Source organism: Osmerus eperlanus, chromosome 12, assembly GCF_963692335.1.
Source record: "Osmerus eperlanus chromosome 12, fOsmEpe2.1, whole genome shotgun sequence".
NCBI lineage: Eukaryota > Metazoa > Chordata > Actinopteri > Osmeriformes > Osmeridae > Osmerus > Osmerus eperlanus.
In genome coordinates, this window is record NC_085029.1 from 14,613,404 (window position 1) to 14,751,022 (window position 137,619).

The following is a 137,619-nucleotide window of genomic DNA, read 5'->3' on the forward strand; positions in this document are numbered from 1 at the left end:
TTTTTGGAGCGAAATGAGGAATGATAACGCCTGTTTTCTAAACAGCTGGACTCCCTGCCTGAGAATGCGAGGAGGCCCAGGCACCACTGCACTGTGATCCCGCGGCAGGTGCCTGTGGGGACCAAGCCCTGCCTGCAGTATGTCCACTCCCAGCTGCTTAAGCAGCCACAACGTTGGCCCTGGCACAGTATGGACAGGGCCCCCCACAGCCTGGTGCAGGGCGAGTCTGCCTGCATGCAGTACTACTCAGCCGAAGAACCGGTCATTGAGACGGTCCGGTGTGCCCCGGGTGACCTGAGGAGGAGTAATAGTGCCCAGCGGATCCCTTGGACAAGTGAGCACAGCTCCTCTTTGATTGTCTTATCGTCAGAGAAATGAAATGATGGATGTGAGGACAGCCAGATTGCTTTAAACAATCTCTCTCCCTCCCTGTCCTTGTCTCAGTCGGCGTTCCCGTGGTGACGGCTCGGCAGGGCAGCATGAGCTCCTCCTGTGCTGAGACCCGTGCCCGGGCCACTGTGTCAAACGTGAACCAGCTCATCCCGGGGCGGCTGACCTGCGCCCGCATGTCCTCCGACCCCAAAGCCCTGCAGAGCCTCTTTGTCATCTCCACCCCGGCCCCTCTGGTCCGCAGGCCAGACTTCCCCCACCCAGTCCGCAAAGCCTCTCGCAAACTGCCTCCGCATGGGCAAGGGCACTAGAAACCAGTGTTGTCATTTGACGTGTCATACCGCGGAACAGCCACCAGTGGGGATGATCGATCCAGGTTTTTTTTGTTGCACAAGCTGTCCCCCCAAGCAGATTCTCTCTACCTGTGTAAGATCTGTTGCCTCCTTTTTGTACCACCTCAACATTTACATTTTAAATTCAGGAAAATTCAAGGAGGACAAATTGAGGTAGTGAGGCCTTATCTTGTACAAATAACATTGAAAACAATTGTGCCTATCGAACAAGGTGTTGTGTGGTATTTGGTATAGTTAGATGTGTCATATGATGAATGATCTAATGAGAAACCTTGGCTTGTTGGATACCATATTGGTTACCAGAAGTATACCGTTCACTAAGCCAGTGGCGTAATTTCTTTAATTTCCTCTCCGATCTGTCAAATCAGGTTGGGAGATGCAGTATATGACTATGCGAGAATGTGGTAAACGTGAGTGGGACACTCACACACATTATTGCTCATTTGTGCCAAATGTCTCTAACATTATTAGTTTAGTATTATATTGTTTATTGAGTTTGACACTGAATATCAGACTTTAGTTTGGATGAGATGAATGGTCATTGAGTTCAGTTTTTTTAACTAATTTATTCAAATTAAATATGCTCTGGTGTTCTTATTGGCCTAGTTATCAGGAGAAATTGTATTTGTACGTTAGTACAAATGACACTCTTTAATTATAAAAATATTATAAATGTGTACAAAATCATGAATGTATAGTTTGATGTCTATAAATGCCTAGATATTGAGGTCTAACTTAACCAGTTTCTATCAAACTATTTAAATAAAAAAACTCATTGAAGTTGTGTTTAAATTCCACATTAATCATATAGCTTAAACTTCAAGTGTATATTGAAGTAACTTATATTATTAAATATAATTATATTTTGATCTTAAACTTGATCATCATTTGTGCTATGGCTGTGTTCCCAAAATTAGCCTTTTTTAATCATTCATTCATTTGTTTTTAAAAGGAGTTAGAATGCTGGGTTGGTTGTTGTTTTGTGGAGCATCCCAAATGATGGCCATCTTGGCATCAACGTCTTCACCTTCCCCCTCCCCTCTTTCTGAATTAGGTTCTCGCTCTCGCTCTCGCTCTCTCTCTCTCTCTCTCTCTCTCTCTCTCTCTCTCTCTCTCTCTCTCTCTCTCTCTCTCTCTCTCTCTCTCTCTCTCTCTCTCTCTCTCTCTCTCTCTCTCTTTCCCCATCTTCACCACAACGGAATACTGCGATATTCCTCAGGAAGGAGAATGCTTTGAGTTGCGCTCGTCACGGGGGTCCACATATAGAGGATGAGAGATTGAACCAACGTAATGGACATGCCAAGGGACCCTACCTGTCTTAGCTCAGGTCTTTCGTTTAGATAGGCTACCACCTGATGTTCATCTGGGCCTCTTTACCTCCTAAGTGTATCTAAAACGTAAACAATAAAATATAGCCAAAGGTAAAATGTCTTATTGTATCACTTCGTTATACTCAAAATGCAGTGAATACTTGCACCCCAGTGTCGAGTATCCTTTGGAGCAAGACTTGGAACGTGCAACACTGCATGGATACAATGACGATGTTATCCAGCACCCAGTGCAGCTACCGGAGTTCAATCATGGTCCTTCGCTCACTCAAACAATCAACCACGAAAATCCAACCTCCTTACACGTTGGAACGATGGGAAACTTATATCATGCGCACTTATCGGCTCAAAAAGAACATTTTTACGGATCTCATGATAGGGATTTTGTCCAATATAACAGCTGTAGTTTAAAAGCCCCGGGTGTCGGAAAGAAAGATGATTCCTCCGAACAGCACTGCCATTCACTGGACCACTTTCCCTGGTTGAAACAGCAAGGTGAGTTGTCCAAGCTGACTCTTTAATTGTCTCCAGAGACTATAATGCAACTAAATTATCCCCAATCAGCAACAATAGATCATTTTTACCACTGTGTTAAAACCTATTTTATGACGTGTGAAAGTCTGTGTGTGCAATCGAGAGCGTGCCTCTAAGTATTCTAATTTTTCCATTTAACAGGCACAGGACAGAGGAGAGGAAGACAGATTTATAGTCGCTTCCAAACCCTGGAACTTGAGAAGGAATTTCTGTTCAACCCTTACTTGACCCGCAAGCGCAGGGTTGAGGTGTCCCACGCAGTTTCCCTGACTGAGCGACAGATTAAAAACTGGTTTCAAAACAGACGCATGAAATGGAAGAAGGACAACAACAAGGACAAGTTCCCAAGCAGCAGGGCGCTGCAGGAGGAAATGGAGAATAAGGACAAACAAGACGAAAAGGCTAACCCTTCTGTTGGGAAAGTAAAAGATACAATGGGGTTGATTCATTTTTGAAATTCTGGTTCTTTACATTTCAATGTAAATGTCTTTGAAGACATGACCAACCTGATTTGGTGCATTACGCACCTGTGTGTGTTCTAACGTCCACACAACAGTAGGCCTGACAACATGCGGTAGACACGATTGACACAATAGTATTTTGTCCACATTATCGTGAGTTGCTTAGTAATTTAATATTTAGGCAATGTAGGCTATGTAGAATATTTGTAATATTTTGAATTGTGAAGTGATGTTGGTTCAGTTCCCTGGGGCATTCGGGAAGACAATGGGAAATAAAGTTTCACAACCAAGACATCTCATATCTCCGTGTATCAAATATCTTCGCTGCACTGCCTCATCCCTTGCTCAAGCACTAATTTGCTTGATAATATTGCTAAAACTATTGTTGTAAAGGAACTCCTGTAGCCTATCAAAATTTAAATTGGGTGGATCTTACTTGACATAGGCCTATCCTTGAAATGATCACTATAGCAAAATAGGTTGGAACTATTTGCAAAAATCGCCTATTTCGTAAGGAAGGCTATTTTAGCCGTTAAACTATAGGGCTAAAGCTACATGCTGAATAAATAATCCCATATAAACAATCAATAAACATTCCTTTTGCAATCAAATGTAGACTATATTACAACAAATAATCAAATTCGCCCCACAAAAATTAATAATAAACATTTATTTGTGGAAACCATTCAAGGTTCTGAATAGAACCCAAGGTTATTTTACGGAACCCCTAAAAAAGCTTCTATAGGCCTACCATCTTTTGGTTGGGTAAAAAGGAATCGAACAGGGTTATTTCAATGAACCCCCCAAAATATTCCATGTAGGACCTTTAAGGGGTTCCATAAATGAAGCAAGCAATAGAACCCTTTTTGGTTCTACATAACAATTTATTCCAAAAGTGTGTCTATTAGGCTACTAAACTGGTAACTCCAAAATTGTAGGTTGAAGTTTGAAAATTAAACGAAACCTAGGCTAACTAGAAATATGGACGAGGCAATAATGAGTTCACTAGACTAGTCTATATTTAAATCTTTCCATATGGGCCTAGCTTTAAACTAAAATGGACCGATAGCGTATAAATAAAGGATGGAATGGGAAAATACAACTGCAAAATGAGAAATAGTAGGCCCTAGCCTATAGACTACTACGGAAAATACGTTTCAAATCGGTTTTATCTAAGGTTTAGGTATTTTGTGCCAGGTCATTTCACGTGAGGCCTGCAACCGTGAAAACTCTGAGGTCCTACTATAGTAAAACATTTACATTTTGATTTTTGTTTCGTTTTATTGTCAATCGAAATGTAGGATTTATAAGCTATGATCGAGGCCTAGAGTCAACCAAAATAGCCTGACATCACAAACATAGACTACGCATAAGCCTCAGCATATATTAGGCCTACTTTCTTTGTAATATAGGCCAATTGCTTTATTTGTAATAAATAGAAACTAGGCCACATAAGGATTTAGTTTTATAGCCTACCTATCAATGTCATAAAACATTGTATTAGTATTGAGAATAAAATGGTGTAGCCTAGCCTAAGAGAAAGTGTGCACATAGCCAAGACTTACGATAGTCTACTTTATAGACACATCTCTAACAATCATCTAAAGACCTATAAAAAACGAAATGTTAGTTTTATCATCTGTTATTGAAGTAGGCCTAATTCTATCAATTCGCTTTGTTCAAAACTAAATTGCAAAAGAAAAGAGGCCTGTTGGCCCATTTCATCCTATAGGTGTGGAATACAATAAAAACCGCAATCTACTGACAGGGAATTCGTGGCAATGCTTTAGATTAGGAGCTGTTTGGTAAAATTTACAACTTTGCAACGGAACTTTACGACTGTCTGGGCACGAGGATTGGCTGAGGTTTGTCATGTGGACAATGGACGGGAACTTGTTTCACATGAGGTTAAAATGTAGCTGCCTTTTTTTTCTAACGTTCATTTAGAATCTTAACATCTTTGTCTCATGGACTTTGGCATTATTAGACAATGTTAAAAGGAATGTGTTCCGTTGGTGTGTAGCCTACTTCTCAAAGATGGACCCACTGCGCATTATCTGATGAATACAGTCAACCCGCTATATTCGCGAATCTCCGGATGACGGAATCGTATTTCTGCTTAAACTAGTTTATAGCCTATTTTGTATTAACTAAACGCTGGTGATACAGACACATCAAATGAAAAACAAGACTATTATGGCGGAGTGTGGCCTTACCCACACTTGAAATGATGGATTATCAACAAAGGTAGGACAGATTCATTTCCGACTATACAGCCAGAACCCTGTATCACTGTATTAGGAATGAGTATCAAAGGCTTGTAAGAGATCTGAGAATGGCAGAAAATTGTAGGCTACTCTTTACAAAAATCCCTGATAATAGGCTAGAATTAAAAGCCTGAGAGCTGTCATGGAGCGTTTGGTAGGCTGTAGCATTTCCATGCTTGCTACGTAGGTTAGCTGGCAAGATTGCTTTACCATTGTATGCTGGCCACCACGATGTGCTAACAAAGGGAAGAATCACGACGCATGAGTTTGGTTATTTTTTTTATTTGATTTTTTTCTCTCTGCATTTTCCATTAATAGCCTAGATGTCAACAGTCAACCAGTTTCTTAAATTAATTTAATTGATCACAGCTGCATTTATGCTGTGATGCATTACTGGCACATCTAGGCCTATATCGAGACATTATCTTCTTCGTTTGTATTATCGAGCCGCCTGTATCCTGGAAATGTTTGCAAAGGTAATTTTTTTAGCTCATATAGCCTAGTTGGCCTTGGCCAGACTGCATCCTGCCTGTTATTTCTTTCTCTCTTTAGTGTCATCTAGTGGCAACAGTAGGTAGGCAATTACATTTGTTTTAAGACAGCTTCAAGCTACATGCGTCAAATGAAGCTCGGTAATACATTCTCACCGTACAAAATGTTAATTATTAGCCTACATGGGAAACATTCCTAAGAATTTAAACGATATAAAACTCTATCGCCACCTTCGATGATCCTATAGGATATTGGATGTATCATATAGTTAAATGACAGGTTTATTTTATTCCACGAAAACATCTATAGGCCTAATCCTCTTGTAGTAAACAAAACTACACAATATTGAAAAGTACTTCTACTACTAGGCCTATAAATTAAACGACTAATAATACCTTATTCCATTTTCTTAAACAAAAAATAGATCTCCTATTTACTTTTTGTTTTAGGCCTACTGCAGAAAATATTAACGTGCACGCCATGGTTCTATAGGTTTTAGTTGTGTATAGGCCTACTTTAATATAGGCCTAATAATAAAAAATACTAGTACTACTACGACAAATGGGCCTAAACGTATTGTTATTATCACTAGCCTAATATTAAACAAAGTATTGATGACAACACTGATGAGTGTTTTTTTTAAATATTTTTTATATTAAAGTGTCCGTGAGAAATCTAGCCTATATGCCATACCTTTACATAGGCTATATCGTAGGCCTACTCATTGCCATTGTTTATGGTACGTGTATTTCTGGGAATAGCATATGTCTTTGTCACACAGGATAATTGTTATAGGCTACTATCCGGGTTTTGGTCAGTTGAGAAACGTGCCACCAAAACCATTTCCAAGTAGGCTAGACTATAATGTATGCAGCGGTGCTGATTCTGTGTTGTTATTTTCCAGTCACTATTGGAAACGAGAGGCCTAAAAAATAGGAACTATATGTTAACATGAATGAATACATGTAGGCATATGTTTACAACCTCTGTGGATATGACATTGTTTGAGCCACTTTGGATGTGCTGACACTCACTGAGACGAAATAGAAGCGTTATCTTCTAAAGTAGCTAATGTCAAAGAAACAAGGAAGAGCACGAGGCCTATGTGATTATTTAATTCAATAATGGAAACAAGAAATCGAAAAACATAAATGTAGTGAGTGTGCGTGTGTATTTGTGTGTGCGTTGAGTAAATACGTAATTTACGTGCGCTGATGCAGTGATGAGCTATATCGAATCCTTTATTTTTACAACGAAATCAAGTATTTTTCATACGGAATGTTTGTGCATTTAGGTCAGAATAAGTCTTGTCTTTAATCGACAAAGATGTCTGAGCGCTTCATTTCGATTCAGTGGGGACCCCTGTGCGCAACAAGAGCCCCCCATGGGTGCAATATTGCAACCACAGAAGTCCACGATTGGCCAGACGCTGATCAGATGGTACAGTTCCCCTCTGTATTCAGTGGCACCTCGCAACCCCCTTCAGCTAAAACCAAATCTCGTATAAAGTAATGGCAAAACGACTTGGACTATAAAAGACAACAAATCATATCCCTTGGAGTATTCCGTTGCCCAACCAATGAGTTCTTACTTTGTTAACTCAACTTTTCCTGTTTCTCTGCCCGGAGGACAGGATTCCCTCCTGGGTCAGATACCGTTATATTCTTCTGGATACACGGATACTTTAAGACACTATTCCAATGCTACATATGGAGCTGCCAATATGCAAGAAAAGGTTTACCCTTCTTCGTATTATCAGCAAACTACTGGTATCTATAGCCGACCTAGCACCAGTGCTCCCTGCGACTACGCAGCTGCTACTTTTTACAAGGACAGTGAAGGCTCGTGCGCTTTTGCAAATCGTGAGGAGCAGCCGCTCTTTGGAACTCAGGATCAGCGCAAGTCCGATTGCCCCGAGCAGAATGTAAACACCAGTGCGGTTGAGGACAAGTCCTCCTCTTTGGTTTTTCCGTGGATGCAAAGGATGAATTCTTGTTCTGTTGGTAAGTAAACGTTTATTTCTAAATAGCTTATGTGCATTTAGTTATTTGCCTTGAAATGAGTTTAGCCTAGCCTTTGCTCCTGTAGGCTATGCCAATGAATCAGGTGACTTTACTGATGTAGGCTGTCTTTCGCCATGATACATTGTATCTTGTTATTTTGTCTGAACCTCATCCTCAATATTGACAATCGTAACGTTTGAATGCAATACCGACACGTTGGGTGGGCTATTCAGATGGTTGATAGGAACTGACTAGGAGAGTCTAAATATGAGGCCAATTAATCACGCAAATTATACGGTTTAATATACGATTGTGGTATTAGTTCTTTGAGCATATTTGATTGATTAGTCTACATAATGTATATCACCAGGCATTTGTTAAACGCCGAAATGACTGGCAGTATTGGCTACATCCATTAAATGTAGCCTATATAAGAATATATAGACTTCTTATTTTGTTACATGCTGCATACTTGACAGATTTAACCCATGTTTACTTTTATTTGCAGGGACATTTGGCAACAGTGGACGCAGGGGCCGTCAGACCTACACTCGGTATCAGACTCTTGAGCTTGAGAAAGAATTTCATTTCAATAGGTATCTCACGAGGCGCCGCCGTATCGAGATATCCCACGCTCTTTGTCTCACAGAACGTCAGATCAAGATTTGGTTCCAGAATCGTAGAATGAAGTGGAAAAAGGAGAACAAGATAATGAATTCTTCAAAGCCCAGCGACGAAGAAAAAGAGAAAGATACGAGTTAAATTATCACTGTACAAAAACAACACAAAACAATAGCCTATGGCTGCCAACACTGACCTAAGTTCAAACCCATTGTTTATGTTGTTTTGCATCTAATTCATATTCTACAACGGAACACGTTTTAGAGATTTGTTTAGAATAGTCTGATATTTGCACGATAAAATAAAATCTTTATGCTACCATACAGGTTTTCAAAGTTTAGTAAAAGTGTGTCAAATGAAGAGTCCACTTCCTGAAATACCTGTAGGCCTACGTGTATATTTTTTACTGTAATTTAGAAGATCTGTTTCCCAAGAAATAGTCGTGCTATTTTTTCATGCCATCAAAAGGCTTTGGCCTACAGTGTTTGTCGTATTGGCTAGTGGTTGTTCCCGCATTTATTTGGCACAGCAATAGCCCGTATACAATTGCAACATGTTTTGTAATCCATAGAAATAGCCTAAACCTGACATGTTATTTATTGTGTTAAAGGAGTTGTGCAGTTGCACAACTGGGTGACGTGTGCAATATTTTGTTTTTGTTTAAATGTAAAATACAAATAAAGCATTTTTGTTCATTTGTGTAATTAGTTCGTGCATTGTCTTCCATTTGTCAGTATCAAACCATAGGTAGACATACTATTGTTGTTCGATCTATTCATAGTTTAGTTTATGTTTCACAGAATTAAGGATAAAGAAATAAAGGAAAAATATTATTTTACGAGCTTCCACAAGCAGTTACATATATTGCCAGTAGATGACGCTCTCTGCCTACATGGATCTCAAGGCGCAATGGGGAGGCACCATTGACTAGCGTCTAACGACCATCATTTCGTCATCATTTGTAACCATAGAGCATGAATTACCTCTTGAAGTCATCAGTGAGAATTTACGACTGGTCAACAAAGGCACGTGATTCTGGAACGCTCTCCCATATTTGGCCGCATACCTGGCAAAGTACAGTAGGCTTCATTGCTATAATTCATGATTACATCATAAATCGTGAAGCAAAGGATTATAGCGACAAAGATCTACAAATCGACGCTTTAAAAACCAAGCAAATGAGCTCTTACTTTGTTAACTCGTTCTCAGGACGCTACCCAAATGGCTCCGACTATCAGTTACTAAATTATGGGACTAACGGCGCCGTGAACGGTACGTTCAGGGACCCTGGCACCATGCACTCCGGGTCTTTCGGCTACAACTACAATGGCATGGACCTAAGCGTAAATCGCACTAACAACAGTGGCCACTTCGGGGCTGTTGGAGATGATGCCCGTGGTTTCGGCCCGGACACCCGCTACAGACAGCAGGACTGTTCCCTTGCGTCTCCAAATTCTGTGCCGTGCGCCACGGCAAACCGCGAGTCATTGGAACTAAAAAGCCCCTCTCCTTCATCTGACCGGACCACGACCTCCAACGGCAACAATCTCAACAAAGGCAACAAAACACATTTCAGTGAGATTGAGGATACCGGCGTTGCCTCCGAAACCGAGGAAGGCGCACATAGCAGCAGCAGCACTGTCGCCCGAGCGCAGCAACATCAAGAATCCAACGCAACCTCTACCACCGCATCAAGTGACTGCCAAACGCCACAGATATTCCCTTGGATGCGAAAACTACACATAAACCATGGTAAAGCCAACATATGGCCTACTTATTTTGTTTTGTGGTCTTGCTGTCGATTGGGTAGCATGCTTTCTATTGTGGTTCACCTCAACTCAATTTTACGATAGCGTCATAAATCTGTCAAGTGTTGCATGAACTTAGTGTGGTCAGTAAGGATGTGTGAAAAGCCAACGGTTGCTAACTGGTCAGTATCTAGTTTGTATGGGGTCCAGTTCTTAAACTCTCGTAGAGGCATTAAATGCGAAATTCGTCGTCAAAATAAAATGTTGATGGAATAGTCATCTGGTTTGTGGTTCAAAGTAAAATGGGCAACATCGGTGTGTGATATTCAGGTGGAACTGTGAATATGTGGTGTGCCTCTAGCATGTGCACATCCTCCACAAGCATGTGCCTGTTTGTATCTATAACAGTACATTGTTTACCCTGTGTTGTTGCAGTAGCCCTTTCTAATATGGATTTTTCATACAATTTAGATATGACTGGACCTGATGGGAAAAGGGCCCGAACAGCCTACACCCGCTACCAGACACTAGAGCTGGAGAAAGAATTTCACTTCAATAGATACCTAACCCGACGGCGAAGAATAGAGATAGCTCACACGTTGTGCCTCTCAGAACGACAAATTAAAATCTGGTTCCAAAATCGAAGGATGAAATGGAAGAAGGACAATAAACTGAAAAGTATGAGTCTTGTCACAGGAGGTAGCGCGTTCCATAACTGAGTTCAAACTACGAGATGACATGAGGAGAATCCAGAGTACTGTAATGCGCAGCACCTTTCAGCATGTTGTGGTAGACAAATTATTCGGTGGTGTAAAACACGCTATTAGTTTGCCGTTGTGTTATAGTAGCTTAGTTTTGGGGGGAAATAAATGTGAATATTTTGAGTTATAAGTGTCGTACTCAGTTTACTCTCGGGTGTTGTCGTGTTTCACGTGAGCTCTTTATTGTGTAACTTCATACAAATACAGGTGTAAATTAAGTGTACAGTAAATGTCCAAACCATATGCTGCTCTTCATTGAATGTAAACCTATTGGCCTACTGTAAAGATGATGGGACCATTCAAAGCGCTTTAGTGTAAGTTTTAATGCTATTTATGCTTGATATTATCTTGTGGTCAGACCATAATTTTGTAACACTCCCATGCGTAGCTAAAGGTCATTTGTGCATCTCTATACTTAGAAGTAACTAGACTAATAGATATGTTAAACAATGTACATGTATTCAATATTCAAATGTGAACAGTTTGTAGTGGACAAGAATGGGATTATTCGGGGTATAGACGGCAACAGTGATGTAATACTTTTTTGCCAATGAGCTTTTTGTATTTGTATGTCAATTTAGAGCTTGAAATAAAGTTTCTCTCAATCGCAAATGTGTACCCTTTAGGCATCGTTGCAGTTATATTTAACTAATACGTCTTTTCGTCACGCAAAAAAATATAGTGGTTTTATAGACACAATTTTTGAAAGAATAAAATGAATCATATATTCTGAATCATTCTGCAAACCCAGTATGTAAAACTAGGCCTAAAACATGTGTGCCGCGTGCTCGGCCTATACGACGATTTAGCGCATGCAGATCTGCCAATTCTAACATACCGTCAAAACTTTTAAACTTACCTGTTCGAGGTATGGCATGTGGGATGAGTGTCGTTTTCTCATCAAATCGAGTGTTGCCTAGCCCATAGGCACAAAGTTAGTAAAACCCTCCTCGCCAAAGACCACATACATCTGTACTGACTCGGTAAAGTCACGTGGAATCCATAAAGTTCTTTTTATGGTTTTAGGGAGTAGACAATGTACAATATAATTCACATTCTTGAATGAAAGTGACGGGTTAACTGCAATAAGGGGACCCACAGGATGGACCGTTGGCCTAATGCATGTGTCCGGGTGTTATAGGTGTGCCTGCTTGTTTCAAAACTTTAGACTTAATTTAGATTTACAATAAGTTGTAATGTTTTTCAAACGTTGTAGATACCATGTAGTCTCAGGCACATAGGTAACCTGAACTTAAATACTAGAGTAAGTTCCGGCTGCAATTTATGTATTGAATGAATAATATATCGCCCGGGAAACGTGGAAGCTGTAGGCTGTAGGCCTACTCATAGGGGACATAATAGCTCGAATGTATGACTGGAATTTGAGCAATATTTGTATTTCAATTTGTATCTCAAATTGTTGTAATCTGGCACTCTAAATAGTGTTTTAGTTTTGGAGATTAGAGTAACATCACGTCATATAGGCCTAGTCTACACAAATGTAAAAAAATGCCTACCATATTATGCGAAATAACAGACCTTTTTCAAAACTGTAGCCCATTTTTGAGAGTATCTTAACAATTTGAATCCAAGAGGGAAGCTTCAATGGGCTAAATTGCAATATTTTGCATTGGGTTGAAACAGTTCCATATATTCATAACTATTAAGTAGCCATTTAACCAGGGTAATGACTATTGCATATTGATAGTGGTAATCAGTGCCGGATCTCATCAATAATTCATGGCTACGGGGATCATCGCGAGGTCAGTAGACGGGTGCCACAGATGCAGCCAAAGCAAAGACGCAGACTCGGGCTCGAGGCTCTTATTCAGAAGTCTGTGCAAGTGAAAATAGAGGAAAATATTTCTCTTATTTGAAGCATATTTGTCATAGAAAAATTCAGATATTTTTGGTTTATAAGGTCATAAATTATACGGTATATAACGTTTGATAAAGTATACGTTACGTAAGCCTATAAGTAATAAATGAATTTAATGTTGTAAATAACCTTATGGACGCCTATTCGTTAGCCTACATATCTAATGATAATTGAGCAATATGTGGCAAAACAATTGCAAGTGATCTAAACAGCGTTGAACAAGAATAGTTGGAAGAATATAAATAGGCTGAAGTTAATATTCTCAGTACAATGACAAGCCTACTGTAACGCACCCCTGACACCAGCAGAGTGCGCTTTAGGCCAGTGCCGATTTATGGCTTTTGCTTTAACTCGGCCGTTCATTATACATTATAAAGCAAATGTATGCCTGTATAAAGACACATATCCAATTAATTGTTCAAAAACTGAGCCACTTTAAGTGAATACTATAGACCATTTGAGGTTTCTAAAACGTGTTGGGCTATAGCCAACATTTTCGAAGCCCCATGCAGGGAATAGGCCCCTGTCCTTAGGTCCCTGTTTTTGAGGAAGTACATTACTCATTATCATCTAACAAGTCAGATATTGTTAATGTGTGTGAGGCTTTGAGGACGGGGTCAGACTCAGGGCACAGCGTCTAACAAATATTAAAATGCCCTGTGACACTCAGCGCAGTTTATCAACTGTTGTCCAATGAAGAAATTAATCAGACATATGGACCTAGACTACTGGATTTGTTTTTTGAGAATAACGACACGGCACATATGTTTCTATAACAGCAACTCTCTTTGAAGAGAAGTTGGTGTTTCTAAAGAGGTGAAAGGAATGCTGATACTCGAACATTATAATTTGTGAGGCTTTATAAATCCCCATTGTAAAATGTTAGGTCAAATCATCATATTGATATTTGAATTCAATCGTGTGTTGCAATTGCAGACACTGTCCAATTGAAGTAGACTACTGAAGTATCATTACATTTGACTTTCACCTTTGGCTGTAGCCAAAATACATTTCAGATTTCAAGGTGATCAAACGGCATTTTAAACCAGTGGTTTGGTGATTTTTTTTCTTCCAATTTGTCTATATTTCACATGAAGTAATTTGGATTGTTTGGTTACTTCCAAATACATGTCATCTATATATACCCTGTAGATCCGAATTTGTGTGAACAGACATGCATCGCAAATTCGTGTCTTGGGGATTATGTAGTTGATGACGCTTCGCCTCCGAGGAACAGCTCAATCATTTAGAAGAACTCATTGGTCACATAAGCTTTTTTTTCTTTCAGAAAAATGTGTCTAAGGAATAGTACAGGCCTCAATATAGCATTTTGGCAAATGAATGCAGACCCACAATTCGGAATTAGGTAAGTGTCGATGTTGATTCCAAATTTAGCCCAGACCAGGCCGCAAACAACAAACAACGCGAGCATACATATACATATTCATTCTCTCACACACACACACACACACACACACACACACACACACACACACACACACACACACACACACGCACGCGCGCACACACACACACACACACACACACACACAAACTCTCTCTCTTTACGTTTGAAGTAGATACATTTGTCGTATCTTGCTGTGTATGGATTTCATCCTGTTTCTGTTAATCTCTCAGTAGGTCTATATGTATAAACTGTACCGAATATTTTCTCGCACCACCACAATAAATGTCACCAAAAAAGACCCCGTTCCAGTACAGAAAAAAGGTAGGCCTACAGTTAGCCTATATATTAATAATGAATTAATACGTGAATTTACACGTTATAGAGCAACTGATGTCATGCTTATTTAGCTTCAGGTAATTGTCAGAGGGATATCCCCCAGTCGAAGGGAGATGTTTGCATTGTTGAAGCACTTTGCATTATGTCGCCATGCATGCAGGACATCTAAGGGCGGAGCCTGGACAACTCTGGAGTCTAACTCAGACCTGGGAACCACATGGACTGTGCACAGGGCACACAACTGCCAAAAGCATGGGGATAAACAAAGTTGAGGTAAGTTTTAACAAATCGTCAAACCACACATCTTCGTAAATGAAGGGTGGTGTAGAAGCCATTTAGAACATAGAACACATTTTTCAGGCCTTCTAGCCTTCCTCTTGTGGGAAATTAATCAGCAAACATGCAGATATACCAGAAAGGCTATTGTAAGTAAATAGCAAATGTTTTCAAGGAAGTTATTTGGCAAATTCATATAATACTGTATGGCATTGAGAAGCATATCTTATCTATTTATTTTTTGGCAAGTTATGGGAAAGATATCAATATGAAACATTAAAATGTAATTGAAGTATTTTTCACACCGTGCCCTGCCCTCTGTCCTCAACATGATCACGTTTTGATGTACAGTGATATATGCGTGATGTGTATTGCCGACCATCTTTATACATAGGGGGCATTTGAGCTGTTCATCTTGAGATCCATAAGTGGTTGTATTAATAATTTTTTTTAGTCGCCAGGTAGCCTGTCAGAGGATTCACAGGCCTAGGGGTCTCATAACCAATACGTACCTTGTCAATTAAACCTTTTAGTTAAACTGCTCAAATTAATAATGGGGTATTTTCAACACAACAACCATCTTTTCAACACTAGTATTTACAACTATAGTTATAAGGGGGGGGGTCCTGATGTTTGTTATGGGGAGCAAGACATAAATGTATTGTATAGGCCTATAGAAGTCCAGGCCATAGGTCCAGTGTTCATTGTGTTTTTATAATGGCATTACAACTGTTCAACTTGTTACAACATATGTGATTTAGGGATGGATGATCAAAGACAGTTTTCCTTTGTGTTACTTTGCATTTTAGTTAAACATTACCTCTCCTGCTTGGGGTAGCCTATTACAGTATAGCATCCTGCTTTCTCTAACGAATTAATCGAAGTGATTGAGTTTTTCAAATTGAAAGATGAACATGAGAGATCAAAGCCCCGCCGGACCGATATCGATCCGCCAGCAGCAATCCTAAAGGAAGCAGCCTTGTGATCCTCCTCACCTCTTGTCAATGAGAAGACATGGACAGTCAAACGGCAGATGTTGAAGAGTTTCCCGTTTGCACAATTGCTTTCATATAGCCTGAATACTTGCAGGTTATGGAGTCCAGACTAATATTTAAATTTGAACGAGACCAAGGAACACGAGCCTATAGCCCACTGGCATGAGCTTATCTGATGTTTTCTTACACAAGTCCTGTGCTTGTATTTCAGACAGCTTTCTCGCTCGAGATGCTCAACAGGAATCTTTTGAACAATCTCATGGACGTCATGCATGATTCATGAAGCTCGAGACCGCAGCCATATGCCATGATGAAAATTATATGTCAATTAAAAAAAGGATAACTGTGATAGCAATGTGTGTTTGTTAAGTGTTTCAAACACACTTGGATCCATCCATCACAAAGTAGGCCTATAAGAAAATGTATTTGATAAACACACTGTCTGGCTCATGGGCTAACAAGGCACTAATCAAAAGCATCTGTCTCGATCCCACGTAGCCTATACGTTTTTACAATGAAACAATATATTCTTAAAGTTTACATCCTGGCAGCTAAAGCACCATGCGTTCATCTGTGCAAATGGCCTAATCTGCTTCAGCCGCACATTTGCTGATTCCGTATATGTTTGCAACATGTTAGCTTTTCACAGACAATGTCAGCGAGAATTCCACATCACTGTTGCAGTTCGTTGCTTGTAGGCTGCCAAATTTTCGTTCCGCAACCTCTTCATTCGGTAGCGGCTATACCGATGAACTGGATGCTGGACTCGGATTACAAAAGAATGTCTTATTTTTTTTCAAATTGCATTAGCTATTTGTATAATAAGCTATGGATTTAAATTTCATCGTATATTATTGTGGCGCGCTCCATATTTGCAGTTAAGGAAAGACGGGTAAGAAATTCGCGTTGTTGTTCGCTGTGATTTATGACTCCAGCACAGTTCAAGCAGAGTTCATAAAGCTGCATGCCTCTATACAACTTAGCATTCGTTGTCACTTCAGAACAGTTGTTAAAATGGAACCATATCCCTTTTTATTTAAGACTGAATGATTGCACGCTGCCATTTAAGAGACGAGCTGCGCCTTTCAATTTTGATAGGCTATAAATGCAAACGGGTTTTGCTGCATGTTAGATACAATTGGAAATAACAAACATCCATAATAGATTATGGTATTATTATTTTATTAAATGTTTACTTTACTTTTCATGCACTCACCGCCCATGGCTTTTGTCTGACTGACAACGAATTGGTTGTGATTTTGTGATTGCGTTCTATCCTATATTTCGTTGTATTCTTCCTCACTTAGGCCCAGTGAGACCTCGCATAAACACATTGTGACTTCCCAACTAAATGCTAAATATATTAACCTACTATTAAAAGTTCTAAACATGAATGCATAGCCTAACAACAATCGCCAATAACCTGATTAGCAAAACCATAAAAATATGGAGGCACGCACAGAGGAAGCTAAATATAAGAGTTCATGTCATGTTTCCTTATGTTTAGTTTATTCTTTATGCTTGTTATTGTTATTTCTATCATCCCTTAATAGTTCAGTTTGAAGGAAAATAAAGAGGGGTAGAAACCAACATATCCAGTGGTCGCCTCGTCGAGAGGTTGCTATTCATGTCATGATGCTATTGAGTTCATAAGATGGATCATGCTGTCACCTCCCTTATTTTGTGTGTTTTTTTCTATTACCTTTCAGGACAGAATTCAAGAGGTCTTTGAAAAGAAACAACCACGTGATATCTGGGTGCCAATGCTCCATCAGAAGGTCAAAAGGGTGCCGGTAGCTAGTGAGACCTTTCTCAGAAATGCAGAGAACTATACACACCGACTCCATAACGCTTTACCAAGGTGTCAATGGACTTGAATACGACGCACAAGCCCACCAACCCTTGGCGCAACTGGAAAGCAACCACAAGGACTTGAATAGTGTTTTTCAGTCATTTGACAACATCAAATCGCAGCTCAAATCAAAAGGGAAAACACCAAAGCCAAATGTCACAGAGAACATTTTTCCTTGGATGAGAGAGTCGAGGCATTCAATCCAGAAATCTAACAACAAATTATCAGATGGTGTGTATGCAATTTTGCAAAAAGCTATATTGTCATTTATACGGTTATTCTGTGGTGGAAGCGACTGCAGCGACATGGGTGTACTGATATAGGCCTACCTCAAATTCGCAGGTACCCTTTTTATGAATTGTGTTAACCTAAATTTTGATGCATTTTATTTTATCTCGACAGACATCTCCAGAGACGAGAAAAGTCCAACGACTGCCTCGACCTCCAAAAGAGCGCGCACTGCATACACTAGTGCTCAGTTGGTGGAACTTGAAAAGGAGTTTCACTACAACCGTTATCTGTGCATAACTAGGCGATTGGAGATGGCTAACTCTCTCAATCTTAACGAGAGGCAGATTAAAATATGGTTTCAAAATCGGAGAATGAAGCACAAGAAAGATGAAAAGTTTAGAGGGATATGCTCGCATAGCCCGACTCTCTCTAACCTAGGCTATATTGATATGGGCTGTGATTATAATAAAATCGCCCCTCCATCTTTAAAGACTCAGAAAAACACAACAGGGGTGGCACCAGCCGGCCAAAATTCGATGAAAGTCCACCCGTTCCTGCAAATGTGTGCAGCTTCAAAATATGATCCCAGCAGTGAACGGGACGTTAGTATTTTTCCCAATCATAATGACCCCGGGGTCTCTGTTTATGATATGACCTGTAACATCTCCATGGCCTCCTCTAATAGTCCCACTGCGCAAATGACATCCAGGCATGAGCATGAATTCAGCGATCCAAACACTTCATACTTGACAAGGCATTATTTCTCTCAAGATAGAATCATGCAAGCCCCAAAACTTACTCATTTGTAACACTTTTGGAAGACGTAGAGCCAATGCCGAATTCTTCTGTTGAAATTAAAATCCTTGTTTGAACCCAATTTCATCCACTGAAAGAACATATCAAGTTTTCAAGGCATTTTATGAACTGAATTCAAACATCACAAAATGAAATGCAGGGTGATAAATGCTACTTTTTGCAGATACAAATAACCAATAGACGTATTTAATTGGTAGGCTATTACTTTTGTATTTAATAGGGCACCTTTAATTTATGACCTGGTGTGTTATCATTTACTATTATATTATTTGTGAATACAAGTGTAGTTCATTACATTGCAAGAATTAAAATCATCAATTTTGATTAATTTTCAGGCTTCATGGTAGCTAGTAAGCTTTGGCAGCAAGGTATACCTTTCTTTATCACTTCACAGTCGTCGGTGCTTTGTTATTGAATTATAGCCACAACCTAGGATCTACGGTTATTGTGCTTTTATCGAGTGTTACATAACAGCCATTGCTCACAGCCGTTCATCTCCTAAAGTTTATAGACCTAGGCCAGTCTACAACTCTCCTGATTTACAATTGGACTTAATCTGCATTTACTCCGTTAGCCTATAAATCCGTATTGTTGAATATAACAAACCACACAATTTGTTTCTTAGAGGCACTATAAATTATCTCTCAAAGGTGGTCCTTTGTTCCCTCTCTGGCAAATTGGAGAACAAGCTGTCAGTATTTTCGAGTAGCAAAAGATCGATCACATAAATCCAAATTAGTGCTGCAAATAAAGGTAAAATACTGTATTGACTCTATGCTATAGCGACATATTAATTTATCACATGATCATTTACATCCCTAAAAATGTTTGGGGGTCAACCAACATTTTATATTCAGGGCCTCTGCTTTAAAGATTATTTCTCATTCGAAGCCGGTTTTCTTTAACCCAAACATTTAGGCAGGCTTCTACATTCACCATGGCATGTGACATTTTTTAGAAACTAATTACTAAAGTTTGTTCATGCTATCCCTCTTATAGCCAGTTTTATCTAAGAATCCTAACAGATGTGGCTTGATGTTTGTTATCAGATGGATGGGTGAGTTTGATTGAAGCGTTTGTCATGTAAATGTGAGACGTTTGATGAACGACCCTATGTCTTGACAAACTGCTGTAGGTCCATTTTCATTGGCGTAAATTAAGTCACGTGGTCTGACACTAAGGTGATATGAGCGTGGAAGGCAGTTTTACAGCTTTGACATACTACTTTGAGGTTGTAGGGCACTGGGTTTACCAATTAACGTAGACTGACCCGTCTTCATCAATTCTTCCAAAACAATACAAGATGAACTCCTACTTAGATTACCAAATTTGTAACAGGGGAACTAACATATTTAATGCCAAGTCCGGACTTCACAATCTAAACCATGGATACATGACGTCTTTATCCAACAACTCATGCGCAACAAGTGATAGCTGGGCCGATGGGCGGTTGGGAATTGGTGGTACCTCGGCACCACATCAGCATCAGACTTCGAGCCATCTTCTCCACCAGACTCAGTTGCACCATATCAATCTAGATATTCAGTTTGCAACATCAAGAAACTCTATGTATGGTGGGCAAGTCGGATCTACTTTAGACTACGGACATCACCAATACGCTCTCAGTCAGGAACAGGAAAGATTCATTCAGTTGCCAGGAATTCCTGTCTCGGCAACTGGAACAAACATGGCTTCTTTGGCCGAGGGAATTTGTGGTCAAGGATTTGCTCCGGGGAGCCAGTATCTCAACTACAGCAGTGGGGAGTCGGGACAGCGGGACTATTTGGAAAATACCTTCTCTAAGTTGCCTTCCCAAGACAATGATATTGATTTGGAAACTTGCGCAGAGCAAATATCCAAAACTTTCGACTGGATGAAAGTCAAGAGGAATCCTCCTAAAACAGGTTTGTTTACCACTGAGACAGATAACCAATTACATTTCAGATTGCAAAGCAAAGGTTTATGATTATAGTTTACTTTTAATAGGCTATAGCCTATAGTTTAATGTGTAGACGTTAACTTGCCTTTTGTGTTGCTGTTGCGTAAGACCTTCACCTTTACTCTTATAGCCTACAGGTAATTTATTCGAATGTATGCTATATGTCATTGTTAAAGCCAGATGTTGAGCCTACTTGATCCCATTTTTGTCCTTATTTGCACTGAACCAGGCGCATTTGCTTTCATTCCATTAGTTTTTCATCCACACATTCATTCATTTTTACAGCGAGCGCATCTGAATATGGAGTCTCGGGTCAACAGAATGTAATTCGCACCAACTTCACCACAAAGCAACTGACGGAGCTCGAGAAGGAGTTCCACTTCAACAAATACCTAACCAGGGCTCGGCGAGTTGAGGTAGCAGAAACTCTCGAACTCAATGAGACGCAGGTAAAAATTTGGTTCCAAAACCGAAGGATGAAACAGAAGAAGCGAGAGAAAGCAGGAACTGCGTTAATAAACACCAGAGCAGAATTAAATGCACCAGTGGAGGACAAGGTCTTAAAAGCCATTACACCTGATTCGTCTCCAAACTCAAAAACCAATAACTCTGAACCGTCTTGACAAACTGATGTTTTACACATTATCTTGTTTGTAAGGGGGTGAAATTTGTATATAGTCGATTGTACTGTCTATTAATGGAATTGCCAGGGTCATTGTTTTGCTTGCACTATTTATTTACAGGGTATTTCACAAAATAATTTTTTGTCTTTTTCAGAAGAAAATGTGTAAGGTTTTGAAATGTTATAGGGCCAGTTGGCCAATTGAATTCATTGTATGTGAGATACATGTGAAAAGCACAGTTAAGGAACAGGAAATGTATTGGCCTTTACATGTTCTGTTCATGTTAATGTTTATTTGTATTGTATATTTGTTGAACCCTCCACCCCGATATACATTTTCTTTCCAATCAAGGTTTGGCATAAGCTTTTATGCATTATTATATTAAATATTTTAACCTTACTGCATCTTTGGGTCTTAGTTTTGCAAAGTAGAAGTTTCATTATTTTTTTTTTTTAATTAATATGAGGAATTCTTTACTTCACAATTGGGTGAAGGGGGCAGGGGTTGGAGTGGTCCAAGTGACCTTTTCAACTCCAAATATCTCCAGGGGTTCCAAACATGACAACAAACTCCAGGGCGCCTGGTTTCACACTAGATTTGTTACCCAAATTCTGTTAGTTTTTCTGTCACAGCACAGATTCTCACCCATCTTTCCTGTATGATTTTTTTTTGTGTAGAGAAAACTATTTTCCTGACCTTTCATTGTACACTATGCATATTAGATTGGTGTGTTGACCTCTAACACATTTTTGTGCAACTGATAGTTTAACCTTTCATGCCCTTTTTGTGGATTCACCTTTTCCTAAAAGTTTGCAAGGGCTTGACAACCCTGCATCATCCGCTGGGGGGATAGGCAGTCTCAATATTTGCTCTGGGTGTTAGGTTTGCACAGTTTCTTACCCAGCACACTGTCCTGTCAGTACCCTCTCACCAAAGCTGAGGTTCACCTAAAGTTCAGACACAAATGTATTCCTGCCTGTCAAAACTTTCAGAAGTAACTTTCCTAATGCCTGTTTTTGTGCCTTTCCACTTCCTTTCCCCCTCTCAACTTTCACTTACAATGAGCTGAAAGTGACTCATACAACTCCAAATAAGTATTTGCAATAAGTATTTTTATTTTTTGAACACAAAGTTAGTTGAAACATAAAACTGTCTATTACAATGACTTGGAAAGATATGTTATAGGTTGTAGATGACCTGTCTTTTTTACATTTTCCCACAATGATAAAAGCCTTGTACAAGCGTAAGAAGGTCACAAGGGGAGGGTGGATTCAGTGTAAGACAACAGACATGTCAACACAAGGGATCTAGGATAAGTAAAAGTGTAAGACTTGATTCCAGAGGTGGGATCCCCTGCCATCTTGGTGGGTAATACCTCAGAGCTCCCACCAAGCTCTCCATCTGGAGGTGACAGAGTCAGCGATGGATTTGGCACCATGGAGACAGATGTGCATCATGGGAGGTAGAATATGTTTATTACCATGCAGCCAGTGTGGCACTACACCTCTTACTGGAGAATGTAGGGCAAGGGTGGGGCGGTGGGGGTGATGGATTCAGGGACAAGCAAGGTGACACAAGCTCAGAATAACACACACAATTGGGGATATAGTATAATGCTACAGCATGGAAACCATTAACAAATGGTGACAGGTGTTTACTTTTGGATGCAGGCTTGTACCATGGACTCTGTTGATTTTTTTCTTCTTCTGAGGTCAAATCAGTGTCTTGTGTCCCCCATGCTGGTAGCAGTTGTTACAGGCTCCTTTACAAGTCTAATGCCAGGCTCACTTCCTTGGTCTTACTAGTTCCTCTGTCAGATGTCACTCTGCAGGGACCCCAAGCTTCAAAGAGACCAAAGAAAGCTCTTCACACAGTATTCATGTGGTAGAGGCTTGGGGGCTAGCACATGGGCGTATATCAATCAAAGCCAAAAAAATGACAGACAAATGACAAGGCAAAGGTCAGGGATGACAGAATTCAGTTACACATTTGGGTTAGAAAGGCCTCAAATATGGCCAGCAAGGCCTTATGGTGAACAGCACAGGCAGGACAGCTCCTTCACGCTCCCTTTGTTATGGCAGGGATTCCTTTCAGCCAGTATAGGCGGTGACTGTCTCAACAAACCTCCCCCTCCTCCTAGTCAAGTTCTATTCAATCTGGGACCCCCAGCCAACCTGAAGACCTACCCTTCCTTGTCCTCCAGCAACTGCATCCCATTCTCTCCCCTATCAGCACAGTAACAGGGAGAGACAAGTGGCTGGGCCAGGGTTAACGTCTCAATGCTCACTGGGATTGCCTCTAGTTTCCAAATAGCTGCCCTAATAGTTATTCTCTGTGTCTGTCAAACCGCCATGTCTGTGTGGTGGAAAGGAAAACCAAGAATAGCAGAAAAAGCAGAGTAACGAAGCAGCACGATGAAATGATGATGGGTGGTGAGGAGAAAGGGCTGCGTCCGTGACCGGTTTCCATAGCATACGTATAAAATGCTGTCACAGAATACATCCCCACACGCTGCACCTGGTCTCTCTGCAAGAGATGTTCACTCTAAAGAGGCTGGCTAGTACTTGGGAGTCCGGGAGAAAACCAGAACTCAATCAGTGTCACGGCGCATGGTTCAAAGGGGCCAATTCGATGCTGCCAGGAAGTTGAAAAATGTAAGGTGACAGTTCATTTTACCGGTGACAGTGTGTCAGTCTCGCTTGCTGGTTCTCCAGTCAATTTCCAGCAGCGTGCGGTGAGCGCTGAGTGTTGGCAGAGAGACACAAAGCCCCCCTCCTCCACGGCTTTATCATCGACCTCACTCTGCTTTGTATTCCAATTAACTGGACAGAGGGAGAGGCAGCGATATGCAGGATCAGAGGCAGCTAGTTTCCTGGCATCCTTCCAGACCCCTGTTCCCCACTATCAATACCCCAGTGAACTGCTGTGCTCTCTGCTTTCTCCTCTCTTCCTTTCCTCCGCTCGCGATGAGAGCCAGCTGTTCCAAGGGAATACCTCACAGATTCATCATTTAAAAACCGCCTCAAGGGACAGTGTCGGAACAGTGAAAAATGCATCTTTTTCATACCTGCATACATCATTTGTAATAGTGGTGATCCCTTCGTAGAAACCCAGCTCGCAAACCGAAAAAATACAAAATATTTTTGGGTCAATGATACGAAATGATTTTTTTTTGATGATTTACAAAAAAAGTCTGGAATGATATTTCACTCTCTGGGCTTAGACCTAAATTTGCCACACCAGCCTACATTTCCCAAACCAAACAGGGTTCTGTGGACTGCACCTGCTGTCTTTAATCCATCATCCCTTTTGATCCTCCAAACCTGTCTGAGCACTAGGAGGAAGGCACATACAATGATTTCCTTGGAAATCCTTAAAGTAAACTACCTCTTTTTTATCTCCTTGACCAACACAAACATTTCCCAGTAGCCTCTTAAGCATCAAGTCAAACATCTATTCAATTGTGCTTTTAAACTGGCTGTGAAAGGTTTGACAAGGATAGACACTTTAAAGCAAAAAAGGGTTGTTTGTATGCTCACCGCTGCCCACGAGCAAGCTGAAAAACAGGCACAGACCCATTACTGCTATAGCAGTTCAACAACCGCACTTCCGCGGTGCCTGCCTGCCTATCTTGAGAAGGTATTGTAGTGTAAAGTGTGTGTGAAGGGGGGTGTGTGTAAGCTAAATACACTCTCCATGCCCTTGGGTTGCTCCCGACTCTCTCTCTCTCTTCTGACTATCAGATCAGAGAGACCCCACTGTCCCCCCCCCCCACTGCAATGCAAATGAGAAGGAATGCACTGATAAAAAAGGTCTGATTCCAGAGATGAGAGGTGAGAAGACAGAGGGAGTGAATGCTGAAGGCATTTCTCGGGGGGATGAGAGGTGGTGGAGGCTGTGTTGGTGGTGGGAGATCATAGCAGGTTCCCCTCAGCAGTCCAGGCTTGTGTTTGATAGCCCCTTTTGTCGCTCTTTCAGTGCTGCATTGTTGGGCGGTGTAATCCTGACCAGATTACAAAGGGCCTCCTCTTTCATATGTGCTAACCCAGCAGGCAGGTGGGGTAGACTATGGCGGAAAGGGAGGGAAGGTTCCTTTCTACCTTGACAGGGTCTTTGCTGGGTGGACAGTGAGACAGGTCAAAGGGACAATTGCGTCACTGAAGTTTCACGCCTCTTGACCTCATGGACTTCCTGTGAAGAGGGTGACCGGTGTACAATCCTTCTCTGTAATATTACCTTAGTCATAGTGTAGGTGTTATGAGAAACAGAAAGATGTTTTCAACATATGGATGTTTAAAAAAAAAAACTTTGTTAAAAAGGCTGACCACTGCCTAAACTGGTGGGAGTCAATGCAGGGCGCTGGGAATGCACTACTGATTCCCCATCCATTTGCACTTTTTTTTTTTTTTATCTCTGCACTTGCTGCATAATTGTATTCAGCCTATGGTCTGCACCTGTCTGTGTCCCTGGCTGTCTCTGGAGGAGGGTATCTCTCACTGAATTGCTCCTCGCGAGGTTTCTTTCATTTTCCTCTCCGTTTTCCTGGGAGTTTTCCCTTGTCTTGTTCCAATGGGCCGATGTGAAGTTGGGCTAAACAAATAATACAATATATACATTTCACAGTGATGCATTTACGTCCAACATAAATAAAAACTATATTTAAATAATATTTCAAGTTTATAGTTTCCTGTAGAAGAAACCCCTTTGTGTAAATCCCTCATGTCCTCTAAACCAAGGCCAGTAATAATCCCATAATGGGAGGTCAATGAGAGATGTATTCTCAGATTCAGATAATATCATTTCATATACCTTTTCCGTCTCTATAGCCTGAAATAGTCATTGCTTAAATGTTTAAATGGAGTAATCTGGTCGGTGTTTTTGACTGTACGGTATCAGATTGGCCTGCTACAGCGTGTTGAGTTTCAGGACAAGGCAGTGAGTACGGTAACCGTTGGCCCCCTACCGGTAGAACCGATTGGCCGTCTCAGTCTTTTCCCTGTCCTTGTGTCATGCCCGCCTGAACCTGATCTGAACCCTAAAAGAAAAGATAATGTAAAATATGATGTACTTATAACCTAATAATGGGTCTGCTTCGAAACTGGTTTGTATACAAGTAGGACTATAATTATTAGCCTATTAAATTTTCTTTCAGTACAGACAATCCTACATCATCTCATGAGATTATTATTATTCATGTCGCATAGAACGTCACACTCAGCGAACTAAAATATCCCAAAATAGTTGTGTTTTGCCGATGTTTACAGATGAAAACACCACGTGGATCGTGTGAACACATGAACGAAAACATTGCGGTACCTCTGTTTTCGAGATAGATTACCGCAATTGGCCTTCATTAAATATGTGCCCATGATTATAAGAGTTTCATTCGATATCAAAGTATTTCAACCGGTATCCGTATAGCGTGACGTTTAACACCGAAGCTACTTTGAATAAACTGATGTGACATTCAGTCCAGCTACAGTTGGAAGCTGTTCTCTTTCCGCTCCACCCTATTTTTGTAAATCTGTAGATGCATGCGGGGAAGTAGGCTAGTTCTGTTTCATAACAGGTGCTAACTGCTAGATTGTTCTTGTGAACTGTGAGGTGACATGATGACAACAGGGTTCAGGTTTAAGTGATCCAAGAATCATCGCATGTAACTGTGGATGTTAAGTGTGTTGGACAAAAGACTAACTAACAACTAAAACTTTCTCTGGAACTCTCTGGAGGGTAGAAGTCAGAATGGGGACAGTCTCAGAAGACATTATGAGGCTTTTGGATGGTAATGTTACTCTTCTTCATTGTCATCTTGAGATTGTGGTTGCGATACAGTACAATAAACAACATGTAGGCCTAAATATTACTTGTAAAGGGTGATTGGACCTTTAGAAAAAATATTCTCTAAGTGCAGAAAAGCTAGGTATTGACTTATATTTATTGGTATACTACATTACATTCTTAATCCTAAATGATTTTACTTCATTAAAATATCACAAAACCAACATAGACTGATACTGGTGTTTGCCATATTTGCATTTTTTGGGCTCCATTGCTATTTTGCATGTGTCAGTTATGTCACATTCAAATGAACTAGACAACGAGTCTGTTGTGATCAACCAGTTTTTCTTGTGCCAAATTAAGAAAAACATGTTCTGTTATTCCTGTGACTATATTTGAAGCTTGGAGTTCCAAATTTAGCACATCCACTGTAAATTATGTTTTTGGGCAACACATTAAGGTTACATTAACTACCATGTAAGTAAACAGAAAAAAACGTTTGTGAAACTTGGTATGGGAGAGAGTGAGCTTTGCAGGGGTTATGTTAACATTGATGTTGTTTTTGTAACATAACCTTCAACTTTACAACATCAACTTACTCCTTTCCCCTCCCCCATACCGTGCCTTGTTACACTTTTGTGATAACCTATATTGCTAACACTTAATGTAATTTAATTACATGACAATTACTGTGTATCTACTATGTTTTTACTATAGGTATTGATACGTAGTTACATGTACATAGTAGTTAATGTAAAATGTTGCCCTTTTTTGTATTTCTTAAACTACATACGGCCTCCTCGATACTTCAAAGAGACTTGACATTTTCATCATGATGTCCTCTAACACGTGTGTCTTTCTGTCTGTGTCCTCAGACTGTGAGTTGTTTGTATCAAACATCCTGCAGGATGAGCAACTCGGTAATCATGCCAGAGAAACAAGAGAGATCCTCCTGAGGAACTTCAGAGTGGTCCACAACAGGTAGTGTAGGCCCTCTGGAAAAACTGACATGCACAAGATGTCATTTGTAAACACCATTGTGTTGATTCATTTTAATTTTATACAAATAATAGGTTCTTATACGACTAGTACAGTGTCTATATATCGTGTTATTCAGTTCACAATGCCCATTAAACCAACACCTGTGTGTAGTGGTTATGGCTCTAATATAGCTTTATGCACTTTGCATTAGCTAATAGCAAATGGGCATCAATTGAGTTTGATTTGAAATATGACATCAATAGGGTAAGCAGCACGGTGTCAGAAATAGACCTTTTTCAAGGATTTAACAGACAAAGACGAGTAAGTTACGAATCAGATAAAAAGACAACCATGTACAGGAAATCAGCATCTGTCTCTGCATTGAACACCGTGCACATGGTTGTGGTTCTGAGGTCTGTGGAACAGGAAGCTGTTTGAAAAAGCTGTCTGAAAATCGCAGACAGCAATGCTACAAAAGGAAGGCATGCATTGAACAAAGACAACTTGTGCGAAATTGTTGTGTATGACATTTAATTCACACTGACTTTGATGTTACAGAAACCCTCAGGTGTTCCCCTACAGATGTAAGTATCAATTCATTTCTATCAACCAAAAACCAAAAAACATGAAACCATTTTGAATCCTTCTACATTGGGCTGGTTCCTGTGTGCAGTTCCAAGTCGTCCCCCCTGGCCTTCATGATGTTGTGGTCTTGCCCTCCCAGCTGAGTCTGTACAGGAGGAGAGTTCAGATGACCGGAGCTCCAGCCTGGGCCGCTCAGACAACCTCTCTGTGGCCTCCGACTACCAGGACGACGGCTCTCCAGAGTGTGAGTAGGCCTGGTTCTCCAGCTGTCTGTGTGTGTCTGTGAGTGTGTGTGTGTGTGCATGCGGGAGTTTGTGCGTCCTAACCAAACTCAAAGCGCCTGCACAGTGTTACGATACGTCATCGGAAGTACATTGTTTGAGGGCGTTCGGGAGACTCTTGGGAACGCTTTCTGAGCATGTCACCGTAAAGACGCCGACCCATAGACACTGGTATCAGGTCCCTCTCGACTGGGTGCTTCTGTGGCAGCAGATGTGTTCGTAGGAGTAGGAGGGGCTTGTTCACTTGCTCACACAGAACATAGAGGTGACCTAGAGCTCTCTCTGGTGGAGAGAGTGCACATGGTTCTTGTCTCTGTGCATTGTGGGAAGTGTTTGGTCAGTTTCTAGTGGTTCAGCCCACACAAGGAGAGAGAGGGAGAGAGAGAGAGAACGAGAGAGAAAGAGGGGGAGAGAGAGAGAGAAATAGAGGGAGGGAGGGAGGGATGGAGGCAGAGAGAGAAATAGAGAGAGAGAGGGATGGAGAGACAGAGAGAGAGAAAGGAAGGGAGAGAGAGAGAGAGAGAGAGAGAGAGAGAGAGAGAGAGAGAGAGAGAGAGAGAGAGAGAGAGAGAGAGAGAGAGAGAGAGAGAGAGAGAGAGAGAGGGAGAGAGAGAGAGCAGGAGAGAGCGAGAGAGGGAGAGGGAGGGAAAGAGGGAGGGAAAGAGGGAGAGAAAAAAGAAAGGGAGAGAGAGCTCTGTATCCTTAGGCAAATTATGTGATTGATTTACCCATACCCCTCTATCCTTCCCCAACTGGGTTTGAAATACAACACTATACCCGAGGGGCCATGTGTATTCCATCTCTCTCTCTTTATCAATCTTTCTTTCTTTCTTTCTTTCTTTCTTTCTTTCTTTCTTGGTATTCCTGTCGTATGCAGGAGGAGGCACTGATTCTTTGTTTTGTGACTATAGATGTGGTTCTGAAAAAAAAATATTTTGGCTACAATGGAGATACATTTACAAATGTAAAATCCTGTTGCCAAAATATCAAATTGCCACTCCAGAATGAAGGTGGCAATGACACTAAAGATAAGCAACCAGCTGAAGCCTCTTGTCCTGATTCGTTTAGAGATTAGCCTCTGACTGAATAAATGGTATTGCCACTGATGGGCAGACAGAGTTCCGAGTTCAGATTCTGTTCACCACGAAGTGCTTAAAGCAGATATAGCAGTGTCTATTTTTGTTTGGTGTTCTGTTTCAAAAGGGAGAACAATGATATGTTAATTTAATGAAATAAATAAATAATAATGTATTTTTTGGGACGACAAAAAGTAGAGTTAATTCTGAATTTATGACCGAAAGAATAGCAGCTCTGGATCGAGTTAATTCTGAATTTATGACCGAAAGAATAGCAGCTCTGGATCACTTTATTTTCAGTTGTTCAGTTCCTGTTCAGTGAAGAAGACAACACTTTTCTTCACGTACTAAAGGAGGATACTCTTTTCCCCCCCTGACCCAGTGGAGAGTGAGTGGCTGGTGTGTGCGCCAACACATAAGTCCCAGTGCTTTCTCATTGGACGGGGTAGCCTGTTGTCTCCAGTGGACTGGGTGACACCAGATTTGTAATCAGTGACAAGAACAGATGGACCCTCCATTGTTACCCTCCATGTCTGCATGGTAATGTGAACTGAGTTTCACCCGCCGACCGCACAGTTGACCTGACCGTGCCTGCAGCCTGCAGCCTCACCCCAGCCCCAGTCTAGATGACAACAGCCACAATCACCACCCTCCTCTCTCCCACTGTGAGCACTTGGGAAGTAGAGGGAAGCAGCCAGAGATAGGGGTGGAGGCACTACTTGTCTTAGCATGCTGCTTGCAGGTCAAGTTTACGATCTGTCTAAAACAAAGTCGACTCTGTGTTTGTTTTTCGGCGAATGGGAGGCGTTTGCCGTTTTGGGACATTGGCAAGCCAGGGGATACGATGACAGACTTCAGCAGGAAGTCGATTGTTTGGGACCAGTGTTTTTTTTCTGTTGTCACACATTTGTCGCTCTGTGATCATCTACTTCCCGTATTTGTCCAGGTGCCGACAAACTCTTTTGTGTGAATGCATTTGGTTCAGCACACAGCACATTCATCACACGGTTAAATAACCTAGATTTAATAGAATACAACATGAATAATATATATCCTATACACTATGGAAAACTAACAACTAAATGCATTAGATTCATTAGAACGTAAAAAAACGTTGCTCAAATGTTGCCAAATGATTAGTGTTTCTTTATTGATCCCTGTGACTGATACTATCTGTGTGAGTGGTATGGGAGACCATTGTTAGTAGTTATGGGCAGACGGGTTTATCGGGGTTTAAGAAAGCAGGTGATGTAGCGTCGCTGAGATTCTTGTCTGTGATAGACGTTTTCAGACAAAGGGCAGCGTTGATCCATTCCAGCACATTTCGGATGGAACCGTTGTGTTGCTGAAGCTGGTCAGACCCTGATTAATATGGTACAGTAAGAGTTATTTGTGATGGAATTGTGGTACACTTTTTGATTTATTTGTGCCCTTTTCATTTTCCTGTTTGTGGCCTTGTTGTCTGTCCAGTCAGTGAAATTCTGACCTTTAACCTTTCTAGGGTGGTCAACCCGAGACCTGTCTGAACTCAGCTTAGTTCTTGAAGTAAATGACCTTGCTGTCAGAGAAAGTCTGGCTAAGTTTCCTTTGGCGGAGTCTGAGATATGCATCTATCCATCCATCAGAAAATGGTCTACGAGATTCATTTTTCATTGTTCATTGGTGTATAGGTTTAATGACATTCAGATGCCGGGTGCTCATTTGCAGTATGCAGGGAACATGTTAATGACCCACTCTTCCTTGTTTCTCCTTCACTCGCCTCGCCTCCCTCCCTCCCTCCCTTCATCCCCCCTCCTTCTCTGTGCCTCAGTGGAGAGATGCACGCTTACAAGACTGGAACTGGTTCTGTGTAGCGCTGTCCCCACCATCAGGGTTCAAAAGTTCACCCTATTCCCCCGGGGCTACTGTGCTGCTGCAGACTCTGATAGTCTTTTCTTTCGCTCCTTGCTCCCCCTTGTCTTTCCCTCTGCGCCCTCTATTGCTGTTTACACTATTAATCTTGTACACTCTCTCTCACACACTCACTCACAACGCCTGGCAAGAAGAGGTGGCTTGAAGAAGGGATTTGGATGTGTTTAACTGAGGGGCATCCATCACCCTGCTGCTAACCCCCACTACAGGCTATGCCATGTTGTATCTGGCATCTTCTGTCTTCAGGCCATTGTTTCTGGTTTCTTCTCCTTTTGTTTTATTGTTGCACCTACCGTAATTAGAGCGTTTCTCCTCGTGCGTTAGTCTTTCTGCCAAAAACACCCAGTGAGAGCGGAGCAGGGAAAATGTCCATCTGTAACAGCGCATGGACAGCATGCAGAGTGGGAAGCCTGGACTGTGTGGTTCTAATCTCCCCTCAAGTTGTCAGTGTCACAGACAAATAGGAAAACTATCAGATGCGGCGGGTTCATCCAGAGGTTAGTGTTCCCAGGTACCTCCTGCATTCACTCCCCTCTCCCCTGCCTTGCAAATGAGAATTTGATTTTGCTCTCCGCTGGAATCCATTTCTGAAGATGAATGAAGTTTCGATGCCAAGACGGGGTGGCCCCCCCTGATTTCTTAGGGAAATAAATGTAGATAGTAGAGATGTGTCGGCCTGTACACAGACAGTGACAAGACAGCTCAGAACACATCTGGGATACCTTTGTGTGATTGTTGATGTAATGTAGCACGCTAAGGTCATTAACATGCCCTTGTGGAAGTATATGAGGAATTTCAATACAAGTTTCCTCTTTTACAACAAGGACACCGTTGATGAGTCAGATGTCCTGTGTAAACCTACAGACCTATTTTCAGTGTGTGTGTGTGTGTGTGTGTGTGTGTGTGTTTTTAATATTTTTAATGTTTATCTAAGATTATACCACAAGGACTTCCTTTTTGTTAGTAAACTGTTTTATAATAATAACTTTAAGTATAATAAAACCAAATGGATATCATTACAAAACGTAGCAACATCCTTTTTATATAATATCATCTTGAGATTTTACATATATCTTCATAAAATAACTTTCTTTAATAAAAAACAATTACTGCATTAAGTTGATGATTATTCTTTTTTTTAAAGCAGTTTATTCATTAAGTTGATGTATTTATTCAGTTATAATTTGTGTGTTCAATGAATACAGAATGCAAACGCAACAGGTAGTTCATTCTTGTAATTTTAAATAATTGATTCAAATATGGTACAATTAAAATTCCTACATATTTGAAATTACTTATTTAAAGTTCTCAAGGTAATAATAGTATTCGTATAAATGTGGAATGTTTTGTCTATCGAATAACTTATATATATATATGTATAAATGTAAATATATATATGATATATATAATATATAGAATAACTATTGTATATATATATAGCGTACTATAATTATAAGTACCAAGGCTGTAAAATGTTACAATGATTTATCGTAACAGAGTATAATTTTGCAGTGATAATTAAGACAAGCATGACAATAGTAGCATTATTTTCTAAATCTGCATTTTGCAAGTATTTGCAATATTAATTTCACATAACAACTACTAAACAATATTATATGTATTTAGTGTAAAGTAATTGTCTCTGTTAGTTGTTTATTCATAAAATGTTGAAGTAGGGTCTGGGTTGAATCTAAACGATTAGTGTAGACATTATATGATGGGTAAATAGCAACTGGTTTTTAATAATCAATATCATAATCCTTAAAGTTATTGTATGGTTTACTACATGGATTACTTTAATAATTTAAATTACTTTGTTTTATTAGATACAGTATTTCATTTATAGACATAAGGATATCAATAAATTACTAGTTATATGGTTCCAGTTATAGTAAAGCCATTGTCTTATAAGACATTTTGTGCAATTAAAAAAACATCATAAATTACACATTGTCGAAAAAAGTTATTTTCTTCAAACATATCTTTGACACAACTAAATTAAGGATTCAAGCCTTATCCAACATCCGTTGTTTCATAAACTTGATAGAAACTACTAATTTATTTAAATTCAAAATGTTTGTTTTAGGTTCAGGAACAAAAATATTGATGAATTTGTTGTTGCATATTTTTCAATGCTCATATGCACAATACGTGGTTTGTACGTTTAGTTAGTTAAAACATATTCGAATATCTGCTTGTGTGATAAATGCACATTTCTCACATTTCAAATTTGACACTGAAATGTGTTAACTGCCCAAAAACCCCCAAATCATTTGTACCATATTTTGCCCCCAACTGTCTCAGTTGCAGCTGCATACTGTACCGCCAGTTAAAATTGTCTTGGAAATTCTTAATCAAGGCTCTCATTGACTGTATTCAGTTTTTATTGGAGAAAGACTCCTGTGATTTTTTCCCTCCTCTGTTTGTATTTATAACCAACTATTTGGATTCATTTTTTCAAGTTGTCACAGAAGCAGCTGTAAACCATCCCCAGCGATTAGAGGATCATTGTATCTGCAGTTAAGTATTTCAATAGTGGCTGTAAATCTACAAAAAGGGAAATTCGGGGCGCTGTAGTCACCCCTTATGGATGTCCGGAAGGAAAATGGTGTCACATTGTACATTCCTTCCTCGGTCCCTGAACTGCAGTAAGAGGGGATATGTGGCATGAGTTGACATTATTCTCCTTCACAGAGACCCATAACGGCAGCCAGTCTGCTCCCTCTTATGTTGGTGCCACGCTGGTTGCTATACACAGACATCAGGCTTTGTTATTTGACCTCACATTGACATCCCTGTACCAAAACATAACATAACTTCCTTTCTCATTAAATAGTAATGGACGTAGAGCTGTACTCCCATGCACACTAATATAATGCATGCTCCCGCTCTCAGCCGTGCATTACCAGATTCTATATAGGGTACGTATCGATGGCTGAAATCCTAATCAAATCAGCGGGAGAGATTGGAGGGGCAGGGACGTCATTCAGTCCTTAACCCCAGTGCCTCTGTCTCCAGTCTCCCACTCCCTCTGATGGTAGCCTTGTAGAGGGGTGCCCAGCTGAGGAGACCTCCTATACTGTAATGAGGAAAAATGTATCAATTTAGCCCAGGCTGTGTGTAGATGAAGAGCCGCGTGGGCAAGTCCGCTCTGAGTGGATCCTTTTTCCTAATTAAGGACAGCATCAGAGAGAATTGCAGTCACACTCGCTCTGTCTCTCGAATCAGCATTCCTCCCCATAGCCCCTCAGGCCTGTGGGAGCCCTCTCTGCCTTCTGTTTCACCTCATCGCCAGGGTTCATTCAGAGGTCGGGTCTTGCCCCCTGCTCCAGCGCTCAGTAAAGCACCGCTCCCCTTCCAATCACAGCTCTGAGATGCTCTCTGCTCCAGGTTCTACGGTCCAGGGAGACAATAGGTGTACCTTTCAGTCTGTGAAGATTGATATGATATAGTCACCTGTAGAAAAAATAAAATAGGAAGATGATTTATCACGGCACAGCTTTCTTGAGGATACAATAGGTGGATAAGGACGTGCTGACCAACAGCTTATTAGAGCCAGAGTGAAACAGTGAGCGCCACCCTTTTAAAATGCTCACCTGCTTGCTCAGCCATGCTCCTTAACATTGAGTTGAATTATCTTTGTTGCATTATGGCTGTCTAGGTTTCATTTAACACATTAGTTGTTCCACCCACCATTTTCCCGGATTTTGATTCACTCTCTGCCCAGTCTCTGATTGACTTTCAGCCAGACTAAAGTGGATTTTAATGAGAGAATACATTAAGTCCCTCTGGTCATGATAACATAAATCATGCTTTTCTTGCGGGATCAACTGCTGGGCTCATAACAGCCTGCTGGGAGAATGTGAATAACCAAATGAGAGAGCACGTCCGTGATGACACAACTCTGCTAGCAGAGATACATGGTGGATCACTTTGCTTTCGAACAGGTTGAGATGGCAATGCACACAGCATGCTACTTTTCGAGGGCTATAGCTGAATGGTCTCACTAATGGATTGCATTTGCATGATCGTGATCAACAAAAGGATGCTTCAATCCTACAAGAACTAGAATCCTCAACAAAGCCTTTTTTAAGACATCCACAAATAAAGTTACAATCTATTTTATTCGGACAGTTGTTTGAGCCTTACAGTACTAACGGATGTTTGTATTGCCACCTAAGTAAAAGCTGGATGAATCATTTTAAACAGTCAGTATATTATCATCAAATAACTGCCCAGATGACACTAATTAAAAAGGAAAATGAAGCTGCTGTATTAGCATGAATAATTGATAATACAATTTAGGAATTGTATGAAGAAAAACCTCCGCTGTCTGCGTTTTGATGAGGCATTAATTAGATGCTTTCATGCTTCTCTCTGTGTCTGGGCTTGAGGCAGAACTAATTTGACCACAAACATCATGCAATTGGTTTTCATAGTTGATGATGCATGTTTTGAACTATTTACCATTTGCTGGTGTTAAATAGGTAACCAGAGGATTTTAAATAGTATTATAGACATTGCTAGCTTTTGATTAACCAGAGCAGGATGAATGTCTGGGGGGGGGGGGGTGTTGGATGAATATCAACCTATAGATTACACTGATACCCTGTGGAAGTACTATGAAACATAATGGACCTCATTCAGTGAATGCAGTTTGCTGAAAAATGGTGCTTCAATTTTTATGTACGAATCAAAAAAACGAAATGCCTTCATAGAAATCCAATGGAAATGGCATCCACATTTCACACAGCCAACAAGTATTTCCTGAAACTACTAAACAAATGTGTATATACATGGGCTGTCCGAGTGTTGATTTTAGAGTAACCTCTGAACTATTAACTGGGCTTGACCTTTTAGATAAATGAAGAGAGAAGGAGGCAGACGGATGAAGGGATTAAAAGAAGCCGCAACAGGGAAGCAGGGTTAGACAAATGACCAGAGGGGTGGATGGATGAGGTGGGGGAGCATAATGACTGGTGTTTGTTATGATGTACTGAATCAGGTTCCCTTTGACAAAACAGTCCTTAGCAGGACTGTATTTATAGCGTCAGCAGTCAGTCCATCCACAAAGGCAGGGTGATATGTGAGTGTGTTAGTGCCATGAGGTGTCTGGGGCTGTGCTCTTAGATGACCACCTCATCTGTCAGACAGGCCCGGCAGCTACAGCACAGCAGAGTTATCACATCGCATGGAGGATGTGCTTGTACTGAATACATGACTATCCCTGTAGTGGTGGGTCTCTCTCTCCCCCCTCTCTCTCTCTCTCTCTCTCTCTCTCTCTCTCTCTCTCTCTCTCTCTCTATCTCTCCCTTCTCTATCTCCTTCTCACTCTTTAGATCTGGGGTAATTTAACTATAAACACCTTTCTGTTTGATTGGAAGATGACCTCTCTGAAGTAACTAAAAGCAATGGCTTCAACTGACCCGTAACAGTGTTGATTCTTGCGGCAAAGAGGTCCTTAGTAGCTTAACACTGTGTTTCAGTTTCCACTTTGTTTGGACACAGGGACCCGGCAGTGGCACGGCGTGTTTGCTTATGTTAGCTGTGAGGCAAGTCTGCTTCAAAGAGGATGGATTCCAGGCCTCTTCTTCTGTCATTACCAGGCTGAACAAAAGGTCACACAGACTTGTGTAAATGGGTCTTAAATGGTTCTGGTGCCCCACACCAAGAGACCACCTGTTCCCCCTATGCTTTCTTTCTGGTTAGGCTGAGCTGCGATGATAGATTAATTGGGAAGGGGTCCGACCTGAGACATGTTTAACTGTTTACGGGTTTCTTAGTGAGCACACTGGCAAAGGCATGTGTCTGTGCTGCAGCTGAAATGGAGGCCCTTAAGCAGATCAGATCCTGTACTGCAGTGGGAGCAAATGCACCGACCGCATTTCTAATAGGAGCACTGCAGCAACACTGTGAATCCACCGCTGCAGGATGCTGGAGCTGCAATGGTGCTACAGAATATCTGAGGAGGAGGAGACGACTGCAGAGGGACCCGTTGCTGTGTCTGGAGCGTAGAGAAGTAAGACGTTCCAGAATCTTAAAAGCGTTTTCTTGTTTTTCTCATGCAGACTTTGAGGAAATCCCCATCACTGCAGCCCAGGATCTCAGCAACATCTTGAGACAAGGCTACCTGGAGAAAAAACGACGAGGTGCCGCCATTTTGTCACCTAGTAACCTGGTGTTCAGTGGAATGGAGAGCTGTAGCCATCTTCTGTCTCACTTGCGGTTCCCCCATTTCAGATCACAGCTTCTTCGGCTCAGAGTGGCAGAAACGATGGTGTGTCCTCAACAACACAATATTCTACTACTACGGCAATGAGAAAGGTTTGTCTGTAGCCTTCACATTGATATCCAGACTACCGTATTGGTCAAAATGAGTTAACTAACACCATCCCTCACTTCAGACAAACAGCAGAAGGGGTCGTTCTATATCAATGGCTACAGCGCAGAGCTGGTGGCTAACATGCGCAAAGACTCCAAGAAGAATGCCTGCTTTGAGCTGACGGCCCCTGGACGCCGCCCCTTCCAGGTGGGTAGCCCCGAACAGAACCTTCAAAATCATCACAGGCACTGACAGCTTACAAGCCCTTCTCTGTGTGGGTGACATGATATTATTCTGGTTCTATATTTCAGTTCACTGCCAGCAATCCTCGAGAGGCCAGGGAATGGGTGGACCAGATCAATTTTGTCCTGAAAGGTAAGGCAGTGTGTTCCAACAACTTCCTGGTCCCCATTGGTGGAACTGTTCCCATATTTATTCTCCCTTTTTGGTCTGCTGTGTCTTTCGGGGACTCCAGATGCACAGTCAGAACAGTTTTTTTTCTTCTGACTCAGACAAAATGTATCCATCCCTCGAACGGCCAATGAGATTAGTTCCAAACCTCCTCATTCGCAACGTCACAAATCGTCTGTGTCACGCGTCCCCCCCCCTCCCCCCTACCGATTTCCACCTTACGGGAAATTGATTGGTAGACATTCTGGTTATCCTCTATCGACATTGATTTCTGCCTGGCAGCTAGTGTATCACAGAGGACCTGATACCCTGTGTTGCAGTGCCCAGTCGCCAGCAATCAGACTGCTCCTCCGTCTGAGAGATCAGTGTTGCCGAGGGTGCTCTAAAATGGGCTCGGATCAGCCCACTGATTTGCGGGAAGTAACAGACACCCTGTCATTTGTCTTTTTCCACTTTACTACTGAACCCAGGAGGCAGAGTCAAATACCGGCCAGCTATATTCTCTTCGTATACATGCTTGTCTGAGATTTGTCTTTTTTGGAAGGTTTTTGCTGGTTTAAATATCTTAGCCTGTGGCTTCCAGCCCCCAGTTGATCCTGTGTCTGTGTACGTTCCAGATCTGAGCTCCAACTTCATCCCCTTTGATGACGATGAAGTGGACGAGGAGGAAGATGAGGAGGAGACTTATGATGACATTGAGGGGGTCACTGGCTCTCAGCAACGCCCCCCCCCGACCCCGGCCATGGTCCAGGCCCAGCCTAGGCCCCCCCCCATCAACAACAAGGAAGACTGGAAGGCCAAACACATGAGGCAGGATGAGGAGGAGCAAGAGGATGATGACATCTACGAGTTACTCCCACGTATGTGGTGCTCTCTCTCTCTCTCTCTCTCTCTCTCTCTCTCTCTCTCTCTCTCTCTCTCTCTCTCTCTCTCTCTCTCTCTCTCTCTCTTTCTTTCTCTCGCTCTCTCCCGCTCTCCCTCTCTCTCTGTCTCTCTCTCTATCTCTCTTTCTCTCTCTCTCTGTCTTTCTCTCGCTCTCTTTCTCTTTCTTTCTCTCGCTCTCTCCCGCTCTGTCTCTCTCTCTGTCTCTCTCTCGATCTCTCTTCCTTTCTTTCTCTCTCTCTCTCTCTCTCTCTCTCTCTCTCTCTCTCTCTCTCTCTCTCTCTCTCTCTCTCTCTCTCTCTCTCTCTCTCTCTCTCTCTCTCTCTTTCTCTCACGCAGTGATAACTCCATCACTATCACTGTAGCTCTGAGACGTGTGACTCATCACAAATCAAGACATCTCAATGAGAGAGTCAGAACTAGGTGGGCTGTTGCAGAGGGCCAGAGGATGTAGAGCGTCACACAGGCAGGTGGCCTGAGAGGGACAGCATGCCTGACGGGTCCCTCTCAGGGTCATCGTCCATCAGCCGATTAGTTAAAAAAGATGCATCAAGATTCTGTTTCAACGAGAGTGCATCGCCTCTGCCAATATCATTGGTAAGGGGCAAATCAGTCTTCAAACTGTCGTCCAGCCATTCACAGCCATCTGGGAAGGGGTACAGAGTACCGGCCCTGACCACAGATGGTGTATCAGATGACAGACTCTTTCTTTCACTTTCTCACATTATCACCTATCCATTACCTAGGCATACTTTGTCCAGTCTTATATCGACAACATTGAACACTGATTACGGTACAATATCGTATCTAATAAATACAGGGTCGTTTTTGTGTCACATTGATATCATAAATAACAACAGTCTGTTTATGTGCATTCACCACAGACTAACCCAAATCACAAGAAGTATTTCTAAATACTAAAAGGGAAAGATATGTATATACACAATGTATATATAATAATAAACTATGCATATATAAATTCCTACCGTGTTGCTGAGTGTTTTGGAGAAAATAACTTAATGACTTAAGGAAGCGTAGGGAGTATGGGGTGATGGTGGTCTTGGCACCGGTGCTGATGACTGATTTTATTGAGTGGAAAATTAAATTCCATTGATATAAAGACCATTAGCCCAAAACAAAGGCTTCACATTTGAATGATACTCTTTTCTACAGCACGATAACACTTCTGAACAAATGTTTTTCAAGGGTACTGTGTAGATTTTCCCTGTTTTATGAGGATCCTCTTCTTGCATAATGCATGACTTCTTACTATACATATTCTTCTACTCAGGTTTAGTGAAAGACTGGATTTATAACTCTTTTCAAAGAGAGTTGCATGCTTTATGTGTGCTTGAGTGTGTGTATTGGGATGGGTGTTCATTCAAGAGTGCGAGTGTGAGTGTGTGTGTATACAGTGTGTGTGTGTGTGTGTGTGTGTGTGGACACATCTTTTTCCCATGCTCTTACTGGAAGCAGAGGGCAGGTTGGTCTGGAGGGTGGATAGGGTTGCTGGATGGTGGCATTGCTGTCAGGCTGACAGTGTAAGGATGGATGTGGGAGATGTAGAGCATATCACTGTCACCTCACGTGATGCCACGCCCAGCAATCAAAGTCACATTTACCTCTACATGCCTAAGGAGGTTTAGGGATTTACTTCAGCAAAAACATTCAGTAGATAGATATAAATGTGCCGTATATGGAATTGTTTTCAAGTCTGAGAACAGTATTGGTTGGTTTCAAGTGCTACATTAGCTATGCATTAAATGTAATAATATTCATGAGGTTTCGTAAGAAATGTTTTGAATATTGAATTTCTTTATTATGCTTTCCAGAAGATGAATTTCCAGAGTCTGTTGAAGATGAGAAGAAATCAGGTTTGAGCTCCTCCTTCCTCACAGTGTCATATTTGTTTCCTCAGTGTTGACGAGTCCTTTGTGTTTGTGTTGATCGAAGATGGATGACTATGACAGGAACATATGAAAACAGTGTGTTGTGAGGTGGCAGGTGTGTGTGATCTAAGGCTTTGTTTGCAAGAAGACAACCTAGCTGGCCTTCTTTTCTGTCTAATTAATGAGTGTGTTTAATTGCTGTCATAAAACCCGATTAAAGATGGTTTCCTTTTTCTTCTTCTTCTTCTTCAGAATATTCCTCGGATTATGCTAATTACTACCAGGGCTTGTGGGACTGTGAGGCAGACCAGTCTGATGAGCTGGCCTTCGAGAGAGGGGACCTCGTATACATCATTAGTAAGGTGAGAATCCACAACACCAACGCCACCATCGACACCAACAACAACAACACAGATGTAATCACAGTACTCCTTCCTCTACATTATGAGCTCACCGATTCCCTACAATGAGTAGAATGCTCCTTCCGTCCCCTCCATTGTGAAGGAGGGAAACAGCAACACTAACTGTAGTCTGTTGTTTGGTGACCACTAGGGTGACGTAGGCGTCAGTAGCTCAGTAATGGAGCTGTTCATTACTGAGCATGTATCATGGGGGTTAATTGAGGAAGCAGCCATGCAGAAACACTCTTTGTGTTTAACATAAACTGCAGGTGAAACATCCTGCATTTCAGCTCTTTTCTCTCAATCTACTTCCCCTTGTTTTATGACCATCGTGCAGTAACATGCGGAGTATCTACTTGTTAAAAGCACCCTACTGGAAATCAATGTGCTGTAATTTAGGTACAGCTGCATCTATAGTCTTTTCAGTGCCGTGTCCACAGATTGATGCTATTGGTGTTTTTTGTATTATTGTTCTGTGTATATTCTACCCACTTTATATTGAGAGGCTGTTAGGATATAATCAAATTATTCAATTATTTTATTATTTCATTACATCGCAAGCAGGTGTACTGCACTCTTTCTGGATGACTTCCTTCTGTAGGAAATCTGCTCTGCTTCATCCAATAAATTAGCTCTCTCCACCTTGTCTATGTGTGCTCCTTGATCAAGGGAGTGTCAGAATAACCCCTTCACTTTCTCATACGAAGTGTAGTAAAGCCGCCATACTCTTGAACATAGATGAATGGATTGTAACGTTATCAGCAGGTCACCCTAAGTAACCTCTACTTTGTTTGAGAGATCTAGGATAGTCTTTCTCTTTAGGTGTTAGGTTACCTCTCTCTGGTGCCTCTCAAAGTGCAGAGCTCAGCACCAGGTTGGGTCTCTAGCTGTGCTCCTTTACAGCCTCAATGACACACATTACTCTTGTTTTGTCTAGCTGGATCCCGTCAGGCATGACACCCTGATAGACTGTAACTGGACAGTTTAACTATCCCTTAATGGGTTCAGTGTGAGGGTGTAAATTATGTTAAGGTGCATCTCTGCCAGTCTAAAATCAAGTGTTTGGTTTAGCCATGACACAAGTCCACTGGTATCCCGTTTCCCTCATGAATGACATTATTAGGATTATACAGGGTAATTGCATGTTTAGTACAACAAGTCTTTAGGGAAGCCCTTGTGAATGTGTGTACGTGTGTCTGTGTGTGTGTGCTTAGTCAGTACTGCCGCTGGCTATTGCGTTTTACGGGGGATTCCGGGGAACCCTGACCTCGCCGATGAAATACAGGCCCTTGGATGAGACGCCTGTCTCTAACTGGGGAACATAAAATGGTTGCAATAAAACTAAGGCTCATAAATTCTCCTGTAGGAAAAAAAAGACTGGTTGTATGTTCTAGATGTCAACACTGACCATAATTACAAGGTAATAAGGACACGGTCTAAGTGCTAAATCAATGGTGCTAACAAAGTGTTATTTTTAAGCTGTGATTTGATTGACTGCCAAGGTCTCAGAATGGGATAGCCACAGGCTGGTGTCGTATGGCTGTGAACTGAGTAGAACATGCCGATTATATAAAAGGCTACCATCAATCATTATTGATCTCTTGCTTACTGTAAAGAGAGGCCTTTTTACAGTATTTGTTTCGTTTTTTAAAGGATGTCGTTTTTCGCTTGTGTGTATGTGCGTTTTTGTGTGTGTTTGTGTGGAAACGAGAGTGAGATGTGTCTATGTGTTTGTGTGTGTGTTATATACTGTATGTGCGTGTGAGTACATGTATATAATTCACAAAGTATATAAATTAGAAACTTCATAATGCATTCCATTATTTATCCTGAATTGAATAGAACCTTAATGTAGGCTGTGAACCTTAATGTTTCTACCACTGATACCAGAGGTAGAAACAAACCAAAATCCATCTTGTGTCTTTTTGCCTGAGATCTCTTTCTTTTTGCAAAGCTTTTTGCGCAATTGATTTACTTTCCAGTGTAAAAGGGGACAATCAGCCACACTCTGTTACATTTCATACATTATTTTTCCAATTGACCATTCCATAATTCATATATTTCAAATAATATTGCATATTTTTTTGCACTCTAAATACCACCATAACTAGCATGGAAATGATTATAGAGTAGAAGCGTGAAATTCATTTCCTGTAAAATGTCTGAAATCACCTAATGATTTCTCAGTTTCCCAAACATCTGCAGCATGTCCCTCGCTATCCTACAGTGTTGTCCAACATTCCCGGGTTCTAATTTATGTCCCCGGAATCAAAAGACAGGTCAGCTGCCACATTCCTACGTTCCCGCAGGCACTCATGTATAACAGAGGGATGAAGTGGGGAGAGATTTACGATGTCAACTCATCTAGGGTTCTTTAAACTCGAGCAACAACGCTATCTCTCCTCTATTCTCAATCTCTCTATTTCTCTTTCTGTTGTCCAACCAGGACATATGCCTCAGAGTGTCAACCAATCCTGTGGGTGTCTGAAGTAGACAGCACAACTTCAGACAATGCTGTTCAGTTCAGGCCCGCTCAGTGGCTTGCTAGGGCTAACAAGAACATGGACACCACTGACACCTAGTGGCCACAGCTGGTGTGTGTCCTCGCAGAGTGAGTGATTCTGGGAATGTTTCATAGGTGACAGCACACACACGCCAAGGCTGATTTACACTATGTTTCACCCTAGATCAACATGGTCTTTGCTTTGCCTAGATTAAAGTGATTTACAGAATATAATATATTTTCTAGCAGGCAAAATCAATACATTTTATTATTGTGAAAATAATTTTTAAGCAGAATTGATTATTTGTTTGGAATTTAACACACACACACACCATTGTATAAAACAGAATAATTGAATTCAAATTCAGCCCCTGTATTTCCATAGGGTCATATCCCTAAACCGCCTGGAACCATGACAACCCCGTTTGGCCTTCTGCCCGAAGGTCACACCAACAGAATGTGGCCTAAGAAAAAGGGAAAGGGGCAAAACAATCAGATGGGAAAAGTCAACCAAGAAAGACAAAGAGAGTTCCCTTTATCCCTTTGTGTGAACTCTGTCCCCCTCCCTTTTCTCTCTCTCCCTTTCTCTGTCACACACCCCTTTAAAGACCCTGGCTGCCTTTGTGGTCATAGACACCAAGACGCTATAGACAGGCAAGACATCCTATTTACCACCCAAAGTAGCAGGGGGTGAGTCTGGGGTTTGGGGTCATTCAGGAGGCAGCGGTCATCTCTCGGTCAACTACAGTAGGTCATTATTCAGCCCAAGCCAATAGCACAGATCCGTCCCAGAGCCCACCCCAATCCATTCTGCTTAATTTTTATAAATGAGGGGCGGCGTAAACAGCTATCATTACAGACACTCAGCGGCATACACAAATCCACTTTAAATTGCTATTAAGTTAAAGAGCCATCCTTAATCCCAAGCGGGCATTAGAAAGAAGCGAGTTGAATTTTTAAAATCGTATTTGCTCCTCTGGGTTTTAGGCCTGTCTCCTGCTCGGTCATCTTTCCACTTTGCGGCCCTGGTCTTGATTAAATTAAAAGATAGCTTAGAAAATATAACGGATAAAACACAATATTGTATGTTTTTTTAATTAGAAATCTTCCGCAAACAATTTAAGTGCGTCTTAAAAACTCCATTGCTAGGAAGAGTTGTTTATATGGTTTATCACGTTATCACGCCAAAATAACCTCAATGTTTTTCTATAGCCATATGTTGTTGCTGTGTTTCTCAATCCCCTCAGGAATACCTGTGTGATCAAGATTCTGGAACTAGAATCAGGGTTAAACCAATCAGGTCCCCAGCCTGTAGAGGGGGCCATGTTTCTTTGTTAGGGTGACTGGTGGAGGGGGAGCTGCAACGCTGCAGTGTGTGTCTGATGACTGTGTGTGTGTCGGAGGGAGAAAGAGAGAGAGCGGCCGATAAGAAGAAAGAGTGGAGGGGGTGGGGAGTGGGGTTGGAGGGGAGGGGAAGGGGGTGTGGTGGAGGAAAGGAGTGGGGGTGGGAGGGAGAGATTGTAACACCCAGGCGGTGGGTTCAGCGGCAGGGCAATGAGAGACTTCCTGTGCTCCATCACGCCCAAGGCCTGCCTCAGTCAGCTGGTGGCCGAGGGAAGATGCCTCATGTGTCAGGCTTATTAGCACTCCTCCTGGTTTGGATGCATTTCTGTATGTCTCTGTGTGTGTTGGGCGTACAAAGGGGTATACTTAGCAAAGAAAGAGTACAAGTAAAGAGGGACCTTTGTCCTGGCATGGGACACGATGTGGCCCTACACCTGTACCTGTCCTCCGCAGGAGTCAGTCCAGCCTACCATCTCTCTCTTCAGGCATCGTTAGCTGTCAGTCTGTCCTCCAGTCGAACATGAGCGATGGTCCTATCAGGATGACACCATTAGCCAGCCCCCTGAGTGGTAAATAAACGATAGCGCCGGTACACTGCAGGTGTTGTCATGGCAACTCGCTCCGGCTCGCTCTCCTGGTGCCAGCCCCGCCCACACCCCCTCGGTGGAGGAGTCACGGGGAGGTCAACGAGTCAGCACGCCGCCACAACACGGCGCTGTCCTCACCACCGTGCACCCTCACTCACAATGCAGTGTATGATGTGGCCCAGCTGCATGCAGGCCACGCCCAGCGCCCCCAACCTCTGCATCCAGGGCCCAGGCCACGCCCAGGGCCCCCAACCTCTGCATCCAGGGCCCAGGCCACGCCCAGCGCCCCCAACCTCTGCATCTAGGGCCCAGGCCACGCCCAGCGCCCCCAACCTCTGCATCCAGGGCACAGGCCACGCCCAGGGCCCCCAACCTCTGCATCCAGGGCCCAGGCCACGCCCAGCGCCCCCAACCTCTGCATCCAGGGCACAGGCCACGCCCAGCGCCCCGAACCTCTGCATCCAGGGCACAGGCCACGCCCAGCGCCCCCAACCTCTGCATCCAGGGCCCAGGCCACGCCCAGCGCCCCCAACCTCTGCATCCAGGGCCCAGGCCACGCCCAGCGCCCCCAACCTCTGCATCCAGGGCCCAGGCCACGCCCAGCGCCCCCAACCTCTGCATCCAGGGCACAGGCCACGCCCAGCGCCCCGAACCTCTGCATCCAGGGCACAGGCCACGCCCAGCGCCCCCAACCTCTGCATCCAGGGCACAGGCCACGCCCAGCGCCCCCAACCTCTGCATCCAGGGCACAGGCCACGCCCAGCGCCCCGAACCTCTGCATCCAGGGCCCAGGCCACGCCCAGCGCCCCCAACCTCTGCATCCAGGGCCCAGGCCACGCCCAGCGCCCCGAACCTCTGCATCCAGGGCCCAGGCCACGCCCAGCGCCCCCAACCTCTGCATCCAGGGCCCAGGCCACGCCCAGCGCCCCCAACCTCTGCATCTAGGGCCCAGGCCACGCCCAGCGCCCCGAACCTCTGCATCCAGGCCACGCCCAGCGCCCCGAACCTCTGCATCCAGGCCACGCCCAGCGCCCCGAACCTCTGCATCCAGGCCACGCCCAGCGCCCCGAACCTCTGCATCCAGGGCACAGGCCACGCCCAGAACCTCTGCATCCAGGGCACACTGTTTCAACTGGAGAGCAGTGATGTTTTGTGTGTGTGTGTGGCGGGGGGGGGGGGGGTTGCCATTTGTCTACTCTACTTTAAATACAGTTCATATTTCACTTAAAATACTAACTTAATAGTTTTGGTGCAGGGTTTTTTCTTAATTTTACCATTATAGAGAAATCATTCGTTAGTTAATGAATTATACAACTATCAAACTGGCACATGTACAGTATACTTATTAAAGGGAAAGGTAGTGAGTTGGGCATTTGTCTTGTTTGAATACCTTCAGCCTCTATGGCAACCCCGCTTACAGCAGGTGTACTCTGGATGAACCCATATTAAGTACGGAGAAGATGGACTCTGCACGCTTGACAGGCTGCCTCTCCCATTCGCATCCTCCATGATGTAGCAGTTGTATTAAAATGGCGGCTCTGATAATCAGGAAGACCTTTCTCAATGAGAACTTGAGACTCCCCACACAGATGGGCTATTTAGATAAATAAAACTTTCTGTCACTTAGGCTGGAAGAATTCGGTTGCAACCACCTCCCACCTCCCACCCCCCCCCCACACCTCCCCCCCCCACCTCCCCCCCACCCACCCAAGGGAGAGAAAGCGTTGCTCTCCCTCTCTTTGATACAACCCTTTTCCATCTGGTTCTGGCTCTTCCTCTGCTCGCGTCTTTAGATTAATATAAGAACGGTATCTTGGTTACAAAGCTGTTTTGTTCCGTCTTCAACTCAAGGTGCAAGCAAGGGAACGTTTCCCCATTTTAAATTCCCACCTGCATGCGGTGATTGTGGCCATACGTTTCCAGATCTGAACTCCCCAGAGCTCTGTGTTGGGTTGAGAGAGGGTATGGTGATGTAGTCTGTTTTACAGTGCTGGATGGATGATCTGCTTATCATGGCTAACTATACGTGCTCTGAGAACACTTCAGACGTGGGCCATCGGTCTAATCGGCCCATTCATCTTCCCTGTCCAGTCACCCCTCATTAAGAGCAGGTCTGGTTCTCATTCCTCCGGCTGGAATGGTGTGTCAGAGGTCTGTATGAGAGGACGAACCACGGAGGACGGTTCATTCATCATACCCAGAGAGCTGCAGGCAGCTGGAGAGGCTTGCTACAAACCCAGCCAGTTAGGTCTGCTTTTGATCAGGGTTAACCTTTGCACCAAAAAACACAATTTTCAAGCTTTATGTTTACAATGTTTTTAACAAGTGAAACGGCCACACCTGCATGCCTTCTTTTTTTTTTTTTTACAGAATAACTCTTCTTGTGTGTGTGTGTGTGTGCTTGTACCTTCGACCTGATACACAGCCGAGAGATTGAATGTCCACATGCAGGTTCTCCATCAGCCTTAGAACAGGGAAGAGATGAGTGGCCTGGTTCTCCACTCCGTCAAGGTCTAAATGCATGTGGGCAGGTGCCTCTGCTCTTCTGCTGCTCCCAGCCCTAACGCCCCCCTGATCTTTGGCCAGATATCGACCCAGCTGGAGCCCAACTGTTGTGATTAAATTATCACGGCCGCTCCAAGTCTAAATCACAGAGGACACACAGGACACTTGAAACTAGCAGACAGGGTGTCCTTTGTCGTTTAGGAGGCACTGTGACTGAGCCAACTGCAACTGCGTCATTAACATACGCAACGGTTGTGCTTGGACTCAATATTCTGTATGTATGAGATGATCGACGGGAAAGCCATCTTGACGGTTCCTCTCTGTGTGTTTCAGGAGTACAACATCCATGGCTGGTGGGTTGGGGAGATGAACGGTAGCGTTGGTATCGTCCCCAAAGACTTCCTTCTCCCAGCGTACATCCTTTGAGGTTCCACAGGTACTAAACACCCTAGTATTATCACTCTTATGGAGCCTTATAACCCATGTAGTTTGTCGGTGAACTAACAGTTTGCTTGGAGCAATACTCAAAAGTGGTTGACTGACAATTGATGACACCTGCTGGTCAGAATGAGTACTGCATAAAACAAATGATAAAAAGCTTTCTTGGTAAACTGGCATGACATTTGGTACTTACATGCATACCCCACTGTCACAGCAGGCTATTGGAAAGTAATTCCTAAATATAATAGTCTTCAAATAAAACAGCAGTATGATGTTTCTTTCAGAGTTGCTGTTACACACAAATAAGTTGGGAGCTCCATTTGAACAACAAGGCATGATGAACTGCAAATATGTTGGATTCCTGTTTACAGTGTCGGTAAATGTATAACTAATATATAATTTACTATGGGAAAACATAATGCCTGTGCAACCACCTGTTATAATTTTTCATATGAACCACAAGGTGTCAGACTTTTGTCACTATCCTATTTATAAGTTATGTTCGTAATTATGTTTGCCAGTCTACAACAAAATAATAGAGTGAATGTGTCAATAATTGCAGTGTATTCAGAGTAGATACGAAAAGTACAAGTCTAATGGGTTGTAAACTCCATTTATTTCTAACGAGTCGATAGTATATAAATGTAACGTACTGTCCTTTTAGTATTTCTTTTCAAACAAATCTTCAACTTCTTATTCTTGCCCTTGAACATCCCATAGTTAACAATACAATGAAATGTATAAACTGTCGTTTTGTTTTCATGCACATAAATTAAAACTGCAATAAAATTGTGACAGGTCAAAATGCAGAACTGAGTTTTACTGCTTTACAGAAGTAGCTGTAAACACAGGAACCATAGAACCAATGTATTACCAAGCTGTGTGGTTTTTAGGTAACATCAGTGAAACCTGTACACCTGTGCTTCCTTTAGTAGTTCAACGCACATTTTTATTTTCACATCCATGGGACATGCAACAGAGAGGCAGTACACCAGACTGATGGAAAAGCCCTACAAGAATCAGCATGAAAGCGTTACTAAAGTGAAATTAATTGGAAAATTCTATGTGGTAAAATTACAAATAAAAAGACTCCGGGTCCCTTTCAAAATCATTAAATAAAAATTAAATAAACAGGCAGCAGTATAGCAAAATAAAATGTGATTTACGGCCCACTCCAAATAAGCCCACAAACACAGAGATGTTTGTGTGTGTTTCTCAGTGTATGTATGAAGAGGCTAAAAGCCCAAACGTCCATAGGTTTGATTTGGGAATGTGACATGGCTATTACACCAATACGTCAACCTCCACAATTAGTTAGTATCTATGCCACATTTAGCTTAACTGGTCATTGGCATGTGTCAACATGATGGAAACAAAGGAGTCCTTAAGCACTTCATTTATGACAAAGCCAAGAAGCTAATAAAGCTAATGTTGGGCAGAATGCCCCTTTTTGACTCAAACTATGAGGGGAACATTCAGTAGATGTTCCATCTGAAACTCCACAAACAAACACAGTACTCAATCATGCACCAGGTTCTTAGATGCCAAAGTCAAGTTTCAGGCACTTTCCCTATAAATCATTGGACAGGATATGGGTTACATGTTGAGGCACAACCACCTGTAGTGTTGAATTGACTCCCTTCCTCAGTTGTTTCAATAGACGAGGCAGTAGTAGGCTACTTCTAAAACCAGGCTACCAAACCCTGATCCTGGAGAGCTGTAGGTTGTCATTCCAACCCTAATCCAGTACATTGTGTTATAATAATTAACTGGCTGCAAAGCAGAATCATGTTTGTTACAACTGGGGATGAAGTGAAAACCTACAGGGAGGTACCTCTCTAGGAATGGGGTCGAACAGCCCTGTTTTAAAATGACAAACACAAAAGCCAAACCTCTGTAAACTAGCCCTGCCCACACCCAATGACCCAATGCTGCACAGTTGTGGAGGTTAGAGAGCTTTTGGTAAGACCTAGGAGAACAAGAATCTGAAACGCAGAGTGTAAGGGTGTCTTTGGCAGAGCTATGCGACTGTCCATTGTTCAGTCTGAGTGGGTGTGCAGAGTTAGCTCGAGCTCTTTGTCCTGGTTCACAGTCAGGTTAGCATCAGCTGCAGAGTCATACACTTCCCTCTCATGACTTTTCAATGTGACTTCACTATCTGGCTCCGTAGTCAACAAAATGACCTCCTCTGTGGAATGGTCATCGGATGACTCAAGATGATTCTTCTCTTGGACTTCCAAGGTGTGCGTCTCCTCCACAACATCAACCATCCCTAAGGGCAACTGCTCCAGGGTTTGAGCTAGATAACTGTTGGTCATATAGGAGATTTCTTCCTCCTCTCTAGCCTTGACACAAACAATCTCGTCCGGAACACTGTTAGCTTCATCAGAGCTGTCCTGCTGTGAGGGATCGTCAGTAGCTTTCTCTCTAGCGTCTGTGTTGCGAAGCGCCACGTCTGTGCTGTCTGTGCTGTGGTGCTCATCCTCACGTTCCGTTTCCTGGAACCCATTTGTCACAAGGCTCAGCTCCACATGGTTGGCATCCCCAATCATCATATCCCCAACACTACTTTCCTCAGATGATGTCTTTCTTTGACTCTGCCTATCGAGGTCCATCTCCCTATGGAGGTCTATCTCTTCGTCGCAGTCAGCCTCATCATCATCTACCTCTACAATGTTCTTCTCTTGGGTTGCCTCCTGACCAGTCTGGGCCTCTAAGGCAGTCTCCACGTGGTGGTCTTCCTCATGATGGGTCTCTGTGTGGGAATCTGTCTCGTGAAGGTGTTCCTCGCCGTCGTCCTGTTGCCCGGGTTCGTGGGTGTCTTCTCCTGAGCTGGTGTCCTGGAGTGTGTCGTCTACCTGAGTCAACGTCACATGGCTGGCTTGCTCTCCAACTGCCGTCTCAAGAGTCTCCCCTGGACATTCCACCTCATGGCAGATTGGCTCACAGGTACTGTGTGTGTGTGGAATTCTCTCTTCGGAGTGTTCTCCCTTAAGCACTTTCTCCACAATCACCAGACACTCCTCCTCAGCACCTTCTAAACAGTGTACCTCCACAGATGTTTGCCATCGACAGTCCACCTGGTGGTCCCCAACCGAGGTGGTCTCCACTGGGCAGTGGAACTCCAGGCAGCTGTCCTCCTGGAGGGCGATTAAGGAAGGTGAGGTGCACTGTAACTCCCCAGTGTCTGTGTCATAGAGATCACTGATGGACTCCTCTGTGTGAATGCCCTCGGGGTCAGAGGATGTTAGCAACACAGGGTTGGAGAGCACTTCACTGGGCAAGGTAGGCAGGTGAGGAGCAGGACTGGGGAATAGGAAAGAGACAGCAATGAAAAAACACTTGACAAACTGACAAAGAAATTGTTTTGATTTAACATTCAGTTTGTTATTGTCCCAAATGTTTAAAGGCCTTCTGACTCTACGTCTAACGTATACGCTATATGTAGGCAAAGTTGTAAAAGTGTCAGGTCAGGAATCTAATCTTACCTCTCCATGGACTCGTAAGGCACAGGGGTCGGCGTCCTCTCTGGGATCACATCCTCCTCCTGGGCCCAGCCTTGATTGGACGATGCATAGGTGAGGATGGCATCAGTCACAGTGTACGGAGTGTGGCCCTGCACACAGTCCTGAATGTGTCCTATTGGCAGCTGGGTCTGCAGGAACAGATGAAGCTGGCTGTCTGACAGGCACACTGTCATGTGCAGCACTCTGCAAATAAAACAAACGCACAAAATCAATGCAAATCTCAATAATATATTGTGCTGGAGCTCTTGCCGGAAAGATTGTTAAGTGTAATCAGTGTACAGTGCATTACAAAGTCAGGTACATGGTTTTGATCAACCTCAATGGTCGGTGGTGTAGAAATATGCCCAAACATACACACTGTGCCATTAACTTTAAATGATAAACTAACTTGTCCAGGAAGGACTGCAAGCCTTTTCTCCTCTTCTCCAAGAAGTCCTCATTTATGAAGGAGAAATAGGATTTGCTGGGTAGGTCTGGGACCTGCCTGTGAGACAGAAAGGGACAAAGAATCGAATTCTTTAGCACTACACTTTATTGTTATTATGGCAATGCTGTTCTGAATTGAGCTTTGCAGTTAGGATTACACTAAGACGTACACCAAGCCACAGTTCTTCTGCATCTTCTTTTTGAGCCAGACAAACTCGCTGTAACGCCTGCGCACGCAAGACGTCTTGGCCGTGAAGGCCTTGCTGTTGGTCTGTGAGGAAAGAAAGGGGGAAACATCCTATTACGAGATGATGCTACATCTTGATTCAGACAGAAACCCACTAATATCAGCCATTGCCTGCCATGAAGACGCACTACAAAACAAACAAAAACATTTATGGATGCCTTTCATGACTGTTTTTCTCTCAATAGAATGCAATCATTTAAAAGCCAGTGTGAGCAAGCATGCAATTGTGCTGACTCATTCCCAACTTTTTTCTACACTTAAGCTAACCTAAGTGATGCGAGGCTAAGTGCACGAAGACAACCAGAATGAGCACTGTTCAGCGTTTTACAGTCTGTGGTTTCATGGTGGGTGAAAACAGAACAGGCCACACCTTACTTCTAAAATGCTATCGTAAAGCAATAATCAGTTTCCCAGTGATACAATTCAGTTCCAGAATGGCTGATAAGTTTCAAGTAAAATCATTACATATAATGTTACCTGCTGGTGCACAGTTATAACAACTCATAACTACTATTTATTTTGTTTTTAAGTAAGTATTAATTGAAACTACTATCTATTAAGTTTAGACATGTTTGTTCAGACAAACATACCAGTGCAATGAGTCAGAGCTCATGAGGGATAGACTGGAGCATCAAATATGCATAATAAACAACGGTCACAAGATGGTTACGGATATTCTGACGCAGAAGCATAAATACCAAAGTTCTAGCCTTTGTGTCAACACAGCATTTTAAACCATACGTTGGCTGACTCAACACAACAGGATTACACCCACAAAACTGAAAACATATGACCCATGGCAACTGCGTGACACCATTTGTCACAACAACAGGATTAGGTCTAATGTAGGCTAACAGTACAAGGAAGAGGCCCTTTCATAATGCATCCCATATTGTTATTATTATTGAGACAACAGACTCCTTGTACAACAGCTCACAATGTAAGGTAGAATACTCACATGGAGGAATATCTTGAAGTCCACATAAGAATTCCAAGAGCCTTGATTCTGGACGCGAGGGTCTTGGACCCGCACCGCAATAAACTGCCGACAAAAAAAACATCACTATAGGACCACATCAGTACACTGAGCCGGGAGGTTAAGAAAGCATACGGAGTCATTTTATTCCTTTTGGCTTTATCCCTTTTTCCCTCTAACATTGTTGTTACTTAATTCAGTTGGTAGATGTGCTGTTCATAATATACATCACTATAATATCCAAGCTGACACCGTGTGCTAACTTTTAGGTATCTTGAAGATCTGTTAGGCTAATATATTATAAATATATTTCTCTATGTATTAGAATAAACAAATAGCCGAGGAAGGGAACTCACATCTTCTTCGTAACTCCTAATCATCCTATAATTTCCCACGTTGCACAGGACACATCTTAAATGAAAAACAAAATAAGGTTAAAGATGTTAACTGTTGAGCTTCACTGCATCTAGGTACTGGTCCACTGAGAAGATATTTCTCGAACAAAGGTTTATTCGCTTTAAAAACAAAAAAAGGCACACACATTAGTATTTCCTTCTAGTCGCTAAAGAGTTTAAAGACAAAAGTGCTAACATGCAGTAGCCAATAGCTTTCTCATGCATTTAGTCTATGTTGTATTTGTTTTTCTGTTGTTGATCTATTAAACGTGACGAAAAAAAACGCAGTCTACTGCGTGCGCTTGCTGAAAATAACCTACCCCTCGGTTCCAGAAGCTAACTAGACTTTTACTACCTCCTCCTGTCTGGACAACCCCTTTACAGTAGCTAACTATATAACAAAGTTCAATTCGCATCATAATTTCCCCCCCACACACACACACCCACCCATGGATTAGCTAGCCTAGCTAATAGACTAAGTTGGTTCTGACACACATAGCTAACGTTTTACTTTGCCCTCACGAATCATAAATGTGTTTCCAGCTTTTAATTGTGGTACAAAAATGACTTGTCTAACCTAAAACTGCTGGCTAGAACTTAATTTTAACGTTATAGCCAGTCTAGCTATATAGCTAAATTATACTTGCTAGTATTACTTACTTTAAAATAGTATCTTCAAGTTATCCGAGAACAGTGACGACTAGATAAATAGATGGATCTTGCATTTTTTTCTATTGTATCGTTTTCGGAATGAAATGTTCCGATCTATAAATGATGGAATGCCAATCCTCACAACAAATATTTCACGTGACTCGCACTACAAGTTCTGTACACACTAACGCAACTTCCGTTTCCGGATGCATGGGGGTTATTAAAAATAAGGTTCTTACAGAGAATGTCAGGCTCTGGTTCTTATCATCGTGCCACCAGGCAATATGAGTAGCCTAGTCGGTTGCCACTAATGCATTCTAAAGTACTGTTAAGACGTAGACTGCTAAAAATGACCGCATGTTTAGGCCAAATCTAATGCAAACAAAAGCGCCTATTTAAGACATCAATTCGTTTTTATCATTTTGTAAATTCATTCATATCCTCCCGTGGGTGGAGCTGTCAACTTATGTTATTCCAACTAACAAGTGCTTTAGAAAATATTTATACTTTCTAAAACTAAAGTATACCTACTGTAGTCATACGTGTCGTTTTCATAAAAAATCTGTTCAAATCCACTTGCACAAATTATGAACTAGAGAAGTAGGCTGTATGCGTAGCTTACGTACCCTTGAAGCACAGTAAATATGTTTTAAACTGAAATTACATTAGACTAACGCTGCTGTGAGATCCATCTTATAATAATACCCGTTCCATAGTAATTACAGTTGTTATATGGGCCTGAGTTCTGGGGAAATCAGAAGCAACCCCTATATACCGCGGTTCCCTCCGGTGTATGAAACAACTAGGGGGCGTATCCTCTACATTTGACCAGTTTTCGGCACGTTAACATTTGATTTAATAGGTGTACAGCGATTGAAATTAAGGTTATTCTAAACAGTAATTTGGTCACAATAATTAATTAAACCGTACGTTAGTACTTTAGTAACCTCGAAGAAAACGTTAGGTTGAGGTGAGTAACATCCTTGCATGATCTTACGGACATGTGTTGAAGAAAAAGCTGTAGCGGGGTAGCTAGCGTAGCTAACGTTAGCTAGCTAGCGAGCCAAAGAATGACGATTTTCATTTAAAAATTAACAATAAAAATGGGAGATTAAACCGATTGTTAAAATCTAACTGTGTTTAGCAATCTATATGTGTCTGAATGGGAATTTCATTAGCAAATGCATAATCTCTCTCATACTTGGCACATTTTGGACTGTCCTGGTCGGTGCAGCTTTTGTTGTCTGTAGAAACCAATATGGAGGAGGACTGGAGTGTTGGCGCCCGGAGTACTTAGCTACTATAGCTAGTCAGCTAACGACAACTAATAACAATTAAGCCCTGATGTGGACCCAGTTAAGCTAGTTGAATTAATTATACGTTTCAAGCACTACCTCGTCATGTAAGCACAATACGATAATTGCGTTCAGCTGGCTGTTTTCTCCGTCCAGATGTTGCACGAGCCATCAAGATGTGCAGCATTTTAGCAAGGTTGCTCCCGCTCAGTAGCTATCTGCCTAGGCATCACAATTCAACAAACACCGTAATTGGCCAATGAATACTATTTATATTTACATATTATGATATTGCATGGACAGACAAGCTTTTGGCCAACTGTAAAGCAATACAATGAAAAACAAAATCATAACGCTTGTTCAACATTATGTAAATCTTGTATGGTTTTATTAGGGGATTGTTATGTGTATTTATTATCATCTTTTATTTCCAGTTCACCTAATGAGGGGGCCCTGTGAACACTGACATTTCAGGGCACCCTCCATGAATCGCAATCTATGAACTCTGTTCTTTCTCCTGTTGCTCCATCACACCCAACTCTTGATGTTGACCAGGAACCTGCTGGTCCCTAAGTCTACCAGATGAGTATGAGCCAGACTTCAGAACCCTCGAAGGATTCTCCCCCTGTCACGGAAGGTCCTATAGCATTTTTTAAATTGACAAATATTTCAATTATATGTTGACATAAGGGAGCACATGATTTTCAAGCTGCTTTGCTTAGTAGCAAAACTACTACTGCAGAAGTTCTGGGGTCCGGCCTAGGTTGCCACCGAGTAAGGTCCGCCCCAAATGTGTTTCAATGAATTACTGTTCTTGGATAGAAAATGTTATCAGTGTTAATGCCGTAAAGAACTGCACCCCCTGTAGGTTAAATGAAAAGTTAGCACTTAAAATGTCAGTATCACCGTCATCAGAGAGGACATCCTCAGTGGTGGTGATTTCCTTCTCGTTATCCCTGCACCCACAGACCCGACTCAGTCGGAGGTCGCTATGACAACGGAGGAGACCAGGGATAAAAAGGCTGACAATGCGGTGGAGGAAGAGGAGGAGGAGGAAGAGTATGTGGTGGAGAAGGTCTTGAACCGTCGGGTGGTGAAGGGGAGGGTGGACTACCTCCTCAAGTGGAAAGGCTTTTCAGAGTGAGTTCATGTGACGATGGCATATCCATTTAATTTGACTCTTGTCAGTGACTGCTCAGACTGGGTAAAAAGCTTGCCATCGAGGGAAAAGCAAGTTATGGTGTTTGTGCTTCCTTCTCCAGTGATGACAACACATGGGAGCCAGAAGATAATTTGGATTGTCCAGACTTGATTGCAGAGTTTCTGCAGTCTCAGAAATCAGCCCAAGAGTCTTCGGGCAAGAGGAAGGCGACAGAATCCAGTGCAGACGGAGAGGAGGGCCGACCGAAAAAGAAAAAGGAAGACGTAAGTCCTCATGATCATCGTGTTTTCACAAATGGAATCCCCTTTTTTTCCTCTTTCCCTGTGTCCCAATTCATAACCTTTTCCCCTGAAGTGTGCACTTGTCTACTAGTTTAGGGTTGGGCAATGTCTAGATATTTTTTTTCTTCAAGCGTCCGGGTGATGCCAACGCCTTATAAAGGGTAAGGGGGGTCGTGAGTAAAACCAACTGGAGGTGGCACCAACTGGAGCTTGTTGGTTGTTAAGTCTGGGTTGGATGCGTGTCCAGATCTTGAGTACAGTGCTACTGTCTTTGGCACCTCCAGGGGATGGTGCAATACTGGATTTGGATTCAGAGAGTATGAGGATGACATCACACACGCACACACTTTCGTCGCAGTTAGTTACATTTCAGCTTGTCAGTAAAGTGCCCCATCCAAAATGTGTGGATCCTTCCAAAATGTAAGTATTTTGTCGAACAACTAAACCTCTGTCAATGTTTTTGTCGTTGCGGCATTCTGTCCCGAATAGAAAACCTCTGACGGTCGTCGACGCAGCCACCGCTGGGTCATAGTGAAAAAGGCGAACAATACCAGTGTGAAGCCAAGGAAGGGAAGGAGACCAGCTCCAACCCCCAAACCCAGAACCCCGACCAGAGCTGCTAAGCTTGGCAAGGGAGTGAGCAAAAAACCTGCTGTAAAGATGCAACATGCAGAACCCAACAGCAGCAAAAGTTGTTTTCTCTGCACCCGCAATAAAGGCAGGAAGGTGTCTCAGATGTGCTCCTCCTGTCAGAAGTCTGTCTGCCCCCAACATAGCGCAACAAAAATAGTGTGTTTTCACTGTCTGTAAGTTATATATTCTTGAGTTGACTATGTAACAATGATGATACTGTTGTTCTGTTTGACCTTCAAGTATGCTTTGAATTCTGTTTTGTAAACTTTGCATATGAAAAATAAAATGGATTTGAATTTAGTGGTCTGATCAGAGCTTTTCTGTAAAAGCCTATTGGGTAAAGTTGCTATACCATTCCATACATTTGAACTACATGAATGCTGCCCTGCAGTTTAATTGCTGGCACACTAGAAACTACAGTTCAATGTTGCCTTGAATAAGTAGCTTATAATGTTGCTTTGACGTTGGCCACATCATTAAGTGGCTGCAATCGATGGTTCTCCCAACTTAAACCTTTTATTGCCCAATCCTAAACCATTCTTCGATTTGGAGGAATAGGATTGGTGAACGCACATGTTCCATCACCAATCCTAAACGTTCTGAAATAAATATCTAGAAAAATTGACAAGTGCACACTTCAACCTAAAGTATGCAAATTGAAATGCAGGGATTGACTAGAGTTGAATCTTGTCTTCCAGCCAGAGAAACTAAGGGGCTTTGCTCGAGGTTTGGATCCAGAGAGGATTATTGGTGCCACTGACTCCACTGGGGAACTCATGTTTCTCATGAAATGGTTGGTATGTCCCTGTGTTATGTGGCCACAGAGGTCTAATCCAATTCAATGTAAGTCAAAGCTAAGTCACGGATGGTTCACTTATGATTCTTGACGTTGACACGGTGGCATGCATGTACCAATTCTTTGTAGTAGGGCGTTGCAACACTCAAGGTTCTGTCAACATCACCTGTCCTTATAGGAAGAATTCTGACGAAGCAGACCTAGTACCTGCAAAGGAGGCAAACATGAAGTGTCCACAGGTGGTCATTGCTTTCTATGAGGAGCGGCTCACATGGCACTCGTACCCGACCGAGGAGGAGAAGAAAGACGACAAGAACTAAAAAAGTAGTTTGAAGAAGTGATGTGTTAATGTTGCATACTTATGAGGTAGCATACTGGGCAGGGGGAGGTGAACTGTAGACATAGGGACTAGGACAGAAGACAACATTTTGACTATGTCTCAAATACCACCCACTACGTACAACTCATCTGGATATTATAAAAGTTAGTATATACATACACTAAGGGTATGCTTGAGGTGACCCAACCCAGAGAAATGCCAGATTCAGTGTTACATTTGTAATTCTCCAGTGAAGGTTTATTTGGAAACTCCCCAAAATACTTTTGCAAACCACTTCATAAAGAGGTCCAAGCCTTTTCTGCTCTGACATTGTATTGTGGAAATGTTACCAGGTATGGTTTTACCAACAAGACAGCAGTGTCACTTTGTGTCTAACCGTATTGTTTTGAAGCTGTTGCAAAGCACTTTTCACTTGCTCATCTTGAGATTTATAATAGTGGATACTGATGACATTTCTTAAATCCTATACTTTTACTGTTCATTTGTTCTTTTTATCATTTGAATTCACATTTTCATGAACAGCTCTTTCTCGTCTGTTTCCGGAAAATAAACCACCTTTTGTTACAACTATTGTCACACTTTTTAAAAACAAGAATGTATAATAGTTAATGAATCAACATGGGTAGCAAGCGAATGCATACTACAATGAATGGAACCAATGACACACAGTCACAGGTGAAAATAAAGACACTTTATTAATCCGTAAAAGAACAATCCCAGATTGCCAGCAAATATTTAAAGAAAATAAAGGGGATAAGTGGGAAGAGGATGGACGACGACGACAACCAAACTCCAGAAATCAAGACAAGAACACAAAATACAAACACAATGACATGAAAATATTTACAGAACAAACAATACATTAAACAAAAGCAGTGCAATAAGATGGTAGTAGCTTGATAGTGGCTATTGCATCGATTTGAAATGCAAGTCAATAATTTCCAATTGAGCACTGGAAAACATGCCTGAATATCATGTCAAATATTAAGCAATTCAGATTAGAGGACTTGTTCAACTTAATGCCCTCATTTGTCTCATTTGTAAATAGGCAAAAGAGGTGTAGGCTCAGCAACAAAGAGTTATGAACTAAAAACAACATTGTTTTAAAAACAGCATTGTACTTGGCATTGTGGGCCTTGATGACAAGAACCATGAAAACAATGTTAATGAATGACATCCTTGCGAATGTAGCAACAATTTCAATTTAGTTGCCCATTTTTATTTTATTTTTTATTTTTATTTGGAGCACGCGCTGAAACACAATTGTTAACCCCAACAACAACACAAACACAGGCAACAGCACTTCTGACGTCCTGAAAACAGTACATTAACCCTTGTTCTCAAAACTAAATCAAGACGTGTGCTTGGGAAACAAAGGTGTTGAAAACAAGGTGTTCACTTCAAACATTCTACTTGTCAGATCACTCAGTTTGATTAAATTGGTTTACTTTTGTTAACTACACAAAACGTATTACTGTTAACTTTAATAGCTGACAGCAAGGGTTTACAGTAGTTAAAAATCAACTGAATATTGTCAATTGTCTTAGGTAACTATCAATAGAATGACAACATTACCAAGTAACTCCTTCATAGACTAACACTGCAATTATTAGACTTCCAAAATCTTACCCCTAGTTAATGCTTACCAGGGTCACAATTCAAGAAACCAAACCAAAAAACTTAAGTGATGGGTTTGAATTGTAATTTGCAGGTGGTACTTCAGCAGAACTTGGAATTCACACAGTACTAACTCAAGAGGATGACCTACCACCACTAGTATGAGTTTCCCTTCGCCTACCATGTGATAACAGGCGCAAAAACACGGTTGTTTCAATGCAATATTCGATGCAGACCTTCCAAATGGTTGATATGAAGCTAGACCAATAACCTACTTAAATAATGCAGATCAGGAGCATGAGCTGGAGACTTAACAGCTGCATCTTTAAACCTGCAGCAAAAGGAGAAGTCAGAGAGACATAGCAAAATGCATACAGCCAAGCCTTAGAAGGACAAATTACAGTGCTATGTATAGGTTTACAGAAGCTGATACGTTTCGTAATGCAAGTGTGTGCCTCCTTCCTCTCGGTCCACCTCCTATACTCCTCATGCTCCGCCATCATATGGACTAAATAACCGCCAGCCCAACAACGCTTTTTTTTTTAACTTCCTTCTCGTTCCAGTGTCCTCTCTACGACAGATTAAATCTCTAAAGGGACCTCCAACTTAAAGTGGTTGACATTGTCCTATTAAAAACACACACGGGATGACTGCAGTGTCAAACCACCTAGACCGGTGTATAGAGTTTAAGTGAAGTGCACCATACAACCTTTGGTTAGTAGTGGTGTTAATGGTTTCTTAGATGGACTTTCTTTACATCGTTTGGTATTTCTACTCTTATAACTTTCCAAATCCATTACTTAGGTTCTCCTCAATAAGGACCTTTCAGCTCCTCAGTAACTTCAACAATCATTCCAGAGTTCTGAAGGACAGGCTTGATCTATCAGTCCTTGATCAGACTAATGATGAATGATTTTCAAACATCACTTTATGCCAGTCCTTCATAACATAATCCTTTTCTTCTACACTGGTTGTGTGCCATGGGTTCAGAGCAGGTTGTTTTTCAAATAGCTCTTCATAAGTGATCACCTCCCTTTCAAATCTGTATACTTTCCTTTTTCCTCCACCTACACAAGAAAAAAAAATCAGTACTCAAGTGGAGAACCTCAGCTTCAGTCGTTTCCAGAAGAAAACGCAGGAACCAAAGAAGGAAAGGGGGGTAAAAACGAATGCAGGACGAGTCGTCAACAATACTATTATTCTTATCCCCAGAATCTTCTCAAAGTAAAAAGGACATCTCTTGCATCTGCAGAAATCTTTCTTACTGGTTTAGCGAAAATTAAAGAATAGGCATGAGCTAGCCTCTCACTTCTTTTTGTCCTTCTGTTTTTTCTCAGGCTTCCGTGTCTGCTCTGCTGTCATGCTGTGGGGCATGATCAGAACGCTCCCGTCAGCGCTGTACTGCAGCGAGTACTCGCTGGGAGGGTAGGGCCGGCCCTCCTCATCCCGGAGCTGGGTGAACACTTCCTGGTAGAGGCTCTGTACCTTCTGCTTCATCTGACGGATGGACCGGATGAACTCCATCTTCTCCTTCAGCAGACGGGCCTTGTCACGCCTCAGGTCGTGGACGCCTTGCTCCAGGTTGATGATGGTGTCCAGCTTTCGCTTGCGGCAGTTCTGAGCCGCCATTTTATTCTTTCCACGTCTGCGAATGTCGCGGATGAGGGCCAGTTGGCCCTCACTTAGGTGATGCTTAGCCAAAAGCTCATTAAACTCCTCCACGGGCAAATTAATTATTTTTTCATTGGAAAATGGTATCTTCATTGCTCGGGCTCTGCGTTCGTCACGACTCGACTGCTTGTCCAGGAAGTCCTGTGGAGGCTGAAGCTTAGATTGTTGCTGCTGCTTGTCACGCCCCATTTTCTTAGCAGAAGGAATGGGTAGCTCTGGGTCCTCGGAGAACGACGAGAACAACGGTAGGTTGTAAGTGTGATTGTGGTTGATGTTGTCAAGCTGAGGGAGACCATGGAATTGGGAGGGGTCCTGGTAACTCATGCGGCACAGTTTGCTGTATTCAGGCTGGTAGCCCCCAACAGCCCCTTCCTCAGTTTCAACAGTTGCTGCCTCCGAGTCAGTACTGTATCCCACTGCCCCTTCTTCCGAGAAGGTGGCAGAGGTGGAGGATGAGGATGCTGCCGATGAACAGGAAGTCTCAGAGCTGCTCGGGGAAGCTGGGCTGTGGCTCGAGTCCAAGGAGAGACCAGAGTCAGAGTCAAGCTCGTCTTCCAACTGAGAGGCCTGGGCCTGGCTAAAGCCTTCCTCCATGGCTAGGTCCAGAAGGCTGATCTCATCAAGCATCGACTCCTCCAGCAAACTGGTGAAAGGATCAGGCAACACAGGGGTGGAGGTGATGTTATTGGTACTGTTCAGAGGTGGTGGGAGAAAGAGTCCAGTAAGGTTTGTGGCTCCAAAGGTAGTGTTGACATTGGAGGAGTTGCTGGAGGCCAGGTTAAGCATGGTGGGCTGTGAAGTGCTGGTAGTATCCAGCTGTGGGTTAAAGAGGGTGGGGAAGTCCTGGCTGCAGCTAGGAAGGGAGGCCTGGTGAAGGCTGACATCTTGGTTGATGAGATTGGAGCGAGAAAGTCCAAAGCTTGTAGTAGAGCCTGACTCGGCCACGGTGCTAGTATTACTAGCACTGCTCGTGTTGGAACCGAGGACGGAGTTCTCTGAGTTGTTAACTTCCATTTCCTGCAAAGATTTTAAATTAGTGCAAGGCCAAATTGTAACCGTGAGACCCTATGGAACCAGGAGAGGGTTAGGTTAAAGCGCATACCTGTAGCTCCATGATGGCCATGATGTCTTGCCACTGTTGCTCCAGATCCAACTGGGGCTCAGGGTGGGGCAACGGGGGAGGAAGAGGAAGCCCCTGGGACGTGGACGGAGCTTCTTCATTGGAGATTGCCACAGTAGTCACAACTGGGGCAGGAAACTGATCAAACAGGACAGACATGAACCTTGAATTCAAGGCCATTCAAATGATTGACATTTTGCCAGAATAGAGAAGAAAAGCAACACCGGAAAAACCTCTCCTAAATGTCAATGAGATCTTTTTTTTGAAGTCGGCTATTCACCTCAGACTCTTCTCCAAATGGGAAGGTGGCTTCTAGGAGCCGCAGGCATTCTTGCAGGGACAGTGAGGTCTGAGTGCCAAGGCCTGGGAGCTGGGGGAAGGAGACAGCACAGTACATGGGTCACCGGGCAAGACAATAAACATTCAACTAAGATGGAACAAATCCATTTTAGATTCCGCGCTCAGTAAGAATTTCCATGGCCAAGTAGATTGTGTGTTTAGCCCATTTACATTTAGTCATTTAGCAGACGCTCTTATCCAGAGCGACTTACAGTAAGTACAGGGACATTCCCCCGAGGCAAGTAGGGTGAAGTGCCTTGCCCAAGGACACAACGTCATTTGGCATGGCCGGGAACTGAACCGGCAACATTCGGATTACTAGCCCAATTCCCTAAACGCTCAGCCACCTGACTCCCTGATTTAGTTGGGGCCAATACAAATACGTACTTGTTCTGGTATGCTCTCCCCTGTCTCTCCATCCACAGGTGGGGCATCTTGAAGGTTTACTCCATTCCTCCAGCTCTCTTGTAGCTCCGCCCCTTCCTCCTTCTCCGCAGGGCTGGGCTTCTCCTCCTCCTCACTGTCCTTCTGGCGGCTGCTGTAGTTAAACACTTCTCTTCCTGCCCCAAGGTCAATGTCCTGTCGCCACAGGATGTCAATCAAATCAATGTCCTGTAAAAGCAGGAGACAGCAGATCACAGGGATGTTTGGTTAATTTATAAAAGTAGCAATGTCATGCAAACATGGCAACGTATCTAGCATGGTGTTATGTCAGCGAGTGAAAGACTCAGATCATTATATGGCCTGAACAATGGCTTAGTGTGCCACATAAGAGCAGTAGTCCTATGACCATCGGGTGAACGAATGCTTTATTTCAACATGTAATGATTTAATCACCCATGTCCATCTGCATCATCAATTAGAACTACACATTTCTGACTAAACCAAGCAGCCTACCTCAACCAGTGCATTTTCACTCACACAGTAAAATTATATTCTACATCACTAAACCTAAGTTCAAGTATTATTCTAATGCAAGCACCGTGCCTAAGCTTGCGCTTGTTTTAAACGAGGCAGATATCAAGGCTCCAAATACCTCTTTGGTGAGGTCATCGTTGCTGTCCCTGTTGCCCTGCTGCTGGCTGTCCTCGGGGGCCACAGCTCCTTGGCTGTTTGCTCCACTAAGGTTGTAAGTTGACTCAGGCGCTCCGCCACCACCTCTCATGGCCGGGGCTTCAGGGTTGTTCACGTCCTCTAGGCCGGCCCCATTGTCTAGGGTGATGCTGGGGCTGGACTGGCTGGCGGCAGACACCACAGTCTCAGGGTCACGGTGCACCAGCCAGGTACTCAGCTCAGTGCTGGGCACCGACAGACGATCCAGCGAGCGCACCTGATTCAGCAGACGGCGGGTGGTAAAGAACTGGTCGAGGTCCACACTCTTGGGATGGATGCCATAGCCGTCCAGCGTGTTGCGGAGGTTGTGGAACTGTGTCTGGGTGTAGGCTGAGCTGGGGCCCAGGATGATCTCTCTCAGTGGGGGCAGCTGATTGCTCAGGTAGGTATCCACGTCCACCCGCACCCCAATGAGACTCAGAAGGATGGTGAACTGAATCAGGCCCTCTGTGAAGTACTTTTTCAGGTAAAGCATTTCTTTACAAAGGAAAAAGTTGAAAGTAAAAAATAAAATAAAAACGGGACTCACTACAGCACAGCAATACTCAACACTTAATGTAAACTGTGATAAGAAAAATTAAAAGTCAAAAAAAATTCTATAGGAGGATGAGGGACAGATCTTTTCACGTGTTTAACTTGCTAGGTGTTATCTAGTTTGGACACGAGTCCAATATCAATCAAAAAGCAAATGTGGTCCCCAGTCTTCCTTTTCAGTATGTCCTCCCATACCTACAAGGATGAACAAAGAAGATCAACATTTCCTTAGTCATAAAACTGCAACGGACAACCTCAAACAGATTGACTGAAAAATGTAGCTCTTCCAATTATAAAAAAAACAAGAAAGCTTTGCACAAATATTTACATGAATACAATTCAACATACATTTCCCAACACAGTAATCTAACGACCACCCCGACTGAGATAGCAATCTAGAAAGCTAGTAGACTACTGTACATGTACAGTACCTAGCTAGCCAACTGACCTGAAGATGGGCGTCAGTCACTGATGTAACGTTAACTATGTTTGTTGTAACTGTTCGATAACGAGTTAGTCGGATTTTAAATAAATCCCACCATCCAGTGCAAGATCTTTTTCGAAAGGAGACTCTTGTGAAGGTGAACGAGGCGAGGGAGTCTCGGGATCTCCAGCTGTGCTAGTGCTACAGTACTAGCTTGCTAGAAATCGTTGTACCATGTCCATCTATCTTAGAAAACTGGCCTATATCCCTACCTCAAAGTATTGTGTTGAGTATAGCTCCATTGACAAACCGGCATAACTATAAATGGTGATTGTGTCTTATAACTAGCTAAAACATCAGTGGCTGGCTACCGGTATTTTGACGCCCACTGCCAGTGTGTGTTGACAGCGTTCACTTCCGCTCTCGGCTTACAGCAAACTCCCTAGCAACAAGTGGTGCAAAGGTGATTGATAGAATGACGAGCCACTCGCAGCCCTACGATAAGACTATATTACGGGATTCTCATACATTCTGGCCAATGGACAAGAGGGATGTTTAGACCACAGCAACAGGGGAGGGGTTAGCTAAAATACTATCCAGCTAGCTACAATATTATACGTTTTAATGGATTTCGTACACACTGTCATTTTAACGTAACGTTGGGGTTATAACTATCAAAAGCACATTATGCAGACTAGCCATATCAGGCAAATGCAACATCAGATGACTTTGACTGATGGCACAACACAAACACCAGCTCCAGGCTAACTTTGCTATTCTACTGCTACCGATACTGTACCCTGCGAAAAGCCTGTATTTTATACTTACGCGTGAGGTTTTTATTAATGTATCTGTGTGCCCACAAGTCGACCACCTTCTGTAATCATTAGTGAATTCCAGTAGGTTTATCTAAATGTCTTTATAGAATTACCCAATGACATTATCCACCCTCTTTCCTTATTGAATGGCCCACCATGACTTGCAAAATTCCCAACTTGCTAGCTGGAAAGCTACCTACCTAGCAGCGACGCATCTGACACCAAAACACGCTTTCTTACAGAGCATGCGTAGAACATTCTAGGGCGCACTGAAAAAAAACAAAAATATCAATGCCGATGCATTTATATTGTAAAAGTCGCAGACTGTGTTTTAATTTACTAGAATATGTCGGTGTTAAGAGATTTCAAATATAATTTCATATAAAAAATGCTACAAATAATTTTATATGATCAAAATACATACAACAAAGTTGATTAGAATTGTTTACATAAACAAATGTTCCTGTAAGTATTACACAATTATCACAGATTTAAACAGACTGATAAGACTGTCTATTCAGGGGGGGGGGGGGGATCATTAGATCACGAAAGGGTACCATTAGAAGTTTCAAGGTAATTTCTAGGGAAACCTTGTATTTCCCCAAAACTCAGTTGAAACACACCTGTTAACTAAAACTTTTATTTTCACACTGAGTGAATGGTTACAGTGAGTGATCTATAAGGGTCCACATGGCTAAATGTTGACTCCCATTAGGTTTACAGGCCGGTTGTTGTAGCGCTTTGAAATGTCCGCTTCAATCTGCAAAGCACACCACAATTGACACAAGTCACAATCCTGTTGTCTATCACCCACAACATATTCCTAAACATTTTAATAGTTCTTATGTACACCCAATCCCATGCCAATTCAACCAACGTCCTGTAAAAGCAGTAGACTCTCATAAAACCAAAGGTCAAAGGCCACCCTACCAGTTTCTGTAGTTCCTTGGTGCGGGCTGACAGCAAGTCAATGCGGGGTTCCAGTTTAGCCTGCTCCTCCAGGGCTGCTTGCCTCTTCTCAGCCAGTGTGGCCCGTTTCAAGACCAGGATATCAGCCTGTTTAAGCTTCTGCCTCAATACCTCCGAAACTCGTTCCACATACCTTACACACACACACACAAATTAAGTAAGTACTAAATGGCATTGGGGACTGTTAAAGGGGTTGGTTAGCAGAATGTAATGAAGCAGCCTCTAATGCCAATTTATTTTGTCTTCCATTTATCATGACTACATACCGCGGAGAAGCCTGGATCATGAAGAGGTGCTGCATTCGCAGGGTGGTCAGCCGAGCCAGCAGGTGGCGCACCTCTGCCAGCATCTCCTGGACATGCGTGCGGGTCTGCTCCTGTATGACTGAGGGGGCAATCTGGAACTGGCTCATAGCCACCACATCTGCCTCTTCTCCCATCTCACTTAATCGCTGGGTTAAGAAGACTTCCAGCTGTCAAAACACAAGTTTTATTACCTATAGAATAATGACAACAATACGACAAATCACAATAAACGATAACACTCATATATTATTTTTTTCATGAGCCAGTATTTGCAGACTACAATGCATACTGGACTGCACAGCTGAAAGACTACCTAAATGTATCCAGAGTTTATATACAACACAACATTTTACATTACCTCCATTAGCTCATCTATGAACTGACTGCGGGTCTGAGAAGTCTCTAGTATAGACAAGGCATCACCTCCTCGGGCCACACCCTCAGGGCCTTAACCAGAGACAACCGTTACTAAAGCCAATTACTTTCTTTCCAGTCTATATACTTTTGGATGTTAGGAACCAGCAATACTCACAGTCAGTGCCTGTGTCAACAATTTCTATCTCTATTGGGGCAGTTTCACTTCCTCCCCAATCGATGCCATCACCACCTGTGTCCTAAATGGAAAACAGCTGAACTATAGAGAATACACATTTCCACAGGCGATGTTTACAGCCCAGGCAGAAATGAAAAACACTAATAATATGACTTCCTCTTAACACTTCTTACCTCAGAGGCAGGTTCTAAGCTAATGCCCCAGTCCACTCCATCCTCAACAGTGACGCCAAAACTACCATCCTGTGCTTCTGTCCCTGTTCCACTGCCCAGGTTACCCCAGTCAATCTTAAAAAGACAAATTCCAGCAAACATATTTCATACACACACATCTTTGTCTCTATAAAACACCTCGTCAATGTGGCTGTGACACGACAGTGAAAATGATATGCACCAACCATCTCTTCTGTGACTGTATCTGGCGGTGCTTCCTCCATGACAGGCCTCTCGATAACTGTCGGGGACATTCCCGTCCTCCACTCATAGAACGTTGTGTTACCTTTCTGCTGGACATACCTCAGCATGGAGAGGACTTCCTCAGACCTGTGGAGAGGGAATCGACTCTAACCAGGTAATACTTTAGGTATTCAAGTATTCTCCAGCAGAGAGTACAAACATCTCCATTCGAATATCACAGTAAATTATAAAAAATATCTATATATATATCTTGAGCAGATGGGAATGTGATTATGTACACACCATTCACAGACAAAGTTTGTGAAGGCTGTGTAAAGCAGAATTTGCTCCTCAAGCTTTGCTGCGTCCTTCCCCACTTCCCCAAGTATCACTGGGAGATCTTTCACTAGAGCCTGCAGCTCTCTGGCAACGTTCTCCCCCTGGGAGAGAGGAAGAGACACACGAGGCAGAGGCTATCGTGTTAGTTGCAGCACAATGGGCGCAGCTAGATCAAGAATCTCAAAAAGTTGCAAGCACGTTGCAATTGTGTACATGCGCTTTCGCTATAACTAGTTAGGTACGTTAGTATATTTTGTGTGTATTCACCGTGATGCCGTACTGTTTGCAGGCAGAATAAAAACGTTCCCTTAGGTCAGCAGCACCACTCTGACACTCCATCTCTCTTCGGCTGAGATCCTGCTGCAACTGCTGGGCCTTGGCCACCTGCTTCCTCAGCGCAGGGCCCTCATAGCTCACACTGCGACTCAACAAGCTGGCCACCTCCGCTGGATCACACACACAACAGGGAACGGAATCAGCACTGCAGGCGGAAGGCTAACATGACCAGAGTTCCTCTGACTGACTATTGCACTGTAATCCCAGTCTTGTGTATTAGAAAGGTAGGAAGGCCTTTGTTCAAGCCGATCACGTACAGACCCAGTGCAATTAACTGATTCATCTTGTTATCTAATCCAGTGGCATGTGTGAGTTGCTGGGCTGATTTGAAAGCCTGCTTCCAAAGTGCTTCTCAGGAATTAAGGAATTAATTGAGTGGAAACACAGTTCAGTCTAACTTACCTAAGTAAGCATTGTCTGCCTCATAGAGAGATATAATTTCCTGCCAGTCCTGCAACAATAAAGCAGTACATTTAGATATTTAGCAGACGCTCTTATCCAGAGCGACTTACAGTAAGTACAGGGACATTCCCCCGAGGCAAGTAGGGTGAAGTGCCTTGCCCAAGGACACAACTTCATTTTGCACGGCCAGGAATCAAACCGGCAACCTTCTGATTAATAGGCCGATTCCCTAACCGCTCAGTCATCTGACCCCCAGGTGGGTAACAGTAACAAGATAGCAGATACACATTTTTATGTGGAACAGCACTGGTCAGCACATTTGTGTGAGACATGGTATCCTCTCACCTTCATCCTTTGAGATGAATATCTACCAAAGATGTTCTTGGAGGAAGCCTCTGTTCCTCTCAGTATTTCCACTATCCTCAAACAGTGGAAGTAGTGGATGTCTGCAAAAACAATGAGCCAACACACTCAATCTGCAACTATCATGTACTTCATTGTAGCAGAAGCATCGGAGCATGGCGCCAGTAGAGCTTCTTAATCACAAAGTAATAAATGAACATGTAGTACATAACCACAAGAGCAGTCTAAGGAGTGAGGGACATACAGGAGCCTGACAGCAGCTGTTTGATCTCCTCGTTTTCTGGCATGTCCTGGATGGAAGCGTTGATCTTCTCCCGGATCGACATCACTGCACTCTGCCATTTCAGACTGCAGTGTCGTCTGTCCACTAACCAGTCTGCAAACATAACAGGGTTGAACAATGATGAGGCAAAACTGTATTAATATCAGTAACTACCCTCATGTGTGGTACATAAGTGCATGACGATTGCAGAACCTTACCTACAAGTTTGCTGGTCTGTACATCAATTGGGAGGGTTTTTACATTCTGTGGAAGGCATTGCATTACGTTAACCTTTAATATGGCCATATAATATGGTGAAGATTGACGATAAGTTCGTAGAAAACGTTTATTCACCAAAGCTAGCTAGATACGTAGATAAATAAATAAAAAACGTGGAAATGACAATGCACAAAGGAGCTGAGCTGCTTTGAGCTGCTTCTCATAACTTCATTGGGCTTCATAATCATTGCAACGTTGTTAAACAGAATCGCTAAGACTACAGTTTATCTAACGTTAGTAGCACTAACCAACTCGGCGTCTGACAGCAGTTGTTTTACAAGCACTACAAATATATCAACAAGTCGTCTACATTTGTTAGGAAGACATCGGACATCATGTCATACCTCCATTGCCTCTTTAACGGTAAAATAATAGCAGAATTTCTTTATGTTATCATAGATAAATCATAGACACATTTACACACTTCCCGTCCAAAGTAGTATTTACAGGACAGTAGAATCCTGGTCGAATCGACACGTTAGAGGTAAGGCAACCAATAGAGAAACATCATGTTGCTATTCCTCTCGGACTGAAATATATTTAAACCAATAAGAATCTACCGTACTGAAGCTTGTTTCTACGTTGTGAGTGTGGATTCGCATTCCACCATCAGAGGGCAGTCCCCTCAAAATCATGAACTGCTTCCAGAACCATGGGATCGATCTTCTTCTGCCCAATGCCACCCAGAGCCATAGAAAAAAAATTATATGGCTCTGATGCCACCTATTTGCATTTTATAAACCCAGTAGACTATACATAGGCTAATTATTTTATTTTATACGGTTATTACGTTTTGTCACCGACTACATTTGGTAAATGATTATACATACAAGACATTACTTCAAATGTTTTGCTCTGCACCTTATTAGGCTTAGGTATTATTGATGAAGTCAAGATTCCAATCCACCCATCCAATTCCATATTCCATTCTAAGCATTAGACCACAAAAAAGTAAATTACTATTTTAAAAGGTGGCCCAAGATGTGGACCAATCCTGGATTTGAATGTTATTCTGATTTCCAAATCAGACATGGAAATTTACCCCTGTTTGTAATTCGACCTCTACATTCAAATTACCTATCTGAACACCTTCCTTCTACAGATGACCTTTCAAGAGATGCTTCAGAACTCCCGGCAAGTTACCATTCGGCCCACACCTTTGTCACAAGATAGGCCTTCACAAATCCTGTTCATTGGTTTGTTTTCATTTTGCAATTATTCGTTTGAACTTTGTACCTCTAAAGTTGATAGAACAGTACTTTAACAGGATAGTCATCTTGTAGTGGATTGGCAGGTTGACAACAGGACTTTAGTCTCTCTTGAAATCACATGGCCTTTACGTGTACTTATACATGGAGTTGGGCGGTCGGTAGGTGTGTTTTATAAGGGTGTGTGTTAGTGTGAGCAAGAGGGTGAAAGAGACGCTAATAGGCAGAGAGAGAGAGAGAGAGAGAGAGAGAGAGAGAGAGAGAGAGAGAGAGAGAGAGAGAGAGAGAGAGAGAGAGAGAGGGAGAGAGAGTGAGTGAGTGAGTGAGTGAGTGAGTGAACTGCTGCACCTGTGGCTTAACAGTGGAATGTCAGCACAATGAAAGACTTCTGAAAAAGGTTAGACAAGGAGTGATAAAGAAAAAGCAAAGGCAACCACGATTAATGCACCTAAGCTCCGATATGGCTGGATATTTTAAGATCTGAAATTGCCCTGCTCCAAGATACTGACCACAACTTCATCAAATAGGTGAGCATGAAAAATCTCTATGTCTGAGCATAAGGAAGCTTGTATGGTCTTTCAAACTAACTTTTTATGTTTTTTAAAATGATCATTTCATTTACACACTATTACTTTTTGGAGTGAAACAGCTTCAATACTGTTGTTGTTGTCTTTAATGTGTGGTTGTTTAAATAGTTAGCTGTAAATGTTCCTTAAGATGGACATCCTGTATAAGCACATGAATGTATGTGTTGCAATTGTTTCTATTTGCAGACCTGTGGATAGATGGTCCAAGGTAAATATATAAAACTTTGTATGTGTGTGTTTATAACAGTAGAATCCCCAAGAGATAGTGAGCAGAATCTGAGCTTAGACATTCTGTTACTCAGTACAGCAGCTGAAGGTCTTGTACAAAACTACGTTTAGTGAAAACTTTGTCTGGGACAAAGGTCCTCCAAAGGTCCTCCAAAGGTCCTCCACAATCACAAACGTCAAAAGAAACAAGCGTGAAACAATGCATTGAATAGACTGGAAGACCCCATCAGTACATCCCAACCCTACTGTAGGTAATAACCTGAAAGTGTTTTCAGGTGTCTGGCAGTGAAGCTGAAACCTAAGTCTGTTACAACATCCAGCTCAATAATCAAGAAAGGGCAGAGCAGGCACCCGTGGACTCTTCTTTCCCTCATGCCTTGTATCATTGAAAGGCTCTGTAATGCTTAGTTAGTGTTTTTCCAGTGTTTATTGTGAGCACAGTGTTCCGTCTCTGTGAACTGTGAGGCTTTGCGGGACTTCTTGCTCAACCACACAAAACAGAACACAAAGTTACTTATTAAGAGTTATGGAGGAGGCTTCCATAACTCGAGTCAAACGATCTCCTCAGTACCAAGTACATGTAGTAACTTTCTGTTAAATGACAGTAAATCTAATTTTGAAAGTAATCCTTGATAAAACCCTTCAAATATTGCAGTTCCCTATATCCCAAAATAAGTCTTAATTCATACATCCTTCTAACAATATCACATGTATACAAGCCAGAATATGTGAGGAGTAAAGCTTATGAACTAAAACATGAGTGGTAACTCTTTTAGGGAACACAAAACCATATAAGCTCATATTGGAGTGCAAGTGTATCGATTTCCGGGTGTCCGTACACAAACAGGTCAGAAATAAATGTAATTAAAGTTGGAGAAGCAGAAAGAGTAAAGTACACTGACCATTATGTAAGATATCTGCCATGGTGACAATTTCTTTCATGACATTATTACATAAGTACCTCAGAGATAAATATAGCATTTCAGTATGAAGTGACTTATCATTTGTTTCCTATGCCAAACACTAAACCACTACAATGTCAGGTGCCTTCAGATTAGGATTTGAAATGTGATTCAACGGTCAAGCAAGGATATGGGCATGGATGCTGGATGGATAATGGTGCAAAATTCACTTACCACCTTACAGTGAGTTTTGTGTTGTTTCTTGTAGTCAACACAATACATGGATCTCAAGATTGAATAAAATAAACAAAGTACGAAGACACCATCATGATGGATTTTAATTGTGAAGCCAGATCAGATAAGCGCGGTGAATCAAAGATTCATAGAAGGAGTTTCCACAGAGCCCACCCCTCATGTGGATATACAACTTTATTTTTCAACTATGATGAACCACAGGTGGTGGTTGTAAATGTGACAGGACACATATCAGGCCTCAAAACAGGGTTCAGATAAATGGTCATCTAGCTCATTTCCATTTGTCGGACCCCGCAAGTGATCCTGGAAAATCGCATGTTAAATATTTTCTTTGACATATTTTTGATTATCTGCATTGTTGGGAATGAGCACAGTTCCTATGCTGGCAGTAGAAATGAATGTTCAGAACCAAATTAAAGCTTAACTGGGCACTGTTAATGCAATATATGTGCATTTATGTATTGATTCAGCTCCCATTGACTGAAATCTCATATGTAACCTATTGTAGACATCCCAAGGAATGTAATCAGTTTTACAGTGCTATGTGACAAAACTCATGTATAGCATTTGTTCTGAACAAATTACGCTGCCCCTGCTGTAAGGAAACAGCTTGCATTCTCATTAGCTGGAAGGCTTTTTTTGAGTTGATATCAGATCACATGGGAGTGACATGGGACACTACTCAGATGCTAATTAATTTATAATCTAAGAGCCTGTATCAGATTTCCTTCTCAATTACTCCTCCTAATCACCTAGATGTAACTGAGATAACAGAAAGCTATCAACTATTGCTGCATGAACCTTGGCGCAAACCACTACAAATACTGTTAAAACTGTGCACTTCTAGTACTTGATTGCTTGCTCCAGTTCTTGTAAGCGCTGTTGTAATCACTATTTGTATGCTTTGGATGAAAGAGTTTGCTAAATGAATAAAAATAACAAAAGAAAATTAAGCAGTAAACACTCAAAGACCAAAGGGAGCTGTGCTAAATATAAAAGACGTGGAAAATGTTATTGTTCTGGAAACACAATGTAGTTGGTGTTTAGCAATGCAAGCATGGCTATGAGTTATGTGTTATGTGATGCCAGTCTTGTCATCCCAGTCTGCTTGTGTTATTTGACCTCACTGCAGTGAAATTATTTAGCACCATAGACAGCCACATTGATATGCATCCTATAACTTGTGGTGCATCTTCAAACACACACAAGACTGTTCAGAAACATCAAACACACCTCCTCAGTGCCCAACACTGTCTGGGGTGCATAATATGTAACACAGTGACATTAACAATATGACTGTATCCATGCTTCCCCCCAGGTCTGCCACTAGTCTCTGCGTGTGCCATGGCTGACCCCAGCTGGTGGAGACTGACCTTTACACGCAAGAAGAAGTCAGAGGCCAAGGTCCTATATGAGATCCCAGCAGAGTACGGCAGCAACACTGGGAACAAGGAGCACTCCGGCAATCCTCCTTGCTCAGACCCTATGGACAGCCAGTTCAATGCACGTCTGGAGAAAATAATGGATAAGTCTGCGACCAAAGGACGGCATGTCAAAGTGTCTCACTCCGGTCGCTTCAAGGAGAAGAAGAAGATCCGTGCCGCGCTGGCCGAGAACCCCGACCTGTTCCCCCAGCATGACCTCAGTGATGAGAACCATATGGCGGAGAAATAAAAATTAAAAACACTTTCACATTAATATACACTTAAGATTTTAACATTTACATACACAGGCAAGCAAGACCCACAACACACACACACAGCCATATTGGCATTCAATATAAACAGAAAAAAGGCACATAGTAACCACTGAAATCTTCCTCACACACCTATACAAACAAGTTATCAATTGAGCACCATTGTATAACTTAGTATATTCCACCTTCAGTCAACCTTTTATGAACATGTGACTTCTGATGAGAAGACATTTGTTAGGCTATAAAGATGTGTGGATAATCAATCCACGGAAGATATTTTTTGTTTATATTCTTCCAGAAAATTTGTATGCATTTAATTCACATAACATGGATTGATGTTGGTTTTAGGAGTTGTTTTTAATAAATGTGAATGATGTCTTGAATCTTAACTCCACTCCTTGCCTATACATCTAACTGGTGGTGTCATAGGAATGTATAAGCAGAGCACTGGGTAAAGCGTTTCACTTGTTACATTTAGTCATTTAGCAGACACTCTTATCCAGAGCGACTTACAGTAAGTACAGGGACATTCCCCCGAGGCAAGTAGGGTGAAGTGCCTACGTCAGTTGGCATGACCGGGAATCGAACTGGCAACCTTTGGATTATTAGCCCGATTCCCTCACCGCTCAGCCACCTGACTCCCCGAGGAACTGTTGCTTCATTGTGTGTCTGCTGGCAAGACTGAGGTAAATGAGTCAGTCAGTCAGTCAGACAGACACATGAGGGTGAATAGATAGATGTTCAGATGTGACAGCAAAAACATGCATGTCAATTTAAACCAAAACTGCACTGTACAATGCAGATATTTAAAGACAAAAAAAATATTTTGAAAAGTTCATCTGTGACTGACATGTGCTGGACAGAAAATGTACTGTACCCTTTGGTAACAAATTTAATTTTATATTTGTATAGTTTAACACAGTCGAGAAAAATAAGAATTATTCTTACACAATAATCACATAGTAGACTAAACAAAAGCATTCACACCACACACAAACAGGATAAACTTGGCACAAACATTACGTTTTATCCATATCCAGGCCGCTGGGTCCTTAGATATATCTAAGACTGAAACAACACAGTAGCAGCTAGAAATGCACTCCTCCTTCATTTCTATAACAAATACCAATGTTAAAATAGGGGACTTAACTCGCCAGACAATGTACTTTTCATCAAGTATCACAGCAAAGTTCCTGGAGGTTGTCGGAAATGCTTAATCAGTGAATAACCGGTGAGCTGTCAATCATTACCCAACATCCTGCCAGAGAGACTTTGCACTACAAGTCAAGTATACAACACAGCATTTTCCAATTTCTACAACCTTGCATCAAAAGTAAGTACTGAACAGCAAGTTGTTACTTCAGTCAAGCCACATGTCATCCTACCCTGAACTAACATAAGTATGGAAGCAAATCAGTGACATGTTTTGAATTTTAAAAAGGCATTGAATACTTAATATAGAAATTTAAACACCACCGAATTTGTTGTTTTTTAATTCACCTCTTTGAAATAAATTCATATTTCTGGTCGAATTTTATCAATTCAAAACATTATGTCACTGATTTGCTTCCAAACGTAAGCTCTGCCATTAATTTGATTGAACAAGCATCCTTTTAACATTTACACATGGTTTGTTTATATAGACATCCTTAAACATCTTGTCAATCATCAACACACACGCCGTTACTGTTAAGGTGATGACAATGAAAGTGACAGTTTGATGATTCTCAGTCAAGTGGAACTATGCCAGGCCCAATCTCCAGCCTGCTCCTCCATCCAAACTCCCCGATGCAGCGGCCCCTCTCAGGGGGACAGCCGCTGGTACACCCAGCCTCCCTCTGCTGGATGCTGGAACTCCTTCAGGTCAGCCTCTCCATTTTTGGGCTGTGTAAAGACGATGCGATCATGTAGTCTGTTGGTCTGACCCTGCCAGAACTCCATCAAGTCGGGCTTGACAATGTAGCCGCCCCTGAGAAGAGGGTGGGAACAGAATAATATAGGTTTCAATTTTATGTTTTGCCAATAAAATAAACACTTCACTTTCAATCTGACCACACCGACGATGTAATACTAACCAATAATCAGGCATAGGGACTTCTGTATCCTTGTACTTTTCCTCTAGTTCAGAATTTTTCTGTCTCAGGTACTGCAAGATTAAACCACAGCAGTTACTGAAAGTGTAATGGACTGTAAGAAAGGAGTGAGTAATGTCAGAAAACATAGGTACATGCTTTTCCTACGTAGAAAATGTAGGGTAGGACAAGCCAACAAATCTGATCATCTAATCTCGTTTTTTGTGACAACACGAGGAGACATGAGGACTGATGCTTACATTTCTATCAGGCACCACCGTGCTCTGCCTGCTTACAACTGCCCCGATCTGGCTGCTCTTGGGACGGGAGTGGAAGTAGTCACAGGAACTCTGGTAGGGGATTCGCTCCACCTTGCCCTCAATACGGATCTACACACACATGATGAGTTAACTCCAGCATAGGCACCTCATCACATGAAGAGCTGAACAGAGGTATTGTACTAAATCTTACTTATAGTAAGGGCACACCTGTCTGTTTAGAGGCTCCCAGTAGAAGACCAGACAAGCATAAGGGTTGCTCTCCTATGGAATAGAAATCAAATTAATTATGATATGGATTAGCATTCCATGTAGAAACATGATTCTCACTTGAATAATAAATGACCGGTTGTATGTTGTGTCAAAAGCTGTGCAAACTCCAGGACATATAAGGTATCCATTTCAATCGATAGCAACAGTTGACTTCCTCTTACAAGCAGCCAATACAGTGGCTGTAATGGAAGAATACTGACCAGCTCTCCACCTTTTCGGCTTTCATAGTTAGAAAAAAACCGGAATCCTTCATGGCTGTATCCTTTTAGCAAGACCATACGGGCTGAAGGGCGTCCATCTCTTGGTGGAGAAACAGAAAGAATGAAACAAAAGAATGCCAACGAGCAGTGTGTCTGAGATGGGCAATGGGTTGGAGTCCTACTTACTTATTAGCTGTGGCAATACACATTGCATTGGCTTCTAGAACTTCAGGACACTTTGTGGCTTGATCGAACCAATCCCCAAACTGCTTGATAGGGTCCAGTGATGCTAGCTGGTCCTCCTCAAAGCACTGTGGGCCAAGTATATGAAACAATAGCATTTAATTTCACAATGCACTGAAAGGCAAGTTGCCTTTTGGCATTCAGTACTCCATTCATGCATTGTGATGCTGTGTATATATTGTAGCTATGTGATTTAATATTGGATAGCATAATGTAGGCTACTGAATATTTTTATCATACCTCACAAGGTCATTTGGTAAGTTGAGATGCTGATTTTGCATCGTATACAATGTAAAACAGGCACTAGTAGACCTACATCGTGCAAACTGCAAATCCCTGATTGACTAAAAGCAGCCCTTCCTTAAATAAATTACCCATGAGTTTACGTGAGGTGAACCTGCCCGTTAACATGGCAGAGGAGCTTCCAAACTTTGCATTCTTACCTCATCGTCTCCTTTGTATTTTTTCCGCATGTCACTGAGATCCATAGCTGTTGTAGTGCTTGACGATTTTGTGCAATGGGGTCGTTGAAATCTCTTTCGAGGACAAACAGTCAAAAAAGAATGACAGTGAAGATGACTTCGTATTATATTCTTCAACACACTGCAACTGAGAATGCGCCTCATGCTTGTAAAATAACGCTGGAACTGTCATTACGCAGTATCTTACGTAAAATATTACGAAAGACTTTTGCAGTTTTGTAACAGCATAATAAGACAAACAATTAAATGTTTCTACGATTCACATTGCTCTTGTACTTAAAAAATGAACAACAAATTACAATCCTAATAGAGCAAATCCACATTCAGCAGAAAAATATTGATAACGATGACATCGGTGATTTTCGATTACATCTTTCGATGATCACCTACACATGCCTTGTTGTATTACTTCCTGTCAAAATGGCAGCGACCTTGTGTGGCAAGTTACTGCAGAGCCGGGGTAACATTTATGTGTTTATTAAACCAATATTGTTATTTATTTGTTAGATTATAAGTAAAGGTGCTGTAGTAGATGGATCACATGCTCGTACTTGGACGCTTCTATTTGTAATTGTGTTCAGATTGCGTTTTATTGACAGCAGTAGGCAAGGGACATGAGTAAGCTAGGTAGCTAGCTTGCTATCTAGTCAACGGTCGGGCGACGGTGATTTCTTTTGACTGTTTTAACTTTAATCTCTACGACTGAAACAGGAGACTATTTTGCCATTTAGGGGTGTGGTATCTTATCTTGGAATAATATCAGCCATACCAAATACTATCTATTCATCTGTGCAACGGATGCATACACAATAGCATTGCTAAGGTTTTTGTTATTGTATTTCTTTTATCCTCCAGTACGGCTGCCCCTGACACATAGTGTCCGCCATATGGCCAAGGCAGTCACGCGACACAGGAAGCCTATGCACATTATCAAGCAGAAGCTGTTGGCCCTCACAGAGTACATTCCCCCTAAACCACATGCTCCCCCAGGGGCATTGACACCCCGCGCCAGACCAGTTCAGGAGGTAAGAAGCTTGGAGGCGAGTGATGAATGACATGGTATAATGAGCGAGAACTTTTTATTGACTGTCTTGTGGGCTCAGCTGCATGCAAAAGTTATCTTTTAAAGAACAATATGATGAACCTATTCCAGATTTATTCAGACTTTCAATACTTTTTTTTCATCAGGAGAGTGCCCTAGCGTTGATTTTGAAGAGGGATGTGAAGACCATGTTCCAAGAGTGTAAGATGATTGCTGTCATACAAGACAACGCTACAAATACAGAAGATATGCTTCTTCTCAAAAAGAGGCTCCACAAGCATGGGATCGCCATCAAATTCATACCTAACCAGGTAAAGAGGTGCCCAGGTTCAAATTCCTCAATTGTATTACTGTTCCGTACTGTTTCAGCACTGACTAGTTTTGGTGTGTTTCACTACAGGTGATGAAGTCTTTTCTCCCAGGAAGCCCTTACAGTAATCTGATGCCACTATTTATTGGTCAGACTGTTTTATTTGTCAGTAAAGAGCCCAAGGTGAAGGAGATGCTTGTCTCTCTAAGGAGCAGTCCACAGATGGTATTGTTAGGTGTGTGTATCTCTCACTATTGTAAAACTAAACCCACTAATGCTATTCCCTGAAGGAACATCTTGTTTGTATTCAAAATCAAGTTCTAACTCTCACCATTCCATTTTACAAACTAACATTCTGTGTTCTATCTCCTCTCCTTATCGCAGGGGCCTGTGTCGACAACACGTTGCTGTCACCACAAGGTTTGCTGATTTACTCCAAGCTGCCTTCAGTGACAGTCATCCAGGGAGAGTTGGTGAGTGGCCTGACCATGCTGACCTCTCAGACGGCCTCCCTGCTACAGCGGCACCCCACCCATCTGTCAGCCCTGCTCCAGCAGTACCTCAAACAGCAGAGTCCAGAGGCAGGTGCAGAGGACACTGCTGTGGAAAGCAGCACCACGAAGGCAGAGGAAGAGACATAGGACATGTGACCCCTATGGGGAGGAAGTTACAGGGGCTGCTGGGGAGGAAAGCAGGAGTGTGATGTCTGGAAGATTCTGGTCTTCTGGTCTCCTGTGTGACATGCAGAGCTTCTGCTTGGGTATGGACAGCTCTACTTGGACTTGTGGAGAAAAAAAGAGGAAAAAAACACCTACCAAGTGCAGTTTGTTCATAAATAAACTGTATTGGATATTTTGTTTATTATCTTAACTTAAATGTTGTTGTACGTAACTGTCATAATGGACATAAAAGAAAAATAAATATTCTGTCATGTCTGTTGCTTTGCTGTCATAGGCCTACTCTTGTTTGACCTTCTGCTCTGTTTGGGATTCAGTTTCATATTTTAGGAAAATAAGTAGAAATAGACTTGTATAAAGTAGTGATGCAAAATAGTCATGACAACTAGTGTAGCCCAAATAAACACAAGTGGTTTTAGAGAGCCTGATAAATACTAATCTTGGGATTACAGTATGTTAATCTAGGTCAGTTAGTCTATTACCATTGCTATTCTAGGACTTCGAGTCAAGTCATTCTCTTCATTTTTGTAAATCAATAGGTTTGAAAAACAGAGTGTAGTTTTTCTTTAATTTAGTGCACAAATGACACGAAGCAACCCACAAAAAAAGTGCCCACGTCATAATTTCAGCATGTTTTAACGATAGAATAAGTGTATTCTAAATGTATAGCCTATTTAGCTATGGAGTAAAAATCAGTCTTGAATCTGTTAACTGAAAAGATGTAGTATGTGTAGATTGACGCACTCTCAGACACGTTTTTTACATGTCTGGAGACACTCATGGTGAGCACATGTAATTCCGATTTAATGCGGATAATGCCCACACCACATTGCGCAGCGGCACAGCTCTCCTCGGATTTACAGGGTACGCATTTGAATCGTTGAAAGACAACCGTGCAGACAAGATAAACAAATTATAGAAACACTTTTTCTTGTTCACCGTCGGATTTATCGTAGTAAACCACACCGGTTTACTGATATGTTGAACTTTTTAAATGGCAAAAAGCGTTTCTTGGACATATCACAGAGGATATGATTATCAAACTATGACAGGACATGAACTTCAGGTAGACAATCTTTCTTTTAATGCATGTAAGTGAATACCCATGATTAAATTAATGGGTGAAATAAATTGGTTGCATTAATTTAGATTCAATAACGTATGATGATTGTATGAGGCATTGAGCTCAAATTGAAACAACACACTTGCATGTTTTGCTAAAAATAGTTGCAACTACAACTATATGTTTTAATGCCACATTCATCTGTAAATTTGGTACTATAAATGGCTTTGTTTAGAATCTAAGTCAAGGTGTTTGGGGACAGTGATTCATAATGGGCTTTAGATAAGAACCTACAAGTCCTCGTAACCATGGGACCTGTAAAGCGTACATTCGATTGCGCCACCAATCAACAATAATAACAAGTATTTACATCAATTGTGCAGGTCTGGCTTCTTTTCATTAATTGTTTGGTTTCTCATATCACGTCTATAATATCTTGTCATCGGTTGCTATTATTTGTATAATCAGGACAATTGAGACTCCTCGTACTGATACTGTCTCCATGTCAGACCATCACTGCAGAAGACGAATGATAGTGGTGATGAGTTGGGGTGAGACCCAAGGGCACGGAGGTTTCTCAAATAAGTACTGAACATTGTAATTATGTGTCATTCTGTATATACTGGGATATGGTTTATTAAGTCTGGTATGTTTGTTCAAGCTTCCTTCATGAACATCTATTTAAGTTCAATGTTCAGTAGGCTTAACAGAGACAAACCCTTACAATGCCATTGTAAGGGTAAGTTTTAAAACTGTTACAGAGCTTGGACAACTGGACATAGCTTGGTATCCTCTTTACCATGAAATACATTCTCAAGGTGTGGCAAAAATGTCAGATTAGTTTATGCAACCTTTGTTGGCAGCAACAGTTAATTCTGAATGAAGAAGAGAGGTTAACCATCGGTAGTGATCCCTTACCTACAGTAAGGGATCTCTCTCTGAGGAGGGTAAAAAATATCTACAACACATTGGAACATAAATAATATGCTCATACCGAGATGCATGAACTCATTTTTAGCCATAGGTTGGTTTTAGTGTCCATAATATGTCCTTAGTATGTCCACAATACCAGTTTAGTGAGGTTCTCTTTGAGGATTGAAAGAGAGATTTATTTGGTTTAGGTCCCTATAAACGATAAAACATGATATTCATATAATTCCTCAATGTGTACAGTAGCCTTTGTCCTATGGTTTACTATAAGCTCATAGCACTTTGTTGCTGGAGCTTCTGTGTTCTATGCCTTGTGATCTTGCAGCTCTATGTTCAAGTGGCAGGCTGCTAAAAAAAGTCCCTGGAAAGCCAATTAGTCCCAGGCTGGTAATCCTCTCCTCTTAGAACCATCCTGGAATAAGTGACAGACTCTGTTCTGATTTGTACATGTCCCCGTTGTGTGTTAAACTGTTGATTTTGATTGTTGTGGTACAAATATGTAGGCCACAATCTAATAACAATACCATACTTGTTGTCTGGTACAAACAAAACCTATGGCAACATAAGACTATTGATATCACTGTAGCCAGACACTTTGAATTTGATATGATATATCTTGGTTTATTAATTGTAACAAATATTTAATGGAAGAATGACCACAAATGTATACAGCTGATTGTGTGGCTGTAGATTGACAGTGTTCTAGTTCCACACTTTAGATCCAAGTAGGAACAGTTTGTAACTAATAACCCAATTTAGTGTCCCTAATTTAGATCCCTCAATGCACAAAAGGTCCACAACAGCAGAATGTTTGGTCTCTCTTGAAGTTTTATATTGAGCAGCTGTCACATAGAGAATGTAAAGATAATAGATTTATTTAATTAAGGACTTGCTCTGAAAGCCAAAAAAGTGAATCTGGACAAGAGATTGTTTTACAGCATATCATCAAAACTTTCCTGGGGGAGTTTCCCCGGAATAATGTTTGGCTTTTCAAAGCTCCCCATGTTTCTGAGGAAAAGATCCAATCTAATCAACCAGGGTCTGGTAGTTGAGATGCCTGGTGAGGACAAGATCGCTCTCAGAGCTCAGGGCTCACCTCGGGTTAGTAGGTAACACGATTTGGATGAGCTCTTTCAAGTCCATTGCTCTGCTTAGGTTAGTACTTTCCCTCTGGTTTTACGGCCATGGGTCTGTCTCTTTGAGGTGACTGAGAGAAAACAGTATGATCCTATTTCCTTAGCTATAATTGACTGTAGCCCAATAATCGCTACCATCATTCTGCCGGAAGTAACCCTCTTGTTGGAATAGGAATTTTCTGGATCTGAGATTTCGGAGGTTTGGATAATTCATCTCAAGCTATCTTTTTAACCTTGTTCCTTTTTGTTGCTCTTTTCCAGATTCACATCAACCTGACATGAAAGGGAGGGCATAGGAGATCACAGTCTTGTCGAGAAAACCACCAATAACAAGTGTCAGGGAAGTGGTCTTTCCAATTCAAAATGGATCCCTACGGGTCCCCCCTCAATCGTAGCCAATCAGTGACGAGTGGCTTGGAGAAGTCCTCTCCCGCATGGAACAAACCCACTCACTCCCGCAGTAGCAGCACTGCCTCCTCCCGCCACTCCCGCCTGATCAGCCAGGTGAGCCAAGTCGCCCGTTTTACACCTCAATAATATGATCGTTTTTTATCACCGCCAAGTGTTGATCATGGTGCTTTCTGGCCCTTAGAATGCCAAAGACTGGGAGGTGATGGATGATCTTCAGCTGGAGATGACAGTGGTTAGCGAGAGCATGCAGGACATGATGACTCCTGGTATTTGTGAGGGCTACCTCCTCAAGAGAAGGAAGTGGCCACTCAAAGGCTGGCACAAGGTCAGAGAACATCCACCTAACTTCTGAATGTGCTGTGTCGTGGTTCAGTATTTGGGAACTAAGCCTAAGGGCACCAAAACCAACACATCGTATGCACTACATGTATGTCACTTTAGGTCAAAGCATCTGTTAAATGAATAAAATGTAACAATGTCACTGGAAGCTAAACGTCAATCTGGCTTTGGTTTCAGAGATACTTTGTGTTGGAAGGGGGCATTCTACGATACTCCAGAACCCAGCAAGAAGTAAGTGTGCTGTCCTCACACGGCAAAGCACCATGCCCTATTTTTGATTGGAAAATGGTGTTGATAATTGAAAACTCTTTCCACAGATCTTAAGGGGAAGAGTCCAGGGCTCGTTAGATGTCAGCCTTGCCGTTATGTCGATAAACAAGAAGTCAAATCGGATCGACTTGGATGCCGGAGATATTCTTTACCACATGAAGGTACAACCTCATTTCACATTTGAACTTTTGACGACCCCTTTCACATTCTCTGTTTAAAAGTGTTGATTGGGGGCGCCCCTGTGAATCACCGGGTAGAACACACACCTTAGGCTCAGGCCTGTCACTATCCAATAAAGAGTAAAACTGCCCCCCAATTATTTTTTTTAAAGGTTCAGGCTTGATTCACCAGCTTCATGCATCCTTTTTCTTTCGCCCAGATAAAGAGCCACGAGCTCTTCTATATCTGGGTGACCAAGCTGAGCGCCCACCGCATGTTCAAGAAGAACGAGGCGGCTCACGTTAACAACGGCTTCCTGCAGGCCCTGTCCCTGGGCACCTCTGGAGATGCTCAACGGAACGGAGACACGGTGAGCAATCTTTTGTAGCTAACCAGATGGATATCTGTGAATCAAGCCTGCATGTTTATCAACATTACTCTATCGTAATGAACGTCCATTGTCTTGACATTGTCTTGTATTAACGTGTCGGATTGTCTCTGTGCCAGTCTGTGTACCCACACTACCAGAGCACGGCTGAGTCATACACGGGAGAGGCAGCTGCTCCGTCAGAGGGGCTGCCGTCCGCCAACCCCGGAGTCAACGGCAAGGTGTCTGCCTGGCTGCAGCAAAGCCACGACACAGAAAGTTGTGCTCAAGGTACAACACGAACACGCTATGTATCAAACAACGAATCGATTTATCTACCATGAATCTGCTTCTTCATGAGTCAAATGTGTGGCTACGTTTCTGGGAAAATTGTGGTTTTACAAGAACAGATGCAAAGAGTTAGAACTAGTCAATCCTATGCCTAGTTTATCATGGCTTGTTGGCATGGCGAGGGCATTAATGTTGTTCTGTGTGTCCCAGAGCTGAACAACTGTCAGCTGGACCTGTCTGAGCTGAACCGTCTGGTCCAGAGGCTGCACCTTCTGGAGGGCACTCAGGCACTCAACAACGGAGACCTACAGCGCATCATCAGCATGCAGGTTGGATCCCTCACAACATATCATTTGATATGGACATATATACTGTAGATTGAAACATTTTTTTTGGGGGGGGGGGCTATGCCGCAGTGACTGATATTGAGTTTTTTTTTATTTTTTACCCAGAACCTCTCACTTGAGAAGCCCAAGAAGAGCAAGTCGAAGATGTGGGGTCACTCGCGGACGCTGTCGAGAGTGGAGGCCCTGGGGATGGTACGAACGGTCTGTAACCTTAAATAACTTTTCATTTTTAGAGGCTTTTCATGCTAGTTGTGTTTTGGGCAGTAGACACAAATAGTTGGGCTTTCGATATTGACTCATTGAAACATTCATAACTTTTCCATAGAAACCTGAAATTGAAATAAATGCATTTCACATGTGTATCCATGACCAGCCTGGTATCAGTAGATTGTGTTGGGTTTGAGCGTTAAACAGCCCCCATTCCTCCAGTAACTTTTAGGCTTCTTTTTAATCCAAAGCCTTTTCGTGGGATTACTAAATCGGTGAGTCAACACTAGACAGAACATGGAACAACTTGACCTCCTTAAGCTCTTCCATGTTGTTCAGTCACATAAAGGGTCAAGTAAATACACAGAACAACTGGGGACAGATCCAGTTTATAAGGCAAACAATTTGTTTCTATATCCCATTACATAGGTCCTTTTAAACTGAAGCTTTTTCAGGTTTAGTGAAGTGATCATTGTTCAAAGAAAGATTCGTCAGTGTGACTGAAACGTCAAAGTATTTGACAACCTAGGCTTGGCATCTGCACTCTGAATCCCCATTGCTGCAGTAAGCTTTGAGAGCTTCTCACTAGTGTGTAGAACTAAACAACAGCAAACTGTTCACCATTTTAGCAATCACCAAATCACACAAACAAATGAGACAAACAGAGTGGTTATGGTTGATTCTATGGTTAAACCTTCATCCGTCCTCCATGGTGTAGCTCTCCTCCAGTCACCTGGGAAGCTCCTCCCACCTGGGCGCCTCCGTTCCCTCCATCCCTGACTACGTCTTCTCCCAGCTGGCCCCGCCCACTGTCACTTCCCCCGAGGGCAAGAAGATCCAGCAGGACATCTGCGCTGTGTCCCAACGAGGTCAGAGTCACTGACACACACAAACACACACTCACACACACACACACACACACACACACACACACACACACACACACACACACACCCACACCCACACACACACACACAAACACACACTCACACACACACACACACACACACACACACACACACACACACACACACACACACACACACACACACACTGACACACACACACACACACACACACACTCACACACTGACACACTGACACACTCACACACTGACACACTGACACACACACACACTCACACACTGACACACTGACACACTGACACACACACACACACACACTCACACACTGACACACACACACTCACACACACGTCATAACCTTCTTCCGTCTCTAATACTCCTTTTCTCTTCTCCTCAGTTCATGCCTCCCTCAAGTCAGTGTATGAGGCCCTGGCTCAGGAACGCCAGAGACTGCAGGAAACCTGGGGGGTCCCTGACATCAACCAGCCCACCACTCTGGTCGAGGTGAGTCTAACGTCGGAGAAATGGGTTAGCTAACTCCCTCTCTCTTTCTGTTACTCTCCCTGTCATTTTCTCTTTCTCTTTTAATAATTTTTTATCGCTTTCCCCCCGTTTCCCCCCCCCTCCCCCCACTCACTCTCACTTTCACTCTCTCTCTCTCTCTCTCTCCAGGGAAGGGGCTCTTCCCACCGTCCTTCCTCTGTGGCCGACTCCACGGCGGAGTATTTCGATGCCAGTGATGACGTCTTGTGTGGAAGCTCCTCAGAGTTGTCTGACGAGTCTGGCCTGAGCGACGGCACCACCAGCAACTCTGAACCTGAGGAGGGACATGGTGTGTAGACACACACACATAAACACACACACACATATGTCATGTTTGCAGTGCAAGATAGCTATAATGCTTACCACTGTCTATCAATAGCTACAGCCACCCGAAAATATCGTGCCAGCATCTCCAAAGCTCCCAACAGCTTTTTCCCTAAGAGCACGGGCCGCCGTACAACCTTGGCTGCCCACTGCCCCGACAATAGCCATGTGGGCTTGATGGCCATCCTCTACAACAACATCGGCAAGGACCTATCCCGAGTGTCCATGCCAGCTGCCCTCAACGAGCCCATTAACCTGCTTCAGAGACTCTGTGAGGAGCTGGAGTACACTGAGCTTCTGGACACTGCCAACAACACCCAGGACCCATACCAGAGGATGGTGAGGCTTTGTTCCTATTGTATTGCATTTGGTGATTATTTCTTTCTTTTTCACAAGACAGAGTAAAAAGGAATTTCTTTTATTCTGAAATACAGACTTTTAAAGCCGCCACATAAACCACAGTCTGTGCCCCATCTGGTTTGAGATAGGATCTGTGAAGGTGAATGTGAATATTCTCTTTGTGCGCAGGTTTACATCGCTGCCTTTGCCATATCTGGCTATGCAACCGCTCACCACCGTAACCGCTACAAGCCCTTCAATCCGGTCCTGGGGGAGACCTACGAGTGTCATAGGGAGGACAAGGGTTTCCGCTACATCAGTGAGCAGGTAAGACAAACTTCCCTGTAGCCACTCAGCAGTGCTGTGCAGTGAACTGGTCAGACTAGAGGTCTGTTGTCTCTGATACTGTGGATTAATCCCCTTTTTTTCCTGTCTTCCCCCAGGTCTGCCACCATCCCCCCATCTCGGCTTGTCATGCTGATTCTGATCATTTTAGCTTCTGGCAAGGTCAGGTGGTTTTCATGTTGAATAAATATTGTAAGTCTGGAAGTTTTGATTTGAGTATTCCTGTGATGAAAGGGAAGTGTCAACTTGGTTCTGGTATGTTTTAACAGTTAAACATGATGTCAGAGTACAGTCCAACACAGACATGTCTCCCTATCTTGTACAGATCAGAGATGGAAGAACAAATTCTGGGGGAAGTCCCTTGAGATCATGCCAACAGGAATGGTGAATCTTACCCTCCCAAAGTGAGTGCCCACACTCCAAAGTTCCCTTCTCCTTCCATATCTTTAAAGTTTGGTTTTCAAATCTCTTACTGCTTTACCTCTAACTATTGGATCAGATTTGGGGACCATTATGAGTGGAATAAAGTGGTTACCTGCATCCACAATGTCCTGAGCCAGCAACGTTACCTCGAGCATTATGGAGAGGTCACCATCCGCAACCTCAAAAGCTCTGCATGCACCTGCAAGATCACCTTTGTCAAGGTGAGCACCCGCCAACGCAGCTAAAAGCAACAAGATTCTAGATTATACACAGAGACATAACACCTTGAGATCTCATTGCCTTTTAAAACATTAAAAATAGGTAATGGCTAACTATGGAAGCATATCAGTGACATAACACCACCAAATGTTTTGCTTTTGAATTCACCTCTTTAAAATTGAAATATATTTAAAAAATAATAACATATTGGCTCAATTGCCTTACCTATCCTTGGTATCCCGAATGTTACAATAATAATTTTTTGGGATCCACATTTTTCAGATTTTTTTTGCCTCAATTTATTTTGGCTTGAATTCTTTAGGGCTGAATTAAATGTAAAAAATTGGCTTTGAATTTTGGAGATCTGAACTTCTATGGAAGCAAATCAGTGACATGTTTTGAAATGTCAATTTTTTTCGACTTGGAGCTCAAAAGATTTGGGCAAAACAAATGTGAGCAAAATTATTCAAGCCTAAAACTTCAACTTGACTGCTTTTGTTTGTGTTTTAGTCCCGCTACTGGGGCTCAGAGACAAACAAGAACGAGGTTCAGGGGACCGTCCTTGACCAAAGTGGAAGTGTCATCCACCGGTTTGGTGGTCTGTGGCATGAAGGCATCTTCTGTGACACCTTACCCACTCCACAGTGTATCTGGAAGCCAAGTGAGTATCAAATTATTTAGGACAGTCTCCAATGAGTACTGATGTGCTAGTACTATTGGGATGGTTGAGTGCTCAGGTCACCATGGTGCGTTGCTCATTGGTGTTTTTTCCCTCTGTTCCCCTCCAGATCCCCAACCCAAGGACTCCATCCTGTACTATGGTTTCTCCGCTTTTGCCTTGGAGCTCAATGAGCTCAGCCCAGACCTCAAGCCTCTCCTGCCCCCCACAGACACTCGTCTGCGTCCTGACCAAAGGTGAGTGGCGCCCCCCATGGGCAGAGGAGGGGTCATCGTAGGACAACCACCTTTCATAGAGATGTAGCTCATGGCTGTATGTCTTTGCCTATGTTATTGGATGATAAGGATCTTTTTATAGCTTGTTTTGTTTTCCCCTTTGGCCATAGAATGCTGGAGGAGGGACTAGTGGATGAGTCAGACAAAAAGAAAGATGAGGTGGAGGAAACCCAGAGGGAACGCAGGAAACAACAGGCCAAGAAGGGGGAGCACCAACCCCGATTTTTCAAGTAAGTTTCAGGCCCTCTGGTTCTTACCACACATTACAACATACACCGTAAATCAATAGCAAACTGTATGACATCTTGTACGTTAAATGCCTACATTCCTTACTGAAACCTCCCTCAAAAATGTCTCTCAGATATTCAGAAATGTTGATTGTGATCTAAGTAGACAAAGTTTTACAGACAACATTTAGCTGTTTCGTTATTTTATTGGTTGTTTTCTTATCCTCAGGCCAGCCACAGATTCTTCTGGGAGGGATGTGTGGCTGACCAACGGAACTTACTGGAAGCTCAGAGAGAATCCAGGCTTTGAGAAGATTCCGAACATGGATCTGTGGTGACTTCCGCAGACCGTAGCCCTGGCCTGACAGCATGGCAGAAAAGACACGATACATGGCGGACATTTTGAAAGCATGAATGAACTGCCCTGGAAGGATCACAGAGTAGGGATGTTGCTGATGTGTTTAACCTTCCTGCCATGTCCTCCACCAAGCTCCCATGACTGGCTCATGGGAAGCAGCATACTAGCAATCCAGACAGACTATTAATCCAAGTAAAGGATTTCTCACAGTCGTAGTCCAACCTGTTCTGTCAAATAAAAGACAAAAAGTCAAATGACTGGTAGGTTTTCTAATTATATCTGTAAAAATATGTTGTCGCTACATGAGCAATTCTATTTCTTATTGTTTGTGTACTTTTGTGTACATGTCAGAGGTAAGCAATGTGAGGTCTCCTCTGACCAAGACTAGAAATGACCTCTGCTGGAAGCTATGATTGTTAAGTGTTATTTATGCTGAAATGCTGTATATTCACCCTTGTCTCTTCTACATACTGTATGAGGGCATCTTTTAGAAACCAAATCGTGTTTTATTTTTTGATTTATGCTACTAGGCAATGCTAATATATTATTATTAGCAGGATAAGTGTTTGAAAGTACAGTACTGGTTGTATTCATGTACATGGGTCAAAAGCATAAAGATGCTTTTGATTGATGATTCTAAGTATGGTTGAATTATTGATGAATTATAATGAAGTTAGACATCACAGTGAAAATTTTCATATTATTTCAGTCTTGAGGTTAATAGTTAACAATCATTTTAATAATAATAATAATAATTAATATTGAACAGAAATATAAAACCAAACAATCGTGATTTAAGATGATTTAACTTTAATTCATGAATAAAAAAACAACAGTACAATACACAAGTATACCTTTAATAAATAAATTTTATCCCTCAAAAATGTTTGCTATTCAAGTCTTTATTACATTAGAATAAATCAAATACATATATATTTCATACAATAGTTAGCATCTCCACAGCATTCCTGAATCATCGCAGTTTAAAACCATTCTCTACACTCAAGACTGATTTGACTGATTTCATGATTAATTTTACACTTTCCAAAATATGCAGGAACAGGGTGTTTCACAGATTGTAGGGCCCAGAGACAGTGCACAGAGAACATCAATGAACATGCTTCGTCATCCGATACCATCGAATCAGACCCAACTCCCCCTTTCATCTCATCATGATCGTGAACTTCTGTGGATGTACCACAACTAACTGCTAAAAAAGTAAAAGATGGCTGTACACTCGAATCCCAGGGATTACTATTCACATATGCCTCCTCAAAAAATGAGTGTGGGTTATGGAGTGTGATACACATGGACTTGCATTGTTATTTTTTGGTTTGAGGTGTTTTCAATGATTTGGGGGAGATGTCCACTAGGGGGCGCCTGCCTGAGGCATCCTCGCTGCTGCTCTCATGGGGAACACTTCCACTAGACAGTCCCTTCAGCGCAGGGTCATAGGCGGAAATCAGGGGGGACAGGGGGGACACGACCCGCCATCCTGGGAAAAATATGGTTGGTCCCCCCCAATAAATCACTGTAAACATAAATATGTAATTTCAATAATATTAATAATACGCAATGAAAGCGCTTTGCTGATTATGGACACAATGGCGCTTTTTATGCTATGTGTTACAGCAGTAATTTTGGTATCCCCCTCAGGAATTGCTCTTGAGAAAATGGCATATAATTGTCCCTCCCAAAGTTGATAGCAGATTTTCGCCACTGCTTCAACCAGACAGTCCCTTCAGCGCAGGGTCAGTGCCAGACACATACTTCAGTCATGTGACGTTAGGTGGACAGCATTAAGCATCAGAACATTTCAGAGGCTCACGTTTTTGCAAATGCCTATGTAATGTCATCTCATGAAATAAAAATACAAAACTCCCTTAATTGCACTTAAAAATCTCTTCACAAACAACTGTTTACTTATTAAGATAAATTAAAAAGCATTATTTACTTTTCTTTCTGTTTTGAATGGTAAAAATACAATATTCTGATTATTTAACAATTACTTTTTTATGGCCTCAATGCAACATCTCCATTCAGTCTCCAGTTTAAGATAAACAGCTCCATACTAAATAATTAACATATACTTTAAATAGGCTTTAAAAAATTTTTTTCTCAAATATACACAGAGGCAAATAATTGCAAAATACAGTATAAGCACATGTATGCCTTACTGAACTATGATCAGGTCATAACCAAGTCAAGGGTCCTTTTGCTTATTAACATAACAAATGACTAAATGTAACATCTATTGCTCCAACGTTTGACAGCAAAACAGTGATCACTGTGTCCATCTCTCATTTAAAAAGACACCTTTATTGCTGCTAAGTCCAACGAAGAAGACTACAATTTCTATTGAGATTTTGTCATAAAAGTTCAATAAAAAACACCATGATGAGGTAAAAATAAAAACTGTTTTCTGGTAGGGTGTTTCTATACAACTGCATTTTTCAGTTGAAAGGTCAACTGCAACTACCGATTTAGCGAGATATAAAATGTAAAAGGATAGAATTGACAATTCTCCCTCCATTAATGACCTACCTGTACCAGTCATAATCTAATTGTGGTGATGAAACATTATAAAACTGTCAATTGTCATTTTACATTAGTTGTAATTTGACCACTGCCACCCATATAGAGGATTGTATTGCTATAAGATTGCTCTGAGTGTGTCCGTGGAAACATGATATCTTAGCAAGCAGCTCTAGCTGTAGACACAGACTTGCTCATGTTATTTTTTGTCAAAAGTGTTTTGGTCACTCTTCAGTGGGAGTAGATGTGTTCGATGTGAAACACGTAGCGCTGACTCATACTTCCTTAATGACTCATCAGAACCATCCTGTGGCTGTACTCTTAAATTCATACACACATTGTTCATCGTGGCACTGGATATGTAGCCCATAAAGTGTTGACTGTCTAGACTACTGTCTAATCCTGCCTTCCCTTGGCTGCACGTATGTTACATGTAGATAGCCTTGCACTCACCATCGGAGAGACACAACAAACCCACCGAGTCCTCTGAATGAGGGATCGTAGCCCCCAGAGATGTCGGAGGTCATTACCACCCAGCGAGGGTTGGGGCTCTGATCAGCCCCGACTACTGACTTGTTCTTCACCTGTCACCTCAACAAGAAGCTGTGCCTGTGTCACCACATGATGGACCTCACGTCTGGGGGAGGGGTTGGGGGGAGGGGACATTCTGGCTGCTCGACCTATATTCTTGAACCGGGTCGTGGGACTGACAATAACCTGCCGGTCTGCCTCTCGCTTTGGCCAATGACTTGGTAGAGGAAGACGTGGGCATGAACCCGTGCTTGAGGAGGGATTAACACCGGCTCTTGTGACTATGGTCCTGCTAAGCTTTCTTAATCTCTGGCACCAGACACTCTTGGCCCCTGCGCTGCATTTGTTTTTATTTAGACCTCACCAGGGGGAGCTCTAGTTCAGTTGAAACATGACGGATTAGACAGCAATTAGTCAGCTCTGCTGCAGTAATCACATCTCAAATCCTTGACAACCCTATACACCGGTGATACAGCATTGTGATTGTGTTTGTGTGTGTGTGCGGCAGGATGTTAGAGGCGGTGTGTGTGGGAGTGTGTGACGGGGGAGGATCGGACAGTCCCTTTAGGGGTCTGTCAGCAAGCAGGTGTGCAGACTTGTTTTTTAAATCCAAGTGTTAAAAGGACTTAAGTCACAGGCCAAGTCTCCAGGGCAGTCTCTCCTGACAGTCAAATCACCTTGGCTATCTGGCCTGCACAAACTTGTGACCTTCAAACTGTCTTACAGACTCAACCAACACCTAGCTTGTGCTATTGTGAAGAAAAAAAAAGAAAATTGATGTCAAAGTTCAATCTTATTCTGGCTCTCCTTCTTAGAGATTGGATTGCTGCAGCCAATGGGGCTTCAGTCCAGCACTAACTCGGGACCTCATTGGACAGTCTGAGACACGTTGGCAGGTGGGAAGTACCACAGCACAAGTTGGGTGGGAAAGGACACTAGGAAAGGGTATTTTATCTGGGTGGGGCAGGTGAGAAAGTCAGTGAGCGTAGAAGCCGTAGTAACCTGCATCACTGCTGCTGTCCTTCTCAGACACCTCTGCACTGCGAGTGGGCGGGGAGTTCTCTGTGCTGGATGCGTAGGGTGAAACCCGTCTCTTCTTGCTCTCCGCCACTCCCTCGAACAAGCCTGAGTCGGCCGAGTCTACCGATTTGACTGAGGGGGGTTCCATCCATGTGTCCTCCACCCCAGTCTCCTTGGGCTTGTCCTGCAGCTGGGATGGGTGGAGCTGCTCCAGGAGAGACGGGGGGTGGAGCCTGGGGTTCCCTGGGGAGGTAGAGGAGGAGGAGGAGGAGACAGGCCTGAACCAGCCTAGACTGGGGCCAGGTTTACTGGGATGGGGGTGGTTCAGGTACTGGGGGGAGGGTCGGCTAGTGGTCCAGCCTGCAGAGGTGGCCCCCGAGACAGACATGCTGGCGAAGGGGTGGTCTGGGTAGTAGCCCAGGGCATGGTGTGCAGAGGTCTGCAGGGGGAACGGTTTGTAGAAGCTGTTGCTGGAGAAATCGCCCTCGTAGGAGTTGAAGTCTAGGCGGCTGGGGGGGGCGCTGCTCTGCTGGGGGGAGAGGTACCAGCGGCTGTGAGGGCTGGACGAAGCGTCCTTGGCCTGCTGGCCCATGCTGCCATGGTGGTCCCGGCCGTACAGGCGGCTCTGGGGCAGGGAGCTCACGTACTGCTCCGAGAGATACCCCTGAGAGTAGCAGGTCCCCGGCAGACACTGCTGGCCTTCGCCCGGGGAGGGGGTGAAGCGCTCCGAGTCGGGAGGAGCGTACAGCCTACAGGCAACATGAACGAGAGACGGACGTGACAAGAAGAAGCAGAGGTGTTATTTCCTGCCAAAACCTCAGCCACAAAATATCTATCAAAACATCTAGCAGGCCTTTTAAAACTCTATATTTGTCAACACTACACTACCAAAACAACGTCTCTTATTAGAATGTATTAAGATGATATCGGTATGAGTTCAAGGAATTGTTATTTCCCTGAGTCTGGTTCTGCTAAGTTCCTCAGTAGTTCCTCCTTCAAGACTGCTTCGTCTCTGAAAATCAGGGTTTTGCTCTCTCTTCATTTATTCAGTGAATTTTTGGTTTACTTACGTGTCATAATTGTCCCGGAAACCTTTAGCAAAGGGGTTATGGTCTATTTTCAGCTGAGTGATCTGTGTAAGAAATTGCAGGAGACAGGATGAGAGGGGGGGCAAGAATAGGACAGACAGATCGCTGGGGAGAGAGAGAGAGAGAGAGAGAGAGAGAGAGCGAGAGAGAGAGAGAGAGAGCATATGTGTAGAGGTGTAGGGAAAAGAGTGCGTGTGAGTCTTCCTACACCTCTAGAGAAAGAGAGGCAGAGAGAGACAGAGATCACTGACTGCCTTCAATCATTAATGAGGGTATATGCTATTTATTTTTCTATCATGGGAAACTCTTCGCCCTTGGCATGAATGGGTTTACTTCTATTTCAAGTAAGGGGATAAACATATCTAGCATGCAAAACAGAATTCAATTGCCAGACTTGGTGTACAGTAACTCCAATACACTTTTGAAGCAATTAGACAGGTGGTCAATGTAGGAAACAGGTGGCTTGAGGTGAATAACACAGCCAATGAGCTGGTGGGGTCAGGCAAGGCGACTCACGTCTGCGTTCTGATAGGCTGTGACAGCGATGAACTGTGTCTCAGGGAAGATAAAGGTTTGGGCTTTGGCGGTAAGGAAGGGATCCTCGGAGCCATCCTCCTTCACCTCCACTATGTGCAGACAGGGCTGGTACTTATGGAGCGACTGCAGCACTATCATCTGAGAGGAGACATGGCGACAGATGTCATGGAGAGGCACATTGGAAGGGCAATCAGGTTAAGGAAAGCCGAATGACGTCTATACAAAAGTACCTGTGCCACGTTGTTGGAGCTGCCCTTGTTGTTGGTGAGCTTGAGCTTGCCAAACGACACCTCCTGTCTCATCCAGTGGGCTCCTGTGTTGGGGGAATCTGGGTGCATGTACATCCTGTTTCCTGTGTGACAGATTTGGAAGACGGCATCCCCAGCTGTAGTTACAAAACCTCCAGGTTTTCACATTGTATCTGCGCAGTGACCTACTTACCCTATAAACTCTAGTATAGATTGACATAATCACAAATACCACATGTATGTCACCACAGTCACCTCATAAATTGCATGGAGATTACCACCCAGCCACAAACAATCCCACAAAGTATTAGACAGTTACAAATATTAGTCCATACAAGAAACAAAAACAAACCAACAGGTTGACGAGGTAGAACACAAGAACAGGGTGACAACTCAGAGAGGTACCGAATTCAAAAGCAGGGATATAAATACAGGGTTTTACAGAGTTCTGGAATTGATGGTTGGGCTCAGTCTCCTAAAAACCACTCCAGAGGATATAGTGTTGGGTTACACCCTGCTGGGGAGTGAGTCAGTGGAGTGGACTAACTCGCTGGATTTTACCTCATGTCAGTGGGAGGCCTGCTGTAGCTGAAGCACATTTATCTATCAGGGTGAGGTCAGGGTTAGACGTCTGTCTTCTTCTGTGGTTCCCCTACTGTTCTACAGACATTCACGCTGGTCTTTTTACATTCTAACGACACGCAAGGGTGCTCCTGCGGAATCTTAATTGATTTAATATTTACTTAACAAGCTATAGCACTACATTATAAACTATTGTTTCTGAGGCACAGCAAGAACATTCGAGATTAAACCTAGATAGGACTGAAAGCCAATGGAAAGACACACAGAACACACTGTTAACACATGAACATCTGTGCTTTTCTCGTAGCCATGGTGCTGGGTATTGTGGCAACCCAGGGGCGCAGCAAGCCTGGGGTCAGGTGATCGGGGAAGATACGTCCGGGATCCGCCCCCACCAGAGACAACGAGCTACACAGCTGCAGCTCATGAGCAGGAACGAGGATGGCCCCACTACAAAAGGCGGGCCACCCCTGCCGAAAGGGGGAAAAGGGCTAGAAGTGAGTAGTAGCTGGACCCCAACACACATTACTTAACCGTGACCCTAAACGCTTCTGTGTGTCGTTACAGTGAGGAGTGGGGGATCCCGATAGCCCAGGAGACCAGTCCTGACGGTGCCCTCGACCGAGGAAGAACCTAATTTCTTTTTTTGTATTTGTGTTGGCCGGTTCCAAAAATAAACGCCTGCTTTGGGCAGATAACAACCCGTGCTGTGCTTTGCTGTGTGGTCCTAGCTGCGCCCCTTGGGTTGCCACAGTATTTAAATAAAAGGTCACAAACAGAAATGTACTAACTAACCTGGCATGTTCCCCTCCGCTTTACCACACTGGACCCACTTGCCTCCCTGGTACCTCCAGTGGTGTTGGTCTGCCAGGATCACATCCACGTACACATTGTACTGGGCTGACGGGTCTAGAGCACTGACGTTGAAGCTCAGAAAGGGGAACATCCTCCTGGAGTATGGAAGAAAAAACAACATCACAATGCAGAGCAGCTGTAGTGGTTTTATCAGAAGTGTGCGTGAGGTGAATGGAAAAAATTAGACTAGAACAGAATAGAATCTGCGATTCTGACGGATCGTTCCACGTTTTGACAGCGCGACACTCTTTTTATCGTTGTCATGACTACCGAAATCGTACCAGTATAAAACCCACACGTATCATCACAATTCATCAATTGTCCAACACGTCCAAGACAAGCTAGACAGGGTGTTTCCCATGTACAGTAGTTTGTGTGTTTGGATTTTGGTTATGTGGTTCAAGGGCTGACTGGGGAGCAGGGTGGGGGCAAGGTGGGGGCAGTATGGGGGAAGGGTGGAGGGAATGCAGGGAGCAGCTGAGGTGAATATTTAATGTTGATGTTAATAAAAGATGTGACAGAAGCCGTTCCTGATTGCTGGAGCTTTACTTGGTGAACTGATTTCGATCACAGGGACCATCGCTGAGGAGAGGTAACGTGGAGGTCAGTGTGTCCCCAGGCAGTACAGCGAGGGAATACAGGATTTGCCCACACACACACACACACACACTTTCAAAACACACTGACACACACATACATACAGACACACTGAACACAAAAGGGTAGTACGAGGCCAACAGTGCAAAACATTCTGCCACAGGATTACTTTCTGCTGAGTGGCTTCCACTTACTCTATCCTAGATATACTTCACAACATTATATAACCCCTTACCCTCTCAGCCCTGACACTGTATACATACAGTTTCGTCTCTATGACAGTACAGTTAGATGCCTTGATTTACACTCACAATAACAGGTTAGGGCTGTCTGGAATCAACTCCTATAATGGGTGTTGCAAAATCGACCTGGAGCATTTGACATTTGGCTGCTGTTTTGGATTCCACAGTACCTGGGGCTGTGGCACAGCCATGGACATGCACGCTCTCATTGATAGACTGCTTTTTGTGGGACTGTGTGTGTGGCCTATAACCTACAAAAGCTGTGGCATAAAGTCTGTGACATTTTGTTGAAAAATACTTTTTTGTATGTATGTATGTATTAAGTATGGCAAGTCAGCCACAAAACATGCAAGCCAGAACTCCGCTCTGTGGTATTCCTGAGCAGCTTGGTTAGAGCAGGTGTGTGGTTCCCTCCTTTATGCAACTGTTAATATAACTGAAAACAGAAACTGGTGGTAGGGTTGCTTGGCTTTTGAGTGGATACCCACGCAATGACAGAAAATAGGAAAACAGATAATGTCATTTTTCCTCCGCTGATATTGTTTGACTTGTTTAGAACTGGGCCCTTTTATAGGAAATCAGAACTTGACAGGGGGAAGCCAACGAACGCACCGCAGAGAGGTGTATTTGCATGTGGGGGTGGTTCTGGGGCTTTCATTGAGGTCACAAACTAAGGACTGGAAACTTGTCTCCAAGCTGCAGCAGAATAGAGTATGAAGGCCCAGGTATAAGTAGCAGTGCCATATCGTGCCATGCTCTGTGGGACTTCATTGCAGTGTTCAGTCATTGCTGTATTCTGCCACTCTCTCTGGCAATTCGATGTCAAATCATTGACGCAAATCAGAGACCACAGTGTAAAGTGACGTTAAGAAATCAGAGCAAAACAATCTGAAAAGGCGAAGAGGAGAGAGAGAATGATGGACATAAAACAGATGAGAGAGAGATAGAGGGTGGGAGAGAGAGAGAGAGAGAGAGAGAGAGAGAGAGAGAGGGAGAGAGAGGGGGAGAGAGAGAGATAGAGGGTGGGAGAGAGAGAGAGAGAGAGAGAGAGAGATGAGAGAGAGAGAGAGAGAGAGAGAGAGAGAGAGGGAGAGGAGAGAGAGAGAGAGAGAGAGAGAGAGAGAGAGAGAGAGAGAGAGAGAGAGAGGAGAGAGAGAGAGAGTGGGGTTGTCCTAGGGAGCTGAAGCAGAAGTTGGAGAGTGACTGGATAGTCACAGGGGAGAAGACTTTTCTACTCGGGTGCATCCACTGATTCACATGGACAGGAGTTCAGGTCCAGTTTATGTCACCACATGTACAGTACGTTTGATCATCTGTGATGAAAACATGCCGGTCCACAGCTGCTGATGGATACAAGCATACTTTCACACTGTTTCAGACACATGCAGTAATATTGTATTTATGTTTTTTAATTATTTTTTTTATAAGTCAAGCAATGCATTTTATGCGGTTTGTGTGAGGTTAATCAGTAATAAAACATATTGAGTTTTAATGTATAAATAAAATGTATTGGCTCAACTTTTTCAATGTGAAAAAAAACGCAAGAATCTATATAGATGCCTGCCTGCCTCCTTTACTGTGACATGGTCACCTCAAGCACGCACAATATCAGAGTGAAGAGGGTGGGAACATATACCCTGCATGTGAATAGGAAGTTGTTGGTTTAGCTACTTCAGAGGACACTTTCTGCAAGGCTCTGCATACTCGATGCACACATAAACAGCTGAACAGGAAGTGACAAGTCATTTAGACAAACCTTGAAATAGTCCTGTTTGTCTGCTTCAAGGAGAGAGAGAGTGAGAGAGAGAGAGAGAGAGAGAGAGAGAGAGAGAGAGAGAGAGAGAGAGAGAGAGAGAGAGAGAGAGAGAGAGAGAGAGAGAGAGAGAGAAAGAGAGAGAGTGAGTGAGTGAGTGAGAGTGTGTGAGAGTGAGAGTGTGTGTGAGAGTGAGATAGTGTGTGTGAGAGAGAAAGAGAGAGAGAGAGAGAGAGTGAGAGAGAGAGAGAGAGAGAGAGAGAGAGATGAGAGAGAGAGAGAGAGAGAGAGCTAGAGAGAGAGAGAGAGAGAGAGAGAGAGAGAGAGAGAGAGAGAGAGAAAAGGAAGGGTATCCATAAAAGGTCATCTAGAAGGATGTGCAGAAAGTCAAATCTTTTCCATAGCTGGATGTACTTTAACATACTTACGTACAAATATTTTTAAATTACTTACAAATATAAGAAAATTAAGTTTGATTGCAATTATGTCTCTACATATAATATGACCATACATGTTGTACAGTTCAGTGAAAATTTTCATTTTACAACTGGACTCTGCAGATATGAAGTACGTAAATGTTTCAGAATGTTTCTCAAAAGTGCATGTTTATTTATTTTTCATAAAAAATACTGTAAACAAAAAATAGTTTTATAAGTTCTGTTGGGCGTTCGACTACTTATCTATCACATTCAGTAGATTAACATTGTTCACAACAATTCACCCAACCAGAAAGACAGTTCTCAGGTGCAAGTTACCATGATTCCTTTGAGTCAAGTTATCTGCTCATAACTCTTTATTTGTATGGTAGAATCAGAAATAACTTAGTGAGTCATATCTCCTTCCGTGAAAGCATCCTGTTGTGGAAAATACAATCTATCTAGAAACAATGCACTCTTTAACTTAAGTTACATCCAGGACTACACATTTTGATGACCACAATTTTCGGGTTCAAGTCAAATCAGATTAAATTGTATTTGCATGGCCATATTGCAGAGGGATTCACATATGCCCATATAACTGCACCTGAACCAACCTAAACCTATAAAAGAAGAGAAAGAAAACAGGGAATGGAAGATGGAAAGGAGCCTTGGGAGGAGCAATTCAGTGGGAGATCCCTTTCCTCCAGACATGTTGCTAACACTGAAATATTTGCCAAACCCTATTGCTAAGATCTATCTAGCATGCTCAATAAGTGTAAATAAATAGTGTAGCCAAGATGTACCAGACAACGAATGTACAGTAAAACTTACTGTATCACGAGATTCATGGGAGTTGCACTGAGCCTGCCCAGGCAAGAGTCACACAGACAGTAAGAGATGGTCGAAGACCAATGTATCATGAATTGGGCCAAACTATCTTAGAGGGGAAAACTTGAAAAGAGCGCAGGAGGACCTGGCCCTAGCCTAGGGATTGCTGCACATTTCAAAGGCCAAGCTAGGAACCTGACCAAACTTCTGAGAGATCTTGGCTTGCTGTGCTCTTCGTGCAGCAGAAAAAGAGAAGAGGGTGAAGAAATAGAAAAGAAAAAAAAAACTTGCCTGACTTCCTGGACTTCAAAGGTGCCTTTTCCTCTGTTTGGGCATCTGAAGCCTCAGTGGTTCGATCGGTTCTTCTCTCTCAACCCCCCTCCCCCCATCTCTCTTTCTCTCCCTCCTCTATTTCTACCTACCATGGTTTTGAATAGCATTACAGACCCCAATGGTTGAGCAACTTTTTCTGAAATTCTGTCATAAAAAAAGGATTAAAAAAAGTAGTTTTTTCTGTTTTTCTTTTTTGGTCAAACATGATCAGAGCGTGGTATTGAAAGGAGAGAAGATGCATGCTATTCTTTGGTGGGAAATTAGAACAAGCTTGGCGTTTTCTATTAGGCCTTGCTTTTCTTTCCATAACAATTATTTTAAACCCCATACAAGACAGAGACAGAGAGTAGTCCTATTGACATGGCCTGAATCTTTTAAGAATATTAAGGTTAATAATAAGGTTTCGTAGTTTTGCCCTGCATAAAAGATTGACAAGTCATACTTTACGTGACATGTGGTACTTTGGCACCTCAGCAAACATGCAGAAGTGCCATTTATCATTTGTCATGTTTTATTAATCATTATTATGATTTTTAACTGTGTGTTTATGTGCTTGAGTACAATGATGTACAATATTTGTATGTGTTGCATTGGCATGTGTGTTTGTGTGTGTGCAAGTGTGCACAGTAAATGCGTGCATGTGTTTATGCCTGTGTGTAAAAAGGACGTAAAAAGGAATGAAGAGTGGTAAAGTACAGTATATGTATTGCAAGTCTATGTGTATTAGGAGGAAACTGGCTATGTATCACATAAGTTATCAAATATACACACCTACATATTTATTTAACCTTAACAAACTCTTAACAGTAAATTCTCAAACTTGTGTGCAGGATTTAATAAGGCCACGTGCACAGACAGAATTCATAGAATTCTGAAGAACTTTCTTCGTCTTCAGAGGGAAGAGGGAATACGGAATACAAAGTAGCTCACAAAAGCAGCAAAGTACATTACTGACTCTCACTGATGTTCAGACAACTGTACAGACTTGCCATACAATAAGTGCCCAACAGGTGCTACAACAACTTCACCGCTGCTAAATCCCAGAAGATTTTTAATATATTTTCTTTTATAAGCAAAATACAAAGTACTGTTTTCAGAACATGTAAAATCACATTACTGTCTTGATCTAATCATATTACTGATGTGCTTTAATCCTTAAAAACCTTACATATGTTTAACATACGTCTATTCAAATCAGGTCTACCTTCAACTGTATAACGGCTAAACTAAATGATTATACACATTTAATTAATCTAAATTGGCGCCTTTCCTACATCAGTGTAGTACAAGCGTTTAGCAAATTGATCACACATCACAATAATACAATTAGATTTTAAAGTATGCCCATTTCATCTATTTCAAAATCCAAATATTGAGAAACTTACGCCCTGAAACCGTATGTCAAGATGTATCGCATATTAGTAAATTAATCATCTTCGACATGACTGGGTCTTGATGCTCGGTGACCTATCAGACAGCCCCAGAAGCTATTTCTTCCCTCTGTGTAGGCTACGGCGGTGGAGTGGAAGACGCTCGTGTTCGCTGCTTTGCCGTTGTGATACCCTTCGCATGCACTTAAGGGTCAGACCGAGGTGACATAATGTTGTCCAGCAACAGTATTTCCATGATTTTATAACGGTAATGTTAATGAATGTCTCATTTTGTAAACAAATAGGCTAAGTATATTTAAAAAAAGGCTTTGACTTTTTTTTTTTTTGCTCTTAAGTGCGTTAATTAGGCCTACTTGGCGGTTATTTTATCTATGTAGAGGAGATGAGATAACAGCATTGACTTTCTGCATTGTCATTCTGGAGTGTCACTCTATATTTGAAGCTTTGTTTTTTTAAGCAGCTGCTCACTTTCCCGTTTCCAAGTTGTCTATATGGAAAAGTCACTCTTGGTGCATGACTAACCTACACAAAAAACACACATCTTTGTTTTATATCCAATTAATTTCACTTAATTGATGTAAGATGACAAAATAGACAAACGTCTTAATAGCGCGCCAAACATAGCCTATTGATCACGTGCACAACAATGTTTTCCCGTGGGTCAGACGGGTCTGAAGTTGAACGCATAATAGAGACATTTAGAAAGAAATTGTTCACTCACCGTCCTTGTTTCGTAATGATCATTTCGGTCTGGTACTTGTGGAACTTCGCCCACAATGGATAGTTATTGAGGAGAACCTGAGTCTTCCCACACACCTGTAGACCAGGTAACGGGTACAGCGGTGCGCGAGGGTACCCATGCTGAAAAGGGGCAGCGTAACTTTCCGGAGAGGCAGGGTAAACTTCTTTGCTTGTCGCCGAAAAATTCTCCGCTCCAGCCTGTATGTAACTCTGTCCAGTACCAGATCTAGTTGACGATCTCACACTGCTGAAGGGACAGCTATTGAGGGGAGTTGGTGAGTAAAAGCTCCCAGTTTGCGCTCCGAAACCAGCGACAGTTTGGTCGGAGTGGTATGGCAGAGCCAAAGTGTCCTGTCCGTTTTGAACCGAATCTTGGTAGTAAAATCTTGTGTCCTGAATCCCCATTTTAAACTCGGCTAAGTCCTTGTTACGATGAAGATGATTGTTGATATCGGTGTCTTTTTCAAAAGTTTGCGTATCAGTCCCATTCAACATACTGAGGTATAGATTGCCACCTATGCCGCCCATTTGCAGCGACCGTCTAAGCTTATGTGCAATGTCATAGGTTCACCGTGCCCCTTTCACGTCCACTTGAATAAGAGCGCTTTCAATATTTTATTTAGCCTGTGCGCACAAATGCAGTTGGCTACACCACAATAGGCTGTAAACTGTTTTTATCGTGCACTATCGCGGTTTCTTCTTTAGTAAATTAACTATTGTAAAGTTGTCAACCCAATATAGACGTAGCCTATATTTAAACTATCCTAAACAAACTAAATCGTCGGCAGTTAATTTTCCTAGGCTATAGGGCTACTGTTAAACAAATCAAAGATAAATTATTTCATCTTTGTCCTAATAAGAGGAAAGTAGCCTAATTTCAGTTTTGACGGGAGTCACCGTCTGTGAGTCAAACACATGTCCAGCTTTCTAACCTATGATATATACATTTTGCGACTGGTAATTTTTTGGAGGTGGGTCTGATGCCAAGACTGGACGTGATAGGCTAGAAATATGAAACAGCCTTCCCCCATTTCCTGAAGACCTGGCTCCTGCGCTCATATTTGAACTTCGCATGGCTACTAATTTGTAAGAAGATGATTGTGCGACATTGATCATATAATTTTTTTTACATCATCAACATTTTCTTGGACATTTTGAGTTTGTAGTTGGTAGATCTGATTGGTACTTTTAGATTATTATTAGCAAAATACATTGACTTAATTAAGATGCCTAATTTTGATAATGACACGTTTTCAACATTGTGTCCGTTTTATTTGTGTTTTTCCTATGAAGGCCATATGCCCTATTTGGAAAATGTCTCCCCTGATTTCGTAATCCTTTGTTTATAGTAGCCTATTTCGTTCATCGCGAATATTTCTTTATATAAATACACGGTAGTCTATTAAGTTTTATTGTCATGTAGGGCCTATGGTTAAAAGACAAAGAATAGCATTTAGTTGAATACTTTAATTTAGCAGTACTTGGAAGCTTTGACATTTGTTAATGCATAGTCGGATAGTTGGACGCATTTGCAGTTTTGTTTTATTTCTTTAAAACAACTTTCTTAAACAACAACATTATCTTTTTGAAACGTTTCTCCAGCAAATGAAATGACTATAAAACAAGGATTAAACAAACTTTCCAGTGCATCGCGTTTGATAGTCACACCATCAAATATTCGTGTGTGACGAATTTATTTCAGTCTCGTAGGCTTTTTTTTTTTTTTTAAACCAAGGATGTTTTCTCGGTACTGTTTTTAAAATGTTTAATTTATCATAGGAGAGAATTGAGTCTGCTTGTCAGCCTCTTTCACCTTTTCGTCACACATGACTATCGATTTGTACTTTTTCTAAATGATCAACAACGGAACAGAACATCCTATTACTGTTTTAGATAACCGACACGAGATTCCATTTGAGTTCAAACTTTGCACTTGAAATGTTTGAATTGTAATGATGCTTGAAAGAATATATTGGAGTCTGTCGTTCTCGTCATTCAGTGGAAAGAATGCAACCTTCAGGGACACGTGTTTGCTCTGGAACAGAGTCTAGCATATCACAGAGTAGGGCATAAAATGAAATAGAGACTGAAAGATGACTGGCTGGCTCTTGCAGCCACAGTCTCATCTCTCTTTAAGGCCTCTGCGGTCACCAAACACCAACACAACATGACTTTTGTAAAATACTTGGAGCACACATCTTTACTATAAACACAGAAGAAACATAACTCAGAGGTTATTAACACATACTCACAGACACACAGTCAAATGTACACAAACACGCACGCATGCAAACACACAACACGCACACACACAACACGCACGCACACATACACACACACACACCACACCAACACTCATGCTACAGAAATCCCCCCAGTGCAGGTATGACACAACTATCCCTCACCTCACTGTCATTGCTCTAATCCCACTTCCTGTGTCTCTCCTAGCAAGGTGAGCTCACAAGGGCACACGCTGAAGTCATTGGTGTTGACACGAATAGCGAGAGGGCCACAGTCTGAGCGACACGGTGGCCAGGTCAGGCAGGCGTATCCATGAGCCCAAGGGCCCAGAGCCACCGTGTCTTCCCCAACGCTCGCCTGTGACACTGCTTCAGGTCTGTGCCCCAGGGCATCACCTTGTGAACACAATCAGCTTTCATTTTCTCCTCTAACAATTACAAACAAGCGGGCCCCGTGTTACGTTCATCAACATCCCACCCTGAGCAAAAAGAGGTACTACAAGAGTCAGCGTGAGCAAAAGTCCCTGACCATACATGTTATTGTTAAGATGAGTCCATTTAGAGTAGCGTCATTAGGTCAACAATGTTCCGCATATAGTATTGCAGAAGAACACCATTTTTTAAAATCCAATAAATTAATAACTCACAAAATTAAGGTAGACTACTAGTTTGTAAAATTGTACAATAAATGCTTCATACCCAGTGATCATTTAAAACGTTCATCCATCACATAAAGTACATTCCTGACAGTGTATGTGACATTTATATTCTCTACTTCTTATAAAGGTTTCACACTTCACCAAAGACTTGGTTTGTAGCTGGCCCATACATGGTATGGGAGGGGGGGAGGGGGGGAGTCGTCACCCCCCCCCCCCTCTCGAAACCTGAGCAGACAGTATGTTGTCAGGACTCCGGACTACATGGTGCACTAGGACAATCTATACTCCATCATTCATGCTTCTCAGTTAAGATCTGTTTCCAAAATATTTCATGTAAATATAGTTTATGCAGCTACCGTGTAAACTCTCATTTTCCGTCCACAGTAATGAAGTGATTGTTGACCCTGTGTTTCGTGTGAGCTTTCTCTGGTGAGTGCATAACCCCTGGTCATAAATACCAGAGTCTTCACACTGATCCGATGTGGGTGGCCAAGCCAGACTTGACACTCAGGGTCAGGCCACAAATCAATATATCAGAACGAAAATGAATCATAGCCTAAAGAGACTTCCTAGGGTTTCATGAGACTAGGGTGACAAACAGTATCCCACTCTAAATTTAATATTATGTGTATGACTGTGACTATAAGGAATTAAGACGATTTAGACTATTTAAAATACCCAACTCACTATAATGTTGTTTTCATTACACTCACAGGTTGTCACTGGTCAGGAGGTTTCTAACTATAATGTTTCTATAATATCATGGGGCATCGCAACAGGCCCCTTCCTTCTCTAAGCAGGGGCCCTGGCATGTGTTTCCGTGGCAGCTGTGTGGATGTGATGAAGTCTGTGTTTTGTGTTTGGGTGTGTTTCTGCTGGTGAAGCAGTGTGGGGCGCAGGTGTTGGGGAGCTGTGAAGGCAGAAGTGGGCGCTCCTTGTAATCACTGTGTAAATGGTCCTGATTAGAGAAACTTAGCAGCAGCACATGCCTCCCAACCAGCTCCTGGTGAACGCCTTCATGTCTGGGGTAAACTACGGCACTGGGTCCTAATTAACGGAACATATGTTTATTTAAATCTCGACCAGGGGTGTGTGAAAGGAGGTTTCAGAAGGCACCACCTACAGAGGTTGTGAAAACAGAGGGAGGTGGAATTAAGTGGGGATGGGGCAATGGGGCGAGGGGGTGAGGGGGTGAGGTGGTGAGGTGGTGAGGGGGTGAGGGAACGAGAGTGCGAGACTTCACTGCGAATGGGAGAAGAGCGGGAGTGAGAAAGGAGAAGGTAGCACTTAGTGCTTGGCGGAATTCGCACCTGATATCACATGAACTCCCGGAGAAGTGCAAATGTATTCTGCTGCAACCCTAGAAACAAACAAGCTGCTACTTCCTTCGTTTATAATTAGCTGGTAATAAGGGCTGGGTTGGTTTCTGCCCTGTAAGAGATCTCCAGTCATGGCTATAACAGACTAGCAGTTTCACATAGTGTGCCATGACCTAAGATACAGATGCTGCTTGGACATCAAGATTTGTTTTATTTCTTGAAGCATTCTTGGCGCAATGCTGGGGATCAGACTATTTACATAGTCTTCCAAATGGTCTATGGTATTAATATTCTATAGCAATTCCAAGGATGTATGAACATGGACAGGCCTTTGATATCTCAGACATCATCATGTCTTGCTGGGTAACGTCTCACTCATAAACTCGATACTCTAAAAAGACACGGGTGATTCCTCTGTGTTAATTTGGCGTAAACAGGAAATGACACGGACTGTGAAATCACTGCGTTTGAATGACCCATCGACGTTTCCCATCCCCGAGACCTCGTGTAGTAGAAGGGTCCGTTTTGTGAGGGCCAGTGGGCCAGTGTACATTCTTTGTTCAGCCTCTGAACCTTGACTAACCCCCATAAACACCCCGGCTCTGGGTAACCAGCACCTTCTCAAACACGCAGGGCGACCCTCACACGGCAAGGCGCCACACGTGACCTCTCAGTCCGCAAACGTTACAGTAACCGCGAGACAGACATTGTCAAAAGCCGCTCTCATATCAGCCTCTCAGACCTCTCCTGCTCGTGGATGATTGAAGGGCGCCAAGGACTGCTCAAGCTGGATCCCTCAGTGTGAGATACGATGGAGTCCTGTCATCATTGGTTCTATGTCCTAATTGAGGGTCATAGTCATTGTGACGCAATCAGTGTTCTGCTACACAGTTGTTTATGTTTGGGTAACACTTTATAATAAGTCAACGCTTTTTGGCATTTACAAAGTGTTAACTAATAGTTAGTTAATCCTTTATAAAACATTTTGAAACATTAACAATACATTATTAAATAGTTAATAAGCTTATTATTAAACACTATGTTGATCATTAATAAACACTGTTAAAAATTATGCATTTTATTCATAAGGTGTTTGATAACTGCATTATCATACTTTATACACAGCTTGTTAATATAGTTGCAAACCAGTAGTTTAAAAGGTGTTAATGGTACATGAGCTGGTATAGAAAGCATTAGCAAATGGTGAACAAACCATTTACATTACCTTTATAAAGCATGAGTAAATAACTAACAACATATTTACTTATGTCTTTAATTAATGTATGCCAAGTCGAATACAGGATGTACACTATGCTTTGCAGATATCTTAACAACTATTTTATAAAGACTTACTAATGATGCAACTTCTGATTAGTAATGCAAGTTATAAAGCATTTACTAACTGTTAGTTAAGGCTTTTGCGTGACCTAATCTAAAGTGTGAACTATTTATTCCTTATTAAGCATTTATAGAAAGACTATAGGTAATGCTTTATAACTTGCATTACTAATCACAAGTTGCATCATTAGTAAGTGTTTATAAAATAGTTGTTAAGACATCTGCTAAGTATTAGTGTACATCATGTATTCGACTTGGCGTACATTAATTAAAGACATAAGTTAATATGTTGTTAGTTATTTACTCATGCTTTGTAAAGGTAATGTAAATGGTTTGTTCACCATTTGCTAATGCTTTCTATACCAGCTCATGTACCATTAACAGATTATAAACTACTGGTTTGCAACTATATTAACAAGCTGTCTATAAAGTATGGTAATGCAGTTATCAAACACCTTATGAATTGTATTATGAATCAAATCCATAATGTTTAACAGTGTTTATTAATGATTAACATAGCATTTAATAATAGGCTTATTAACTATTTAATAATGTATTGTTAATGTTTCAAAATGTTTTATAAAGGGTTAACTACCTATTAGTTAACACTTTGTAAATGCCAAAAAGCGTTGACTTATTATAAAGTGTTACCCCTCATTCAGTTCCCCAGGAAGCAGGATTGACTTATCCATCACAGTCTAGATCTTAGAAATTCCTTTTAAGGCTTTGCACCTGTAAAACCATGGGGGTACTTACTCCGACAGGCCTTAGGCCCTTAGGACTTGAAGCACCACTGTAACATGAGCAAGTCTCATCTCTAAATGCCAAGGGATTGTATCCCACCTTATAGGACAGGGAGGGGACAGACTCTGCTCTACATCTCAGGTCCCAGGGTCCATGGGAGGTCCTGAACATGAACATGCCACACAGCAATCTGTATGGCCCTCAGACAGAACAGAGCCGGCTAGTGACAGGACGGGGCAGCTGTGCACTCTGCCGCATTCCTCTGGCCTGCTCCTCAGGCAGAGAGCCACCCCCCCCAACTCAAAACACCGGCAGGCTCCCCTTACAGGACCCCTGTGCCGCCTCCCCCCCACCCCCCACCCCCATCCAATGCCACCCTCCCCCCCAGACAGACCCCCCCCCCATCTTAGCCGGCGTCCTCCCGCCAGGTCCCCTGCTGTATTAAGAAATCATCACCCCCTGTCATGGCCACCCAACCGCTCAATCTGGATGATTCCAGGGTCAGTCAAATGAGGCTTCTCATTTGCTTTGTAGCTGAACGTTTATGTTACAAACGTGTTTATGTTTAGACGTGAGCGTTGGTGGACGTGGACTAAGACCGATGCTGACCTGATACCAAGTTGTGTTACTCGCCCCTGTTACAGTTTCAGTGGGAGCAAAATCATGAATGAGGGAAAGTATTGGCTGCTGGCTGGTTGCCCGGGAAAATGTACTTGGCATGATGTCAAGCCACAGCTCTGTAAGTGCGCTTTGACATGAATAAATCAAACTGAGACCCAATTTATCTGCGCCTTGTGCAGTCAAACAAAACATCTTGAGGAGCACATGGGGGTCTGAACCTGACAGGGCTGCAGGGAGATGGAAGAAGAACGTCATGACGATGTGATGCGGAGCTTTTCCTGAGCATTTTAGAGATGATCAAACACAGCTCTGGAGATGTGTGTGGTTTTGGAGTTTATTGTTATACTTGTATTACTTGAATCATTCCCTCTTTAGCGAGTTCAATGTTTGCTTTACACATTAGGCTTTGCACACAAGGCTTTTACACATGATTCATAATGTCTTGAGTGTTGAAAACTGAATCTTTTTCTTTGCAATTAAATTAAAGTTCATGCCCTCATGTTTCTCTTCAAGTCCTCCAGCATTCAGTGTGCCGTGCCCTCTTGCCCCCTCACTTCTCCCTCGGCACCAGAGTCTGCTAAGAAAAGCCAGCCGTGTTAGTCACTTAACTTGATTCGTTTTTCAGTAAGTTCACAGCGAGTTCAAGACAGCTTTGATTAGAGAGCACAAAGGAAACAACATGTTTAACGTTTTGAAGCACACAAACATGCAGACGAGATGAGCTGTTCATTTCATGACGTTCTCAACGAGTCCCTCATAATGATACAGGGAATATGTGTGTGCATTCATACTGAGTAATAAAGTTGATTTAACCTTCAGTGATAGCCAAGCAATGAGAGTTACATTGCTGTCAAATGTCCAGCTGTACATTTCGAATATCTCTAATGTGTCATTATTGTGTTATAAATCCCAGAGGACAAACGTTCCGATGCTGCTGGTTCAGCTGAAGAATTCAAAGAGCTCAATGTTCCGCTTCTAGACAAAGGCGCTGTCTGTTCACTCAATAATTCATCATCCCTCATCTTGCCCTGCACTTTCAGACAGTTCACTGGTTTCACCAACATCAGCTTCCTCCGCTTGGCTGCTTGTCACATCATATGGACACTTGAGACCCAGTCATCAAGTGAAATATATTAAATGTCAAAATATATTATCAGGTGCGGTGTGTCTGTTATAAACATGAAAACATGACACCAACATATGTTTCATTAAAGTATTGGCATTTCAACCGCTTGCGGAAACTGAACAATATATGAACAGTAAGAATTCGACTCACATGAGTGCAGAAAATCATCAGCCATTGAATAAAGCCCAGTCAACCTGAATATCAAGCACAGCGTGCTGGTTACAGGTCATCGGACTTCCACCCATCGCTCCTCCACCCACCCATTCCTGGTGACACACTTGGCACCCTGTCCTGGTCCTGACTGCCCCCTCTGCCTGTCAGCCCAGCCCAGACAGCCCTGCTACAGGCGAGTATATTTAGTCCCTGGCCCGGTAGGATCACTGTGGGACAGGAGCCTGGGTAGAGCGATGCCTACAGGGGTCCAGGGAGGGAGAGAACTCTCCAGATCCTGTGATCCCATGATACCATGCTCTCTCCTCTCTCTCCTCTCATTACCTTTCCCCTTGAGTGTGGTGGATGGCACAGGTCAGCCCTCGTGGTAAGTCCAGTTTTCAGCGGCAGGGCTGCTCACACAGGGAGCTGGGAGGCTGGGTTGTCAGGGACGAGAGTGGTCAAAGGTCAGGAGGGGTGAAGAGAGTCAGGTTATCACAGAACCGTACAGGGGGGCTCTCCTAAACTTTATCACAGAACTGTACAGGGGACTGGGAAAAGACAGACTAGGCAGTTATGCTGTGATTAAAGTCCGCACGTTAACAAGCACTTCAATAGTAGATGTTTTTCCGAAAATGTGGAACCTAGTTCTGTGACTAATACACAAAGAAGTTTGGATAAAAAATGTACTCAGCTATCATATTTACCAAACTGCAAAAAGTCAGTTACAGTACGGGTAAGCCCATGCTCAGTTGGAAACACTCCGAGAGCATGTACAGGAAGATCACTTTTGAAGGATATTAGTTCTGAACATTGTATTAAAATAATCTTCCCCCTTTCTCCATAACCTGCTACAGCTCGCCTGTGCTTCAGGGCCTAATTTTACAATCATTGTAATAATGTTATGATTGATTGAATGATTGGCAGTTGGAGACATGAGTAATGAATGACTTGAGCTGGAGATGGGCGAACAAACAGAGTGATGGACGCACCACTCTGGCTGTGAAGCCAAGCAGAGTCCAGCGGGGTTAGGGCACGAAGAGCCCAAACTGTGGCGTCGGTGCCTGAGTTCATACGTGAGTGTGTGTGGGTGCATGTGCGCGAGAGTCTGTGCTTGTGTTGTGCTGTTCGGCCTCTGCTCAGTCCTCATGCCTCTGGACTGGGGGCAAGTGTGTGTGGTGTTTTCAGGGGGGGGAGCTCTGTTTGCGAGGCCTTTGAGTGACAGGCAGCAGAGGGGGCTCTGCTGGGGGGCGGTCAAGCACAGCCAGTGAAGGGTGTGTGTGTGTGTGTGTGTGTGAGGGAAGGGTGGGGGTGGGGGTCTAGGTAGGCGGTATGGGTCTCGGTGGCTTTAAGCGGCGTTCCAACTGCCAACAGCCTGCCAACCAGAGGTCTTGCCCACCTCCCACGCCTCTGATCCATCTGGCTCAATCAGTCGGCCGCTATCTGTATCAATCATTAGAATCATTTATTTTTAGTGCGATATGGCCCCTCGCCCCTGCCCCCTGCCCTCCTGCCCCCTGTGGGCCCCTCTGGCTTACAGGCCCTCACTAATGAGCGTCAATCCTTGGGCTCTGGCACTTTTACTGCAGACACCTCCTCTGACATACGCAGGGCTGCAGTCAACACGCATCATGTGCACCGAAACAAGCCGTCACTGTGCCCCTGACGCGCGTCCCGGGCCTCTCGAAGTTCGCCGCTGCAAACCCCCTTGTTCTTTTGTTTGTGACGTCTTTTCCAGATTCCCTATGGCCTGTCAGACCGGGGGACGAGCCTCCACGCTTTCACCCTGTGGGTCAAAGTGCTTCACTGTGTTGTTGGCTGCACACGAGCACTTTTGACAGTTCAGCTCGTCAGGTCACGACAGTGTTAAACGCAGAGGAAGCCGTATCGACGTGTGTTTGTGTGTTTGTACCATGTGTTGTCTACGTGGGTATGCGTGTGAGCGGGTCCTGTGTCTGGGCCACCGCGGCGTCCGGCTGGGATCGTTTTGTCCTATGTAACCCTCCGTGTTCTTGTAGTTCTCGGGACGGCGCTGGCGTTTTCTGGTAGGGGCGCGTCACAGTGCTATTCTGGCCGCCCGGCGTGACAGCCGGCCAGCAACAGCACGCTGGGGGGAGGAATGCCGTCCGGAGGCTGCTGATCCTGTCGGAGGAAGTAGAGAGGGGCTCTCCTGTTTCACGGGCCGTTGTGGGGAGGGAGGGAGGTGGGCGTGGGTCGGGGGGAGGCGATAGGTGGAGATGGGGACCGTGTCCCCTAGGGTACAGTAGATACGCTGGTGGCTGAAAGAGAGACAGCGAGAGAGGAAAGAGAGAGACAGGAAGAGGGGTGGCTAAAAGTATTTGGGTTTGGTGCCAGTCGAGCCAGAGCTCTGGCATGTTGCATTCCGGGAGATCAACACCACGGTGTTTCCTTTCACCCCCACCTCAACCCACCCCCGTGCCCCCTCCCTATCCACTCGCCCCCACCCCTCCACCAAAATCCCCACCCAGTCCCCCACACCTCCCCCTCCACCCCCTCTGTAGCCCCCCCAGTCTCTTTTAAATCTCCCCACTGTGACCCCCCCCCCCCCCCCTACATACACCCTTGCTAAGGAGCAGCGCCACCCAGCTGTGTGGCGCTGTCCTGCACTCGTTCAGCCTGACCCTTAGCCTTGAAAGGGTCTCAGAGGTGTGGAAGACTTCCTGTCTGGTCCCATGTAGACGCACACTCCACTGTCCCACAAGACCTTCAAAAGCTAGTGATTGGGGGCAGGTGGGGGGAGGGTTCATGTAGGTTGGTTCTGCCTCCTGTCACTGGGCCCCCTCCCCCCACAAATACCCCCTTAGGCACCATAGACACACCCCCCACCCCCTCATAAGGACCAGTATATGTCATACGGCGAACACATTTCAGATTGGGGACTTGACATCTTCAGATGGATCACAGCCAGATCTGTTTTTCATTTAATTCCACCGAGCATCGTCTTACAAACGAGATTATATCAAAACAAATGATTCTCAATGTGCTTAAATACTGAAAATCCTCTGTTCATAAATAACAGTAAACATCATTGGCAAGTTATCCGTTGGCAGGCAGTCTTAAGACTCACACAAGGTGGGCAGGCTACTGACATATATACATATATATGACATATATATAAAATATATATTTTTAGCCTCAGACTTTTGCCCCATTTCACACAAACACAGATATAGCCCAGTAGAGTGTATGACATAGGTTGCAAAAAAAGGTGAGCTGTTTTGTATCATTTCTATTTATGACATTTATAAGGCACAGATGGACTGTGACCACAACATTTTTCGCAGACCTATGCTCTTTCTATTGGGGCTCTAATAGAAAACAAATGGAGCATAAAATGATTTGTCAGTTGCAGTTATGTTTTATAAACTGATTTACATGCTTGGATGTCCCCCCAAAAAATAAAAATTGTATTTATGTTTAGGATTGATGTTTACACACACAATTGTCACTGTATGTCCAAAAAAGTGATCGTACACAAAGTTTATTTTTAAGAATCTCTACTGTATGTGTGTGTTAATGAATGTGTGTGTGTGTGTGTGTATCCATGGCTGTGCTTGTCTGTCGGTTCAGGTTAGCTTGATGCTGAGTGGTCACACCTTGGGGGTCTGCAGGCCTGCAGGCGGGGCTCATCAGCAGCATTAGGCCCCAGTGCATGATGGGAGCTGACCCCTGGCAGAGCAGGCTGTGTGGCCGGTGTGGGTCTCGCCCAGGCTCGGCTCACTTCCTGCCAGGAGCACCAACACCCTGGCACCACTCAGTCTCCTGTCCATCCTCGTTGGAGAGGACAGGGAGGATGCTTTGGGTCATTTGTCCTGGGCCTCATCATGGGTGCTGCCATGACACCGGCCTGTCTGTCTGAGTAACTGGACGCTGGCCAGATGAACATGACGAGGGAAGGAGGGAGGAAAACTATTCCGAGGTGAACTGTTTCCGCCTTGAGGAATAATCTGAAAACGCAGTCTCTGATATGTGATTTTAAGGTTATCAAACTACCTGTAACATACTGTATACCAATCCAAAACCTAAAGTACAATATGTCTGAATCACATTATCCCTTAAAATGTCTAAATCAAATTCTCGACTTTACATGAGGAGAATTGGACTTCCAGAACGTGATGGTTGTTTATGTGTGGAGCTGTACGGAGCCCCATCGAGTTCACTTGTGTTATGGACAACAACCTCAGCAGGGGCATCTGGGGAGGGATGGTGGGGGGTGTGGGCACCAATAGGAAATGACCCATGCTATAGAACAACGATGAAAACGCCATGCTTTTGGAGCCTTGAAAATATGAAGTGACAAAGGGTGCCCTTTGTGTGGGAATTGACGTGGTGCAAGGCTGACACCATGCCCCCTCCAGGGGTTAACCTTCCAGTTAGGATCAAATGCTACAACTAGGTCAGAGGGAAGAGAGGGAGGGAGGGAGGGAGGGAGGGATGGATGGAGGGATGGAGGGATGGATGGATGGATGGAGGGAGGGAGGGATAGAGGGAGGGAGGGAGGGAGGGAGGGATGGATGGATGGAGGGAGGGAGGGATAGAGGGAGGGAGGGAGGGAGGGATGGAGGGATGGAGGGATGGAGGGAGGGAGGGAGGGAGGGATGGAGGGAGGGAGGGAGGGAGGGAGGGATGGAGGGAGGGAGGGAGGGATGGATGGAGGGAGGGAGGGATGGAGGGAGGGAGGGATGGATGGATGGAGGGAGGGATAGAGGGAGGGAGGGAGGGAGGGAGGGATGGAGGGAGGGAGGGAAGACATGGGGACTCTGTGAGGGACAAGGAACGGTTTTGAGGAGGTGGCATAAAGACTAACCACCAGCATGAAGAGATAGTGGCAAGGAGAAGGAGAGGCAGAGAGGGAGAGGGAGCTCGAAAAGCTTGAATGCAGAAAACTGAGAGAGAGAGAGAGAGAGAGAGAGGGAGAGAGGTGAGAGAGAGAGAGAGAGAGAGAGAGAGAGAGAGGGAGAGAGGGAGAGAGAGAGAGAGAGGAGAGAGGGAGAGAGAGGAGAGAGAGAGGGAGAGAGGGAGAGGGGAGGGAGAGAGGGAGAGGGAGAGAGGGAGAGAGGGAGAGAGGGAGAGAGAGAGGAGAGAGAGAGAGAGAGAGAGAGAGAGAGAGAGAGAGAGAGAGAGAGGAGAGAGGGAGAGGGAGAGGGAGAGGGGAGAGGGAGAGGGGGGAGAGGGAGAGACGGATAGAGGGAGAGAGAGAGAGAGAGAGAGAGAGAGAGAGAGAGATGAGAGAGAGAGAGAGAGAGAGAGAGAGAGAGAGAGAGAGAGGGAGAGGGGGAGAGGAGAGACCGAGAGAGGGAGAGAGAGGAGAGTGAGAGAGAGAGAGAGAGGAGAGAGAGAGAGAGAGAGAGAGAGAGAGGAGAGAGAGAAGGAGAGAGAGAGAGAGAGAGAGAGAGAGAGAGAGAGAGAGAGGGAGAGAGAGAGGGAGAGAGAGAGAGAGAGAGAGAGAGAGAGAGAGAGAGAGAGAGAGAGAGAGAGAGAGAGAGGGGGGGAGGGAGGGAGAGAGAGACATAGAGAAAGCCATGGAGTAACTTAATCAAGATGAACCAGCAGGGACAGATGGACCAGACAGGCAGACGGGCCAATCCCATGCCTCTTCCCATGCCTTCCAGCGTTTCCACACAAACCATCCTAGCAGATGAACACCAACCAGACAGTGATGGAACCATGCTGCTGCCCTTACATGGGCATCTTTGGCCTGGTCGGCTCTGCCCAGGCACCACTGGTTGCCACAGCTGGTATACTCCATACACGTAACAAAGGGCAACTGAACTTGACAACTGGAGCTCACTGGCTGTTGTAGTAACACCAAGATTCCACAGTGCACCTGCACCTGCCAAACCGCTTAGTTCACCAACCGGCTTAAACCTAACACACCTCCGCCGACCCAAAGTCAACTTCATGGTTCTTTGGTTCTTTTCCTTCAGTGGTAAAGAGAAGAACACAGATCTTCCCCTCCAGAGAGGGAAGGCGAGGGGGGGGGGGGGAGCAGGGGATGGGGGGCTGTTTTTTTTGTCTGCGACCCTCCCCCTGGCCTTTGTTTGTCGCAACCTGACCCTTCCATTTAATTAATTAAAATTAGCATCCGTCCCCGTAGCATTGACTTGTTACGTCAGTTACAATCAACTTTTGTATCAGCGGGCCCTGCGGATGCCGGCCTTAACGAGGCCCAAGATCCTAATTAGGCTTTGGTGAGGGGGGAAGGAGGAGGGGGAGGTAGGGTGGGGGGTCGAGGGGGGGCAGCAAGGGCCCTGCTGGGCCAAGTGAATCCCTGGGGGGACGAGGATATTTATACACCAAGCACCTAGCTAGAGATGAGGGGGGAGTGGAGGATGGCAGCCCCTGGTCTGGTCTGGTCCATCTTTCTCTCTGTCTTCATTTGCCCGCTTCTCTCTCTCTTTCTGCCTCTCTCTCTCTTTCTGCCTCTCTTTCTGCCTCTCTCTTTCTGCCTCTCTCTCTCTTTTTCCCTCTTTCTTAGGTCAATCTTTGCCAGCCATCTGGACAAAGATACTACGACAAAGGACACAATGTGGCCAAGTCAACAATGTATATTCATATTTTTCGAAAACCGAGACGGAATATAGCGCACCTTAACATTTTAACTGAGAAACGTTTAATTGACAATTTAATCCATAGAAATACATCAAGCCCTGTTTCTCAACCTGCTGCTGGTGTCCCAGCATGCATCTGCACCCACCGTAACATTAGTGTCATGTTCAGATGTGACTGTCCTATCTCAAGCCCTGTGACCATCACTGAAGACTCTAACATGTGTCATCTCGTCTTTGGCATACCAAGACGTTTGCGGGGAATCTTTTTGTGACAAACCGCCTTTCTGGGGTGGGCAGAGACAGTCTGTGCACAGGCTGGTACTGACAGGGTCGGAGGCAACTCGAGCAGACAGGATGTGGGCACAGGGGTGGCAGCAGGCCCTGGATAGACGCGTATCAGTAAGTTGGGGGGTGATGTGGGGAGACACACATGGGGAGGGAGACGCTGAAACTATGTGAAGGTCCATAGCGTTGGCGATGTGTGCACATGCACGTGTGTGTGTGTGCCACCTGTTTGTCTGTGTGCTTGCCTGTGAGCGTGGGTGTGTGGTTGTGTGTGCATGTGAGTGTTTATAGGTAGGTCTAAATGTGGCTGTGTGGTTGTGCGCGTGTAGGTGTGTGGTTGTGTGTGTGTAGGTGTGTGTGTAGGGGTCTTGACTTCAGCATCCTTCTAGCCAGCGTGGTCAGACATCTGACTAACTGGGTGAGTCAGTCAGTCAGAGGCAGCTATGAGGCAGAACTGAGAACCACCACCATCCCCACATTTAGAAGCAGGTGCACACACGCACACACACACACACACACACACACACACACACACACACACACACACAGATACACGTAGATCCAGAGGCAGCCCCCTCACCACGCTGGTGTGTGTGACCTTTTGAGCATTTTGTTCTCTCTTTTCCTCTTTAGTCTTTCCGTTTCCTCATTTCTCCCTCCCTCTCTTTCTTTCTTCCTCCCTCTCTTCTCGCTCTCTTTCTCGCGCCGCTCTCTTTTTCTCTCTCGCTCTTTCTTACTTTTGCCGTTCGTCTACAGTATGTTTTAGCCTTGTATTACTAGAACAATCTCTTTCTACATGATCTTGTATATTTGCTCTTCTCTCACTCAGCCCATTAGCTGATTTCAGATGTTTCATATAAGTGTCAACACAATGAACAAAAAACATGTAATCATTTGGTTTGAAAAGCTGCTCGTTTGGGTTGAACTTCACTTGTATCATTGTATCATGCCACAAAGTTGGATTAGTAGATACATGTGTCAACATGATAAAACTGTCACTGTGTTTTTGTGCTGGTTAGTAAAAGTAGTGGAGCATATTATGGGATGTCGAGCGAGAGGTTGCTAGGCAGGGAGCCAGATTCCTGTCAGAAGGGGAGAAGGGGGAGGGGGCAGTCATCACCCAGAGTGTGAGAGAGAGGACTGGGACCACATGCCTCTATTAAATGTGTCAAAAAAATGTGGTGCTCTCTCCAAGTCATGTCTCTGTCATGCAGACATGGCAGCAGCATTGTGGTGATGAGCATCATTTTACAGTCTGGATTTTTGTTGTTATTAAACAAATTCGAATAATCTTACCGCAAACAATTACACCCCCTACCCCTTTCAGAAAAGTGGGTTAATCGTTTGATGGGAGAAAAAAAATAATGAAGTGAAACAACAGACAGAGAACTCAGAGACAGAAAAAGAAAAGTGACACAAATAAATCTGCAGCAACACGAGATCTAAAAGTAAGAGAGCCAATACACTAGTAACTGCTATTGCTGTTATGGTGGCGTGCTTGTGTGCGTGTATAAGTGAATGAGAAAGTGGTGTTTACGCATGTGCCTGTGTGTGTGTGTGTGTGTGTGTGTGTGTGCGTGTGTTTTCGAATGTGTCACCCACATGTCTGTGAGGAGGACAACTCGAGCCACCGTTCGTCAGCCAGCTTTCTCAATATAAGCGCTCTAATTGCTCAGAAAATGATAGCCAACGATGATTGCACTTGACATGGGCTGACATTACAGTGGTCCTGTGACGCCTCATATGCCCCTGCCTCCCCCCCCCCACACCTCTCTGATGGTGTGCCATCCCTGTTGACCGGAGCCATGCCCCCGGTGACCGCCTGGTGCCCTCTGCTTGTTGAAGCTGTCGAGTATAGAGATGTCCCAAAGTTCAATCTTGTCATGCTTTGGCATCGCTTTCTGCCACCCCCCATCCATCAGACGAGCTGTTTGTGAACCAGGATGTGTGTGCCTGGGCCCGTGCCACCCTCCCCCCCTACCCCCACCTCACCCCTCAACTTTCCTCCGCCGCCTTCCCCTCTATCCCCTCCCTTCCCCCTGTCTCCCCGCCCCCTCTGTTGTCTGTGCTGTGACTACGGCATTGTTGTCTGGCCTGTTTTTGCATATCTGAGGCTTTCTGTGTGAACTGTGGATGCTTGTGGGATCTGTTTATCTATGCCTACGTGAGGGCGCCCTGCATCAGGCTGTGTTTACATTGCGCTTACTTGGTGTTTCATGTGTGTATGTGAACCTGCGTGGGTGAAATCGTTTGTGAATGTACTTGAGTGTGTGTGTGTCCGTGTGGACCTGTGTGTGTTTGTGTTTGTAAGTGTTCATGTCTGTGTGTGTGGATGTGTGGATCTGTGTGTGTTTGTGTTTGTAAGTGTTCATGTCTGTGTGCGTGTGTGTGTGGATGTGCGCTAGCGTATGAATCTGTATCGGTCCCTGCGGGCAGGGATATGTCACCCCTTTGTCTCGTCAGTGTTAATCGGAGCGCGGCCAGCCAGGCGTGGAGCTGTGACAGATCAGCAGACAACCCCCCCCCCCCCTCCCTCCCTCCCTCCCTCCCTCCCTCCCTCCCTCCCTCCCAACCTCCCTCCCTCCCTCCCTCCCAACCTCCCAACCTCCCTCCCTCTCTCCCAACCTCCCTCCCAACCTCCCTCCCAACCTCCCTCCCAACCTCCCAACCTTCCTCCCTCCCAACCTCCCAACCAACCTCCCAACCTCCCTCCCTGCCAGGCCAGCGCTCCTTCCCGACCAGGCATCACCCCTGGCATATGCAATCTTAATTTAATTTCAGGTCAGAATCTAACCCTATTTAGAGGTCAAGTCACCACATACACTACATGATAACTGTATAATTAAGGTATGATAGTGCACCACACAGGCAAAAAACATTTAGAACAATGACAAATTCAGAAATAATAGCTCAGCTTGACTGTGTGAAAGGGAACTTAGATAAATAAAGGTCCAATACACCAGAAATACGAAGGGAAACTTGTATTTTGACCTACGTAGTCTCCAGCAGACAGGCAGAGAGCTGGCCTGCCCACAGCTGCTGCAGCAGATCCTTTTTAGACTGTATGTTTGAGCCTACAGATCATCGTCAGATGACTGGTTTAACGGAAGGCCGGTGACTCAAATGGTTGACTCTATGTTTCCAGGCCGGGGAGAGACCACCAACTTGCTGTGCGTAGGAGCCCCCTGCTGTGCGTAGGGGCCCCCTGCTGTGCGTAGTTTCTACAGTATTCAGCGTTAGTAATCTTCTGAATCAGATGCTCTTGTTTGTATTGTGTCATTTATAACATAGTATAACTATTCAGATGTTGACATACACAGTGCAGTCTGTTTTTTCAAACATTGACTGTAATTTTACTGTTTTACATTTTACTGTAATGAAACCTCTTATAATAACTTTGCGGCCCTCCTGTATAAATATATATGTATATATGTATATATATATTCTTTTTTTTTAAACCTTCATAAAACCAGTCAATATGTCCTCTATAATTGTTATTAAAAGCCTCTGAAGGTGAAGCTAGAGGTCAATACGTTACAGGTGTGACTGAATGGACGACTTCTAATGCCCCCCCCCCCTCCAAGTCAGTGTGTACATCTGTGTGTGTGTGTATGGTGGATGTGTATTTGTGTGGGTATTTAAGTGTGTGGGGTTACACGTGTGTTTTTGTGTGGGTAGGTGTGCGTGTGTGTCAGTGTGTGTGTGTCTGTTTGTGTGGTTAGGTGTGTGTGTCTTGGTATGTGTGTGTGTGTGAGTATGTGTGTGTGTAAAAATGTGACCGTGTGTGTATCTGTGTGTTGTTGCTTTTTTTACCAGAGGGTTTGCCAGGGCCCAGGTCTGTCTGTGTCGTGGCCTGAGCAGCAACAGCCACGGTGATGGTGGTGGTTGTGGTTTTGGGGGATGCATGATGTGTTGTGACAGCGGGAGTCAGTGCTGGCGGGCGGTGACCGCGTGGCACCATATTGCCAGGCTCCCTGAGGAAGGGGGATCAGCACGCCAGCCTAGCAAGGAAGTGCTAATAGGCGCAACACGTCTTGCTTTCGCACATTAGGGCGAGCGAAGGGTGACAGATCGGAGCTGTGATACTGCCGAGTGTAAAAAGGGCCACGCCACCCATTTGCCATGCGGCGCCGGCTAATGATGAGTACTGAAGCCGAGCAGCGTCTCTCCACCAATCACAGAGCGGATGTGTTCGCAGGAAAGACGTGTCCTTGTGTCTCCGTTGTCACGGTGATGTGGCGGACACATCACCGTGGCCCCGCTGTTTGTTTACTCACATACTGTTTCTGACAATAAAGTTACAACTGTTAATATAGGGCTAACACCCTGAAAATATGGTGTTTATATTCTCACCAGAACAAGTGAGGTCAAGTGCCTTCCCTTTCCCCCGGGGTACAACGCTAGTGAAATATCAGCTGGTTCAACCCAAAGCTCACTGCTTTAACCAGTTACATTTGTACAGTGGGGTTTGGCAATCCAAAGAATGATGTCATACAACTGCCAACACTGCCTGTTAACTGTTCATTTCTATACTATTCATCATCCTTCTCAGTCTGTGGTAGGAACATTCTGATGTTTCAGTATTGTAGCATGGTTGGAATCAGAAGAATCTCTCAAGTTGTCCTTAAATTTGTCAGTGTAAAGCTGAACAGCACCAAACCTTGTAATTGTCATAATAAATTATTTTGCATCAGTGTTACCAGTCTATGCATGGGAACTGACTAGTAGATGCACAATGTTTTGTATAAAAACATAAAATGATGCTGTGAATACATTGCAGTGGGATATAGCTTTACCGAGATTCCCAGTCTTTTTTAATATTTCATGTTGAAATCCTCAGAATGACAAACATTGCACTGGGGCCTAATGCAAAATTAGAAAATGTACATGAAAATGAAATGAATGATTCATGGGGAGAGAGCAGCCTCACCTCTCTGTCAACTGTGCTCACTCACCAGAGCTAAGAAGAATCCCTGGCTCTCTGAGGCTCTGAGAAGGTCAGTTGGACCTGGATCCCAACGTGCTGCAACACTGACGCACACACAGAGAGACAGACTAGGTTGACAGTTTCAAACAGGGGGACAGACAGACAGATTCGAATCAAAATATATTTTTTTTACGTCCATGCACTGACTCACAGACAGACCTATAAGTATGGAAAATGGATCTATGTCTTTAATTTGCAATACTGGGTTTTCTTCAGTCATAGGACAGCGACGTCCTCTGGGTGTGAGGTGGGGAATGAGCATGAACTCTGGAACGTCCACTCATGTGTGTGCCTGCCAGCCACAGTCCCTACTCACGGTAATAGTACGTTGGTCTCTCTTCCTTTACTCCAGTTTTTGTTCCCGTATAGAAAACCCAACTGATAAACCCAACTGATAAACCCAACTGATAAACCCAACTGATAAACCCAACTGTCCTCACTGGGAAACTGGCATTCCTGCCCTGCCGCTGATTTGGACTAGAACTTGTCTCTGTCCTGCGCCCTCTCCTAAATTACCCCTCCCTTTAACCCCCCTCCCCCCCCCCCCCCCCCGCATATCTCCAATACTCTGACAGGCCTTGGGCCATACTGTGCCTGCTGAAGCCCAGTTGTGTGAGGGAGCGAGAGCCTGGCCCGTCATCAATAGGGGTGAGTTACACAGGTCGGGAGTTCAAACGCAGGTCACAGCGTCACAGCGGCATTCCCCACGCCTCTACCCAAGCATGCCTTTGTGTGAGCGCAAGAGAGTGTGTGTGTGTGGGTGTGGTTGTGTGTGGGTGTAGGTGTGTGGGAGTGTGTGTGTGTGTAGGTGTTAAGGGATGTACGTGTGTGGGGGTGTGGTTGTGTGTGTGTGTGGGGTGGGGGTGGTTGTGTACATTTTTATATCATCATTTATGAATCGCCTGAGTGTTACTCTGCTCTGCCTTAGCATCCAGGCTTTCAACCTTTCAGCTGGGGAAGGTTACAGTAACATGCAATGACCATGTCTGGTGTGGCCAAAAACCTTTAATAGGTTGTACTGATAGTCCTGAAGTCCTTCTTGTACATTTTGTACTACAACTACTTTAAAATTAGCGGACAAGATTTGTATAGTAAAATTAGATGGTGAGAAATATTATTGATAATCATAGCGTGACTACAAACTCAAGATAATTCCAGCCACAATTGTGTGACTCCCTTTGTTGACTTCATACTAACATGCTCCCAGGACTTTAACCCTGTATTGAATAATTTCTCTGACAAAGATAGTAATCCATTCAGTAACTCGTTGAATGAGTCCAGGCTGCATGTCAATGTTACTACTATTGGTACTCACAGGGGGCAGGTCAATAGGCTGTGGCAGTAGCTTGACTGGATGCTGGCCTGATTGTGTGATATGTTTTATATGGTCTGGTTGGCCACCTAGTGGGCTGAGTCGAAGGTTCTTTGCTGATTTGCTGTGTGTGAAAACAGGAAGATAACCATTGGACATAATCAATACCCTAACTAGCTGACAATAAGATAATAAGTTACTAATAGAAAAAACTGTTCTATGTATTATGATGCCAACATGTCATAGTAAACTGTGTTTCTCGATGGACCCTTGTTTGGTGGTCCATCGAGGTTTCCATCGATGGACCGTGGTTTCCATGGTTTTCAATGAAAACCATGGAAACCATGGACCAGTCCTTCTCAGCAGGACTGGTCCCAGCCGTCATGTGCCGTGTAGAGGTTCTTCTGCAGCTGACGGCAGAATGATGGTTGCCGTCGGCTCCGGTGTGATGTAGGCTGAAGAGGAGCTGAACAGCTCAGCTTCTGCATGGCCCCATTCTTTTGAACTGTTCTTTTTTTTGCCTCAGATATGAATGTATGATAGAAATCATAGACATTGACTTTTATATGATGTATATAAACAGACACATCATTTGGCCAAACTGTATTTACTGTCATGTACTATTTGTTTATTTTATTTGGGAGTCAGATGGCTGAGCGGTTAGGGAGTCTGGCTATTAATCAGAAGGTTGTTGGTTCGATTCCCGGCCGTGGCAAATGAAGTTGTGTCCTTGGGCAAGGCACTTTACCCTACTTGCCTCGGGGAGAATGTCCCTGTACTTACTGTAAGTCGCTCTGGATAAGAGTGTCTGCTAAATGACTAAATGTAAATGTAAATTTGACAAGCAATGTCCAAGTTCCATGTGTGGATTATCTTATCTTGTTACCCAAGAGGCCTCTTTGAAAAAGGACTGTTTGATAAAAATGAATAAATAAATAAAACATTGATGCAATGTAGGTTATTTTATCAGTTAAACATACACAATAAGAAGAACACATGCACTTCATGACAGGCGGCACATAGTCAGTGTGTCAGTTCTTCTTTAATCTGACTACAGTATACGGTAGTGAACTTGTTAACCACAAGACAAACATTCACAGGTTTTTACTCTCAAGCTAAACACTCTCACGCTTTTGTTGTTCAAAAGAAATTGTTTCCACCTAACCACAGTCCCTTTTGAGCACAAACAGTACATATATTTGTGAACTTAAACTTACTGTCATGACTGCAGAATAAAATATGCTTTCAGAGCTAAAGCCTAGGCCAGAAAACTGTATTGTAACTTTTATATTTTTGATAATATAGTATTATGTTAGTTGAATTATTAACCAATACAGACTAACAAAAAAGTATTAAGGACAATTATAAGTCAACTATCAGTATTTTCTTATGTGAGATATTGATTTATGGAATCAAACAATTGTACAAACTCAATATCTGTCTAACAAATTAATTGTTACACAAATATAATAGTATAAAAATTATAAACGTTTTGGATTGCAATTATTGCAGTGTCAAATGTTGTCCTCTTCATGAATCAATCATGGGAAAATAACAAACAAAACAACAAAATGCAGGGCTGACTCTCAGAGTTGGAAAGCAGTGTTGGAAAATATATCTGTTACATATATATACACAGTATATATCTGTTGCATATGAACACATGCTAACCTGCTTTAGTTAAGACCTTTTTTATGATGGTATGTGTGGTACCATGGTATGTATGCGTTGCAACTACTGTGCTTAGCTATGCATGTTTGTGGGTTTTTTTCTGTCTGAGGACCGGATGGGTGGGTTGTGTGAGTATGTAAGTTCCTGAGGTATGGTTCGAGGTTAGCGGCAGAGAGCTTATGCTGTAGGAAGTGAGGTTTTGGTACAGGAGCTGAGTGGGGAAATTCTTCAGAAATGACATTGTGTAGTAGAGGGTAAACAACTAATGAAATACTCATGTGAATCCATGACTAATATTCTTCAACCGATTTCTTCCATTTCCTCCCTAAAGGCTACACCTTGCATGTGATTGGGTTTTCGTCAACAATTAAGTTTACAGTATCCTTCACAAACATTATTTACACTGAGGATTGACATGGAAAAAACAAGTGCATCAAGTTTTAAAAAACAACAAAAAAAACACTTAAAACCTTAAAAAGTGCACAGACCTAAGTGAGTATATATTCAGCGTGGCAGAAGTCTTGATCCCTTGTCTGTCTGGTGGGCCAGGCAGTGTTCAGAGCTCTCAGCTGGGTTTGGAGTCTGGAGCCGTCAGCATGATGATGAGCTCTGACAGTCTGTAGTCATCACTGGGACTGGGACCGATTACTGATGATCCTGATCCTCCAACACACACACACACAGCAGCACACACACACACACACACCTCATATTTCAAATCACAACTTTTTTTGTGCCTGTCTCTGCGTGTGTGGCTTACAAGCCCATCAATGCAATGCGTGATACATAACTTTCGCTCATCTCAAAAGAATATGTAATGTCATCTGTCCACTGGCTGTGTGGATAGCCTCATTGCCATGTTGTACATAGAACAGAATTTTGTATTTGAAAAGTTCTACTGTAAAGGCCAGAATGTTACAGTATGCATGGCTTGGACATTACTCAGAAGATTATTATGGAGCAATACATAGGACTGTGGCACATTTCTGAACTGAACGATCACTTACAGTAAGTGTGGGGATTACCTATTGTTGAAATGGTAAAGATTGTGGACAGGTGTCAGGGATGATAAAACAAAGACAGAAAAACGTGCCTGTTGTCGGTTTAGTTTCTGCAAAAGCATTTCAGTCGTTGTCTGAGCTTCAAGGGTGGTGCGTTAGAACCAATACAGAGTGGATGGTGTTGGAGATGATGTATGTGTGAAACTGTAAAAGATGTACAATATTTTCTAGAGAGAACTTCCTCTAATGACAGACCACAAATAAAAAAAACACCAGTTAGTTCAGTGCAAGTTCCAGTTTAATTTTAATTTTTCTTTATATTTACAGAAAGCAAAAACAATTCACATCCTATACAACTGTGTCATTGACAGCCAGAAGTGCTGTCTCAAAATACCTTGGTTGTTATTTTACTTAATTTTTCTGTAGACCGAGGAGCCATATTCACAAGTTACTTGTTATACCCGAGTTACTTGGTGTAAAAACTGAGGATGGTGCTGTTATCACATTAGAGAAATCACAAAACAAGTAGAGATGGACGAGACAGTGTAGTCAGCGTCTGTGTTTTACTATGCCATTTGTTTCTGACAGTATAAAAAAGAAATCAAAGAAAATCAAACACTGTAATAAACACTCTTCAAATAACTCCTGAGTCTGCATGTGGCCAAAACACTGACAACCTACTGGATTGTATATTTATATCAGTCTGTGTATCACAGAACTGCTGGAGAGGCTGATAAACACTGCAGCTGCACCCACCGGTTCATAACCTCTTCAACACTTCCTAAGTGGCACGAAAACTATCATACAGGCCTCTGTCTTCATAAGCATGTGAAAATGAAATGCTGAATCGGTGTGTACTCATTATCACGAGAGACATGTGTTTCATGTCGAACCTATTAGTCTTTGGTCATGAACAGGTTGTGACTGCTCCTCCGTGAAAAGTTATCAAAAGATGCACAGACCAACATTGGTGAACTCTTATAGCATATGTCATGTCTATAGTTGTTATCACAGCATGTAGGAGTCGGGGTAGGTGCATGTAGCAAACCATTAGCGAAACGTGTTTGTACTGTAATAATAATACAAGTGCTCAAATCATTTACCTTCTTGTGCTACAGTACTTTCCTTCTTTGGTACTTTACAAAATTGTCCAGAAAGTATTCAACGCCTAATAATATCTTATTGTAGGATCTTAGTCTTTTAATCAAGATCAACCAATATGGATATATTGTACCACTTATTACCAATAGGTTGGAAAGATAGGGAAATGCAGGTTAATACTGATCCTGTATATATGACAAACATTTTGTTTTCCTCTGGAATTGGATAATATACAATATCGAAAACAGATCAAATTTACATTCTTGAGTACACATTGGTATTAGACTAACAAGCTTGAAAATGAAAGTCTGCACACCACTTTTACACAAATGTCCTAGGAACAGACATACAATCTAGAATTCTGGTCATTTTAAAGCCCACAGGATTGTGATGTGGAAATGGTCAGCCCCGAACAGCGTTCATTATATAATTTATAGTCTAATTGCTCAGAAATCTCTTCATTTATTGACTACCACATAAATGCACCATAGGACATTGGGGATCATTTAAATACATGAAATCTGAATGTGTTTCAAGAATCACTCTGTGATCTATGCATTAATTATGTGAAAGTTATGTATATGGGTGTGAAATTCAGTGTCAGCCCAAATACTAATCACATATACAGTATACAATGTGTTCATTTAGACAAGGACCTGTTTTTATTCTTTTGGATAGAGGTGAGTATTCATAGAAAATGCTAGAGGGCTTTCTCTCAGGTACTGAAAGTGAAGGCAGGACAGATCATGAGGAAGACTATGAGACTCCCAGTTTCATGATTACCAAGGTGTTTGTTCTGTCAAAACACTATCTCACACAAACCCCCCCTGTTTTCCTGTCAAATCCTGCAATCACTTCATGTAAAGCAGTGTGCAAGCTTGTGAAAGTGAAATATTATTAACTTAAGAGATTATGTTTTTTGCAAAAATTCCAAAAATATATCTTAAAGATTTTTTTTTGCCTCATGTCATACAGAAATACAATATAAATATTAAATTATACATGGAAAATATATGGGAAAAGGATAAGGTATACTTATAGGCCTGGCTTAACCTAAAGTGCTAATATACTTGTACATTTCCAAACCGCAAGCATGGAGGTGGTGGATATAAACTCCTTCCTCTAACTGTCAGGTCAGTCCAACATGGATGCCCCGCCCTGCAGGACATTCAGATTCATCAGCCAATCAGCTTGGTCCAATTACAATCACAACAGTGAAATCCTCTGAAACCACTGTGTCCTAACTATAGGAAGCCCCCCAAGCACTTTTCAAGGGAAAAGGGATGGATTCATCAATTCGGGGTCAATCCAATTCATCAATAAGCAATGCGGTTCAGTGTGTATTGCACATGCCCCAAATACTGTACATGGGTTAAAAAGACACATTTGAAAACAGGCTGCTTTAAAGCTAACAGTAATGGTTAAGAGTGATATATCAAAATAGAAGTAAGGTGCCTAAAATCTCCCTGATCTTTCCTCTGTAGTAACTGAAACCTAAAAGCCCTCCTCACATTGCACTCATTTACAGACCACTGTAGACCACAACCTCTGAAACACACAAGGCACCCATCCAAGAAATAGAATGAAATCTCACACAATTAAACATGTTCATTAAAGATAGTACCAGCTGAGAGAGGGTGCAGCCGTGTTGCCGTGGTGATCAGATCTTGCTGTTCTCCAGGTGGGAGTCGATGTGCTTGATGAGAGCGTCGTCAGGGTAACCCACGGGAAAGATCAGCTGACAGAGCGGGCAGCTCCTCATGTCACTCTCCTCTGTCTCCATCCACAGCTTGGGTCAAACCACACACACACACACACACACACACACACAGACAGCAGACACACACACACACACACACACACACAGACAGTAGACACACACACACAGACAGCAGACACACACAGACACACACACAGACAAACACACACACAGTTCAGTCAAATCAACCGGCAGAGTAGGCGGTCTACAGGGCATTGTGAATAGATGAGACCAATCTAGATATAAAGAGATAATATAACAAGAGTGCTATGTTTAAGTACCCCCCTGTACATTGTGTTGTAAAAAACAAACAAACAAAAAAATAGAATTATATGACCTTTGGGGGTGTTGACAGAGATCTAGTGCATGGGTTCTGCTGGGTGTGAGAGTAGACTGGCTGGTGTGGGACTCACATTGATGGAGGGCCAGGACTGGGCGTGTTCAACGGGCAGGTAGCCTGGTGGGTGGCAGCTGAGGGTGTTGGGCCGCTGCGGGATGGGGAAGGCCGAGCAGGACGCCGGCCCCCCCCCCCTCATGGCGTTGGGCACGGCCACGTTATGCACTCCCAGCGTCCGCGGGGGGCTGACGGGATGCGGGCAGGTCCACTCCTCCTCGTCCTCGGACGACTGGGGCGGGTGCGAGGCGGACGTGGCGGACGGGGGCGGCTCGAAGTGAAGGTGGGACACCTCGGACAGGGGGAAGGGAAGCTCCCTGGAATGCCGGGAGTTCTCGCCCATGCCCCCCTCTCCGCCTGGGCCCTGCAGCCCAGACGGGGAGCCTCTGAGCTGGGCTCCTCCGTGAAGAGGCCCCCCGTGCTGGGCCAGTCCGTGCTGCTGCTTGGAGTACCCTCCGTCCCCGTAGGGCCTGGGCTTGGGCAGGGTGGACACGGGGTCCAGGGAGAAGCGGGGCGGCCGCTGGTAGGCAGAGGGGTCGGCCACCTCCGAGTAACTACGGCGACCCTGGAAGCTGGCCCTCAGGTGATGGCTGGGGGGGCGGCTGGAGTAGGAGGCGGGGCCATCGTTGACATCCAGCAGGGGAGAGCGGCGGTGCATGTCCGGGGAGAGGCGCTGCAGGACAGGGGAGCGCCTCTGGGAGAGGGGAGAGTGGTGCAGGGGCGGAACCGGAGAGTGGCGTTGGGGGATGGGGGAGTGGCGCTGGGACACTGGGGAGTGGCGCTGGTGGGGGGTGGGAGAGTGGCGCTGGACTGAGGAGGGACACAGGACCACAGGATCAAACAGCTGCTTACAAGAAAACCTTCACAATGCTTCATGAAACACATACTCGTTATGAAAGGGATCATATTTTCATGTAATTTGATTTCATAACTTCAGATGTTCCTTTGCTGATTTACATTTACAATGTAAGTGTTTGCCCGATCACGAGATCGTGAAGATGTGGAGGAGAAAGAAACACACAGAAGAGTAATTGTCTTCCATCTTCAGAAAAGATGTAGAGGCTACATTCTGTACCCACAACAATGCAGATCACTTGTACAGTACATCTAGTCCTTCCTGTATTGAGGGGATATTTATCCCGCTTGTAGAAAAAAAGAAAAAGAAAAACACATTATGCCTGCATGTCGATGAATCACTTACTTTTTTCTTTTGTGCTCGACTTGAGCACCAAGTTTGTTTTCTGATATCAAAGTGGAAACAGTATTTACGGTTCTGTGGTTTCAAAAGCAGAAGTTGTAAAGGGAGGGGCTGGTTTATGCTCGTAAAGTCTCAACAGACGCTCTCTAAGTAGAGACGAAACATAGAATTGAGGATTTACGGTATACATTCATCTATTTGCCCCTAAAGGGAAATGACACGTACAACATTAGAACATGCATGGGGCATGTCAGCACTTGGCTTGTGGTTCATACGGCTCAGAGAGAAATTTCAGTACGAGTTGAAATAACAGAATTTGGTTTAGACACTTTAGACAATTTGGTATGTATAGTGTGTACGAAGCATGTGAGTCATATGTTCTGATTCTTCAATACAACTATGCCTAAGTGATTGTAGACAGTGTTAAACTTGTTTTTTTAAATAAAAGATAGGGTGACCAGATTTGAGTTTGCGAAAAAGAGGACGGGGGGAGGGGTGCTGGTCGTGTATTGCATGCCGCACTATCTGATCAAAATGACAGTTCTCTCTACAGTCAGAGCTCGCGCAAGAAGGTGGAACGTATGGGAGATACCCTTTCCAAAACTTGGAAAAAGGGCGTAATAGTTTGTGAAAGACCCAGAGAAACGCAAATATCCGACGAGGCAAAATACCAGACAATTTTGGTATCCCTGCCGGACGCATTTTGTATGTCTCAAAAAGAGGACATGTCCGAGTAAAAGAGGACGTCTGGTCACCCTACCAAAGAGGATGGGGTAAGAGTCTGTGTGTATTTCACCCAGGCAATGCTAACCTGGACTAGCCTGCTCCTGAGAGGCCTTCCTAAGGATGTCCTTCTGCTGGGAGCTTAGAGCTTGGAGACGTCCCAACTCCTCTGTGAGCTCCGTGTAGGCCAGAGCCAAGTTCACCCTGGAGAGAAGACAAGCGCCACATCACAACATCAAATCCATCACAAACACGCATAGAAAACATCTAACACAAAAACATCTGCTTTGCCCCAGTACGGTCTACAATCTTATGCCGAGTCAAAACTTGAGGTATCCCCTTGGGTGTGTTTTCACATCAATGCCACATTAGCTGGACATTACAAATTAAAATGGCAAAAGCAAAAAAAAAAAAAGAGCTCAAATGACGGTGAGTGGATTTTGTACAGATTTTCAAAATTTCAAAATTCATGACTTCACTGCGTTTGACGCAACCAGTACAGTATGTCTCTGAGGGAACTGTCGACAGAGGCTCGTACAGAAAAACAGTACACACACGCTGACTGACATTCGTTTTACCACAGCAACAGTGAAACTTTTTAAAGCTACATATCTCATCTTAATGTAGACTGAAGTGATGGAAACACAATGTAGTGTAAACTTGGTATGTAAAATGACTGTGGGCCAATTAAACAGATTAATGCAATCTTCACTTTGTGGAATTAAATGATGGTGGTGGTGGTGGGGGTTATACAATGTTGAATTATGGTTACTTTTAAATTCATGATCAATATTGTGAGAAATATATGGAAAGGACAACACATGTGATATGTATTATTAGTATAAACAGAACGTGATAAATAACTGTTTAATTGACTATATGTGATGGTTTTTACCATTGAGAAAAAAAAAGACTGTAAAACAGAAGTACTCTGATCCACAAGCTGATAAAGTGGTGACAGAGGTGAGAGACGGTGTGAAACAGTGAGGAGTGAGCGAGGCAGGCGTACAGGCCGCTCACTGTGGTGGGAGACACGAGTTTGATCTGATAAAGAACAGTTTATCTGAACTTTCAAACCAATTTCACTAAACTATTCAGCCTTGACTTGAAATTGACTCAGATCATTCCATGAAGCTGATGGTGGCTGATAAGACTGTTCATATGACGCTCGCTAATTGGGATGTTTTCCGAGCAAATGATTAGATCAAGTGTTGGAGTACAAATTATTCACAAGAATTTTCATCAGAATTTAGAAAAATATTGCTGAGATGAAAGTTCATCTGAAGGTCTGGGACATAAGCTATCATAGAGTAACAATCAAATACTGTGGTCCCTATTAACGAGTGTGTAAGTAGATTATTGTGGTAGATGGGTTCAGTGTTGATCTCAGATTTGCTAAAGCAGGCCTTATTGAAGAGGACCAAGTCTACTGCATGCAAGCTCTCTGACTAGAAGTTGACTCATCTCATACTGTGATGGTGGCAGAAAAAAAACTTCTAAGTTTTACTTTCAACTTCTGCTGTACAAAGCAGACGCGTGAGATACAGAAGACTATTTGTTAGGCAAGCAAAACGTCGCCCGGTATTGTACAGTACAACCCAGTGTCAAAAATGAGGTGTTCTCTCTCTACAGTGAGTCACAAAACCATTTAACCCCACAATGACCCGAAGGTTCACAATGACCCGAAGGCAGCACAAGGGTTAAATAAATCTGGAGGTTTGTGAGGAGGAGAAAGACAGACAGAAAAGTGGTGACATACTGAAAATGAACATTATTTTGGCTAGCTAGTTTGCTCTAACAAAAAAGACCCACACAACTCAAAGTAGACTGAACCAATTTGTAATTATAGATTTTCCATCAAAGTCGTTGACAAAGGACAACTACTGGGACTGGGAAAACAAGTATTTTGCCCAAGCAACCATGAGGGCAAAGATTTTTGCCAGTGCTATTCTGGAAAATAATCAAATAAAGTTATCCAACTGATAATTTTCTAAACAAGTAGATGTTTATCTAAAATAAGGAAGCTGCATTTTTGAGGGAGAGAAGAAATTTAGTAAAAAAAAGAAACGTGAAAGACAGAGAAGATAGCTCATAAGTTCTAAGAGTGAGCCCTTGAGGTTCGTTGAGTCATCCCCCATCCTGTAATGAGTCACACACTCAGAGTGGGCAACCTAAACCCCTTCATCAACCTCCAGAAACACTATATAACACAATATTAGCATAACAGAGCATATATCACTACTTACAGAAGCACAGTAGAGGCCATTAACAAGGAGCGATGCCAAGCCATAATCATTGCCTGTGTCGTTTATCTTCTAACTTTGAAATTGGTTCAAATCTCTGCTCCCTACTCATTGTCCACCAGTTGTG

The 137,619-nt window shown here is 43.2% G+C and overlaps 17 protein-coding genes across 28 annotated transcripts in view; 11 read left to right on the forward strand and 6 right to left on the reverse strand.

Annotated features, from left to right (window-relative positions):
• The window catches only part of ttll6 (tubulin tyrosine ligase-like family, member 6), a 4,968-nt gene extending 3,422 nt beyond the window's left edge, over window positions 1-1,546 (forward strand). Inside the window, exons 12-13 of the mRNA XM_062475384.1 lie at window positions 46-334; window positions 445-1,546. Coding sequence (XP_062331368.1) covers window positions 46-334; window positions 445-701 — 546 coding nt within the window. The 3' untranslated portion in view covers window positions 702-1,546. The remainder of the gene's footprint in view (window positions 1-45; window positions 335-444) is intronic.
• Window positions 1,547-2,169: 623 nt separating this feature from the next.
• Window positions 2,170-3,060, forward strand: hoxb8b (homeobox B8b). Its single transcript, XM_062475385.1, has 2 exons — window positions 2,170-2,566; window positions 2,747-3,060. Exons 1-2 carry the CDS (start codon window positions 2,170-2,172, stop codon window positions 3,058-3,060), a joined length of 711 nt encoding a protein of 236 aa, XP_062331369.1.
• Window positions 3,061-4,996: 1,936 nt separating this feature from the next.
• On the forward strand, window positions 4,997-19,064 carry LOC134031262 (homeobox protein Hox-B3a-like). Its single transcript, XM_062474826.1, has 4 exons — window positions 4,997-5,313; window positions 14,742-14,854; window positions 17,562-17,935; window positions 18,107-19,064. Exons 3-4 carry the CDS (start codon window positions 17,671-17,673, stop codon window positions 18,742-18,744), a joined length of 903 nt encoding a protein of 300 aa, XP_062330810.1. The 5' UTR covers window positions 4,997-5,313; window positions 14,742-14,854; window positions 17,562-17,670; the 3' UTR covers window positions 18,745-19,064.
• hoxb6b (homeobox B6b) lies at window positions 7,203-8,791 on the forward strand. The gene is made up of 2 exons (XM_062474831.1): window positions 7,203-7,828; window positions 8,337-8,791. Exons 1-2 carry the CDS (start codon window positions 7,405-7,407, stop codon window positions 8,588-8,590), a joined length of 678 nt encoding a protein of 225 aa, XP_062330815.1. The 5' UTR covers window positions 7,203-7,404; the 3' UTR covers window positions 8,591-8,791.
• Window positions 9,560-11,520, forward strand: hoxb5b (homeobox B5b). The gene is made up of 2 exons (XM_062474833.1): window positions 9,560-10,201; window positions 10,669-11,520. Exons 1-2 carry the CDS (start codon window positions 9,628-9,630, stop codon window positions 10,914-10,916), a joined length of 822 nt encoding a protein of 273 aa, XP_062330817.1. The 5' UTR covers window positions 9,560-9,627; the 3' UTR covers window positions 10,917-11,520.
• Window positions 19,065-19,809: 745 nt separating the features above from the next.
• Window positions 19,810-21,699, forward strand: LOC134031261 (homeobox protein Hox-B1b-like). The gene is made up of 2 exons (XM_062474825.1): window positions 19,810-20,655; window positions 20,976-21,699. The coding sequence occupies exons 1-2, from the start codon at window positions 20,055-20,057 to the stop codon at window positions 21,311-21,313; spliced, it is 939 nt and encodes a 312-aa protein (XP_062330809.1). The 5' UTR covers window positions 19,810-20,054; the 3' UTR covers window positions 21,314-21,699.
• Window positions 21,700-26,564: 4,865 nt separating this feature from the next.
• On the forward strand, window positions 26,565-50,296 carry skap1 (src kinase associated phosphoprotein 1). 3 transcript variants are annotated; one of them, XM_062474823.1, is made up of 14 exons: window positions 26,565-26,625; window positions 27,048-27,095; window positions 27,967-28,072; window positions 28,631-28,656; window positions 28,797-28,901; window positions 37,994-38,074; window positions 38,166-38,249; window positions 38,330-38,454; window positions 38,559-38,622; window positions 39,276-39,518; window positions 41,373-41,414; window positions 41,682-41,791; window positions 49,103-49,205; window positions 49,495-50,296. In XM_062474823.1, exons 2-13 carry the CDS (start codon window positions 27,056-27,058, stop codon window positions 49,193-49,195), a joined length of 1,119 nt encoding a protein of 372 aa, XP_062330807.1. In that variant the 5' UTR covers window positions 26,565-26,625; window positions 27,048-27,055; the 3' UTR covers window positions 49,196-49,205; window positions 49,495-50,296. The 3 variants fall into 3 exon arrangements, with proteins under 3 accessions (XP_062330807.1, XP_062330808.1, XP_062330806.1); XM_062474822.1 differs by lacking the exon at window positions 26,565-26,625 and having other exon boundaries at window positions 26,801-27,095; XM_062474824.1 differs by lacking the exons at window positions 26,565-26,625; window positions 49,103-49,205; window positions 49,495-50,296 and adding an exon at window positions 44,277-44,497 and having other exon boundaries at window positions 26,797-27,095.
• snx11 (sorting nexin 11) lies at window positions 50,266-56,845 on the reverse strand. 3 transcript variants are annotated; one of them, XM_062474821.1, is made up of 8 exons: window positions 55,442-55,633; window positions 54,743-54,797; window positions 54,369-54,452; window positions 53,334-53,434; window positions 53,126-53,221; window positions 52,699-52,920; window positions 52,158-52,516; window positions 50,266-52,124 (listed from the first exon to the last, which is right to left on the reverse strand). In XM_062474821.1, exons 2-8 carry the CDS (start codon window positions 54,764-54,766, stop codon window positions 51,250-51,252), a joined length of 1,761 nt encoding a protein of 586 aa, XP_062330805.1. In that variant the 5' UTR covers window positions 54,767-54,797; window positions 55,442-55,633; the 3' UTR covers window positions 50,266-51,249. The 3 variants fall into 3 exon arrangements, with proteins under 3 accessions (XP_062330805.1, XP_062330804.1, XP_062330803.1); XM_062474820.1 differs by lacking the exon at window positions 55,442-55,633 and adding an exon at window positions 56,634-56,845 and having other exon boundaries at window positions 50,266-52,516; XM_062474819.1 differs by having other exon boundaries at window positions 50,266-52,516.
• Window positions 56,227-60,500, forward strand: cbx1b (chromobox homolog 1b (HP1 beta homolog Drosophila)). 4 transcript variants are annotated; one of them, XM_062474828.1, is made up of 6 exons: window positions 56,227-56,402; window positions 57,283-57,364; window positions 57,696-57,867; window positions 57,990-58,152; window positions 59,502-59,596; window positions 59,778-60,496. In XM_062474828.1, exons 2-6 carry the CDS (start codon window positions 57,310-57,312, stop codon window positions 59,917-59,919), a joined length of 627 nt encoding a protein of 208 aa, XP_062330812.1. In that variant the 5' UTR covers window positions 56,227-56,402; window positions 57,283-57,309; the 3' UTR covers window positions 59,920-60,496. The 4 variants fall into 4 exon arrangements, with proteins under 4 accessions (XP_062330812.1, XP_062330813.1, XP_062330811.1 ...); XM_062474829.1 differs by having other exon boundaries at window positions 56,229-56,402; window positions 59,502-59,646; window positions 59,778-59,889; XM_062474827.1 differs by lacking the exons at window positions 59,502-59,596; window positions 59,778-60,496 and adding an exon at window positions 58,660-59,103 and having other exon boundaries at window positions 56,235-56,402.
• Window positions 60,501-60,608: 108 nt separating this feature from the next.
• Window positions 60,609-67,796, reverse strand: nfe2l1b (nfe2 like bZIP transcription factor 1b). 4 transcript variants are annotated; one of them, XM_062474818.1, is made up of 7 exons: window positions 67,586-67,767; window positions 65,723-66,528; window positions 65,074-65,298; window positions 64,628-64,717; window positions 64,330-64,485; window positions 63,042-64,244; window positions 60,609-62,623 (listed from the first exon to the last, which is right to left on the reverse strand). In XM_062474818.1, the coding sequence occupies exons 2-7, from the start codon at window positions 66,272-66,274 to the stop codon at window positions 62,582-62,584; spliced, it is 2,268 nt and encodes a 755-aa protein (XP_062330802.1). In that variant the 5' UTR covers window positions 66,275-66,528; window positions 67,586-67,767; the 3' UTR covers window positions 60,609-62,581. The 4 variants fall into 4 exon arrangements, with proteins under 4 accessions (XP_062330802.1, XP_062330801.1, XP_062330799.1 ...); XM_062474817.1 differs by lacking the exon at window positions 67,586-67,767 and adding an exon at window positions 67,776-67,796 and having other exon boundaries at window positions 60,609-64,244; XM_062474815.1 differs by having other exon boundaries at window positions 60,609-64,244.
• A 405-nt stretch (window positions 67,797-68,201) lies between these two features.
• Window positions 68,202-72,274, reverse strand: cdk5rap3 (CDK5 regulatory subunit associated protein 3). Of its 2 annotated transcripts, none has more exons than XM_062474524.1 (14): window positions 72,123-72,274; window positions 71,718-71,763; window positions 71,482-71,613; window positions 71,220-71,320; window positions 70,875-70,923; window positions 70,404-70,582; window positions 70,101-70,237; window positions 69,800-69,944; window positions 69,576-69,689; window positions 69,382-69,463; window positions 69,208-69,296; window positions 68,811-69,016; window positions 68,506-68,677; window positions 68,202-68,335 (listed from the first exon to the last, which is right to left on the reverse strand). In XM_062474524.1, exons 1-14 carry the CDS (start codon window positions 72,126-72,128, stop codon window positions 68,270-68,272), a joined length of 1,524 nt encoding a protein of 507 aa, XP_062330508.1. In that variant the 5' UTR covers window positions 72,129-72,274; the 3' UTR covers window positions 68,202-68,269. The 2 variants fall into 2 exon arrangements, with proteins under 2 accessions (XP_062330508.1, XP_062330509.1); XM_062474525.1 differs by having other exon boundaries at window positions 71,722-71,763; window positions 72,123-72,235.
• A 980-nt stretch (window positions 72,275-73,254) lies between these two features.
• On the forward strand, window positions 73,255-77,037 carry prr15lb (proline rich 15 like b). The gene is made up of 2 exons (XM_062475716.1): window positions 73,255-73,513; window positions 76,277-77,037. Exon 2 carries the CDS (start codon window positions 76,303-76,305, stop codon window positions 76,630-76,632), a length of 330 nt encoding a protein of 109 aa, XP_062331700.1. The 5' UTR covers window positions 73,255-73,513; window positions 76,277-76,302; the 3' UTR covers window positions 76,633-77,037.
• Window positions 77,038-77,531: 494 nt separating this feature from the next.
• On the reverse strand, window positions 77,532-80,527 carry pnpo (pyridoxamine 5'-phosphate oxidase). The gene is made up of 7 exons (XM_062475715.1): window positions 80,164-80,527; window positions 79,664-79,788; window positions 79,478-79,577; window positions 79,215-79,268; window positions 78,987-79,115; window positions 78,730-78,800; window positions 77,532-78,623 (listed from the first exon to the last, which is right to left on the reverse strand). The coding sequence occupies exons 1-7, from the start codon at window positions 80,344-80,346 to the stop codon at window positions 78,458-78,460; spliced, it is 828 nt and encodes a 275-aa protein (XP_062331699.1). The 5' UTR covers window positions 80,347-80,527; the 3' UTR covers window positions 77,532-78,457.
• mrpl10 (mitochondrial ribosomal protein L10) lies at window positions 80,518-82,487 on the forward strand. Its single transcript, XM_062475714.1, has 5 exons — window positions 80,518-80,662; window positions 81,058-81,227; window positions 81,391-81,555; window positions 81,645-81,789; window positions 81,939-82,487. Exons 1-5 carry the CDS (start codon window positions 80,581-80,583, stop codon window positions 82,193-82,195), a joined length of 819 nt encoding a protein of 272 aa, XP_062331698.1. The 5' UTR covers window positions 80,518-80,580; the 3' UTR covers window positions 82,196-82,487.
• Window positions 82,488-83,079: 592 nt separating this feature from the next.
• On the forward strand, window positions 83,080-93,208 carry osbpl7 (oxysterol binding protein-like 7). The gene is made up of 22 exons (XM_062475712.1): window positions 83,080-83,297; window positions 85,622-85,864; window positions 85,953-86,096; window positions 86,288-86,341; window positions 86,428-86,541; window positions 86,760-86,909; window positions 87,047-87,197; window positions 87,408-87,526; window positions 87,650-87,745; window positions 88,003-88,026; window positions 88,470-88,620; window positions 89,015-89,121; window positions 89,290-89,449; window positions 89,540-89,823; window positions 90,013-90,150; window positions 90,267-90,330; window positions 90,494-90,572; window positions 90,668-90,812; window positions 91,321-91,471; window positions 91,599-91,725; window positions 91,875-91,994; window positions 92,221-93,208. The coding sequence occupies exons 2-22, from the start codon at window positions 85,724-85,726 to the stop codon at window positions 92,327-92,329; spliced, it is 2,628 nt and encodes an 875-aa protein (XP_062331696.1). The 5' UTR covers window positions 83,080-83,297; window positions 85,622-85,723; the 3' UTR covers window positions 92,330-93,208.
• A 25-nt stretch (window positions 93,209-93,233) lies between these two features.
• Window positions 93,234-106,959, reverse strand: tbx21 (T-box transcription factor 21). Its single transcript, XM_062475713.1, has 6 exons — window positions 106,030-106,959; window positions 99,686-99,840; window positions 98,291-98,412; window positions 98,040-98,198; window positions 97,506-97,567; window positions 93,234-97,184 (listed from the first exon to the last, which is right to left on the reverse strand). Exons 1-6 carry the CDS (start codon window positions 106,575-106,577, stop codon window positions 96,392-96,394), a joined length of 1,839 nt encoding a protein of 612 aa, XP_062331697.1. The 5' UTR covers window positions 106,578-106,959; the 3' UTR covers window positions 93,234-96,391.
• Window positions 106,960-130,361: 23,402 nt separating this feature from the next.
• The window catches only part of tbkbp1 (TBK1 binding protein 1), a 13,694-nt gene continuing 6,436 nt past the window's right edge, over window positions 130,362-137,619 (reverse strand). Inside the window, exons 7-9 of the mRNA XM_062475386.1 lie at window positions 135,338-135,453; window positions 133,348-134,138; window positions 130,362-132,964 (exon numbers count right to left, since the gene is read on the reverse strand). Of these exons, the coding sequence (XP_062331370.1) occupies window positions 132,836-132,964; window positions 133,348-134,138; window positions 135,338-135,453 (1,036 nt within the window). The 3' untranslated portion in view covers window positions 130,362-132,835. The remainder of the gene's footprint in view (window positions 132,965-133,347; window positions 134,139-135,337; window positions 135,454-137,619) is intronic.

Excerpts from the sequence above, each read along its gene's own strand:
- snx11 (XM_062474820.1), bottom strand. The coding sequence starts at position 54,766 with ATGATTAGGAGTTACGAAGAAGAT. Across the intron at positions 53,222-53,333 it reads CAGAAGAACTGTGGCTTGGT|GCAGGTCCCAGACCTACCCA; the intron begins GTACGTCTTAGT and ends TCTGTCTCACAG. Across the intron at positions 52,921-53,125 it reads TTGCAGTCCTTCCTGGACAA|AGTGCTGCACATGACAGTGT; the intron begins GTTAGTTTATCA and ends TTTTATTTGCAG.
- nfe2l1b (XM_062474817.1), bottom strand. The coding sequence starts at position 66,274 with ATGCTTTACCTGAAAAAGTACTTCACAGAGGGCCTGATTCAGTTCACC. Across the intron at positions 64,718-65,073 it reads GGGAGAGCATACCAGAACAA|CTCCCAGGCCTTGGCACTCA; the intron begins GTACGTATTTGT and ends TCCTTCCCCCAG. Across the intron at positions 64,486-64,627 it reads CATTTGGAGAAGAGTCTGAG|TTTCCTGCCCCAGTTGTGAC; the intron begins GTGAATAGCCGA and ends CTGTTTGATCAG.
- osbpl7 (XM_062475712.1), top strand. The coding sequence starts at position 85,724 with ATGGATCCCTACGGGTCCCCCCTCAATCGTAGCCAATCAGTGACGAGT. Across the intron at positions 86,342-86,427 it reads ACTCCAGAACCCAGCAAGAA|ATCTTAAGGGGAAGAGTCCA; the intron begins GTAAGTGTGCTG and ends CTCTTTCCACAG. Across the intron at positions 88,027-88,469 it reads TTCGTGGGATTACTAAATCG|CTCTCCTCCAGTCACCTGGG; the intron begins GTGAGTCAACAC and ends TCCATGGTGTAG.
- cdk5rap3 (XM_062474524.1), bottom strand. Across the intron at positions 71,321-71,481 it reads ACAGCTGCTGTCAGGCTCCT|ACATCCACTACTTCCACTGT; the intron begins GTATGTCCCTCA and ends TTGTTTTTGCAG. Across the intron at positions 69,017-69,207 it reads TCATAGATGAGCTAATGGAG|CTGGAAGTCTTCTTAACCCA; the intron begins GTAATGTAAAAT and ends GTGTTTTGACAG.
- hoxb6b (XM_062474831.1), top strand. The coding sequence starts at position 7,405 with ATGAGTTCTTACTTTGTTAACTCAACTTTTCCTGTTTCTCTGCCCGGA. Across the intron at positions 7,829-8,336 it reads GATGAATTCTTGTTCTGTTG|GGACATTTGGCAACAGTGGA; the intron begins GTAAGTAAACGT and ends TTTTATTTGCAG.
- pnpo (XM_062475715.1), bottom strand. The coding sequence starts at position 80,346 with ATGAGGCGCATTCTCAGTTGCAGTGTGTTGAAGAATATAATACGAAGT. Across the intron at positions 79,789-80,163 it reads AATACAAAGGAGACGATGAG|TGCTTTGAGGAGGACCAGCT; the intron begins GTAAGAATGCAA and ends CTTGGCCCACAG. Across the intron at positions 78,624-78,729 it reads GTCCCTATGCCTGATTATTG|GGGCGGCTACATTGTCAAGC; the intron begins GTTAGTATTACA and ends CCCTCTTCTCAG.
- hoxb8b (XM_062475385.1), top strand. The coding sequence starts at position 2,170 with ATGTCTTATTGTATCACTTCGTTATACTCAAAATGCAGTGAATACTTG. Across the intron at positions 2,567-2,746 it reads TCCCTGGTTGAAACAGCAAG|GCACAGGACAGAGGAGAGGA; the intron begins GTGAGTTGTCCA and ends TCCATTTAACAG.
- tbx21 (XM_062475713.1), bottom strand. The coding sequence starts at position 106,577 with ATGGGCGGCATAGGTGGCAATCTATACCTCAGTATGTTGAATGGGACT. Across the intron at positions 99,841-106,029 it reads ATCATTACGAAACAAGGACG|GAGGATGTTCCCCTTTCTGA; the intron begins GTGAGTGAACAA and ends TCCATACTCCAG. Across the intron at positions 97,185-97,505 it reads TTCCGGGACAATTATGACAC|GCTGTACGCTCCTCCCGACT; the intron begins GTAAGTAAACCA and ends TGTTGCCTGTAG.
- hoxb5b (XM_062474833.1), top strand. The coding sequence starts at position 9,628 with ATGAGCTCTTACTTTGTTAACTCGTTCTCAGGACGCTACCCAAATGGC. Across the intron at positions 10,202-10,668 it reads AAAACTACACATAAACCATG|ATATGACTGGACCTGATGGG; the intron begins GTAAAGCCAACA and ends CATACAATTTAG.
- cbx1b (XM_062474827.1), top strand. The coding sequence starts at position 57,310 with ATGAGTATGAGCCAGACTTCAGAACCCTCGAAGGATTCTCCCCCTGTC. Across the intron at positions 57,365-57,695 it reads TTCTCCCCCTGTCACGGAAG|ACCCGACTCAGTCGGAGGTC; the intron begins GTCCTATAGCAT and ends CTGCACCCACAG. Across the intron at positions 57,868-57,989 it reads AAGTGGAAAGGCTTTTCAGA|TGATGACAACACATGGGAGC; the intron begins GTGAGTTCATGT and ends TTCCTTCTCCAG.
- mrpl10 (XM_062475714.1), top strand. The coding sequence starts at position 80,581 with ATGATCACCTACACATGCCTTGTTGTATTACTTCCTGTCAAAATGGCA. Across the intron at positions 80,663-81,057 it reads CAAGTTACTGCAGAGCCGGG|TACGGCTGCCCCTGACACAT; the intron begins GTAACATTTATG and ends TTTATCCTCCAG. Across the intron at positions 81,228-81,390 it reads GCGCCAGACCAGTTCAGGAG|GAGAGTGCCCTAGCGTTGAT; the intron begins GTAAGAAGCTTG and ends TTTTTTCATCAG.
- skap1 (XM_062474823.1), top strand. The coding sequence starts at position 27,056 with ATGGGGACAGTCTCAGAAGACATTATGAGGCTTTTGGATG. Across the intron at positions 27,096-27,966 it reads CATTATGAGGCTTTTGGATG|ACTGTGAGTTGTTTGTATCA; the intron begins GTAATGTTACTC and ends CTGTGTCCTCAG. Across the intron at positions 28,902-37,993 it reads GGACGACGGCTCTCCAGAGT|ACTTTGAGGAAATCCCCATC; the intron begins GTGAGTAGGCCT and ends TTTCTCATGCAG.
- prr15lb (XM_062475716.1), top strand. The coding sequence starts at position 76,303 with ATGGCTGACCCCAGCTGGTGGAGACTGACCTTTACACGCAAGAAGAAG.
- LOC134031262 (XM_062474826.1), top strand. The coding sequence starts at position 17,671 with ATGCAGAGAACTATACACACCGACTCCATAACGCTTTACCAAGGTGTC. Across the intron at positions 17,936-18,106 it reads TAACAACAAATTATCAGATG|ACATCTCCAGAGACGAGAAA; the intron begins GTGTGTATGCAA and ends TTATCTCGACAG.
- LOC134031261 (XM_062474825.1), top strand. The coding sequence starts at position 20,055 with ATGAACTCCTACTTAGATTACCAAATTTGTAACAGGGGAACTAACATA. Across the intron at positions 20,656-20,975 it reads GAGGAATCCTCCTAAAACAG|CGAGCGCATCTGAATATGGA; the intron begins GTTTGTTTACCA and ends TCATTTTTACAG.